The 143,170-nt window shown below is 36.8% G+C and overlaps 1 protein-coding gene across 1 annotated transcript; it reads right to left on the minus strand.

Moving 5' to 3' along the window:
- Nucleotides 1-2,441: 2,441 nt before the first annotated feature.
- Nucleotides 2,442-117,225, minus strand: LOC134804631 (cell adhesion molecule Dscam2-like). The gene is made up of 35 exons (XM_063777743.1): nucleotides 117,167-117,225; nucleotides 58,442-58,496; nucleotides 54,659-54,723; nucleotides 47,833-47,875; nucleotides 43,435-43,478; nucleotides 42,818-42,903; nucleotides 41,833-41,924; nucleotides 41,221-41,375; nucleotides 40,590-40,680; nucleotides 39,229-39,525; nucleotides 35,998-36,166; nucleotides 25,296-25,431; nucleotides 24,186-24,305; nucleotides 22,033-22,209; nucleotides 21,192-21,336; nucleotides 20,604-20,752; nucleotides 19,911-20,076; nucleotides 19,017-19,156; nucleotides 17,698-17,850; nucleotides 17,312-17,402; nucleotides 17,110-17,192; nucleotides 15,116-15,244; nucleotides 14,865-15,017; nucleotides 14,359-14,488; nucleotides 13,943-14,124; nucleotides 13,490-13,669; nucleotides 12,795-12,983; nucleotides 8,093-8,290; nucleotides 7,242-7,402; nucleotides 6,669-6,846; nucleotides 4,327-4,444; nucleotides 3,743-3,897; nucleotides 3,477-3,602; nucleotides 3,182-3,262; nucleotides 2,442-2,582 (listed from the first exon to the last, which is right to left on the minus strand). The coding sequence occupies exons 1-35, from the start codon at nucleotides 117,213-117,215 to the stop codon at nucleotides 2,554-2,556; spliced, it is 4,515 nt and encodes a 1,504-aa protein (XP_063633813.1). The 5' UTR covers nucleotides 117,216-117,225; the 3' UTR covers nucleotides 2,442-2,553.
- Nucleotides 117,226-143,170: the final 25,945 nt, after the last annotated feature.

The following is a 143,170-nucleotide window of genomic DNA, read 5'->3' on the forward strand; positions in this document are numbered from 1 at the left end:
AATTATTTTAAATATTTACATTTGATTACCACCTCTTATAAATTACTTTCCAGAAAATCAGTTTATTACATGGTAGAAACTAGTTTTGACTAGATTGTCGATCGGAAAGACATATGCGGTACAATGTTTTGCCCAACTTTATGCCTCTTAATATTTATGGTAGTATTGCGGGTTAATATTTCTACTAAACCCGAATATGAGCTTCTATAATTTTTATATATTGGGTGGAACATTTCTAGAGACTGAGCTGAAAGGATAGTGTTATCTAAGTGATCTACAATCGAGTTATTATAATCGTAAAGCTGGATTAAAAAGTAAAACAAAATCATTAAAATGGAATATTTTTATATCAATGACAACCCTACATAACTAAGGAATATAGGATCTACTTGCTAGGGTTGAAACATACAGATTTTTGCACTAATGTGTAACAAACTGTATCTCAAACACGGTTAGAAAAATTAACGTGATTAATAATAATAATCAATAAGTGAAAAATAAAGTACGTAGCCTAAACAATTCCCCGTTTGCGTAAAAGTCCTTCGTTTGTTCCACCCGATACATGGATAAAAAAAGTAGAGCTTAAGCCCCCCATTCACACTCCTACCTTGTAGTCCGCCTCGCAGGACTACGGCGTAGGATATAGCTCACACACCATCCTACGTTGTAGTCCGCCTCGCAGGACTACGGAGCAAGAAATAGCTCACACACGGTACTGTTTTGCCATCCATCACCAGTACTGCTTCGTTTCTCACAAGTGTCGGTCTACTTACTCTTGAAAATGTTACGTGCAATAAAAAAAAAAGAAGAAAATAGCTCATCTGCTATGTCTTTTCTTGTTATTGAATAAAAATAAAAAAAAGAGTGTGGGAAAAGAAACTGCTAAAAATTCGCCAGAGACCGTCATATTTCTTAAGTATTGGTAATAATTGTTGCAATGCCTATTCCTCCATTGTTTGTAGGAGTGATTGGGTGATTTCTGGTCCCAAAAACAGCGATTTTCTTTATAAATTTCAAAAAAATGGCGCGCACTGTTGTCATACGTCAAACACGGTAGTCCGCAACGTAGGACGACAACCGACACACAATCCTACGCGGCGGATTACAGCGGTGGGCGGGGCTTGTAGGGTTTGTAGGACCCAAGAGGCATCCTACTTGGGTTTGTAGGACGGCTCGTAGTCCGTGACCCCCATACACAATCCTACCCAACGAGGCGGACTACGAGGCGGACTACAAGGTAGGAGTGTGAATGGGGGGCTTTACGCAGATAGCCCCACTGAGATATTTGTTTCATTGACATTGACAGAACGTGCTAAGAAAATGAATGTGTTTTTTTTCGTTTGTTTTTTTTTGTATCTTTTGTGGTCTGTTTTTTGATGTAATCTGTCTATGACCGAACGGTAGAAAATACAAAGCACAATCTTTTGATAGCCAAACTATTGCCCAACTATTATGACCTGGTCTCAGGTCTGTCAAAGGAACATAAATTCTAATCGCCCTCTGTAGATAGTGCGCAATTGACAGTTTTTAATCCCATAAACATGGTAGGTATATCCACGATGTTTTAAAACGATTTGGAAAAAAAATTAGAAAACAAGGATACAAAAATGGTTGCTTATTATACTATGACATTATAAAAAAAATACATCAGTGATGTTTGTAAGTAGAAAAGTATCTATAACTACATACTTAATCCGAAATTAAATCTTAATAAGATTTTTTTAATTCGAACATTGTACTACGTAGTAGCACCAGTGACCGACAATGACTAAGTATAACCGACCGACCGATTACTTTTTACTAGTTTTTACCCAAGAAAATATGGATGGGAAGTCGATTTCTTGATATGAAGTACATATGTACCTATATATAAATAATAAAGGTGTTGGCTGCTGTCGGTCACTGGTGCCATAACGCTATTTGAAAAAGTAAATAAATTCTCAAAACAAAGTGATCAGTTTATTTACTTTTGTAAAAAACAGCAATTTTTGGGTTATTCCTACATAGAGTCAGGAGAACTATTGATTAAAAAAACCGGACAAGTGCGAGTCAGACTCGCCCACCGAGGGTTCCGTACTTTTTAGTATTTGTTGTTATAGCGGCAACAGAAATCATCTGTGAAAATTTCAACTGTCTAGCTATCACGGTTCGTGAGATAGAGCCTGGTGACAGACAGACGGACGGACGGACGGACGGATAGCGGAGTCTTAGTAATAGGGTACCGTTTTACCCTTTGGGTACGGAACCCTAAAAAGTGTCCGTAATTTTTTATTGGTTTTGTGACGCTTTTTTAGATAGGTACCTACATTTTGTTTGGAAAACACACACTTGGGGACACTTTTTTTTCTTTATTTGAATCAATAGTCCTCGTGATTCTGATTAAAATAATCCGAATGATAGGTTCCTGGAGTCACTGCACTTTAAAATAAAATAAATGTGGTATTTATTTTATGAAGGTACCTAATATTAAAAACTCGTCGTAAGTTTGGCAACACAACCTTTTGGGATACCTACTTATATATATTTTGATGACTAGTTTCATGCAGGCGTCGGCTACCTATGATGCGGTACTCTGCAGCCTTCTAGAAAAAAAACATTAATCAAACGATAGTATTACAAGAAAACCAATAAAGGTGGATAATAACCTAATAATAACATGGACGACTTGGCTTGCTATTACGTAACAGGAGATATAGTCCATCAATAGGTACTAAAATCTACAATGCAAGATCTACGCCAAACATGGCGCAGACTTTTTCGCTGCCAAGCGTAGACGGGCTCTATCAGACTTATTCGGCTTGACCCTACATAGGATTGCGCCCTTTTGGATTGTATGCCTAACGCCGCCGCCGTCCGCGTCGGGTGACCTTGGTCTGCCACAAGTGAACGTCGCGTGTGGCGGGTGAGCCAGACCACGCACATATATTTACGAACTTACGGCACGATTCGGGAAATGAATTAGAGATTTACTAGATATCTCTAATTCATTTCCCGAATCGCGCCGATAGTTTCGACGGTCGCAGTCGCAGCCGTCGCAGGCGGCTAGTACTTAGTCGCCCGCCGCGGATAGCGTGTGACCAAGCAGGCCGTAGCCTTACGAATTTATAAGTACCTAGTTCTTTAAATATGTATTTGTATAGTCGGTCTTATTTTGTGTGCTATTTATAAAATTGAGACTCACTTCTTGGAACGCTTTTTAATGTAGTTGTCCGTGATACGCAATCACTTTCTTCAGATTCCGAGCGCATTTGAAAACTTGTTTCTGTAAAATAAAATAAATGTTTAACAAACTTTAAGTTGTCAGAGGTGGTTCTCAATTCGTTGAGATCTTTTTTTTAAAGAAAGTTATATTTTTTTATTTGGAAATTATATGCCTTTATTATCACAGTTGGTCAAATTATCAGCAAGTCAGGTTCTGACCTCCATCATCAGAATCTTGATGATGAAGATCAGAGACTTGATGATGAACTACTCACCGCTGTCATACCGCGATTTGCTGTTACTCGGTAGATGCACTCTACTTGGGACTTCTTGGTTGTCTACATGCCCGAAGGTTCTGAAGCCGATCGCGAACTGCGCGTACGGACTTATTTCGTACAGTTCTAGAAAAAGTTTAATCATTATAAATCATATTTCACCCCCGTTTTATATTTATAATACTAATTCACCAACAGCAATTTCATTTTCGTCTTTCCGTGCAACATGTAAGTTTAGAAGAATTATTATTGGAGATGAAACATACCATGCTTGCTATCAGCAGTCAAATGTACTGGAGTACTGTAAACCCTGTTATTTATTTCAGTGGGGACGCTCTGAGGCGTGTTAACGGTAACGTTGCTGCGCTCAGACTTGCACTCAGCCGTCAAAGAGTTTCGGTACTCGGTCAGGCGCTGGTGACTGCAGAATAAAACAAACACCTAAATGAGAAAACCATTATAGCAAAAAAACGTCATCTATTTTACATTCAAAGTAAGAGTATCTTAATTACGCAGTTGGCACGTTATGTACTAGGTGCTGTAAAATTACTATAATGTAAATACCTACTTATTATGGAGTAACGGGGAAAGTAGCTGAAGTTGTAATATTTAACGCTTTCGTAAAGGTTTTTATAGAAATGCAATGCATAGATTCCTATATTATGAAACATGATCAAGTGTTCCGTTTCAAATAATGTCCAGTCAGCAAAACCATTAGTCTAGCAGTCCTTCATACATTTTTGTATGCAGAGGTGCTAAGCTAATCGTTTTCTTACTGTACCTACATAACAAACCCACACATTTTAAAGGCAGTTTGGGGCGTAAAGTTTTATCCTGTGTATCAACTTACTTGTGTCTTTTGACAAGTATATAGATGCAGGTAAACGTACAAATTGTTAATAATATAGAGCTACAGATGATGACCAACATGTTGAGGTCTAGGAGATCCGTAGGCGGTCCAATAGATTCTGAAACAAATTAAATAATTAATTACTTTTTGTTTTGTAATAAATTCAACGCTTACTGTAATAGTTAAGTTCCTAGTTACTAATGCCTTTGCTTTTGTTATAACACTAATAAATTTTATAACCACTAACAAATTGAATTTGAATACACAATTTTATGTAGATAATATACCGGGTGTGGCCTGTAACATGAGCAAAAAATTAAACTGTAGGCTGTACTCCTCATACTGACCAACATTTGTTCAGCGACTTTTCAAAATAACTTGTGGTTTGATTTTTATTACACTTTAAAGTTTATTCTAAGACGCAATGTATTGCGAATTTTGTTATGTTTAAGGCGTGACAAGCAACGTCAATCACAATAATATGGCGTGGCGATGGCGTCCATTGAAGATAATATTTATTTTGTATGAAAAATAGAGAGTCTAAATACTTCATAATTTTTAAAAGTTGTTGAACAAAAGTGTCACCGTTTGAGGAGTACAATCTATGTTTTAATTCTTTGCTCGTGTTGCAGGCCACACCGTGTATATACTTATAACTAGCTGTTGCCCGCGACTTCGTCCGCGTGGAATCTTATCTTCAACATTTTACATCTTTAGTACTATAATTTTCATACCCAAGCAATGTTGAAATTAAGTACTTTATTTTTTAGCAAGTTGTATGAAGTTTTAAGTCAAGTGAATTTTGATGTTGGTTGCTGAAATTACTTTTCTTGTATTCTCATAATAGGTGCCTATGCCCTTATACAAAGATTCAAGTTCCGCACTCACAAAATATCTGATCTTCATACAAACTTTCAACCCCTTTCTCACCACCTTGGGGGATGATTTTCAAAAATGCTTGAATTAGTTTTTATGTTTTTTAATTTAATACCTTTTTTTTGCAAATAGTTCAAGTTGGGGCTGAATTGTCAAAAACGCTAAAATCAGTTTTCTTGTATTTTAATGATATATCTTTTAACGAAGTTTCAAATTCCAAGTCAAAAGAAAACTTAAAGTATACAAACTTTCATCCCCTTTTTAACCCTGTTAGGGGATGAATATTACTAAACACTGAAATTACTTTTATTGTCTTCTAATCATCATCATCATCTCAGCCATAAGACGTCCACTGCTGAACATAGGCCTCCCCCTTGGACCTCCATACGTGCCGGTTGGAAGCGACCCGCATCCAGCGTCTTCCGGCGACCTTAACAAGATCGTCTGTCCATCTTGTGGGTGGACAGACAAGGTGGACAGAGTTCTTGCATGTCTTCTAATAATATCCCCAAATACAAAGATTCAAGTCCCGCGCTCGAAAAATGTTTTGATATCCATACAAACTTTCAACCCCTTTTTCACCACCTTGGGGGATGAATTTTCTAAAACGCTGAAATAAGTTTTCTTGTATTTGAATTTGATACTGTTTTACAAAGTTTTAAGTTCCTATGTTAAAATAAAATTTGCACCCTCATACGAACTTTCATCCCCTTTTTAACCCCCTTAGGGGTTGAATTTCCAAAAACGTTGCAATTACTTGTTTTTTTGTAATCGGCTATTATGTCTTTCTAAGAAGTTTCAAAACCATTTGTATTGGAATCAAACTTTCAACCCCTTTTTAACCTTGTTAGGGGATGAATTTTACAAAACGCTGAAATTACTTTTCCTGTCTTCTAATAATATCCGTAAATACAAAGATTCAAGTCCCACACTCGAAAAAATGTTTGATATCCATACAAACATTCAACCCCTTTTTAACCACCTTAGGGGATGAATTTTCAAAAACGCTGAAATTAGTTTTCTTGTATTTTAATAATGTATCTTTTTACGAAGATTCAATTTCCTAGCTTAAAAGAAAACTTTAACCCCATACAAACTTTCATCCCCTTTTTAACCCCCTTAGGGGATGAATTTTGAAAAATCCTTTCTTAGTGGACCCCTAGACCTTATAAGGAATCTAGTTGCTAAATTTGGACTTTCTAGTCCCAGCGGTTTGGGCTGTGCGTTGATTTAAGTCAGTCAGTCAGTCAGTCAGTCAGTCAGGTCTTTCACGTTTATATATTTAGATTTTAACATTAACGACTTGGCGATATACATATACTGACTCCCGTAATTCTCATGCAAACATAACAAAGAAAGAAAGAAAGAAACCACAACAAAGAAAGTGCGACTGGTACCAGTTAAGATGATCAAGCATTGGAGTGGTTATAAGAAATAATACAATAATGTATTATGCAATGTATTACCTCCCAATAAAGTAGTGGTAGCAAAAGAATATACTGAGGTGGTTGCACCAGCAGAATTTTCTGCTGTGATTTTGATCTGGTACCATTGTGCTGGGCTAAGATCGGCTATCACAAAAGAGTTTGGCTGGTTCAGCATTGAAGTAGAGGCGTAGTGGTTCCAAACCTGGTCCAATGATGGCTGAAACATAAAAAAGAAACCTTTATTATAGTCCGTCCGTTTTTCTAAGATCAAGTAGGTACGGCATAGTCGGCATAGTACCTAAATGTATGGCGAACTTGATCTTAGAAATCGGACAGGCTATATTGGGTATAACAGATCCATACAAACATAACATGCCTTCACTATTTTAAACATTTAATCGGCCCAACTCATAATTCTAAATTTGACGACTAACTGCATAACTGGGTGCCTAACCAAGACGCCAATCGTTTGCGCTATACAACGAAACGCTGTCTCTCTATCGAACGAATCCGAAGAGTATCAATCGGTGTGTGATCAAACAAGTGGCTTGTTCGCACTCTAATAGATTATATGTTGCAATACATTGCTTAAAGAGAAAAAATGGAACTTACGAGTCGGTTCTCGGTCTTTTTCCAAACTTTACTCGTAAATTCTCTGTATTCCACCTCCCATTTAATTATTTCACAGCCATTGTCGTCCCAGCCACTTAACTGTATGAAAATGTGGGAGGAATTACTCCAAAACCATTCAGTGCTGGTTGGTGCAACCGGTACTGAAAAATAGAAATACAATACTAATCATCAAGACAGATCAATAAGGCTTCAAGTGAAATTGTTGAGAGGAGTGGGGTTCTATAAAAAGGGATTGAAGGGTCAGTAACATGCAGATAGGTAATCCTTAATTTCAGGTGTCCGTGGCTTATTCTTGTTTGCCTCCGAATATTATTTAAAAAATAACTATAAGTAACTGCGGAGTAGGTACACTATTCACATAGACTACAGTCACTACAATGTAGTACGAGCCACTTTAAACGGAGGAATTTATTTATAGCTTGTACTTAAGTTGTAATGTAATTAAATTCTCAAGCCCAGTAAAAAAGAGAAGCTTATCTTTATCAATAATTTCGGGTGATGTTAACTCTTATAAAACATTAATACGACACGAGAATAATGCAGACGGGAAAGCAGATTCCGCCGCAAAGCATCCACATACTCTTGCTCTCTTCTACCATTAATCCCTTTAGCATAGCTATGTTGCGTTTTTTGGAAGGGTTTCTACGGAAGACCAGCGACAAGGTATTCATAAGGTACCTTGACACCAAGTTGAGTGGAAACCTTTTCAGTTACGTTTTAAACCGTGTGACATGTTTTTGTAAATTTTTTGTTGTATAAGGGTCCTGTATAAATTTTATTCTATTATATTCTATTCTATACCATTATACAATACACGTTTGATTTCGTACCTCCTCCTAAGGTAGTGGCATCGATGTAAGCCGGCTGACTGGCGCCCACGCTGTTGGCTGCAGTCATCCGCAGCGAATACTTCGTGCCGCACTTCAGGCCCTGCAGCGTGTACTCCTGGGCGCCCTGGATTAGGGTTCCCTTCTCTGACCACGCGTCCTGCCAGGACCCGCTCGCTTCTTTCCAAGATAAGTTGTAAGCTGTAAATTAGCAATCAAGTAAAATTAAGTAGTCCCTCAGTTGTTGAACTAAATAATAGTTAGTTAGTCAATGTGACGTAAGACATGTCAAATTATAAGATACGCTCACCCGCCGTTCTCTGCTGATTATACCTACAACTACTAACTAGGTAACTTTTAACCATTATAATTATTAGGGTTCGGATCAAGTATTCAAGGTATTCAAGAAATTAAAAGCAAACGAAGATATAATGAAAAATATATACCTATAGTACTACTAGGAGTTATATTACAACCCATACAACCATTTCCAGTCGCCGTTACGACGCGGTGTTGACACATCTTGTGTCGACACCGTCTGTTTCGGTCACAATTCCAGTCGCAGAGTCGTCGCCGTGTCGACACAGTTACCAGAAATGGGGAAGGGTCGACACATGACACAAAGTGACATAAAGTGTGGTCGCCGTGTGCACACATTGTTTCGGGTTTGCGACTACTTTATGCCAAAATCATTCGTTCATTCGTTCATTTTGTTCCTGTCAAATGGAAACTGTCAGATGGAAAAATACTTAAATAAAAATAAGTGACATTAATACGCCATCTCTAAAACGGATTACAAGACGTAATTATATATTGTTTGCATTTATATTACAATATGACTTAAATTATTATGGGGAATTAAACTGCTCGAGTGATTTGATAAACTAAGTGTAATATAATCAACGCGCCACCACATTGTTTTAGTTTAGCCGGAAATGAAATTGTTTACTTCTCAGTGCCTGTGTTCATAACTATATTATTTGAAGCATTTTTAGTACTTCGATGCGTATACTATACTTAAATAACAGAAATAACGCTTTACATACTACGAAACTTGTTAATTATGATGTATAAATATGGTTTAAGGCTGAGAAATATTGCAGTCACAAAGTAGTTGCAATGTTTCAACTTTGTGTCGACTCTGTGTTGACACATGACACGCGCTGTCAAAAGTAATAACAAAGTTACTGGTATGTTACTGGATTTGCAAAATGGCTCCTTGTGTTGATTTGTTTTCAGATATTCTCAAAGTGTAAAAATGCCGTGGTCAGAGATGGGCATTAATCGATTAACTGTTTATTCGACTAATTAATGGAATAAAAAAAGTTAATTCTCAAACTTTAATCGCGATTAGTTTAGTCGACCTAACATAGATTGAAATTGAATTAATCTGAATATTAATCGAATAAATTATCGATTAAATCTCGATTGAAAGTTGACAGGGGGCCATTTTTGTACGTAAAAATAATAGAAATGTCTTGCATGCAGATGGTAGCAAAACACTTTGTCATAAAAGTCGAGATGGGTGTCGATATATAGGTTTTAGGGAGTGCCGATTTCGAAAATAATGACCATTTTGGAATCCGAAATGGCGGCCATGCACTGTGTCATAAAAGTCGTCATGGGTGTCGTTTTATAGGTTTTAGGGGGCGCAGATTTCGAAAATGATAACCATTTTGGATTCCAAGATGGCGGCCATGCACTATGTCATAAAAGTCGTCATGGATGTCGTTTTATAGGTTTTAGGGGGCCCCGATTTAGAAAATGATGACCATTTTGAAATCCAAAATGGCGGCCATGCACTATGTCATAAAAGTCGTCATGGGTGTCATTTTATAGGTTTTGGGGGGCGCAGATTTAGAAAATGATGACCATTTTGGATTCCAAGATGGCGGCCATGCACTATGTCATAAAAGTCGTCATGTATGTCCTTTTATAGGTTTTAGGGGGCCCCGCTTTCGAAAATGATGACCATTTTGGAATCCAAAATGGCGGCCATGCACTATGTCATAAAAGTCGTCATGGGTGTCGTTTTATAGGTTTTGGGGGCGCAGATTTCGAAAATGATAACATTTTCAATTTAAAAATGGCGGCAATGCACTATGTCATAAAAGTCGTCATGGATATCGTTTTATAGGTTTTAGGGGGCGCAGATTTCGAATATGATGACTATTTTGGATTCCAAGATGGCGGCCATGCACTATGTCATAAAAGTCGTCATGGATGTCGTTTTATAGGTTTTAGGGGGCGCAGATTTCGAAAATGATGACTATTTTGGATTCCACTTTTATGACAAAATACGTAGCCGCCATCTTGGATTATAAAATGATCATCGTTTTCGAATTCTGCACTCCCTAAAACCTATAAATCGACATCCGTGACGACGCAAGTTATCTTTATTTTCAGATCTAACAAATTGCTACAGAATACAAAGGACAAAAAAGAAGCGAGGAGGTAATGAAACAAGCAAAAATACAGATGATTCCTCGACGCAATTGGGTGATTCTTAAATTGTGTCCAGATTTTTTTTGTCATAAAAGTTTATATTTTTCACATATTACTCTCACAAGTTCCGTGACATTTCGACCTTGTAATTTTTTAAGTAAATGTTTTTGTTTATCTATGAGGATCTCACTAGAATAGTATAATCAAGGTATGTTTATATTTGATGAATGAAATAGTATCGCAAAAAAAAATATATTTGTGTCTTATATTCCTGCCGAAGACTTTTATTTTACCTTTTCCTTCTACACAAGTTTGGCCAAGTAATAAGAATTTAGGGCTCTCAATTTTATTTTGACTTCTACAACAGTAAAGCTACGAGGCCATGTTTGGTATCGTTTTAGTAAGTATAAATTCGCAGTACCAAATTTAGTTAAGGTATCACATTGACACCATTCCGAAGTAAAAACATATAAACTTATTAAAATACTTTCTTTTAAACTCCTCTTCACGCTTAAACTGCTGAACAGTTTTAATTTAAATTTGGTACACATATATTTTGAGTCCCGAGACAGGATATAATAAGTTATCTCAAAAATCATCCTTTAAAGGTGTGAAATGAGGTGTAGGGGGGAATTCAGAATTGACTTCTTGAAGTTAATACTGTTTAAGTTTAGGTTTGAAGTCATGTTTTTTCATCATTTTTAACTAAATCAAAGATGTAGACCATCCCAAATTTCATATAAATCGGTTCAGCGGTTATTGATTTCCCGTACAAATTTCCACGCCACTTTTCACACCTTCAAAAGATGATTTTGGTTATAAGATCTATCCTATGTCCTGTTCCGGGACGCAAACTATTTCTATACCAAATTTCAACGAAATCGGTTCAGCGGTTAAGCGTCAAGAAGAGTTTCAAAAAAACCGGCCAAGTGCGAGTCGGACTCGCGTATTAAGGGTTCCGTACATTAAGTCCCACTCGCGCTTGACTGCACATTTCTAATAGGTTTTCCTGTCATCTATAGGTAAAGAACTATTTTGTGTATTCAGACGGACATACATACAGACGCACGAGTGATCCTATAAGGGTTCCGTTTTTTCCTTTTGAGGTACGGAACCCTAAAAAGATTTATTTTTATTTTGTGGAATGGTGTCAATGTGATATCTTAAATGGATTCAGCACCCCAGATTTATACGAAAACGATACCAAACACGGCCTAGCACCTTCACTGATATAGATATATCAAGATAAAATTGAGAGCCCTAAATAAACTTTCAAGAGCGGATATCTCAAAAACTATTCAACATATCGAAAAAATTTACGGAATAAACTTGTAACAAATTAAATTAACTTTCATTTTGTATAAGTGGCCATGTCGCTGAGATGCATAGTTTCCGAGATATAATCGAAAAACGGGAAAATGGGACCTTCAAAGCCCCCTCTCTCCCCCCCGCTCAAGGGCTACGGCCGGGGACTTTTGATATGTTCACCTCCTAACTTGTCAAACCGAGTTACGGAGTCAAAAATTGTGTTCCGAGCATTTCCCTCTACAACTTTTGGAGTATTCGTTGCCTGACCTAAGTAGCTTATTGAATTTCTTTAAAAACTTTTCTGTAAAAGGTTGACGGGTGTTGGGTGTTTATATGGTTTCGGTCGATTATTATCATTTGCATTGCCCATGATGGCTTACTAGAATTACGAGCACACGAGACACTAATAGTAGTTTGACAAACCTTGGTTTTCAAGAGGTATTTTATATTGACATTTGCTGTCACAAATTTGCTGTCAGATTTAGTCGCAAACCGCACGCAAAGTGCACACAAATGTGTCGACACCTTGTTAGGAAAAGTGTAGACACGGCGACGACACTTTGTTTCGAAACAATTCTAGACACATTGTGTGGACTCTGTTACGACACATCTGACATTTAGTTACCACTTTGTGATTCTGCGACTGGAATGGTTATATGGGAACTTCTTTGATTTAAATAAGTCTCATCCTGTCAAGAACTCAATGCTTGAAATTGCGCAATATCACTACATCTGATCAGCTGATGGACGTTAAAAGTGAAACAGCTCAATTATGAATAATAGCTTAGTAGCCAGGCGTTCAAAATTTGTTGAATGATGATAATTATATAGTACTTATATTTAAAGATAACCAGCCAAATGAACAGCAGATATTCATCAGAGTATGTGAGAGCTGTGTTTTATTTTTAAATCATAATAGAGAAACCACTTTAGCACTTGTTTTCTCTCTTACTTATTTTTTGCGGTCTGCCAGCCGCCCTTGGCGCATCCCACACCAGCCGCAGCGCGTGTTTGTGCTGCTCGGCACGCACCGCCGGCGGTTCCGGGGTCGGCAGGACTGACACGCCGTACGACACCGAGTCCGATCCGTACAGGTTCTTCGCCAGGCATGTGTAGTTGCCGCTTAGTGACTGGTCTATGTCTGATATAATATAAAAAACAGGAATTCATAGCGCTGTAAGAAAACATTAGGTTAGTATTTTCTCGGCAAGTGTTATGACCCGACCCGACCTTGTACTTCTGTAACCCGACGTTACAGAAGTACAAGGAAGGAAATGACAAGGAGTGTGCTTCTTGTAAACCGGGCGGTCAAATATTCATCAGAACTTTATGAATTTAATCATAACCTACTCCAATACCCCAATACTTAGTTTTGAATACGATTATGAATTCAAATTTCAAATCGAATTTTAGATTTTCGCGTTTTGAGGTAGACTCTCTGTAGACAAACCGCCTTGATGCATTAAAGTTATGATTTTAAATACGTACGTACGTTAGTTACCTATGGGTAGGGAAAATTGTCTAAAAACTGTTTAAGGCATAGTATACTCGTAGGTACATAAGTTAATCTATGGTTTACAATATATGCTAGTGCTGCACTCTGGCGGCAGAACATTGCAGTAATACCCCCTATTGAAGAATTCTTACTATTGATGAGCAGGCTATCGTCATGGTTCCTGGTGAAGCGCGGATGGTGTGTGATGATGTTGTGCTTGTGGTACCACACGGTGCGCGGCGGCGGCACGCCCACGCACTGGCACACCAGCAGCAGCGAGCTGCCCACTCCCACTGATATTGGACCTCCGAGAGATGCCACTCCAGCAACAACTAAAAAAATAAGGTACTAATGAAGCTGGTATCCTACTAAAAATATCATTCATTGCAGTAAATTTCAGAATGGACCAGATCCAGTAACTGATGCATATCGACTAAAACTATCGGTAAGCAGAATTGCACGCCTTTACAATTTAAACTTGAAATTATCTAGTCGCTTCAATCAAATTGCCTCGTTTCTTTTTTAGCTCGAAAGATCATTATAGTTGCTTTAGACAGTAGACAAACTATATAAATATCTATTGCATTATATTACCATGTAATTACCTTTAGAAGATAATTCCGCGTGCACCCTGTTGCTGGCCGCTCCTTCGCCGGCCACAGTATGGGCATTCACAAACACTTCGTACTGTTTCCCGGTGGCTAGTCCTGATATCGGGAATGTCAAGTGTCTTGACAAGTTTGACTCTTGTGTCGCTTCTACTCGATAATTTTGCGGGGAACTTGTACTGAAAACAAAACAATTAGGTTTAAGTACAAACTTTAGATACCTTTTGAATGTAACACCATTACCTATAGTTAACCTCTACTACGCCGGGAACGTGGATCCGTGCAGTAGGTATTGAATTCATCATGAAAGGTTATTTTTTTGGCTGTGTAAGTATTTGTCACCAATAAATGGATTGTATGGTTGTTTGGTATTACGGTCAAAACCGTTTCATTTTATAAATCTGAGTACCTACCTGGAAACCGGCTTTACATGGACAGTGTAATGCGTGATCTCGCCGTTGGGATGTATCGGTCGCTTCCAGCTCACGAGAAGAGATGTCTGCGATGATACCAGTACTTTTATTTCTGGCGGAGGTCCGGGCACTGAAATAATTCAATAAACTTATATGATACCCTTGAAATGACTCGCATCGGCAATCGTATCATATCAATAACTAATCAAGTTAGTATTTTAAACTCTGAAGATCTAGGATTTATACGTGCACAGATAATTATTGCTGCACAGCGTGGAATGTCATTGATCCCAGTGCGCCCTCACGACCGGCAAAGAGGGTGAAACGCCGGAGTGGGTTTAGTGGGTAGGGCGTAATTCTCCCCCTCTCTTGCCAGGAGAGGGGAAAGGAGTGGCGAGTCCCACACACCGTGCATAAACGCATTCTTACTCCGTCAAAAAAAAAGGGGTAAGTACCTTGCAACATTGATCGGCTTCACACATAAGAATAATGTAATGGAAACTTACCATCCTGCAAGGTAGTGCAAACGACAGGGTATGAAAATGGTCCGATGCCGTAATTGGAGAAGCCAGCCACTTTGATAGTGTAGTTATTGTACTTCAACAGCGCCTGCAGGTATACCTCTGTGTGGGGCGACGTCATGTTCTGCCATGATCCATCTGAAAATTGGTTATAGCAAATTAACTGATGTAAAACGTGCGTCTGAGTCAAAGATATCAAAGGAAGCTTTGATGCCCCATATTAATGTTAGATTAACCTTCAGTGGTATAATAGATGGAATAGCCCAACAGAGAAGCGCCGTGAGCAGTGATGGGTTGCCACGAAACGCGCAGTGACGTGGAAGATGCGCCGCGACACTCTACTCCGGCCGGTGGTTGCTCGGGAGCTGGAATTGTAAGACGAGCACTTTAAATGATGGGTATAGTATAGGTATAGTTGTTTTTATGACATTGATGTGTAGGACAATTTATTTTATCTTCTATTTATGCGTATTAAAATATTCGGTTATTCACTAAAACGGGATATTTAGATTATTTAGCGCACCTACCTATAACATATTTAACACTGAGTGCGGCTTTTATAAAAAACTCAAAAACGTGGTACCGTAAAACGTGGTGAAAAGACACGATTTTCAACTTCAAGGACGATTTTCGCCAATAACCCAAATGATAAAAGAAAAAAAATTATACCATTTTTTGAGTCTTGGTTAGTTCTTCAATTTTGCATTTGTGAAATAAATTTTTACCTACCCAATTCAGAGAAAATCATAGAAAACTACCAGTTTCCTCCATATCCTTAAAACGGGGTCGATAGAACCAAGAAAGGGGTGAATAGAAATAACTATTAAGTTTTAGTTGTCATAGGCATCGAATTTGGTCATTATTATGTTGATACTTTGTTGGCAAATGGTATAAATATCTGTTAAACAGCTATTTGACACAAAATTATTTTTTCGTGTCTTTTAACCCCCAAGGCGTGTCTTTACACCCCTTTATCTAATCACCCCCTATGGCGTAACTACTCACCCCATATGCGTGTCTACTGACCCCTTTATCACGTAAAATTGCTTGTTATTAGGTTTTTTGCAAAAAAATGCTTCATTATAGAGAAAATTAGTGATATTATTTATTAGTTAGCTACTACAGATACTATATTACCAGGTTAGCTAAGTTTTACTTCGTTAATGTCAAAACATTTACCGCTAGAACAAAGTTCAGACAGGCCTCATTTCTTACCTCGGCGAGACCTTACTTTAGAGTCAAAAAAATCTAACTTTTAGGAAGTTTGATTAAGTTCTTTTGGTATCAATGTAGAGAATAAATAGTCTACTATACACACATTCCAAAAAATCTAATTTTAAAGATGTACGTTTTTAAATATAACAACTGGAAAGAAAAAGTTCAAAATTTCTCTATTCACCCCGCGATTTCTGTTGACCCCGTTTAACGGTACTAAGAATACACTGGACTCTAGACTGAAATTTATTACAGTTATAAATTAGATAAATGTTATAATGCATTAATCATGGTATAATAATATACTCCGCCTGGTACTCTATTCCGAGATTCGCGTATGACCTAACTGACACGGGCCTACGTCATCATGCTGTTTACAGGTTCTCAAACTTTAAAATGTGGGAGAAATTTAACCAACGGTGAAAATTATTTTAACGGCATTAATTTTAAGTTATTCATGTAGAAACATAGTAAAATAAAACAAATCTAATGTATTAAATTAAACTTTATTTATCTGTACAAGACAAACGTTTGAAAAACTAATTCACAGTTACACATTAATTACCAAGCTTACGACGTGAAAAGTTTGGAAAACACTGCGACTGCTGACACTGAGCGAGAAGGAAATAACAATTAACACGCGTTCGACAAGGATGACGGTCAGGGCATGAAGTTATCTAGATCCGAATTGTCAAATGTGACAGCGCTATCCTGTGTTGCCAGTAATGTAAACAGAATTACCCGAACGTCTGAAATTTCTTTTGTGAATCGGAAGATATTGCTAACGAATAATAAAAAATGACGTGTTATTGTAAAATTTAAGATAAAATACATATAAATGAAAATTATAAAGAAATATTTTAACTTATTAACCATAGGTATAATGTACCCATGTAACATGTTATGTTGAAATAAAGTGGCAATGTTATTGTGACGTAGGCCCGTGTCACTCTGGGAATAGAAGACCATGTTTTATTAGACCATGGCATTAATAAGACATTAACTCATTACGTACCCCCTTCTCTTGTAGTTTGATAAACCGGCAACGAAAATGGGCCGTTACCGGCAGAATTGAAAGCACTCACAGAAACAGCATATCTGTAAATGATAAAATACAGCAATAAACATCAAACGAGATAAAAATATTAGTGCTCGAATTGGGGTAGATAAAACGAACATTTTGATGATATGATATTTCATTGACAATTTCTACTAACCTGGTATTTTTTAACAACGCACTCAACGTCGTTTCTTGTTTTCCTTTTCTGGACATCACTTTAAGAACTTTTGTCTGAGTATCATCCGTTCCTAAAGAAAAAAAAAACGTCAAATCTTTAAAATTTAAATGCAAAGTTTACGTTACAAACAACAAGTCATAATAAGTAAGAAAAGTCGTTAAAAAATTCATAAACTGAGGTTTACTGGAACTGTGAAAGGATTACTAATGACATCCATCACATTCCATGCATACAATCAACTGCGTTAATTAATACCCAGTATAGGTAGATACCTAATTAGTAAAAACCTGTACATGTCTTAATTAAAGTGTAAGTAAAATAGATACTTATGGAAGCCTATTATAATGTATATTTGTTTATACTACCGATATCACCGCCGACCCTTGGTACCGCTTTAACGTGGTATCCTTGCAAGTGCCCGTTATGGCTGTCCCTGGGCGGCGGCAACCAGGACACAGTCAGCTCTCCTGGGTTATCTGTTGCCTGGACTTGGACTCCCAATGGCGTGGATGATGGAGCTGGTGACGATAAAGATATACACGGTGGCAAAAAAATAACTGCATTCCTTTTGCGAGTGAGGTTTTGGTATTATACTGAGTCACTTTTACTATGGGCTCAACCCCGAAATCGCGAAAAACAAATTACCCTCCCATAGAAAATGGACAGCCAAAATGTATGAAACAGCCAAATAATTTTTCGCGATTTCGGGGTTGGTCCCGGAGTAAAAGTTGCTCAGTATAAAGGTCTATGCCCACTACACCGTATCATACCATGACCGTAGTAGGAACGTGTCAGGCAAAAAAATATTTTTTGTATTAAAAAGTATGAGACTATGCCCACTAGCCCGTTCCGTCACCGACCATACCCGTCGCGTGCCATGCACGGACCGTCAAAAATTGTCGGCGAGGATATTTTGCCGGTGCCGAAACGCTCCGTGCACAGCACGCAACGTTGCAAGAACGGTGCTTGCAGGCGGCGAAACGGTGAGCATACGGGTTATAACCGCTTATGGTGACCGTTCTAAGCCCGTTATAAACGCGTTGCCATATTTATTGCTCGCTCTTGCCAGTCTGATAACTATTTGCTCGCTCTTTCTGACGAGTACTGCTCTCGCGAATAAAACGCGGGTACTAAGGGGATGAAACGCGGATGGTACGAGGATTATATGCGGATGCTTTGGGGATGATACGCGGTTACTACGGGCACTAAACCCGTTATGTACGGATATGAAACAATGTGGACATGGTGTAGTGGGCATAGTAGTCCTTATCGCGTTACATTCCGTGCCTGATACGTTCACAGCACGGTCATGGTATGATACGGTGTAGTGGGCAGAGACCTTAATCCCAAAACCTCCCTGGCAACGGGAATGCAGTTATTTTTTAGCCATTTAGTAAGTATTATTTTTGCGTATTGTGGGAAATGTGGAAAATCTGGCCATCTAACTATTTTGGTCAACTAACTAAATACTCGTATCCAACTAAGAATTAATTATCAAAACGAGATCGCAAATGGAAACTATTTTTGTGGTTTGGCTTATTTTGATTTGTCTAGTGATGGCAGGCCGATTTTGATCTTATTATTATTTCAAATTAAATAAAATGAGTATGAATCGTTGCAATTGTTTTTTTTTTGTTTTGAGCACTTGTAAAACTTCCTAGACGATTATAGAAGGGGGTGTCACCTTTCTGTTGCGTAGTGAAATGTGCGGGTTGCGTGAAAGGGCTGAGATCGACCTGGTTACCCGAAGCCACTCGCACTCTGTAGTCTACGGCCGGCATCAAGTCTCGGAGCTCTATGCTCTGACGAATGTCGTTGTCTTGTCTGAAAAAAGTTATGTTATCAGTAAACTTATATACATAAAATATCGCAGTAGGTATAAAAAAGTCAGTTATGACTGGTGCTTCATTATAATAAGTCACGAACAACGATGGCATTTTACGAAATTGCGCAATACTCATGAACACCCATTAATTATTAGTTTGATGGCATGCCTTCCTAATTGTATTTTTTATAGCTTTAAAGAAATAAGAACTTCCTATATGAATAAACCACAAACCAAAGAGAGTAGATAGTATAGAGGGATCCTGTCATAGTAAATTTTGTAGTCACAGTAAATTTACTGCCATCTATCGACACACGACTAAAACTCAGAATGAAAACGTATAAAATTATCAAAAAAATGTATATATATGGATAAATGATTTTATTATTTTTATATCATGTTGACCCATGTGCATTCACTGATATCCATGTGTTAAAATTGTTAAATATGAAACGGTGTCGTCACGCCATCTAGCCGACCATAGGCCAAAGGTGTCTGCGCCATCTATCCGAGAATGACTTTTTCTTGATTTCTGAGGCACGTTTTTTCCTTAGACGTTACATATGTCTTTGCACAAACTAACTGTATGCCAATAGCGGAAGAATCCTCGTGCCTCTGAAGTGGTAACCTTGCAATAGTTCGTTATGGCTGTCCCTAGGCAGCGGCAGCCAGCATACTGGCTCTACGGGGTTATCAGTTGCCCCGTGTTCACTCAGACAGCCCCCTGTTTGCTACTGTGGTAGTAAAAAATACCTCGTAATGTTGATGCTTTTAGCGGTATCCCAAAGCATGAAGTCGCTTGTTGCGTACTGAACGTTGTAGTACTGGACGTGGGAACTGATGGTGTCGCGCCACGACAACTTGGCCGAGTCACTCGTCACCGAGTCCACTTGCAAGTCCAGTGGGGGAGTAGGTGGTTCTGGAATATGTGAAACAGACATATAAGAGTATATCTAGCCAGCTAGCTAGTGGAAGTAAGTCTGTCTGTTTCTCTGTTACCTCTTTACGCTCAAACTGGTTAACTAATGTAGTTAAAATTTGGTTTGGAACGGAAATTTGGAGCGGGAGAGTTTTTAGATAATCACTTGAGTGATTTATAGCAGCTAACTAGATAATTCAGAAACTTGGCAAGCTTGCTAACTGTTTTATCAAAGCTGGCTACTTTATAGCGCGGGTAATATTTTTTTCCATTTTTTTTTTAATTATTTCACTAAAATGTAGACCAGGTGCCTTATAGACATGGTTTTTTATAATATAGGAAATAAACGAGGAGACAAATCGCCTTATGGTAAGCAACTGTCGTCGCCCATGGACACCCGCAACACCAGGAGGTTTGGAAGTGCATGGCCGGCCTTTAAGATGGAAATTTCGAACTATTTTGAGATTGCAAATTATGGCAATCTCTTTCAGCCAATTCATTAAATTATAATCTTAATGAGAACTTACCCAGGATTCTTAGGTGTAGATTGTACGCTGCTACTCCGTAGGGGTTACTGGCCCTGCACTCGTAGTTACCACCATCTCTGCTCTCCACAAAGTTGATACTGATGATGCTCTTGATACCGTTGTGGGTTTTGGATTCAGATACTGATATTCTGAAAAGAGTAATCAACAAAATAATCTAACACAAAGTATCCGGCTCATCTCATAAAAAATACTCAATTTTACCCCAATCACACCTTATAAAATAAACGCTACTTTTGATCAATAAATAATTTTGACAATTTTGTTCAAAAGAGCCATCTATGTTAGTTTAACGTAATTTCTATGATAGGGGTGGATGGGGTAGCGTATGGTTGCAAGAGGGTAGGTTTGCCTTCGAAAGCAACTTCTCTACAAAGTTTGTTACTTGTTTGATAGATGGCGTTGGAAACATGTTTTGCGACTATTTAAAACATCTAATTTCCAAATGAAAATATTTTTTGGAGCTCTTATTTTGACGTCTAAATTTAGTAACTTGTGTTTTGACTTCATTAAATAACCGGGAGCGAGAGCGATATTTTGTAAATAATATAAAAAATAATAGGTACTTACCTGGAAGAAGTGAAATCTACAGGGTTTCCGTTGAGGCTCCATTTGACCCTGATGGGGTTGTCACCTAGCGGACGACACGTTAGGGTCACCGGCAGGCCCACCTTGGTCGTCACATTCGAACCCATTGACTCGAAGTGCACTGGTTCTGGAAGTTAAGTATTACTATGGAATTAAGAGCCAACGGGAGTGGTCATTTCTCCATACAAACGTACTCCTCGTTTTCCTCCGTGGTTTTTGAAGCTAGAACAATGATTTTTTCAACAGATTAATATTGTCAATATCTGTGTCAGACCGTTTTGATTTTTTTGATATTTTTGTTTTTTAAGGCGCTAGAGCCCTTCAAAAATGGCCAAAATGGCCGCAATGAGAGGCGTGGCATTCAAAACCGATATCAATTAGCCAAAAAAGCAAAACGGTCCGACACAGATAATTTCATAATCATTTAGATTTCCAAATTTGGTTACGATTGGTTAAGTTTTGGAGGAGGAAACAGAGGAGAAACCTCGATTTTTTAGATTTTTACGCAGGATTTTTCGCCTTGTCCTTATCGCACTACTTTTAGGTGCCGCTTCCGTTAGCGAGACTGGTATATTTACCTAAAATATTTAAACCCCAGCTCCTGTTTCGTCTTAATCATAAATACATATTATAATGGCATAAGCTATGCAAGGAAGTTACATAGTATGACGCAATTAAGTTACATAGCTGTACAGTTCAAAACAATTTAAAGTATTTTAAAGTGTATATCATACACAGTCCGAATCTGACCCGTATCTAATGAAGCTTTACAGGCCGCTTGTATCTAAACTTGTAACTTTGAAATATTTATCAAGCTACTTACTGTTAACGCTGATCCACAGGTTTTTGTTTAAACTGTCCCCGACGCCATTTTCTACGTTGCAGGAGTATACGCCCTCGTCAGCCAGAGACACCACCTCGATGATGAGCGTGCCATTGGGGTAGCTCATGATGCCGCCGCCGGCCAGGTCGAGGACGGGTCTCCAAATACCAAGAGTGGCTGTAAGTTATAATATTACTTAAACAGTAAATTCGTTTACTCATAAAAAACATATTTAACTAAAACGACATAATGGTGTGTCTCTGTTGCGTTATCGGGTAGAGATTGGATTTGGCAGGTTAGATAACCTAAAACCGCCGAAAGACACCCTTAGGTCAGCAATGTGTAAGAAGTGTGTAAAAAAATGTCTCGCCCCTATTTCACCACGGTGACAGGTGCGACAATTGTCGACATCACTATAACTGACGTCACAGGCCTCCATAGACTACGGTAACCGCTTACCATCGGACGGGCGGTGTGCTTGTTTGCCACCAACATATTAATTAAAAAAAACTCTATTATATCGCCAATAAATAAGTACTTATTTTGCGAAGCTAATGACAATTGTCACAAGAAACACGACAATTGTCACGAAATTCCTACACAGAACTCATTTCCTGTCAAGAATTACCGAAAGTTCTATTAAGTCGTGTGACAATTGTCATCATCATCATAAACTTCGCAAGAGAAATACCAGTTTTTGCCGATATAATAAAGTTTTTTTTTAAATAATACAATGATGGTGGCAAACAGGAATACGGCCCGCCCGATGGTAAGCGGTAACCGTAGTAGCCCATGGATGCCTGTGGCGTCAGCGACAGTGACGGTGTACTGCCATCTCGCCGAAATATTTTTCGCCTAATTTCACTTCCCAACCAACTTATTGCAGTACTTTTAGTTGGCAAACCAATGCTTAGCATATTATTATTTAGCATAATTTTTATTTGAACACAATTTTATTTAGCAGATGTTAATTTTACCACGATTTATTTAGAAAAATAGTTACTAAGCAAATGTTTAATTATACCTAACTATTTATTGTTAAATAACGTTTGCCCAAATTGAAATTTCGCACACTTTTTATTGGATCACAACTATATTTAGCATTTTTTTTATGACCCGTAAAACGAAACTGCTCCCAGAGATAGGTAGGTTATGGTTATTTTTTTTAAGACCCTAAAAACGAAATTGCTCCCAGAGATAGGTAGGTTATGGTTATTTTTTTTTATGACCCGTAAAACGAAACTGCTCCCAGAGATAGGTAGGTTAGGGTTATTTTTTTTGATGACCCTAAATACGAAACTGCTCCCAGAGATAGGTCGGTTAGGGTTTTTTTTGGGTACCCTAAAAACGAATCTGCTCCCAGAGATAGGTAGGTTAGGGGTTTTTTTTTGATGACCCTAAAAACGAATCTGCTCCCAGAGATAGGTAGGTTAGGGTTATTTTTTTTTTGGTGACCCTAAAAACGAATCTGCTCCCAGAGATAGGTAGGTTAGGGTTATTTTTTTATGACCCGTAAAACGATACTGCTCCCAGAGATAGGTAGGTTAGGGTTATTTTTTTTATGACCCTAAAAACGAAACTGTTCCCAGGGATAGGTAGGTTATTCACAATATTAGGCGATAAATAATTTATGCCTATCAATACATTCGACATAACAATAAAAGACATTTTGAAACATGACCAACTAAATATTTTGCCCTACAATAATATTGTAAATAATCATTTGCGACATGTTATATATGCGAAACATTGGTCTGCCATCTGATAGTTTTGCCAAATGATACTATGGGAAAAATAGTTTGGGTAGTGATAATTTGCCATACAATTTTCGGCCACATATTAGTAAACCGACAGTGACATTTGTCGCACCTGTCGCCGTGGTGAAATAGGGGCCTGGAGGTATAGTCAACTTGTCATTACTCCGCTTGTATTTATTCGTGCGCGCGAGCTGCTTTGCTGTCTTTCACTTAATATTAAAGTTTTTCTTCTTGCACTTTGCGATAAACTACTTAGAGGATCGCGCAATGACAAAGGGGTCGCAAAGAGAACGTCTTTTGCTCTATTTAAGTTGAATATACATATATTATGATGTAATAGGCCTCTTTATCTTATCTAAGATAATTTATTGTAATGTAAACCTAGTATATACTAACCATCCCTCTTCATCCAGTGTATCTGCGGTGTAGGATAACCGTTGGCGTTGCAGTACACCACTCCTCTCTGGCCGAGTAGAAGCGACGTGTTGGTTGGCTCGTCTATCCACTTTGGGGCCACTGTGATGTTTGAAAAGTAGACAATATTTATTAGATTAGATTATGTGCTTATTCAGAGTATGATGGCTGAGCTGAGCTAAGCAGTAGTTCATAGCCTACAATGCCTGAAGCGTTAATCCTTCGTAAATCTTAAAGGCAACGCGTACTATATAAATAAGTAATTTATGTAATATCAATTTGACTCTATATTTAACTAAAAATAATCATTATCTCAAAATTTCTGTTCTAATTTTGGAACTTAATGTTTACAAACAAGCTTGATTATGAGCGGGGGCTGTAAGGAGACTCAAATACCTTCCAAAATATCAACGCCTAAATAATAGACTTGTTTGTAGACGAACTACCCACGAACATACAGTGACATCAGAATGATATTTGAATCATGTTATTTTTAGATCGTTGGAGCGTCTCGCGCATATACAGACAAGCAGGCCTATTCGGATTTCGAGATAATCACAAGATCTTGAGACGATTTAGAGATCAACTAGATCTACATTAGATATCGACTAGATGTGACTTGGGTATCTATGTCATAACTTGTCGAAATCGTTCAAGAGGACCTCCAGAATCACGGAAACGTCAAATTTGACATATTTATCTTACAAATATCTTTAAATTATCCGTATCGTAACTTGTTGAAGTCAAGTAGAAATCTAATTAATTTTCCGAATCGAGCCGAAATACGGGTACGAGTAGTTGAAGTGAGAGTTTGAAGGCGTAGACCTCGGCGGACTTTTTCACATCAGATCGGGGAAATCCCGAAGAAACGCCAGGTCAAGAGCACCCTAAACGGAAAGGAAGCGAAAGAGGTATATCAGGATCGTAGCAAGTGGAAATCTGTGGTCTCTGCCTACCCCTCCGGGAAATAGGCGTGATGATATGATATATGTATGTATACGAGTACCACCGAAATCCACGATAACTAAAACAAGATGATTCAAAATTCTGATGTTATTGTACGTTCAAATTGGCTTGGAAGTGGATGCTCACCATTTATGTAAAGGTCGGCCGTCTGATTCACTTTCCCGACGTGATTGGTAGCGATGCACGTATATTTTCCACAGTGCTCCAAAGACACTCTCTTGATGATTAAAACGCTGAATAATTCTGAGCTTCTCTCGGTTATCTATGAAATAAAAATATTCAGTCTTTAATTAGTATAGTCAAGGGGATCCCTTTGTTTCCCATAAACTTATTGTTTCGAATTTCGATAGTCAGAAATTGATATCCATATAATTTATGGACATAAACATCAAAAGTCATAATTTTTGTTAAGTATAACGTTTCATAGTTCTAATGTTAAACGTCTATAATATTAAACGCTATAATCACAAAACTTATAAAATTGATGAGTATAACATTCAAAGGCATATCAATAATTATTCAGAAATATTTTAAGGCATATATTTCATCGGACTAATGGTCGTTAATCATATCGTTTCAATGTCATCCCTTTGTTTCCCATAAACTTACTGTTTCGAATTTCGATAGTCAGAAAATGATATCCTCTAATATTCTAATATTTAGGAGCTATAATATTAAACATTATGACTTTCAATAATTATGTCAAACAAAGGGACCCCCATTTTTAATGACTAAAGTGAATTACGTCTAAGAAACCAAATCAATAACATCCTTCATATAAAGAAAAAAGAAATCTGTTTCCTCAGGTTATAGGTTTGTTAGTTACCTTGTGTCCCTCAGAACGGAAATAGGAGCCCTGCGAAGCGGGGCTCCGTCGACTCGTTGGCGGGACGAAATGGCTTAATAAGCTACATGAAAAATAAGAAATGGCGGGGAAATCAGTAAGCCAAACAATAAAAAATCTGTTTCCTCAGGTAGGTTCGTTAGTTACCTTGTGTCCCTCAGAGCGGAAATAGGAGCCCCGCGAAGCGGGGCTCCGTCGACTCGTTGGCGGGACGAAATGGCTTAATAAACTACATGAAAAATAAGAAATGGAGGGGAAATCAGTAAGCCAAATAAAAAATAATCCCCAGGTAGGTAGGCAAGCATGCAATTTGTATTGTTTAATTTTATAACTATTGACAATATGACTAATAAAAATTATGATGGAAAACGTTATGGTCTAAAAAAAATCGGAACTTAAAATTTAGGGAATGCAATAGAGCCCCTACTTACCTATCATTATAACCTGCGATAAAAGACCTTACAACGATTATTGTAAGCAAGTTTATTGCCTTCAACATTATGTAATGGTATACCTTCTGGACTGTGAATATTATGAGTAACAAATTTTATGACTGACAATAATAATGACCTGCAAAAATCGGAACTGCAATTTATATTGTTAAAATTGATGACTATTGACAATATGACTAATCAAAATTATGATGGAAAACGTTATGGACTGAAAAAATCGGAACAAAAAATTTATGGGAACCAATAGAGACCCATAGTCAAGATAAGTGGTTATTTAGCAAGAACCTTGTTGGTACCTACTGGATGGACAGAAAAAAACATTTATTGTGGGTAAATAATATATGAACTACGCAATTGTTTGTTTAAAAATACCAAATTACGTTTTGTTATTGTTATTATATTAACTACCTATGTTACCGAAATGAAGCTGTAGTATAAACACCATAATTCTATTTACAAGCTTCTAACAAATAATAATAGAATAATAATATAACCCATATCTTTCTTTAACATTAGCACATTGGATAAATAGGAAATAAACGTTGCAAATATTTATTTTGGTTGCCCTTCAGCACAAAGCTAAATCAAAAACTGACAAGATTAAATCAGATACATTTTTGGCAAGCAAATTGATAACGCCGGATAGCAATCAAAATGCTCAAGTTACAAATATCTATATGTCGGCGGCCGATCGTAAAATCTGTATAAAACGAATCTCGTTTCTTTTCATTTTATATCTTGTGTACTGAATCATTGTAATACCTAAGAGTTGTATACACGTGTACACGGCGTACATACGCGTATCTATCTGCATAGTCAAAATCGTCGAATTCGGAGGACGACAAACACGGGTTTACCTACTAATCAATCAGTTGTGATTAGCGAGCCGTGTCCAATTACGTATCCGATATCGCTTGTCATATTCCCCGTCCATATCTATTAGGGATAAGCAGTGATTGGGCCATTTGGGAGCGGCAGCGTAACAAAAACCTGCGAAGGAAACTTTTCCGTGACAAAAAGTCGTGGTGTTTCATCAACATCAAACGGCCGTTAACAGTCAAGTGTATCTCCAACGTTTTACATAAGTAAAGTAAAAAAAAAAGTAAGTAATAAAAATATACTTAAGGACCTATCTTAAAATAATGGTGGTTTCTGACCAGTACCATTAAATACAAGAACAACGAAATTTAAAGACTTGGCTAATTTTGGTCTGTTACTGAGATATGAGATGCGACTAAAGCCGGGTACTCATTAGCGAGCTAATGCTAACTGTAACTGTTGCATGTACTGTAACCAAAAAATACAGTGTGTACGTGGTTCGCAAACCTGCTGCGAGCGGTACGCGAGCGGCTCGCTGCGAACCGACGTTTACAACGTATTCATTTCTGAACCCGTAACGTTGCACGTAACTGTAACCGTTACTGTTGCCAAAAACATAGTGTGTACGTGGCTCGCGAGCCTGCAACGAACGCTACACGAGCGGCTCGCAGCGAACCGACGTTTACAACGTACTCATTTCTGAACCCGTAACGTTGCACGTAACTGTAACCGTTACTGTTTCCAAAAACATAGTGTGTACGTGGCTCGCGAGCCTGCAACGAACGCTACACGAGCGACTCGCAGCGAGCCGACGTTTACAACGTACTCATTTCTGAACCCGTAACGTTGCACGTAACTGTAACCGTTACTGTTGCCAAAAACATAGTGTGTACGTGGCTCGCGAGCCTGCAACGAACGCTACACGAGCGGCTCGCAGCGAACCGACGTTGCACGTAACTGGGTAATTCTTATTCTTATGCATTTTTTGTGTAACACGTAAGAATAACATGTATTTTTGTGAAAATAAGTAAACTCTATATCAATATACTTAGCAATTTACCTCTAGTTTTAGGTCAACCTAAATGTATTGTCCTAAGAGTATTAGAAACATATAAAAAAAAAATTACAAGTGCGAAATGTCACGGACCGTGTAGTGTGACTTCCCCAGATTTTGAGATACATATTTGTTTTTTTTTTGAAAAAATATGAAGTGATTTTGCAATAATTTATATCAAATATAAAACACAAATCCTTGTTCTACAAGACTGTTTAAAAATTATATGGATTTATAAGGATTTTATATAATTTTAAACAACATACATTTTGTGATTAGTTTTCGCGTCACCACCGCGCGTGGTAATATAAACATGCGGTACTCGGTAGAAAATTATCTTTACTACTGGCAGCCTTATTAAAGTTTTTTTAGAACAGCAGCACCGTGTTGTTGTCAGGTTTACAAATAGCTGAAGGGAGAAGTTTTGTCGAAAATTGTTTATTTGTGTTCATTTGAAAAAACGGTCAACCTTAACGCATCACCGCCGTGTTAGAGTTTTGAAAGTAAGTTGCAGTTTCACGTTATTGTTTGTAACATAAGATGTACCTCATATATTGCAGATTAAGCTAATTATTTAACATTTGCAAAATCAAAGGCAATGTTTATGTAATATCGAACATGTTCCAAATTATCACGACCATGGCCTCAAAAATCTGTCACCGCCACGGACTTTTGAGTCCACGTTCGTGACATATAGACACGTGGTCGTATCATTCTTAATTCGTTTGATTAATTTAGAGGCACATGCAACTCTTCAGAAATGCATTTTTATTAGCTACAGATCATTTGCTATTATTGCCCGACTGCCAAAGCAAAAAAATGTTTTTCGCTTGTATGTATGTATGATGTGTATCTAATTCTTTGTCACGCTCTACAGCCTTTATAGTTTGACGGATTTCAACGTCTGAGCTGTCATTAGGTTTGTCGTAGTCATAGGAGTGACTTAGGCTATGTTAAAATAACTATATAAATCAAAATAGCCGAGTTGGCCACCAAAATGCCGAAATGTCACGACTGAGGGACACTTTGTCACAACCGTGTTTATGTACTCATTTTATTTACCTTTCCTGAGGGTATTAAGCTTGACCATATGAATCAAAAAATTGCTTTTTGTATGTACTTTTGATATATGTAATAATATGTGAAAAATAAAAACATATATGAAAAAAAAAATTTTTGGGCACAATTTAAGAATCACCCAACTGTAACTGTTACTGTTGCCAAAAACATACGTGTGTACGCGGCTCGCGAGCCTGCAACGAACGCTACACGAGCGACTCGCAGCGAGCCGACGTTTACAACGTACTCATTTCTGAACCCGTAACGTTGCACGTAACTGTAACTGTTACTGTTGCCAAAAACATAGTGTGTACGTGGCTCGCGAGCCTGCAACGAACGCTACACGAGCGACTCGCAGCGAGCTGACGTTTACAACGTACTCATTTCTGAACCCGTAACGTTGCACGTAACTGTAACTGTTACTGTTGCCAAAAACATAGTGTGTACGTGGCTCGCGAGCCTGCAATGAACGCTACACGAGCGGCTCGCAGCGATCCGATGGTTGTCGGTTTTTGCCGCGAACCAAAGGACGCTTGCACTGCGCCCGTGGACGTCAGTTGTTGCTAGCCGCTGCGAACAGCTACCTATATATCGAGTATTTCTTCGTCATGAGTGAATGGTCAGAAGATAAATGTATTTTGCTGATCGCCTACAGGGAAAATAGTGTACTATGTAGTAAGTATTCTATGGAATTACTTTCCCGATACATTCTATGAATCCCACATCTTCGTGGCCGTTTATGATCTAAACTAAATCTAGTATGTATTCTGCACAAGCGAGAAATACTCGTCCGACATCGTGGAGTTACAAACCAAAACTGCGGAGAGATCCGGTTTGTCAGTGGCCTTCTCGTACACACTAGAACCTCGTTACTGTATCTGTTTGGTTACAGTTACAGCTCGCAAAATGAGTACGCTCGGTGAAAGCGTTCCGGCGATGTCGCGAGCTGAAACTGTAACATGCGTACACACTAGAACCTCGTTACTGTATCTGTTCGGTTACAGTTACAGCTCGCAAAATTAGTACGTTCGGTGAAAGCGTTCCGGCGACGTCGCGAGCCTAAACTGTAACATGCGTACACACTAGAACCTCGTACTGTATCTGTTCGGTTACAGTTACAGCTCGCAAAATGAGTACGCTCGGTGAATGCGTTCCGGCGACGTCGCGAGCCGAAACTCTAACACGCGTACACACTAGAACCTCGTTACTGTATCACGCATGTTCGGTTACAGCTCGCTAGTGAGTACCCGGCTTGAGAGATGGATGTGAGAGGAAGGCGACTAAGCTTGATTCATATTATTTACTAGTAAACTTCCGCACACCCCAGCAATTATTTAACATACTAGTAACGATTATAGCATGTACCCAACTTTATTTATCATGCATTATCAGATTCATAATCCAACTATTCGCGAACCCAATCGAAACAGTACAGAATGGGGCGAAAACAAGATTAGTGGAGTGACCTACATTGTTACCAATTTCATAGAACCACAAAATAGATGTCCACAGAAAGGTTGCTTTAAAAACCGGTGAAGTGCGAGTAGGCCTCGCGTTCCAAGGGTTCCGTACATTGCCCAATTTTTAACAATGTATTTTATTATGTGGAACGGTAATGATTTTTTTTGTCTTTGAAATGTCTAAAAAACCCGTAGGGGATCGAAAACTAAGTACCTAATTAAGTCCGACTCACGCTTGACTGGACATTTCTAATAGGTTTTCCTGTCATTTATAGGTAAAGAACTATTTTGTGTCTTTTTTTTTTTTAATTTTAGACCCAGTAGTTTCGGAGATAAAGGGGCGGGCCGGGGAATTGTCGGACAGACAGACAGACGAGACGCCCGAGTGATCCTATGAGTAAGGGTTTCGTTTTTTCCTTTTGAGGTACGGAACCCTAAAAAGTAAAGAAAAATATTCGAAAGTTATTATTACATACGATTCACATAAACAGGAAGTGTTCGAGCTGATAATGTAGGTAGTATTTTTACTTTGTTGTCCAAATTACCTCAAAGATGTCGCTGTTCCCGACTCAAACTAGATAACGCTAGTCTTTCATAAAGCCTATATTATAAGAAACTGTCACATATTCGAAATAAATGGTTGGTAACGTAGCAACTTGTTTAAACAGCGGGCATAGCATGATTCTATTTTTATCGCCTGTCACTATGCCCGTTACTTCCGCACATACTTATTAAAACGTGACAGGCATGGTGACAAGTGATAAAAATGCGACCGTGCTACCGCCGCAGGAAGTAAGAGAATGGTTATAATATAACAATATACACTGAGAGAAAAATTGTTAGTAAACTAAACCAGGAATTAAAAAACAGTTCTGTACTGGGGGAAAAAATGAAGTTCAGTAATAATTATAAACGTTTCACTATTTCTGTAAAGTTTATTTATTTCTACAGACAGCTCAGTAATCCTAAATCTAATTTCAACAAACAGATAATAGAAATTGCAAGAACTAATAGAAATTGCAAAAGTCAATTTGTTCCTATTAGTTGACTCTCCTTGTCCCCGGATTAAGTTTATTTTTGTAATTCTAAGTGTGTTTTTGTTATCCTTTTCTCTCAGTGTACTTTGTGTTTAAACAGGAAAAAAGAAAATCATTATAAAAATATACTTTTTTAGTAGTTTATGTGACAACTACATAATAAAAGGCATTAAAATACGAGTGTAGGTTTAAGAAACGAACGAAGTGAGTTTCTTAAAAGAACCTCACGAATGTTTTAATGCCTTAAATTATGTGCTATATATGCTACGGACGGAACGTTCGGTGTGAGAGTCCAATCAAACTTGATTCGTTTTTACTAATTTTCTAAACAGAACTACGATGCTAAGAAAATGCTATTCTTACAATTAATACGGGCTATTTCTAAGTTGCAGTTGATTTTTTGTCTAGATATTCTATTTTCGTTCGCTATTATTTCCACGCCTACGTTCATCCTTTCTACTTTGGAATATTCATACATATCTCCCGGTAGACAATTCAGGAACTAAAGCCATGCCTTAGTAACTAAGGGACAATTGTCACGCTGCAATACCAACAGTGTATGAAGAGATAACAGTGTGGAATATCGCCGGAATTGGCTAGGTCTTAACCCACCTGAAATAGGGGGAAGGTGTGGTTGGCCGAATATAGCTAATGTATTTATGTTGCTCTAGGTAGGGACCCGGGTATGTCCTTAAACTACGTCCAAGACCACCGGTGGACGAGCAGCAGCGTCCCTCAAATTCGGTGTACTAGACTGCGATCGCCAACCCGCCTGCCAAGCGTGGCGATTATGGCATTCACCCCCCATTATGATGAGCACAATAAAACCACGGCCCCGAGGTTCCGGCGACCCCCGGTGCTCTGGCTATGGTAGCATTAGCGGGGTCAGGGGTGCTAAGAATCTCCGGCAAAGATCCGGCTACCCGCCCCGACGACGACTGGCCCTGGTAACACACAACATACGCACTATGAGGACTGACGAAAAGATCTGCGAGCTGGAAGAGGAACTGAGCAGGTTACACTGGGACATTGTAGGGTTATGCGAAGTCCGTAGAGAGGGGGAGGCAGGACACGACAACCCTGAAGTCTGGTAACTTGCTCTACCACCGGGAGGGCGACCAACAGTCCCAAGGTGGTGTCGGGTTTCTCGTTCACAAGTCCCTCGTAAACAACATAATAACCATCGACAGTGTGTCGAGCAGGGTGGTATACCTAATACTCAGAATATCCAAAAGATATTCGCTGAAGGTCATTCAGGTATACGCACCGACCTCGTCACACTCCGATGATGAAGTAGAAGCTATGTATGAGGACGTAAGTAGGGCCATACATACTTCTAAAACCTACTTTACTGTTGTTATGGGGGACTTCAACGCAAAGTTGGGCAAGAGAAGCGGGGATGAGTTGAGAGTGGGGCAATTTGGGTATGGGCAACGGAACCCTAGGGGTCAGAGGCTGGCCGACTTTCTGGAGAGAGAGGAACTCTTCATGATGAACTCTTTCTTCCAGAAGCCGCCTCACAGGAAATGGACCTGGATGAGTCCTGACGGTTCCACGAGAAACGAGATAGACTTCATCATGACCGACAAGAAACGGATATTAAGTGATGTCTCTGTGATCAACAGGGTAAAGACCGGTAGTGATCACCGAATCGTAAGAGGCACACTGAATATCAATATTAAACTTGAAAGGTCCAGCCTGATGAAGTCTACGCTCCGACCTACTCGAGCCCATGTTCAAAACCCCGAAAGCTTTCAACTCGAGCTCTCTAACCGCTTTGCTTGCCTAGAGAACTTGGCTTCAGTGGACGAAATCAACGACGGGCTAGTGGAAACTGTCCACACAGTAGGGTCTAAGTTTTTTAGACCCCGCCGTAAAGATAGACCTCAGAAATTGACCGAGCAAACCTTAAACCTCATGGCTGAACGACGCTCGCTACAGTTGCAGTCTCCCGATGACGCGGAGTCATATAGGCAGCTCAATAGACGTATATCTAAGTCCTTGCGACATGATCTACGTCTCTTTAATACTAACCGTATTAAAGAGACTATTGAGCGAAACCAAGGCTCCAAAGTGTTCGCAAAGGACAAGTCTATTGGGCAAAGCCAGCTGACAAAGCTGAAACGGGAAGATGGCAGTATAGCGTCGAGCAAAGCGGAGGTTTTAGGTGAGATCGAGAGGTTCTATGGACAGTTATACACTTCGATCGCAAAGCCCGTTGACAGCTTGGTAGGAGATCCAAGAGCCAAGCTGTCCCGACATTATACCGAAGATATCCCGGACATCAGTCTGTACGAGATTAGGATGGCCCTGAAGCAGCTTAAGAACAACAAGGCGCCGGGCAAAGACGGAATCACTTCAGAGCTTCTGAGAGCGGGTGGAACACCGGTACTTAAAGTCCTCCAGAAGCTCTTTAATTCCGTCTTGTCCGAGGGCATAACGCCTGAAACATGGAATAGCGGCGAGGTGGTGCTGTTCTTCAAAAAAGGTGATAACAACCTATTGAAGAACTACAGACCCATCACGCTTCTGAGCCATGTCTATAAGCTGTTTTCAAGGGTCATCACGAACCGTCTCGAACACAGACTTGATGACTTCCAGCCTCCCGAACAAGCCGGTTTCCGAAAAGGCTATAGTACCATAGACCACATCCATACGCTGCGGCAAGTTATGCAGAAGACCGAAGAGTATAACTTGCCATTATGCTTAGCGTTTGTGGACTATGAGAAAGCCTTCGATTCGGTGGAAACATGGGCGGTGCTTGAGTCTCTTCAGCGATGCCATATTGACTATCGGTACATCGAAGTGTTGAAGTATTTGTATAGTAACGCCACCATGTCGATCCGAGTACAGGAGCAGAGCACGAGGGCGATTCCATTGCGAAGAGGCGTAAGGCGGGGAGACGTTATCTCTCCGAAACTGTTTACTGCCGTAATGGAAGACGCCTTCAAGCTCCTGGAATGGGAAGGACTTGGCATCAACATCAACGGCGAATACATCACTCACCTTCGGTTTGCCGACGATATCGTAGTCATGGCAAAGTCGATGGAGGAACTCAGCATGCTGCTCGATGACCTCAACCGAGTTTCACAACGGGTGGGCTTGAAAATGAACATGGACAAGACGAAACTTATGTCAAATGCCAATGTTGTGCCCATCCCAGTCTCTGTTGGGAACTCGGTACTCGAAGTTGTTGACTCGTACATCTACCTAGGACAAGTAGTCCAATTAGGTAGGTCCAACTTCGAGAAAGAGGTCAACCGCCGAATCCAACTCGGTTGGGCAGCGTTCGGGAAACTACGTAATGTCTTTTCGTCCGACATACCTCAGTGCCTCAAGACGAAAGTCTTTAATCAATGTGTGTTACCAGTGATGACTTACGGCTCCGAAACGTGGTCTTTCACTATCGGCCTCATCTCAAAACTCAAAGTCGCTCAACGAGCTATGCTCGGAGTTTCTCTACGTGATCGAATCAGAAATGAAGAGATCCGTAGACGAACTAAAGTCACCGACATAGCCCACCGGATTAGCAAGCTGAAGTGGCAATGGGCAGGCCACATTGCACGCAGAGAAGATGGCCGATGGGGTCGAAAAGTGCTCGAGTGGAGACCATGGACTAGCAAGCGCAGCGTAGGACGTCCACCCACAAGATGGACAGACGATCTTGTTAAGGTCGCCGGAAGACGCTGGAGGCGGGTCGCTTCCAACCGGCACGTATGGAGGTCCAAGGGGGAGGCCTATGTTCAGCAGTGGACGTCTTATGGCTGAGATGATGATGATGATGAGGTAGAGAGGTTCAAGAGAACGATAAAATGATGAAATGCACTGACTTAATAGGTTTCAAACATGTATAGCTCATTAATATAATACTTTGACATAATTTTAATTTAAAAATATGATGCCAATTTAAGTTTTTATAATATTTTATCTCAATACGTTTGGCTATAATACATGAGTTACATGACACAATAAGTTACTAATTTTGAAATTTAACGTATCGATATGTAAATTGTAAGTCGATAAGAGAGAACTCACTACGAAAATGCCACGAAAATTCAGGGCGCTGCTAAAATGTAAAGAATAAAAATTGATATGACGCTAACCTTGAGACTGGCTGGCATTTTCTTGCCGTCCTTCAACCAGGAGAAGTAGATCGGGGGATCGCCGCTGATGATGTTGCAGGTGATTTGTACTATCTGTCCTTCTTTCAGTCCTGTGCCCATTCGGAGCTCGTCTAGCTCTGGAGCTTCAACAACTTGAATTTCAAAAGACCTAAAATCAAAAATCGATTTAAATATACAGGATGATTCATGAGACGTGAGCAGGACTAATCCTGCACACTCAGTAACTGATAATTGATCGATGACCGTCGTATTTAGGAGAAACAACAACACTTTTTCCTATTTTTTTACTTTTTGGTGAGGGCAAATTTAATTCTCAACAATCATGGTCACCCTACAGGACCTAATTAATCAACATAAAAACTCTTTAACCGTAATGGCATTTTGATTACGAAGAAAATAAAATGTCAAACTTGAGTGAGATACGAGTTTTCAAAAGTAACCAGACCGTGATGACAGTAATGACATTCAATTTGACACAGAATATCGGTAGTTTAGTATTCTAATTTTAGGGTGATCATGCATGTCGTAAAAAAATTAATAACTTTTTTTTTCAACACGACTAGAAAATTAACGTTAACCTCACTAATACTGATACGAAACAGTTGCTTATAATTAACGATATGCGCAGTGTTAGTCCTGCTCACGTCTCCTGAATCACCCTGTATATGTAATTATAAAGCCTTAATTTTCTTTTCATTTGTAAATATCAAAATTGTAGCCTTTCTATTTTACGTTAAAATATGAAGTATATTTCTAATACAGGCTTTATTTTAATAGACTTGTTAACGCTTTGTTCGTATACATTTTCATTATGTACCTACACTACGTATATTTAATTTAATTTAATAATGAAATAGTAGCTGTTAAAAAACTATACCATAGACCACATCCATACGCTGCGGCAAGTTATACAGAAGACCGAAGAGTATAACTTGCCATTATGCTTAGCGTTTGTGGACTATGAGAAAGCCTTCGATTCGGTGGAAACATGGGCGGTGCTTGAGTCTCTTCAGCGATGCCATATTGACTATCGGTACATCGAAGTGTTGAAGTGTTTGTATAGTAACGCCACCATGTCGGTCCGAGTACAGGAGCAGAGCACGAGGGCGATTCCATTGCGAAGAGGCGTAAGGCAGGGAGACGTTATCTCTCCGAAACTGTTTACTGCCGTAATGGAAGACGCCTTCAAGCTCCTGGAATGGGAAGGACTTGGCATCAACATCAACGGCGAATACATCACTCACCTTCGGTTTGCCGACGATATCGTAGTCATGGCAAAGTCGATGGAGGAACTCAGCATGATGCTCGATGACCTCAACCGAGTTTCACAACGGGTGGGCTTGAAAATGAACATGGACAAGACGAAACTTATGTCAAATGCCAATGTTGTGCCCATCCCAGTCTCTGTTGGGAACTCGGTACTCGAAGTTGTTGACTCGTACATCTACCTAGGACAAGTAGTCCAATTAGGTAGGTCCAACTTCGAGAAAGAGGTCAACCGCCGAATCCAACTCGGTTGGGCAGCGTTCGGGAAACTACGTAATGTCTTTTCGTCCGACATACCTCAGTGCCTCAAGACGAAAGTCTTTAATCAATGTGTGTTACCAGTGATGACTTACGGCTCCGAAACGTGGTCTTTCACTATCGGCCTCATCTCAAAACTTAAAGTCGCTCAACGAGCTATGGAGAGGGCTATGCTCGGAGTTTCTCTACGTGATCGAATCAGAAATGAGGAGATCCGTAGACGAACTAAAGTCACCGACATAGCCCACCGGATTAGCAAGCTGAAGTGGCAATGGGCAGGCCACATTGCACGCAGAGAAGATGGCCGATGGGGTCGAAAAGTGCTCGAGTGGAGACCACGGACTAGCAAGCGCAGCGTAGGACGTCCACCCACAAGATGGACAGACGATCTTGTTAAGGTCGCCGGAAGACGCTGGATGCGGGTCGCTTCCAACCGGCACGTATGGAGGTCCAAGGGGGAGGCCTATGTTCAGCAGTGGACGTCTTATGGCTGAGATGATGATGATGATGATGAAAAAACTATAACATTAATAATTCTATAGACAACGTTATTTTAAGTTTAGTTTCAAAAACGTACCTAATTTAATTTTCTTCCATTTTGCACCGTAATGAAACGAGCGTTCGCTCTACTAATCGTTATTTATTGGAAGGCTTTTTAAGAATTAATGTACAAAGTGGGAACTAAGAATGTTTTTGACACATCACTTCTAGTTTATTTTAACCACGTAAAATTGTTAGCTACCTACTGAGTACCTATTTTATTTGCATGAAAGTTTATTATTAGAAAAAGGTTAGGTTACATTAGGTCAAGATTAATGGTAACATTCCATTTCTGACCGCAGCTGCACTACTGGTACTGAACGCGTCGGTGTTATTGTCAATTTCCATAGTAAAATGAACGGTAGTGCAGCTGTCGTTGGAAATGGACTGTCACCTTAAGTTTAATTATTTACTTTCTTATTGACCTTTTTGCCGTCACGTCAATGAAGTAATAAAGTGTCATCAACTCCAAGCCACTAATTGCAAGTAACTAACCGTAGCAACGTAGTTATGACATAATATATCAAGTCGTGGCATGTGGGGCACGAAATGTACTGACTTTATATCAAGTCAATGGCGGCAAAAAGGTTAAGAGAGCAATTCTCAAAAAGTTTGTACATTTCGATCACATCTTAGATTTCTATAAAAACTGATATGCTGGTAAAGTACATGAAGCTGAACAACATCCACCACATTTCCCAAAATTTCCCAGACAGTTTCTAAGAAACATTCCTTTTTTGTTACCAGGAAATCTGGTTATAGATCTTTTTATAGAAATCTAAGATGTGATCGAAATGTACAAACTTTTGGGGAATTGCTCAAGAATGACTGAGAACATGACTATTATGCTGTCTATTTCTTAATATTATATCAAGTTACTTCAATTATAATGAGTTGCAGTCTCGCCAGCACTAGTATCATTTAACGTAACTTCTGCGAAATAAGCAGAGTTACTTATTTATAGTTTGCTATATTTTACTTTATTTATTGTAGCATTATCAGTAAAACCACAATCATAACGTTGGCAATAAACACTTAGCATTGAAAAACCTTATTATTTAGCTACATATACTTAAATTCATGTTTAAAAATAAATTATCCCGCAGTTAAATAATGTTAAAACGCAAGGATGCCCAATCGACTTACCTTCTTGCCATTTCACCTGAAGGACTGTGTACAATACATGTATAGGATTCTCCGTTGCTCTCCTTCAATACTCTTGGTATACTTAGAACTCCGTCTTCATTAGGTTCAAACAACTGCCGCTTTTTACGAAAATGATCGCTATCTGTAAATCCTGTATTATTTTGTTTTACAGTTAAGTTCTGTTCAGTGTGCTCACGCAATAGCTTGCTTTGTGTTTCTCTTGATCTCTTATATCGTGGATGTTGTGATATCATTGAACTTAATATTTTTTTGCCTCTGTGTTCCCAGTCGAGTTTACTGAAGGAAATAATTAAATAATGTTTAAAAGAACCGAATATTGTTTCTTAACTATTATTATGAACATGAAATATATTTCGTTTTTATACTTTTATTTATATTTTTATATTTAAGCGCTGGTGGCCTAGTAGTGGCTAGTAGTAAGTCGTGCTACTTTCAATCCGGAGGTTGCGAGTTCAAACTTCAGCTTGTACAATCAGCAGCAATAGTTGCTAAGTGGGCGATGTGTTCAAAACTATCTTGACGCGCCTTTATTGTTAAGAGAATAAGAGCGTGTCAATCACCTAGCGTTAGAATTTTCTTCAATGACTAATTTCAAATGTTGCGAGTATCCAAGCTAAAATACGGCTTGTTATTTTTTAATTATCTTACCCAATTGGGAACTCGCTTGTATTATGTAAAATTAAAATTATCTTTCTTCATTTATTTACACAAGTCCTATCCCAGACAGTTGTTGGACCAGCATAATTATTATCCGTCGGTGTGTATTCGATAGGAATATATAGGATGTCGGTCGAACTTTGGTGACATTTTTTGTCAAATCTAACAAATCGTTGATAATCGTTTGTCCCAATCCGTACTTTTTTAGCCAGCTTCACACGTATTTATCGTTTTCATGAAATAATTAATGTTATTTTATATCTCATTTCTTCAACCAATATCACTGTTGCCAGGTGACATATTATATCTATAACCGTTTCATAACAAGAAATAACTGATTACGGGTTAGCACTGATTGACTAGCACGTTATCTTTTCGAGGATTAGCAAAGTAATATTTTGGTTTTAATTAATATGGATTTCCGCAAAGTAACGCCTGATTCTATTCACTACAAGAAATAACTGTCTGAATAGGCCTCAATACGTACTTGTCAGAGTATAAAGAGACTATAGGAATCTATAAATTCTCTAACCTACTGGGTGTAAAGGATGGCCTAAGTACTAAATTTGATTACATTAGCTATAATAGAACCTTACTTCTATACTTTACAAATAAGTCGAAATTATTTTTTTTATTGATTTTAACTTATAGAATAGAACTTAGACTTATATAATTACACGTACCTTATTGGGAACCCATAGTAGGGGCATCGTAACTTCAAGGGCTCTCCGCTCTGAATTTTTATTGGCGGTAAAGACCTGATATACGGTGGACCTAAAACGTGAAAGTCGTTAAAGTAAAACTCCTTAATGCTTCGCATGACTTTGCTGTTAAGGTACCTATTGTTTTGTTTCAGTGACTTCCAAGCAATGTCGGAACACTACTGTTATGTAGTAGTTTCAAACGCATACAGATAAATATAGGTAACATTGAATGACGTCTGTTTTCCCAAGGGGTAGGTATATAAGGATTACCATTTTCATTAAAATCTTGACAAAACCTGTCTTTCATATTTATTTATTTCTTATTCTTATTGTTATTCTATTGTGTATAATAAAATAGTATATATTATAATAACCGGGAAGCTTAAAATATCACATATTTTATTCATTTTATTCAACTTAAACCTTAAAGAGGGGACGCGTAGGGCTAAGCTGGTCGGCTCTTTATCATTTGTCACCATGCCTGTCACGTTCTAACAAATGTGTAAGTGCGAAAGTGACGTGTGACATGACAGGTGATAAAAATGCGATCATAATACCGCTTCTGGACATAAAGCATAATGTGTGTAAGAAAAACACTCAATACTCTTACCATAAACGTCAATCCTAGCTGAATGACCGACACTGGATTCCCCTTCCACTGCTGTGCAGGAGTACAGACCTCCATCCTCCACTCTAGACCGTGTTATATTCAAGTGTGACACCACGCCGACACCGTTGGGTGACATCATCTGGCCTATAGTGTATCTGAAATGGTGGTTCAAACAATTTATATATAAGTAGGTACCTATATTAAAAATACGTAATAGTTTTCTTTTGCAGAGGTTAATGGAGTATAAATATACCTAAAATAAATCCCAAGGAAGCAATCAGAGTAAATAAGAGACCGATTAATTATACAATAATACGACATTTAGGAACATTAATAGCATATCAGCATATCACTTATTTGCGTTATGTCCATATATTTTTGATACTTAATTGTGTTATAAATAAATAAATGGTTTGTTGTTTTCTAATAAAATCGTGGTACAGTCGCCATCAGATATATCGGAGCGGGCAAGGTGTTCACAATATCTGAACACGCACTCTAACGCCCTGGCAATAGAGGCGTGTTCAGATATTTGTGAGCGCCTTAGCCGCTCCGATATATCAGATAGCGATTGTACAGTGGTTATGAAGCGAACATTTATTTTTAATTTACCTTTGTTCTGTGTTTGGGGATATAACGACTCCGTCTCTGTCCCACACGAACCGAGGTGGCCTCTCAGCCGTTGCTGTGCATTGTAAACTGACCTAAAATAACATTTTGGAATAAGCAGGTACTAAATAAATAAAAAATCGGATTAATTACTAACATAAGATGCCCAAATGGTTTCATACCAGGGATGTTACGGAGCTCCGGTTCCGTTTCCGTTAAGGCGGAACTTCCGTTTGGTATTACACATCCGTTTCGGTTCCGGTCCCGTTATGTTTGAAACGGAAGTTATAACGGATGTCATACCAGTCATTCGCTCATCGCCCCGCTTGCCACGTGCTACGCTAATTTGTTGTTTGTTTGTATACTTTGTTTTATTCGTGTTATTAAAATTAAAATCGTATGTGTTCTATTGTGTACTGACTACTGACTGTGTAGTGTGTGTGGTGAATGTTAGCGTGTAAAAAAACGCACAATGAAGCCGAAATCAAGTTCGATTTGGAACTATTTTGATGAAGTTAGTGGGGACACGGCTATAAAGTGTAAACTTTGTCTGAAGGTTTATTCTAGAAAGGGGAAAACGACTACATCGCTAAAAAGTCAGGCTCCGATTCTGGTTCCGGTTCCGTTTTCGGTTCCGTTTCCGTTTTCGGTTCCGTTAAACTAAATTGAAAACATTCGGTTCCGATAAAACCACATCCGTTACATCCCTGTAATTCATACACAGTGCGTGTTACTTGCTCTTTAGTCCTTAAACTCTCGATTAACTCAATTGTACACATTGATTTATCATGACAAGATATGTTACACTTACATGTTATACTCAGGTACTTACATATACCACGGCTAGTACTAAACTATTTCAGTGTTATAAGAGGACAAATTTCAAGTAAGTACTAAAATTTAAACGTTAAACTTTGATTAAAGCTGTGTTTACTGCCAGCATGTACCAAATTACCCAGACGAAATTATTCCAAACGCAATTACTTACGTCGTCCCCGGGTGTCACGATCTTCTCGTTAAAATTGTGTGTTATAATAATATTGCTGGATACTAGATCTCGCTTGAAACGGGAGACTGAAATAAAAGAGAAATGATGTTCTTTTAAAATAGTTCATTATGTTATTATATAGATGGGGTAATTCATCAGTGACTGGCCACTGTTGGCCACCCTTAATTAAAAATTAATTCTATTCACCTATAAACAGAATTCATTTTAGTATAAGGTTTCAATAACTGGCCAGCCTTCAATAACTAGCCACCTTATACTAAAATTAATTGTGTTTATAGGTGAAAAGAATTCATTTTTAGTTTAGGGTGGCCAATTACTAACAGTGGCCAGTTACCGGCGAATTACTATTTGGCCGATTAATTTCACAAAATAACTTTTTTATGAATTACAATTCAAACCCAACAACACAAATATACGTTAAATCATTTAAATTGATAAATAACCAACGTTTATCTCTTATATGTTTTCTCGGAAAATATTATCCTCCCTACTCAGGTGCAGCTTTCAACCAACGATACGGTAATAAATTCGTAAATAATACGGCATAAGTAATAATATAATTTTCTTTCAATAAATATCATGGAAAAGAAGCTTACCATTAATATTCCCTTTCCGTCTAGTTTTTCTGTGTGAAATGATTCTGAAACAAGATAGTAGTTGGATAGTGGAAATAGATATTCAGGGATGTACTTGTTAGAAATTAACTATTTATGTAAGAACCTATAATGATAATTAGGAAATCGAAACATTATAAATTTGCCCTTTTAAGTATTTACGTATTGTTTATAAATTCATTATACTCGCACGAATCGACAAAAAAATCCTTATATGTAATTATTGAACCTAACCTACGAGCCTAAGAACCTATAATAAGAGCGCTGGTGGCGTAGCGGTAAGAGAGCGAGCGTCCGACTTTCAATCCGGAGGTCGCGGGTTCAAATCCCGGCTCGGAAAAATGAGTTTTTCAGAACTTATGTACGAAATATCATTTGATATTTACCAGTCTCTGTATATTTGGGTATTTAAATAAAAGTAAACCAATAATTTGTACATTTTCGGGTAGATATAACATTTATTGGGTAACCAACCAAATACAAAACCGCCTGGATCTGTGACTGAACGATCTGACTTTAGTACACTATTAGATCATGTAATGTGTATTCATCTACCCTCAACTGGCTTAAGGAGCCATTTGAGGGTAGATTTTGTTTACCTTTATGGTAGATTTTGATCATGTAATGTTTTATTCTACCCTAGATTTTGTTTACTTTTATTTGAATACCTAAAGATGATCAGTACATAATAAATCATTAAAGCCGTATTCAAAAAGTAGAATCTACTTGTATACTAATAGGCACTAAACGATACAAATTTGACCAGCTCCAGACACAAACTATCCAGTTATCCGGCCGTGCGTCATACACGTCGTCATAAATTCGCATATGGCATTAATGCCGCGGCACGAGCCCTCTGTTTCGCGGTAATATCATTAATCTATGCGAAATTTATGCGCAGTTAACTGGTGAAATGTTTGCTTGTATAATTAAATTGTTAGTTTTTTGTTTAGTCAAGGAATTTGAATAATATTGAATCAACACCGTGTTTGTTTGAGTTATACAGTAGAGCGGCATTGTGTTAAACGTTTTAAAGCAAAAATAAATTATACGGTTACTTATATACTCGTATATTTTATATTTATTATGTTTTTCAAGTTTTTGGACCGTATGAAATTGATGAAGATAATAGTAAGGGTCAAACAGATCACTGTGTTATGTCTTTCCTGTAGACATACACGAGAGTTAAGGGCTATAAAGGCTAATTTTCTTATTTAACCCTTATCCACGTGAAAAGGTCCTCCTTTTAATAATAATAATAATATTCTTTATTGTGCACAATGAAAACATGATTAAATACAGCAAATTAACAAATAACAAATTAGCAAATTAACTATTGCCCACAGGAGAGAAAACTAGTGTGTTATCGCGAACAGTACATTTTTCTCTCCTGTGGGCAATAGTTAACAGCTTGTGGGCATGTAAGCAATGATTTTATCATAGTTCTCTAAATAAAAGGAGGACCTTTTCATGTGGATAAGGGTTAAATAAGAAAATTAGCCTTTATAGCCCTTAACTCTCGTGTATGTCTACAGGAAAGACATAACACAGTGATCTGTTTGACCCTAATAATATTTATATTTCCTAGTGGGAGTTCATATACCTTGTAACAACAGCAAAACAAGTAAATTTTTTATTTTCAGAGTGAATCATACTGTGTTTTTCTTATGCTAGTATTTTAATCTCAAATAGAGGTTTGTGAATAAGCTTTTTTATTCTACTGTTACTGATAAAACTTGTTTTCCAGACTAGATCTCACCCCGCAAATAACGAACAACTAAGTTAGGATATTGTTTATACGATGGAAAAGCGTTTAATTCGCCGTTCGCAACATGCAAAATCACTGTTATTGCTTCGAGCGTGAACTAACGTTGGTTGTGCTTTACATAACGAATTTTCATAGAACAGACAACGCGTGTTTCCAGCATCCGCCCTAGGGCAAATAGAACAACATTATCGACAAAGCAGTAAAGAGGAAGTCAAAATCATGCTGCTTTCGGGTAATTTAGCGCACTAGATACTTGTAATATAGGAAAGGTTAATTGCTGAGTACACAATAGACTGAAACCTCCTTGCCATTCTTTTTTATGAAATAATATGCAGGTACTTATATATAACTGTATTTCAAGTAGGTACCTAAGTAGGGTAAGACCTCCAGTGAATGAACACTTAAGCAATTATCCAAGTTTGAAAAATCATTTCTCAGCATTCATTAATAATTGGAATAATTAACTGCAATTTAATCAATCCTCATTTAATAAATAAGAAAGTAATTTCTGCGATTTTTTATTACTTTCATAGTTTTTGAGTTATAGCAGAATTTATCAAAAAGTACCCAAAAACCTAATGAATGAACATAAAAACTAGTGAATGAACACCGCAAAACCCAGTGAATGAACATTATTTACATCTTTTTAATCAGCATTAAAAATACATTTTTAACACAATAACCGTTTCTAGCTCTATTTTAGTAGGTATAGCGAAAGCGTTCATATCTTTTTATCCCTCCATATTGATTTCAATTTAATAAAATGATGGTTATGCACCAATAACACAGAAACCTGTTACATATTAATAAGAAAAAGAGAATCAATTTTTAAATAAGTAATAACGTGCATATTTTGATGAAAATAGGTCAGGCTTAGCAAATAATGCTTAAAATAATAAACTTGTCATTGCGTTGTTCGTGGTTACATTGTTCATACATAGAATTAGTAGAAATCTAATAAATGAACAAGCCAAATTTTGTATTGTTCATACATGGGCATGAAAAATCTAGTAAATGGACTATAAAAATTTGGTTTGTTCCAATACTGGCTGAATGAGTAAGAATCGTTTTAGCAGAATCACAAAAAACAAGCTCAATACCATTTCGTTTACATATACATTAAGAAAAAAATGTAAATCTAGACTATACCAGTAAATGAACACACCGTTCATTTACTGGTTTCAGAACATTTGATAAGCCAGTAATGGAACTATAAAAAATAAAGACTTCATCGCATAATACGCCGTCAAAGTCTAAATTTATGGAAGGTTTAACTCTTAATCTAACCAAATAACTCAACTTTGTACAGGTATACATTAAATAAGCATTTCATATGTTGCTCCAAACTTACACTGTTCTTACCTGGGATCTAATTTTTCCTTACAAAACTTCAAAACCAGAAACCTGTAAACTTCAAATTCCAGTAACATTCAAACTGGTCGAAAATAAATTTATCACGGGTTGCCATTGCATAGAAAATAGAGTTGTTAATAAGAAAAAAAATACGAAAAGTGGTGGAAATTGTTGTATTACTTATTTTAGACAAAAAACGTGATTTTGTTCATTCACTGGGGGGTGTTCATTCACTGGAGGGTTTACCCTATCTAAGGCTGAATTTGTAGCTGTTGTACCTTTGGCTTCTGAAGTGAAACACATAATTGACATTTTGAAATCTATCCTATCAATTATGTAACAGCCTGCATAATTATGTCCGCAATATAGGATTTGTAGCTTTATTTTCAGAGTTGATAAATAAATTAGTAGGTAACATTTATTATTAGGTTATGAGCAAATTTTTTCTTGTTACGAAGTTGATATTCTTGCGTATATAATTTAGCCAATCTTGAGTCAACAGAGAAGAATTTAGTCAACAGAACATGCTTTTGCATATTAATTATCACAGTCTCCTTGTATAGTAGAAGTTAAGAACTCCAAATTAAGCTAACTTCGTCATCGGTCGCAGAGGTTTATTAATTTTTTGCCTGAGATTCCCAAAGTGTAGTGGAAAAGTTCTTAAAGACTGAAAGTTTGGAGAAGTACTCTCGAGTTCAGCCTCGAAGAAACTTATTAAATTTTCTTATATTATTCAATGCAAGTTGGCTTTTAGCGAGATAAATGCTAGAAATTGTTGAGAACAGTTTTCTGCGCGGAACATAAGTATGTAAAAATGGAAATTATGAACAGTATTCTTTTAGGAAAAACTTACGTAGGTTTTTTGTTGGTGCATAATCCTAATGATTATTATTACTCCAAATGTTTGGTGTGGTTTTGCGTGGTTTTAGCAAAAATGACCTCAGGACTGGCGAACGAATATTTGGGTCAACGATACTTTACGGGAAAAAAATATTAACCCTTTACCAGGCTGACAGTTCAAAAATGACAATCTAATGTAATGTCAGTCTTACAGATCGAAAATAGAACACATGTTTGAAGTACCTTATGTGGGAAATTATAGCCTGGTAAAGGTACCTACCTACTTGATTTGGCCATAATGTATTATGTTTAATTTCCAATCAATGTATTTGTTATAACTCATAGACATGTATGATAACATAAACATTATTCACATGTTAATAGTACATACCATGACTACATTTAAGTTTGCTACTTACCTAGTGGAATAGTTACGCCGTGCCTCACTATAAAGTGGTATACCTGAGAAATAAATAATTATACATTTATAACTTCATTATAAAATATCACACTGGCGTCTCAAGACAAGGATATAGCTCAACAATATCTAGAATAGTCAGTCTAAGTCCAGTTTACAGCGAGTTAGCAATGACAAAGTGTGTTAAAGCTCCACTATGCAGGCTCAAATAGACTGTGCGAGAACTTTGTCGCTGCAAACTCAACTTAAGCTAATTATCCAATCAATGTTTTAAACTAAGTACTTCAATTTTCCCTACGATGTCCGAGGAATGACAGGGAAGTCACTCACGACCGTCACTGACGACTCCACGTCCACCGGTTGCATAGCGCGGTGCACTCCTCATATCAATAATCTAAATAAGGATTTCATTATTTTTTGGCGTTATGCAAATAGATTATTCAGACGAGGAAGGTGTGCACCGCGATAAAATATCAGGTCATTTTTTTTATCATTTCCATAATTATATTTATGGAATGTAAACGAGCGACAATGGCGGCAGATATATATTAGTATTTAAGGGTTTTTTTGGATAATAAATTAAAAATAATAATTATAATATCCACATTATTGTGATAAATTGCTAATTTGTTACTGGATTTTGTGATCAAATTCAACATGTGTTATCAACACATCATCCCTTTTACTTATCGCAAACGTTACCGTGTTGTATCAAACTCATAATCACCTAAATTAAGACACAAACAAACGAAAAAAACACTTTCAAACTTTTTCAAAAACAGAACGCCGGGTAACTTCATTTCCACCCAGTTTAGTTCTAGAGCACCGCCAGAAACTCGACTAGAACGATGCACTCCAAACTTTCCCAACTCTGTGGTTCGCGTGGGCAAAGTTACTCGCTTCCGAACTGCTAATCTATATCGAAACCCACACACCGCTGCTATTCAGTCCTACCAATCTCAACTTTACACCCTTTCAGTTAAGGACGCAACTCACCGCATTAAGTAACGTTGCGTTCGCGAACTGCGCGGAGATTTTGAAAAAAGTTTTGAAGCGGTGGCTGAATGGCTCGAGTCTTTAATAGCAGTGAATTAAAAAAAGTTTTTTTTTTACTTTTTACGTAACTGAAAGAGCGGTGTTTTATATTTTATGCTGATGGAATTTAAAGACTCTTTTCTACACATTTATTAATAATTAACAGTTTTATATTAGGGTTGGTAACAAAGTTTACAATGGCCGATTCAATGGTATTTTTTTGTTATTAGCACAATCGAATGAGGACAATGGTCGAAATCTCGAGACGGCCCTGAAATTTTGTATATGTATGTTAATAAAAGGTACTGAGGCCCCACCGCGAAAAACGCAATTCAAAATTCCTTTATCTGGCTCTCTATCACTCCAATATGCATGAGTGATAGACAAGTTTTAAATTTTTTACGACCGCAGCTATTTTGAAAAATAATTATGTTACATCCTTTAGAAATTTTCTTTTTACTCTGAATCTACGCACTTTATGAAATATACTTTTTTGTGTATAATTTTGCTTGCGTTTCGCAACAATATAACTGTAAGCTTTCAATGAATTCTACATTAACGAAATTGCGAGCGTAGTAAAGTAATATGTGCTTTCTGAAAATAACTTTTGATCATGTGCCTTCGATAAACACAGCATCAGAAACCAACAGCCGAGCCGTGTGGTTGAATTCCCACGAGCGATAAATGGTATGCTAAGCCCTCCTTAGGTCCCTAACCCGAGGACTGGCACGTCTAGAATAAGCCCTGCGCCGGTTTGAGTACCTGAAAAAATTTAGCGAACGAACATGGCAATCAACAATTTGTACACTTGTCCCTTGTATATTTTTAATTAATGGCTTACGAAGAAACGAACACCATGAAAGGAGCAGAATAGCGTGGGCTGCGGCTAGATACCTGGCGTGGGCTTTTTTCGTCAGAGGTGGCGTAGGTACATTTTATTATATTTATTATACTTACAGTAAGTACAGTCACACTCAAAAGTCACTAGCAACCGATGAGACTTTTTCTTTTAATAGACAGAGTTCTAGCCCCAGAAAATGGTTCACGATTACCAGGGGTCTAGATCCAGTATAAATTTGATATTTGCTAGGCAGGTAAGTCGAGCGTAATCAACGCTTTTTATCCCCCACCACGCATAAACCGACCAGGATATTATATTTATATAGTCGCACCAAGAAAAGTCTGCAGCGGATTTGATAGCCCACGCAGTGTAAGTGTTATTTATACGTCATAATTTCATAGAAGTTTGACGTTTAAAATGACGGTCTGACTCTACCTACGTACCTGCCACAAATACTAAGCAGACGCGTGAATCTGTTAACTTTATGGTATAGTGTGAATCAAACGATCTGATCTAGTTTACTCAAAGAGTCTCAAGAATACAATACCATTGAGTGGTAAACCACAAATTAGGATAATCACCTCGTAGTAAAAGCAGATTATAACCGCCTTGAAATGTTAGTATAGATTAACGACTCTATTTCTTTAAACAATAGACTACAAAATACACTAACTAAATAATGGCTAACCTAACTTTTTTTGCATTTAACAACCATCGACATTAAAAAAGAACACACTCAGTAGAAAAACAGCTATGAGTACCATAAAATTCCATTATATTTTCGGCTCTATAGTCTTACCATAAGGATAAAAATGCTTTGAAGGTAAGAATAACATTCACACGTTTTGCATTTAGAGATAACAGATGTGCCGCCAGGGTCGTACTCGCATTGTTGCAATTGATAAGCACGTGGTTTATCTGTTTATGTCGGAATGTTATTTAGTGGTAATTTTTTCTGACCTACACCTAACTACAATTGTAATAAAAGAGCGACAGAGACACCAATAAAAAAAAATTACCTGGCTTGTTATCAAATTGTGGGACACATTATGATATTATTGTAGTTTTAAATCTCAGTGTCTAACTGGCTTTCGCTCGTTCAGTACATGTGTTCTTATTCAATTCCTACTGATCTTTTACGCAACTTGGCTAAGTTTTGCCGGACATTCCCTGCTTTCGATTGGATTTTGTACCTTGTGATTTTAACCACCCTGCGGGTGCGGGCTCAGCACGGTTCCATTTTTATCGACTATCACTATGCGCGTCCCTTTCGCACTTACATACTTGTTAGAACGTGACAAGCATGGTGACAAGGGATAAAAACGCGACCGTGCTAAGCCGCCTGGCTACGTTTTACTGGACTTGATAATAATTATTTGGCGACCGTGGGTCAATGCGAGTGCGAGTGGACATTAACTAATATGTATAATAATTATACATTTTTATCTTTCTACATACTTTATTTAACACCAGAATACGTCCCTGTCGTGGCTAAGGTGCATGTGACTTTCCAAAAGATTGAATATGATATTATCTTTTTAGAGACGATGGGCATTGAAGTCGGTGGCAAGAGGTTATCAAACCTGCGCTTTGCTGACGACATAGTCCTCTTCTCCCATACGTCATCACAACTGCAACAAATGCTGCAAGACCTCAGCACGGCGAGCCTTGAGGTTGGACTTACAATGAATAGAGCGAAAACTCAGTTGAGGACCAATCAAGCTAAACATAGCATTGTGGTGGATGGGCAGGATATACAATATGTCGACGAGTACGTTTACTTGGGCCAGATAGCATCCTTCGAGAACAGGCGGTCTATCGAAATCGATAGACGTATCGAGAACGCCTGGAAGAGCTTCTGGTCCATGAAAGCGCTAATGAAGGGCGACCTTCCCTTGTGTCTTAAGCGCAAACTCCTTGACATGTGCATCCTGCCCATCCTAACCTACGGTGCACAAACTTGGTCATTAACTGAGGCTCTAAAATCGAAACTCAAGGTTTGCCAGCGTGCGATGGAGCGTAGTATATTAGGTGTTCGCAGAACTGATCGGATCAGAAACACGGAACTACGCTCCAGAACTAGAGTTGTAGATGTAGGCGTCAAGACCGCTAAGCTTAAGTGGGACTGGGCTGGACATGTCTGCCGCATGCACCCAGAAAGGTGGGCCAAAATGGTTACTGAGTGGGACCCACGGAACACAATAGACGGTGCAGGCCGGAGTTTAGGCAGACCTAAAAGGAGATGACGGGACGACTTGGACGCATTCTACCCCAAATGGTGGGAAAATGCCGATGACAGGGTCGAGTGGAAAAAACGAGGGGAGGCCTTTGCCCAGCAGTGGGACACCAAAGTAGGCTAGGGAAAAAAAAGACCATTTTAACCCCATTCAACAAGAAATAAGGTTTAGAATTCAATATACATGCAATGTACTTCTAACTTATTTTGTAAGTAAATTGGTTGGCGCCTACGAGAACAAAAGCAGAAAATAGGATTGTAATAGAACAATGCCATTGTTAGTACAGGTAAGTGAACAAGATCAGTTTAAAAAATTTTACCTATACACAGCACACATATTCACCGGTATCGCATACCACAAGCAAACCCGTTGTACCAAAAGTGTGCATGTTATAAATTCGCCAAGTTTCTCCACGCCCGCGGCAAATAATTCACTCGGCTAGCTTTAACAGTGAATAATTCACGAACATATCTTATCCCGGAGATAAACCACGTTCTTACCCTTAAAAGTATTTTCGGTAGCTTTTTCATTAAGTACCTTACTCTGTTTACGCATATTATTTGTCGATGGCACTGGGTGATGTTTACATATTTATTGTTGTTCTATTTATTTATATTTTAAAGCAGCTTCACTTCAATATTTAATCAATATAATTTGAGACTGATTTACTTCCTATCGAGATAATAACAAAACCGGCTAAGATCATGTCGGGCCATGCTCAGTGAAGGGTTCCGTAGTTATCAGTTATCATCCGTCGCAACAGGCAGTCTTGAACACGAACGTGGACTATTAGTAAGTATCATATTTATACAGTCAGCAAAAGTGAGAATCTTATCAGCGCTTTGTACGTCTTTGTCCATACTAGGAAGGGAAAACTTTTTGCTATAACTCAAAAAATTTCGCTATGGTTTTCATTGAATATCCTTACAAAGTTTTACTTTCACAATTTTTTTCATATAATTTTTGGACCGATGGCGATGGTTCAAAAGTCAGACCGGGTTACATATTTTTTTCTCACATATAACAACTTTCTACGATCCAACAACCGTAGATCCGTATTCGTTGTTAAAGACAACGACATATCACACTACAGGGTTGAAGCGACTTTGTCGGCGTGATTAATTTGTATATCCATGCCAAATTGTAGCTTTATAGCACTAACGATCATGGAGCAAAGCCGCGGTCGGATAGTCAGACAGACGAACATGGCGAAACTATAGATAAGGGTTCCTAGTTGCCTACGGACCCTAAAAAGGAACAATAAACTACTTACACGACTTTATGAAATAAGATTACATCATTTGTTTTCATTACGAGTAAGTAAAAGTAACTCAATATTAAATGATGTTTCCCGCAAGGTCTGGAGCGACGAGTCGAAGTTGCGAAGATATTTTTTGCCAAAAAGATTTGTAAGGCGCTCTTAACTTTAAACGTAGAAAACTTGTTCCTTTCGGAGTTTCACTTTATATCACGAATACATGTTGCTGCTTTAACGTGGCATACTTGGTGGTCGTAAAATAATACGCCATGTTATTTAACTTTCGTTCAGTTCGCATGTATTATTTGAAATAATCTTCAAAGCAAAGTTGCTAAGTGATAGAGACCTTAATCTTTTGTTATTGTATGTAAATGCCTATTTATATGTAAAAGAAAACATTAAATTCATTAAAATAAATGTGTATTTTACACAGTCGCTAGAGTAGAGATATGCCCGCTTTGCGTAGCACGGCAAACTTACTTTGATAGTGACACTCATCTGAGTCATCTCGTGCACGTTGCAATAGGTACTCGTAGTTTCAGTGACCAACCTTCTTTCAGTTTAGTTTAAAACGTACACTTTAAAATTTCATTTTAAGTTTGTTATTTAGTTTTTACAGAAATACACCTGACCGTTTTATTTTATTGTCGACTGTTCAATTCAATCAACGGTATCATATTTAGTAACAGGACAGGTCCTTTAGCAAAAATCGCAGTTAAAACGATTATGATGCAAACATCAAAAGCGGCGGTCTGGTTTCAAATTATCGTGTTATTTATTGACTTGAAATTGATAGTTTTAATGTTACTCTCAGTCATTTCGCTGGAACATGTTAAATGGTGGTTATTATTAACCATGTGTCTACGACTAATGGAAAAAACTAGATAGCTACTTTCGAATTTTGTTTTTTTTTTACCTAAAGCAGTTTTTGAAACAAATCTTCTACATAAAGTTTATTATGTTTAAAAATCGGCCTCGTGATTTCTAAGAACAAACCTGCTCGTTTTTGGGTTTCCCCATATGCATTTCGATTTGATACACATCATCAGTGTGTAGGTACTATAAAATTAAAAAACTTATCAACTTATCCATAATAAATATAATGTCATTACCGTATCTACCGACGAGTATCGGTTTGAGGTAGGTATACGGACGGAGTTATAGCCGTTCAGATGTGTGTTTTTTATGTTCTTAAATTTAAATATTGTAAGAGAAAAGGACATGTTAAATTAAAATTTTCAAGAATTACAGCAATCAACATAAAATTGTACATGAACGAGGTAGCAGGCAGAAGCTAGTTCAAATAAAAATACACCTACGCATAAATTTAATAGACCAAAAGACTACGAAACTATGTAAATAAACTAAACAGGGTAATCAGATTCTCCACCAAGTCGGTTAGAACGTTGCTATAAAAAACGGTATAAGTATGTATTATGTAAATTAACTATCTTACCATTATTCCGGTACACCAGGATCTTTGCCGCATCCTTTTCGTCCCCGGGAGACGTTGCTTTAGCACTGAAAAAATATTCATATGAATAGGAAAAATGTTATTTTATAAGTCATGTAAGAAAAATAATAATGCACAGGGTAAAATGGGCCTTTCAAATATGATTTAAGTAATTTATTTTTTGTTAGGTTTTTGTAATTGTTTAGGTTAGGTTTTTGTAATTCATATTTATTGCTAATAATTGTATTAAATGTCAACATCACAAATTACATACGATGATCTGATAATGTTAATGCTATTTAATGATAATGGCACGAACCTACCTATCGTTATTATAAATAAGTAATTAATAAACGGCTTTCTAGAGTTGGACCAAGCTAAATCTGTAAAGTGCGGAAATGTCATCTTTGTTGTCAACAAGATTGAAACAGGACGTTAATGACACCTCCTCACTTTGTTCTGTCAAATTACATCTCACAATAATTCCCGTGACAGACAGGTAGACAACAAGGTGTCTCATAAATTCATTTCTGTACCGATGTCTGTCATAGTCAACAGAGAACACTAAAATGATCTTGTAGTTTAAATTTTTCAATAAACGTAACTAAAACCTTTTTTCCCAAATGATTATTATCTATGAAAATAAAGACGTATATTTTACGATGCCCCGATAACCGTTTGAAGCTATCAAGAAAGCTTAACATCGGATGTTGAAATAAAAAAGCTCTTATCAGCTGTTTCAGGAATGGACGCTTTTATTGCTTTTAAACTTTTATGTCAACGATTTTACCTTTTCGGGGCAGTTTCAGACTGCAAGGTTTAACACGTACCCCTCGTACCAGTTGGAGTATCTTTATTTTGTGAACATGATGTAAAAAATTAAGCCTGATTTTATTTAGATAGATGCAAAATAAATTCATACTCAGGATTGACGGGAGCAATTTTGGTACCTATGACGTTAAATTTGATGAGGGCAATATGTACTGAATTTAGGTATTTTGTTAGAGTGACCCGAATCAATGTCCGATGTTGGATATTTATAGTTTCAATAAGAAATAAAAAAGGTTTGCCAATAAGTAAGGAAAGAGAATTACCTAATAATTTCGGTCTAGAAATTATTAGGTAATATAGGAGGAGTCGCATTTGTAATTTAGATTTTTTTTCATTTTTACACAATAACAATTGCATGATAACAATTGAGTCGATAATTAATTAATAACTAACAATTGCTCGCATTATATTGCATTCTTCCCTCGTCAAACAGGGGTATGAAAATAATACCAATGAGTTGTTTTAGATGTGGAAGAACTTTGTATTCGAGAAATCTTTTGATGACAACGAAATAAAACCACAAAAAGTCAGTATCATCCCAAATATTTTTGAAATATATTGAGGCATTTTGTAATGTGCATATTAATGAGTGCTATTTTAGTGCATAGTCAGATTGGGTTCGGATTAAGTCCAGTTGAATTCATCGTCGCTAAATGTAGACCCAGAATACTTTGACACAAGGTAAGCGACATTAAATCCAGCTTTCCGCTAAACTGCGATTTAATTCCGTTGCCGAGAAAGCACGCCAGTAAAATAAATTCTAATTAAGAGAGATGGGTAAGTACGCACTCTGGGTAAATTTAAAGAGGAAATAAACAACGTCAGAACATAATCGACAGAAATATGTAACACAAACACAGTTTTATTTTATTAGATACTGTTCGTACCTACATGTACTTACTTTCAAGTAGGTATATTATGAAAATCTAGAAAAGAAACGTGACCTGATTTAGTAGGGATTTGACCAATACTAATATATTTGGAGGAATAATTTACATTTTATCGCGCCCTTATTAAAACTAAGGCAAATAACAAAGCCCGATTATATAGGCTGCATTTGTAACAATACAAATATTTTTGAAATGAGTAAATACACTGGTGAGCATAATTTAAATTAAGTAATACATAATTTAGGGCTTGGCGTGGCTACACATGTACGCATCACGACTTTATATCTCTGATAGAGTCATAAGGCGGGCACGCATATGAACTGTCTTCTCTTCTTGTACAATTGTACCTACATCCAGGTTTTCGATCAAACATTTCCAATCTAAATTAAAAGCAAACACTGCACGTGGACATCGAAATTTTGAATACTTAAACAGTGACAAAGACATATATGTAACTTCGTATAAGACGAATAAAGTCTAAGGAAAAAACGTGCCTCGGAATTCAAGTAAAAGTCATTCTCGAATAGATGCCGCACACACCTTTAGCCTATCCTCGGCTAGATGGCGTGACGACACCGTTTCATATTTAACAATTTTAACACATAGATATCAGTGAATGAACATGGATCAAAATTATATAAAAATAATAAAATCATTTATACATATATATACATTTTTTGATAACTTTATACGTTTTCATTTTGAGTTTTAGTCGTGTGTCGATAGATGGCAGTAAATTTACTGTGACTACAAAATTTACAATGACAGGACCCCTCTATACTATCTATTCTTTTTGACAGTGATTAGGGAAACTTTTATAAGAATATCAAATGCCTTTTTTTAGCCGTTAATGCATTTCTCTCTCGAAGCTTTGCATGTTCACGTGCAGTATTAAATGATTACATTTACGGTAACAAGCAAGGATAATCGTGAAAAAACTGCAACCACCCACATGACACAAAACATAAACAAACACTACAAACAGGTCAATTCGAACGTGCACCAGACATCAAACCAATGCTTGAATCATATCAGATCAGTATCAGCAAAGAGAATAGATAGTATAGAGGGGTCCTGTTATAGTAAATTTTGTAGTCACAGTAAGCTTACTGCCATCTATCGACACACGATTAAAACTCAAAATGAAAATGTATACAACTATCAAAAAATATATATATATATGGATAAATGATTTTATTATTTTTATATCAGTTCGACCCATGTTCTTTCAATGTGTTAAAATTGTTAAATATGAAACGGTGTCGTCAACGCTATCTAGCCGAGCATAGGCCAAAGGTGTGTGCGCCATCTATCCGAGAATGACTTTTTCTTGATTTCCGAGGCACGTTTTTTCCTTAGACTTTATTCATCTTATACGGAGTTACAAATGTCTTTGGTATCAGATAGTTTCGCTCGCACTAATACATGTGCGGACAAGTTCGAGCGAAATTAACGCGCGAATGACAGCTATATGGTTCCAATATTATTGAAATATCAGTTTGATGTCAGGTGCGCCTTGGAATTGGCCTGGACGTCCCGTCGCCCGTTTTACCAGTAGTGAGATCTGCCCGAAGCTTTCAGTGCGCCTCCCAATTACGCGAGGTCAAGCAAGATAAATATTGACTAAATAATAAAAGGGGATTAATCAAAAATGCCATATTCGTTATGGAGAAAAAGGTAAATTTATTTATTTACATGTTTTGCCTTTTCTATTGAACTTCCATTTTGCCTTGATAACTGCTTACTTATAATTATTATTTCGAGATTGACGTAGGTAGTTGTATTTCCTGTATTTTGTATTTTCATATTATGCCTATACAAAGACTCAAGTTACACATTCAAATTTTCAACTCCTTTTTTAGAACCTTGGGTGAGAAGTTAAAAAAGTAGAATTATTTATGGTAGGTATATTTAAAGAGTTTTTTTTTCATGAAAAGCTAAAAGCACTATAAGAGCAGAAAAACAATAAAGTTTAAAGAAATTTTACACTTAAACTTTCCCGAGTAGGGACTTGTATTTCTTGGTCTCGCAAGATTTATGTGACATGGGTAGTGGAAGTTGTTACCTTTTATGCAGTTTTACTCGACCAAGGCGCTCTGCGTTCTTCGTTATCGCAATATCTGTAACAAAGATTATTTTTTAAAGGATTTATTGTACTCATTGGACACAAAGAAAATTCTTCGCGAATTTGCGCGAACACAAATAACAAAAATAAAATTAGTAACCATTGTTGTAAAACAAATAACATTTAAGATGCAAGTGACATCAAATTATTTGACAGAAAATAAGTTTGATACTTAGAGTTCCAAAATTTACGAACTGAATGAAATTATGTAAACATAATTATGGGGATATACATATAGTTAGGTACATACAACACACATAATTTTAGGTTTTAGCTATTGAAACTATAGAATGCATACACATTACAAATTACACCGTAACAACCTTGTTATTTTTATTTACCGAATCGCAGTCTATGTATATGAGTAAATCCGATAAATTGTACTGTATTTTAAAACCATCATTAAGTCATATAGTCCACTCTCAACTTTCTTAAAGCAACATTTTAATTGCTTGAAGATAAACAAAATTCGACATTTATTACCAAAATAATGTAAGTAATTAAAGTTTACAGCGCGGAACGAACGCCGGGCGTAAAACGGGTCACCCTTATGTTTGAATGGTTTGCTTTGTAATTCAATTTTAACCAAATTACAGCCACAATTTGGGGCTTGTTGCCTGTGACTCGCGTACTCGTAACGTCAAATAAAAATGCGTCTAAGTCGTACAAAAATAAATAATAACTCAAATTATCTATTACACAAGTTTGTCTGGAAAAATACAGCTATTTTTTTATCCACGAGGTCGTCAACTTTAACGTAAGTTTATTTGTACAAAGTGACGATAACAGCAGCCTAGCCTAGTCGGTACTGACCCCGCTTACGAAACTGGAAGTCCTCGGTTCGAATCCCGGTAAAGGTACCTTATAGGTTAAGATTATCACATATTTATAATATATTTCATTTAATTATTAATATATTAAATTATTCCTTTTGTTGACAAATACCCAAACAAATGGCAACGTAAAATAAACTTAACTGTGTTGCTTAAATGTTAATCAAATAATTATCAAAATCTGAATTAAGTCAATCAAAAAATAACAAATTTCATAAAGAATAGCATTTACTAAGCGCGGTAGCCAAATTCCTATGCAGATAAAATTACATACAGTACCTACCTATAATACCTATATCCAGTTGATAAGTCAATGAAGGCGTAAATCAGTAGGTACTACGTATCCATATAATTTATTTAACAGAACTGTAACTTCGTCGAAACGATGAAATGGAACAATTTCACCAGCGCACGGCATTATAAACTCTATCACAGGAAACGTGGTTAGGTTACTGACCCAGAAATTCTGGCGTACTAAATTGGGATATCGAAATTTGATCTGGACACAGTTTTTCGAATTCGTAGATTTCGGACAGAAAACTACTAAAGTTCGTTTCTGTATTAGATATTCTTCGCAGAATTAAGCATGATGTTCTTTATTCGGTAAAATTCTGAAGTAAATATAGAGTAATAACTCGTTATTTTAGTATACAGGAGCTATAAGGCCTAAAGTGACATAAATAATTACATAGGTACAAGTCGATTCACAAAAGCTGGCACGAATGGAATGAATGGGTAAATGGAAATATCTGTTTAAGTATATAATGTACCTATGTTTATCCAAGCGCTACACTACTACATAGAAGAGGATTTTATATAACTTTTTATCTACACAACTATACGAGGTGATTAAAAAGACGTGAGCAGAGTCAATCCGACGCACATAGTGAATGTTTTGTCTTTAAATGTTATGACAGCACATTGATTATGAAGAAAGTAAATTGTTATACCTACTTGAGTAAGATACGATGCTTTAAAAGTGATTTAACTGTCACGTATAAGGATCGGTTGCACCTTGGTTGCACCAAACTGTTTGTCATCGTTAAAGAGTTCGCAAAATTTTATTGTATGGAGAGTTTCATAGTAAATCGCCGCGACGCGCTGGGTGACGTTGATCAGTCTGTCAAGTGCGAATGGGTCAACTGGCACTAAGGGTAAGTACTTCATCAATATTTGACGGAAGGATTCTGTATGTAGAGTAGAGTGACCATGCATATCGTAAATAATTTACACAAGAAAATTACACAAATCTCGCTAATACCGGTATGAAACAGTAGCTTACTTACATATAATTTACTTCAGTAGATTCAGATTCCCTCTAGATTCATCTAGAGAATTGATCCTACTCACATCTCCAGATTACCCTGTATTCATTTCCACTTTTTTACTGCGGAATACTACAAAAAGGTACATTAGTAAATCATCACTGAGGGCTAGATTGAGCAAATGGAGTGTCATTAGCGTAATGCAAACCACACACACCGCTTGAAGCTTTGAAAAACAAGGCACTTTTTAGTTCTGAGCGCACTTTGCTGACAAAATTGTAGAAAAAGCCCGACTGTTCATAGTGGTATTTATATGTGGATGTTTGTATCATAATTACTTACATAAAAAGGTTAATAGAATTTAAGCAGTTTGCCGCACAGATTAGGTTATTTTAAACCTAGAATGAGACAAACTTCTTGCTTCATTAAAGGTGACATTCGGATGGATTAATGTTGCAGAGTTGCTGATGCACTAAAACATCTGTCTTTAATCAAATCCTCGATGAGAAGAGCATACATCCAACAGCTACAGAAAGAACGATTAGCATTCAAAGGCCCACAAAGCATTGATCACCGGATCAGCCTCTCAAAAGGAATCCTTGGAAAGATATCCGCTGTCATACATCCGCTATTCACTCCATAACGTCGTACGTTTCCAATGTTCAGCGATAAATTCCTTCCTTTCGATTAATACCGTCAGTGTCAGTCGGCCTGCTACTGTTTTAGTCGTATAGAATTTTATTTTATTAGTTTTATTGATACCCGTAGGTAAGTTAGTACTTAATGGTAAAAGTAAGTACATACATACTAATTAAGATTACTTAAGTAAGCTTATGTGGCATTATGTAAGTCCACCATTTTGTTCTTTCGTTGTTTAAATAAGTAATATTAATATACTAATAGGTACCTATACATACAGAAAATTAAAAAAAATGGGACGTCGCTGCAGTACGCAGCAACAGCCGATAGTTTGTTGCCAACATCTAACAATGTAACTTTTCCTTTTAGAAAGCAAAACTACCAAAACATTGCACTGAAACTGTCGGCAACCAAGCCTCAACTATATTTAGCCGCCCTTAGTTGAAAATGTCGTATGTAAATACGGATTTTTGCATCGTACCCGCTGTTATTCTTCTGTTTTGGTTTTATTCAGTTAGTCGCGGTTACAGGTAGTCTGAGCGCAACTTATTTAGCTAACATTGAAATTGCTTTGGCATTCCATGGTGTTGTCTCTGTGACGACAAACGAATCGTGACGCAGCGGACGCAGCTTGGTAATCAAGTAATCATCACAATCACTCAGCACAGTGTTAAATGTCAAATTCATATTTATTTTACTTTTCTCTTACCTACCTCATTCAATTTGCCTTTCCGTAAAATAAAAATAAAACATAAATGGTGTTTCTGAAAATTAAGCAGATTACGAGTTTAGACACTTATCTAGTGTCTAAACCAGGGGCGTTATTTGACAATACAGTATGTAACTGAACGAAAAGCAATTACTCAAACCCGTTAATGTTTAGGTCATACTGAGCAAAATTGACTCTCCCATTGGCAACATCAGACCAGCAAAATGTATGAAACATCCAATTTTTTTCCGCGTTTTCGGGCTTGGTCCCATAGTAAAAGTTGCTCAGTATGACCAAAACATTAACGGGTTTGAGTAATTGCTTTTCGTTCAGTTACATACTGTATAATTTTAAATCATTAATTATGAAACGGGAGAGCCATTATTACTGTTAGTATAATTTTCCGGACATCTAAAATATGAAACACTAGCATTTATTATTAGGCATATAATAATATAATAAGGCTGCCTATTAATATTTTAGGGCTAATTAATTTAAATAATGTACCTACCAGTATCCTAGTCGTTCGTTAAAAAGTATCTTTAAAATATTCTCCTACATTAAGTTTTCTAAGCAACACGAATTCGGTTACTTATCTACCCAATTAAATACGTGCCTTACTACTATAGTTATATTATATAAGTTATGCCTTAGTGACAAGCGAAAAAATATTATTTTATTTCGACGTAAACAATTGGACGTGGAGGAGACGGTAAAAGTTATAAAAAAAATAATAGTTATATTATTATATACCATCTTACTTAGATAGGAATTTCGGATACAATGAAGCGTCATTTAGCGCGATGCGGTGTTAACTGGAATTTATATTCGACGCAAAAACGCAGTAGCGGTAAAAACATTTACATTGACGTATTTCACGATGAAAATTAAGCTGTGTTAATAGTATCCCAAATTAAAGCATTGAGCTTCAGCGAAGTGAAATTTGCATGACCCAAATTGTTACAGTAATAACAGATTATTGACGCTGTAGGTACTTAACTCGTATAAATTTATGTATACTGAGATCGTCTGAACAATACGTTTTCATCATCATCATCCTCACTCCTGTCGCCCACACTGAGCTTAGGCCTTGTCTTGTACATTACTTACCCCGGTCCTGAGCCAGTCTCATCCAGAAGGTCCTACCTCGCGATCTTCCGACTGTCGTCCTCCCAACGAGCTAACTGAGCAACGAGCCTGCTGTCCACCAGGCGCTTCTTTCATCTGAAAGTCGCTACCAATCCGGTCCACTTCCCATCACTCTGCCTGGCAATATGTCCCGCCCGCCCAATTCCACTTGATCTTGGCAACAACGCGTCGTCGCACGACGTGACCCACGTCTCGCACCTAAAGGCCCGATTCGGATTTTGAAATATACATCTATTAGACATCTTTTAGACATCTTTTAGACATCTTTTAGACATCACCAAGATACGATAACGATATGTTTAAGATCTAACCTGTCAAATTTGACATTTGCGCGATTCTGGAGATACTGTTGAATGATTTCCACAGAATATGACTTAGAGATCCAATTCACATCTAATAGATATCTTATTCTATCTAACGTAAAAGTGACATTGGTTGCCCGAATTGCGCTGCAAAAGAGAACTAGTTGATATCTAAACTATAACGTATCTAGAATGGATCTAGAACGTGTCGTCTCTTGTAAATATCTTGAAGTTCGAATACGGCAGTCAGTGTGGTATCGTATCTCGATATTCTCTACATTGATTACTCAGCCTTCAAGTTTAATTCCGAGTATGAGGCTGTTGTTAGTTGACTTAGTTTATTGAAGTGACAACATACATCAATGGAATACATAATGTGTAAAAGAAGTATAAATTCAAAATTTTGATTAGCCAGTTATTACAACACTCCCCCGTAATCAAAATAAACCAATACCTTTCACACAATTCTGATGCTTTGTACGAGCTAATGGCTTAGTTAGCACATCAGCCCACATCTCCAAAGTAGGAGTGTAAATGACATTAACAATATTGTCATTTAATAAATCACGTATGAAGTAGAATCTTGTATCTATGTGCTTGGTTCTGTTATGGTGGACTGGATTCAGCGCCAGTTTTTGAGCAGACTGTGAATCATTATAAATTGGTATAGTTGTCAACTTACCAGTAAGTTCAAACATCAACCGCCTCAGAAACACAGCATCCTTCGCCGCACTCGACAAGCTCATAAATTCCGCTTCACTTGATGAAAGGGCAATGGTGGACTGCTTCTTACTCTCCCAAGAGATAGCGCCACCGGCCATGGTGAAGAAAAATCCTGTGTAGGAACGACGGTCTACAGGACAGTTAGCCCAATCTGCATCTGCATAACCATGTAGACATCCACCGCCTTTCCTGTAAATAATGCCCAAATCGATAGTGCCTTTTAAATACTGCAACACTCGCTTTGCGGCAATCCAATGACTTTTGTCATATTTAGTGTTAAATTGACTTAAATACGATGTCGCATAAGCGATATCTGGTCTCGTATTTACAGCCAAAAACATCAGTGACCCAATTAATTGCTGATAAGGATATAACGAAGGATTGTTTACATTACCATCTTCACACGGCAACAACTTCTTTGTTTCCAATGGCGTAGGTGCAGACTTGCAATCCGACATATTAAACTTTCGCAACAAATCCTTAATGTAAGTTTCTTGAGATAATTTAATCTCATTAGGTTTGCTACTAATATTCAAACCTAAATAATAGCTCAACGGGCCTAGCACTTTTAAGCTAAAATAATTCTTTAAGTCAGTTATGACGTTGTCTAACGTTTTATTTTCTCTATAGAATATGACAATGTCATCGACATGGAAGGCGAGTATTATAGACTCGGTACCAACCTTCTTAGTATAAACGCATGCTTCAGAAGGAGTTTGTTTAAAACCTAAACGATTTAAAATTTCGGTTAATTTTTTAAACCAAGCCCTCGGTGCTTGTTTGAGGCCATAAAGCGAACGCTTTAGTAGGCATACTTTACCTTCTTGTCCAGGTTTAGCAAATCCCTCTGGCTGACTCATATACACCTCTTCCTCCAAATCTCCGTTTAAAAATGCCGTGTCCACATCTAAATGATGCATCTTCATACCTTTTTCAGCAGCCAACGCGAAAAGCATGCGCAGTGAAGAATTACGAACGTCTGGAGAGAAAGTTTCAGAATAATCAACACCATAAGTTTGATTAAAGCCTTTGGCTACAAGCCTTGCTTTGTATTTAATTACGTCACCATGTGCATTTTTCTTAAGCTTATAGACCCATTTGCAAGGTATGACCTTTTTATCTGGCCTGTTAACGAGAATCCACGTTTCTTTCTCAAGGAGCGATTGGTATTCATCTTGCATAGCTCGATACCACATATCTCTATCTTCTGCATTCATAGCCTGTGTATAGCTTGTAGGTTCATTCATCATATTAAGGGATGAAGACTGCATGCATACACAATTGGCGGCATGTTTAGGGTTTCTTGGCCTCAAATTATACCTTGGTTCCACAGCTTCAGTATCATACTCTTCATCTTCTGATGAATGTGCAGAATCATTCTCAATTTGTTCAACTTCATTAGTAGCGTTGTACCACGGTTCTGCAACTTCAGAGTTAGAGACAATATTTTCTGATACACGTGTAATATCTGGATGATTATGTTCTTCATCGATGACAGTACTTACCTGAGGTGTAAGTTCATTTGACCTATTTGACGAGTTCACTTCTGAACTTAGGAGAAGAGGTATAGGTGCTGGTTCATCTAAATCAACACCAGACTTACTATCTTTACCTTTTAAATCCCAAAAATGGGTTTCAAAGAAAGTTACGTCTCTGCTTTTCACAATTTTTCTGGGATATCTAACGTCCCTAAAAGAATAGCTACGTGGATCTTCTGAATATCCGACGAAAATGTGTTCAGACGCTTTCATGTCCAGTTTCTTCCGATGACATTCGGGGACCTGAATAAAAGCTCTACATCCAAAAACGCGTAGATGAGACAAATTTGGTATCTTACCATACCACTTCTCGTACGCCGTCTTCCCTTCGAGAGCACGATGGGGTGATCTATTTTTGAGATACACTGCCGTCTCTACAGCATCTTGCCAATAGGCCTGAGAAAGAGAGCTTTCAGAAAGCATTGATCTGGCTTTCTCTACAATAGAACGATTCGTTCTCTCTGCAACCGAGTTTTGCTGTGGGCTATACGGAACTGTAGTTTGGTGTCGAATTCCTTGACTTTGTAAGTAGTTCGAAAATTCACCATTAACGTATTCTTTTCCATTGTCACTCTTAAGTGTCTTGATTTTGGCTCCAGTTTCCCGCTCCACTGATAACTGGAAAATGCAAAACTTATTCTTTACTTCAGCTTTTGAAGAAATAAAGAACACAAAAGTCATACGAGAAAAATCGTCTATAAAAAATAAAATATATTTATTGCCTTGAAATGAGGTTTCAGGCAGGGGACCACAGACATCTGAATGAATAAGTTCCAAAACTGAGGTTGACTTTTTGCGAGAAACCTTTTTAAAGGGTTTTCGACTTTGCTTACCTTCGATGCAGGAGATGCATGGTTCCTTGTCTACCGCTGTGTATTCGACGCCTACTGCATGACCCTTTTTTAGCTGATCCATTCCAATGCGGCACAGGTGACCTAAACGTCTATGCCAAAGCTTAAAGCTAGAAACATCGGAGTGTGTCTCAAATGCGGATAATTGACGTGGTGGGTTGACTGTACAGTCTAAAGAATACAGTCCACCACAAACAGAACCATGTAAAATTACATCACCTTTACAGGAAAAAGCATCAGAATCATAAAAGTTACAACCAGTTTTATCAAAAACTATGCTAAAGCCTTTATCAACCGACTTCTTGACTGAAATAAGATTAGACTTCAAGTTTGGTACGTAAACCACATCCGTAATCTTCTTTATACCAGTGTTGTGACCGCTACTGGTAATAGAAATATCTCCAACGCCTGTGCTGGGTAATACTTCACCATTTGCAATGGTCACGGTCCCAGTTGAAGAACCTCTTACGTTTTCCATCCAATCTACTCTTGACGACATATGTGCTGAAGCACCAGAATCAATAAAGAATTTATCATCCTGAAAGCCGTCATTAACATTCAGCGCACATAGAGAATTCTTATGATTAACGGGTTTTCTCTTCTTATCCTTCTTATGGGGACAATCTGGCCGCTTATGTCCTAGCTCCATGCAATCATAACAGACTACCGGCTTCTTTTGATTCGATTGAGGCTTGATCGGGTTCATTCGGGTTCGAAAAGCAGTACTAGGGTTATCTAAGACTGGCTTATTCAATTCATTCAATAATTTCGTCTTAATAAGGTCTACAGTAATGTCTATATTCGAGTTTTCTAAAGCCATTACTAAGGGTGCATATTGAGGACTTAAACCTCCAAGAAGAATTGCAGCTATTGAAGCATCTTCTATAGTTTTGCCTATATCGGCTAAATCTTGCACAGTTGACATGACAGCATTTATGTAAGTCTCTATATTAGAGTCAAAATCATCAAGGCAGTACCTGTACAGCTTCCGTTCGAGGCTTATACGTCGCCCTAAGCCTTTGTCCTCGTAAGCGGACGCCAGGGCATCCCAAGCTTCTTTGGCTGTCTTAGATGACCTTACATGGGTAATAGCCATACCATCTACAGTGAGACATATTTTTGATAACGCCTTTTGATCGTTACGCAACTTCTTCTCAGCTGAGATATTGTTACCTTCAGGGTATCCGATGACGGTCTCCCATAAATCTTCATGTATGAGGTACATACGGATTTTGAACTTCCATGATGAATATCCCTCTCTGTTTATAAGTGGTTTTATTGCACTAAGAGAATTATTTGACATGATTACAGCTGTTCCAATGTCACAACAGAAAATATCGGAAAATTTGTGAACTGTTAAATCTTCACGGATTTTCACAAAACATACACGCACATATTGTAAAAACTTGCCGATTCACTTTTTATACTAGAATACGCAGTTTCTAAACGTGTAAATCTATTTAAAATATAAATTCGTGCTGATAACGTATGTTGTTAGTTGACTTAGTTTATTGAAGTGACAACATACATCAATGGAATACATAATGTGTAAAAGAAGTATAAATTCAAAATTTTGATTAGCCAGTTATTACAACAGAGGCGCACCATGGCTTTCTTGCTCCTCATATTTTATTCACAGCCTCCTTTCCTTAGGGGCTATTCATAAATTACGTCATTTCAAATTAGAGGAAACGGGGTCTTTCGAAGGATGATTTTATGGGGGGGGGGGTTCAAAAATCGTCAAAAATCGATGACGTAATTTATGGACAGCCCCTTAGTGAGCGTCTATCTGCCCGATTCGAAGATTTAAGATACGTCAACTGTTACGTCTAGATACGATACAAGATCAATAAAAGAGTAACGAGCTCTAGTTAAATAAGTTTTTCTTTCATACTTTAAGTACCTACAATCTTGACGTTAGTCTCCTTAAAGTATCAAATGAGCGGAAAAACATAAATCAAGTTGCTACAATTATTTAGAAATCACCCTGCAGCACTTTGGCTCTTAATCATACACTAATAACAAACGCGTCAGTTCATCAGAACTAGCTGACGACCGCAATAAGACAAATAAACCCTCATATCGCTAACAAACCATCAAGATAGGAAAAGTTGGGGCCTCACTGCTAATGGCGTAGTCTTGAGCCTTTCTACATGAAACGAAGCGACTAACATACAATTATTACTGGATGACTTCAAAGTAATCTATCAGAAACAGTTAGATATTTAATTTGTATATTAATCACATTTCTTGTGAACTCCTGAAACTCCATTTGAGTAGATGTCGTTATCTCCCGTACTCCCATACTGACTTTCTGCCCTCATTTCATCCTGGGAATTAACTATTTGCGCACCAAATTTCAACCAACGTTCAGCCCCTCTTGTGTGATTCAGCAACAAGTAAACACACTTAAGTACTCTATTTTATACTGAATGTAAATTAGTAAAATATGTTTTTGTATCTTAAATGAAATTCTTATTCTATCAGGTAAGATAAGATAAGTTTACAAAGTCAATACTATAATATAAGCAAGACAATATATGGAAGTAGGAATCCAATAAAAAAAATGATAAACTAGAAACCAAAATAAATAATTTACTAGATTAACCCTTAATCAAATAACGGGAAATTATTGCCCACTTCATTCTAATTTACGAAATATTTTTTATCTTTTTAATGGCAGCACTCAGAGATACCAACCATACAGATTTAAAATCTTAGTAAAATTTTGAATTTGAAAAATGGCAATACTTTTCTAATGACCGCCATTTGTGACCATGCGTCAAAGTCCATGTCCCTTGTCGTGATTTTTTTTGCAATAACAACAGTTTTTTTAGTGTTTTGAGGTTAAGTGCGAAAAAAATCTGGTAAGTGAATACGCTGAATACTATCATAAACTAGACTTATTTTCCCTGGGATTTGCTTGAAAAGAATTGTGATAATGATATGATATAGCCAAGATTTTAAGGTTTTAGTAAGTGGGAAATTATTTCCCTTTGTTTGTTCCTGAACTTACGATTTACAAAAAAATTGGTAGGTTTTATCAAGTGGGCAATTATTTCCCAGTGTTTGTTCTCCACCTAAATTTTAATTTGTTTTCATATATAAAAATATATGCCCGTTTGTCTGTTACACAAAAAATCTGTGCGTTATTTTTGTCTTCTTTTTTCTTTTATTTATTTCTTTGACTCTTGAAGATTACGTTAAAAATCATACTTGAATTCCAAGCAAAGCCGGGGGGAGCTACTAACTAGTAAAAAGTTCTTAACCGTATCGGACAATGGGAAACTATTTCCCACTTCATTCAAAGTTCTGCTCACGTTTTGCTATTCCGTAACGGATAACGGGAAATTATTTCCCACCGCAAAACCCCCCTTTCCTCCCCACTAAAATTTTTTTTATATATTTTTTCGTAATCTAATCTAATCAAATTACCTAAAAACCATTCTGAGTTTTAAAAAATCTCATAAAAAGTGTTCCGTTTGATTAAGGGTTAACGTGTATTTTTATAGTTTCCGCTGTAACAAAAGCGATGCCCAAAGTCGAATTAACCGGATCCGGCGAGGTTGTGAGTAACGTCGGAGCGCGGCCGCAATCCAGACCTTGAGGTAACTACTTGACCACACTATGTATTGCATGGATAAGGTATTGAAATAAGAATTATACATACTATTTTAAGACAATATCGTTTCTTAGTATACCTACATTTATTGGGTACTGATATTATATACTTACGTAACATATACCTACACATTAAACAAGAAAGGAAAGGTTGTCTGGAAGAGATCGCTCTTTAGCGATAAGGCCGCCTGTTGTTTACCTCTGTCTTTATGTATTATTTGTGTTTCCATGAACAATTATTCTGAGGTTCTGCAGTAACGAAGATTTGTATTGTATTGTATATTATTCAAAGTCACTTAGTCAGCGACAGTTAGAATGTGAAATATATCTGGTTTTACCCACCGGGTATCCGGGTCTACCCCTCTATCCCCTACACTTAAGTAATTTTATTTATGTGCTTCTTCATACTTTGTCACAATAACAGTATGAAAGCCGCTAGGAATTCGAATTATTATTAGAGATGCACCGGATATTCGGTTACTATCCGGTATCTGGCCTATCCGGCCATTATTTGAATATCCGGCCGGATACCGGAATGTGGCCTACTATCCGGCCGGATACCGGATAGTAACATTGCTTGATTTCGGAGTAAACTTAGATCTAAGAAACAGTCACGGTCATAATCGTACCCGTTTATTATTTTAAAACTATTTAAACAATCCACTCACTTGGACGCGCACTCATTTCGTACCCAGAAATGAGTCCGCGCGAACGTTTACTACGAAACAGGTCAAACCCTGCACAATATGCACTTGAAAAACCGAAATGTAGGTATAGTGCCCCCGGCCGAATATTCAGCGGCCGGATACCGAATATTCGGCCGATGGTCAGGCCGAATGTCCGGAATCCGGTATCCGGCCAAACAACTATCCGTTGCATCTCTAATTATTATTGTCATTGTGACAAGGTGACACAGAAATCAAATTTCTTAACCGTAGACTGTACAGTCTAATAGAAAGTCAGCCATTTTATTTAAAGTTAATACACTACCTACACTTTTTATTTGGGTATTTTTACGTTATTTTTACTCAGAATAGCGAACTCTTTCGATTCTAATAGGAGAAAAAAATTGTCATATAATTTCCATACATTTTTCGTTCTTTCCATCTTTTTACCGTCATACAAAGTCTATGAAAAATAGTAACAGAACGGTAATTTAAAACAAGGGAATTTATTTAAGCTGTAAATAACGTATCTGAACTAAAATAACACATGCTGTACTGTCATATCCAACCTAAAGAAAATCTTGATACATCTGCTATCCCAAGGGCGGCATCCATTTGTTTTCTTCTTACATTTCAATTATCAGGGCCTACGAGTATTTCACGTGGATGACGCACATTTTCAGGGCTATGATGTTCTCTTATTGTGAAGAAGGCTTTCACTCAATTAAACACAATTCAAGTAATTGTTTTCTGATGAAAAGATATGTTTTAGCACCGTCTTAAGAAATAAAACATCGGACAAGTGAGAGCCAGACTCGCCTACCGAGGGTTCCGTACAAATTTAACTTATTTTATAATTTTTTATAGGTTTCATATTTTTGCCTGTACTCGTAGTATAAGACAATATTATTTGCCGAATTTCATAGTTCTAGGTCAAAGTCTCTATAAATTTTGATTTCCTTGAGTGTCGAAATATACGTTTTTTGCGGCATAAACGGCCGTATCCTTCTTACGTTAACTTAGAAGTTAGATTTTTCACAGCTTCAAGGAACTGTATACCTGAGTACCTGACTATAATTATGATTTTAATTTCAACACGATACCTACCTCCACGCGTTCCCGAGATAAAGGTTCTTAACGGACAGACCGACGGACTGCCAACAAAGTGATCCTATAAGGGTTCCGTTTTTCCTTTTGAGGTACGGAACCCTAAAAATAGGCCTCCTGCTGACGGACATTTCAGTAAAATATCTGAAATCTGTGTTTGTCCTTTTTTCGTGATAATATAAGCGACACCGCAAGCATAAACCTATGTCTTATGTTTTGTAAGTTGTATATGAAACAAACGCCATTATTGAAAAACAAGCAAATAGCATACTAACTTTTTTCTCTCCTGGGAAAGTTTTTAAACACAAAAATAACGCTTTCTTCTAACCTATTTTGTTGGGAAAAGTTATTCCCGGCTTCCAGGTGTTGCAAAACATATTCCGAGGGGCCATTTATTATTTTTCTTTTATGAAACGACACGTTCGTTTGTACACGAGTTTCAAAAGAAAATAAGTAAATAGGGTAAATTTTTGTAATTAATTTACTTGCAATAAACGTGCATTTAATAAACTTTTCTCTGTTGGTTGGGTATCACTATCACCGATATATTTAATTTGTATTAAACAGTTTAGCATATGTTCTAAAACACATAGTGCTTCACTGGTAGCAAACAGAAGCAAAAATTATTGTCTCTATTCCGCACGGGTAAAATAATCTCATATAAAGCTATTAGGCGTAGATATTACTTGTGCAGCTACTAATATTAGGTATATTGTTTTCCTGAAGGCACGGCTTGTAATTAGTGTGTATTGCTGGCGACCATAAGACAGGGGCAGCTAATGGACTGGAGCTACCATTAGGGAGCACAACATTTGGCCTTAGGGCTGGCGGACACTGCAATTACAAAAGGAGGGGAAAATATGAGGCACAAAACATTAAACAATACTCAAAAGTTTCTTTTGTATTTACTTTCAAGCAAAAAAGTTGTTCCGCTTTCGTAAATAGTCAAGTACTTTTATTTGACTGTTTACGAAAGCATCTAACATATATTCTGACCTCCAGCGCACTGAAAAAGTTAGATCCTGTTAGAATTAGTCCGGTTTTCAAACGAAAATTTTCTTCACAGAAGAGTTACTACCCAATCTAGGACCCCCTTGTGTAGCGTTCTCGCTCCGTAATACTCGACGCTCCGCGCCTCCTGCCCTCAAACGGTGATTCGAACGATGATGATAATGATCCTTGTTAGCTGTTTTTGGATGTGATTTGAACAACTGCGATGCAATGTGCGTCGTCCCTAAGCGCAACATTTGCCGCTAACGACAGCGCGTGTACATTAGTAATAATTATTGGCCGCACAGCCAACGCAGCCCGCCTAATTACTGACCCTTGTAAACGGTTAATTTATTCTGTATTACCTACATTCTGCAATGATTATGACTACCCAAATAAAGGCTGTAGGTACGCGGAATTTTCTACTTCAAATGAGAACAGTGTTCAAATGAGGGCAAGTCATTTATTTTCAAACCATTGTACTTTATTTACGACTTGCATAACGAACTGTTAGACTGAAAAAACTCGGAAACATGAGTATTACAGGATTATATTCCTAAGGCGCACGTAACAATGTACCTAATATATAAATACATAAAAGTGCACGCATTATATAACATTAGCAATGAGGCTTTATTAATAAATTTATTCTTATTCTCACATACAAAATTAAGCTACCTACACCTATTACTTTTTTGTTTTTTCAAACCCCTAGAAGTACCTACCTATCTACCTAATTGCAAATTTCACTTTTGAGGACCACTAGGACTCTATGAGCTGTAGACCTTGCAAAATCTCATGGCTCCGCCTTTTTGAAAAAGCGACAGAAAAAATATATATGTAATTATTATAAACAACGAATCTACTCACTGAAACGAACATCTATTGAAAAATGCGACCTGTAGATGAGAACACCCGGACATACGAGCGAATTTTTGACCAAGCTTACAGCTTCAAAGCCTAGCTTTCGCTCGGTTGCTCGCTTTATTTTATACATACCTACTAATGCATGTTAAACTTTCCAATGTATGGACAACTGTACAATAATAATATGAGTACATTTATTACTTATTATCATAAAATCGAACCCATGAAACCTTTTCTAACTTACTGCCGTTAAAGTCATGTAAAATTTACTACTTAGAAACAATCGAGTTAGCGACATAGTTAAGAGCGACCGTAAATCAAAGTTTAAGCTCTCGTAAAAACTTACCCGCTACTATGTATGTCGGGAATAACGTGTCGCTACCGCATAATATCAGAACTAATACGACTAATTCGATAGTATACTGACATCAGAAAGATAATTGAATCATGTCAGTGTACGTTCGAATTTTCCTCTAACTCATTCATTACATGTTTTGGTACCTAATACCTACTCATAATTTGGTTCAGGATAATATTTTTTTCTTACAATAAACTAATTTTATATTTAATACTTAAATAAAAATGACTACGTGTGTGAAAACAAGCTGCAATTAAATGTTTAAAATTATGTCACCGACAGTTTGTATTTTAAGTTCAAACAAAAAATAAGGTTTACGTCTGGTATTAGGGTGCGTTTCGACCTTGTGCGAGGATTCGTTGTAAGGAATGTTTTGTTAAGAACCAATAGAGCCGCTTCATTTGTTTTCCTCGCTCAGCGTGCAGTGATTACATGGTTCTTAAAACACATCCCTCGCAACGCATCCTCGCACATCTTTGGTCGAAACACACCCAAAGCCTAGCTGTACGTAGGCTTTCTCGGCATTATCAGAGAAGCATAAAATTACACGTGGCACTTACGTAAGAAAGCCGTATCCTACTGGAAACGAACTGTCCGCCTGACACACTGTCGCGTCGGTTATCTAATTAAAACATATTAAATGGTAAATTTTGAATAGTACCTACGGGATGAATGGTGGGGGAGATACTTTAAGCAGTGTATTTGTATCTACACGCGGTTCACAGGGTCATTTAGGTACTTAAAAATCAGTAAGTAATGGTTGAAGCCATTCCAACGATTTTTTTTATTATGTTAATAGGTTTTAAATAAATTTCATTATTTTTCTAAGATAATTCTGTAGTATTCTTTCAGCACCGCCGCATTCAGAACTTCGACATTTATTCACTCTCGATTTAACCGTCCAGTAGTTTAAAAAGTGTATGATAGATTTTGAGAAACTAGGAGCTTTACCAGTAGATCATTGACTGGCCTCTGACAATTTGATTATCGTCTACATTTTGATAACTGTACTGAATATGCATTTGTTGCGGTCTAAAGCGAGTACCTAACCACAGTAATAAAAAGTACGTGTGTGTCTATCTTCATCACTCTTTTGTTGGCCCGGAGATCATGACAGATGATACAGTAAAAGTATCTCGGTCCAAAATATGCCGCGTCACTACGCCTTTGTTGTTTTAACGTAGGACCCGTATGTACTTACTCTAACGGAGATTGTTCAGAACGGGAAAGGTTTATAAGGACGCGGCCGCATGGAAGAGTTAATCGAGCGTTAGGGCGTTAGATACAAGCTGGGAATTCTGCCCGGTATACGATAAAAAATCTTGTACGAATCCTAGAAACTAACTATACATAGCCCCATCAGTAACAACAAATAATGTTACACCATTTTTACAAAATATATTGAAGTGTACCTGTTCCAGTGCTTCGATATGAATGTAATTTTTTTTTTGTTGTCTGGAAGCCTTGATATAACATACACCGTGTTTTTATTGAATTCCGTTAACTTCGGGGTATAGTTAAGTACGTTTAAGAGAACTAAATGGCATAGTTAATTATAAAAAAAAAATTTTTTTTTTGCTTTTTTTTTAATAAAAAAAATTAGTTTAAAAAATAATTAAATGTAGCATATAGCGTTGTTGTAACACGGGCATTACATTTAACTTAACCAAACAATTGAAATCTGTGACATATACATTAGGGTGTTTCATTTTTCCGAATTTTTGATTTTCATCTGACTTTGCTCGAATTCTTGTTCCAACTGATAAAAAAATATTATACGTTAAAAAAAATTAAAATCGGTCAACATTTAGAGGTTGCACAACTTCAACAAAGATTTTTCAAATAACAAACGACTCTACATCGGAGGGTAGAAAATGGTTTAAGCGGATACCATCAAAGTGGAGAGTAGTGTGATACTGAACCTTCTACATATAAATACATTTTAAAATTAGTAGTAAACTTAGATTTTGGTTACTCGATAAATGTTCTAATTATGATTTTTCAGTTTTTCCACCTGTTTCCAAAGGAAAAGTGCTTTTATCGTGTTTTAGACGCAAAATTCAGTTTTCTCATTCGATTTTAGTATCAGTTCATTATATTTTGTCATTTTAGAGCATAGTTCATTTTCACGCAATGTATGGGGTTCTCACTCTACCTTTTCAACTTGTGCAACCTCTAAACGTTGTTCAATTCTTTTGAAAATTGAAATAGATAGTTTTTAGTGTGGGGAGACTCCATTGGTGAGCAAAGTCAGGAAAAATATTGCAACTTTTTTTTCTCCATACAAAAGTGAATCACCCTAATATACATATCATTATATATATATATATATATATATATATCATTTCGAACATCGATCGACCGAGATTGTACTTAAGTTTAATAGCAAATATATGAACTCATTGTAAACACTAATCAATATGTAAACCGGCCCTAAAGTAAGTGTACACACTTGTAGAGGCCTTATAGGAAAAAAAAAATTGATTATCTCCGAAATGGAGTTAATTAGAATACCGGTGTCTTTGAGAAAGTTACTTGATTTAAGCTGTTTGAAATTAACGGAAATCAAAAAAACACGGGGTATAGCCGATCTGATGATGGGATCGGACGGTAGCCATATTAACTCTGACTCATGAACTGTCAAGGTGATGACTGATGAAAGTGATGAATAAAATTCTTAATAGAACTGCAATGTATAAGAGCATAAACATTTATTTTGACGACCGGTCTGGCCTAGTGGATAGTGACCCTGCCTGCGAAGCCGATGGTCCTGGGTTCGAATCCCAGTAAGGGCATTTATTTGTGTGATGAACACTAATATTTGTTCCTGAGTCATGGGTGTTTTCTATGTATATATGTATGTATTTATCTATATAAGTATGTATATCGTCGCCTAGCACCCATAGTACAAGCTTTGCTTAGTTTGGGGCTAGGTTGATCTGTGTAAGATGTCCCCTTATATTTATTTATTTATTTATTAAAATGGAGCTATAGTAATACGCATAATAAAAAAAATCGATCCAACAATCTTCCAAAATCATCTTTGTATGAAAACCCCTCTCACCCCAAATACGAGGCACTACGGGGTGAGGTGGGTTTTCCTCTTTATCGTCAAAGTTATGAAATGGAACTACCCAAAATAAAATACAAACGTCCGGAACACTTAATATACACCATTCAGTTTTCATATGTAAAAATAAAATGTTAACGAGGTTGGAATTTCAGTTTTGACCCTACTCACCCCATTTTACGGTACTGTACACTTACCTACTTTACCGTTTAAAACACTAGCAAGAGGTCTAATTTTCAAGATATTTAAAATGTATTTTTAGTTACTTTATTAAATTACTCGTAGCTCGGGCCAATGTGATGCTCATTAAGATAAATTTCTTTTGAGAGATATTTTGGTTCTTGAATAAAATGAAATGAAATGGACTAAAAAGAAAGGTTTTTATATTTATAAAGCTTAATACAAACAGATAAAATTTGCATTAATTAATTTGTTATAAATACCTATTGCATGAAGTGTATAAGTTTACAGAAAGGAAAATATATTGTTTTGTTCCTATGTAGTTAGTAGTTAGGCAAATTAAAAATATTTTCTTTGGATATAAAGACAAGAGAAAACAGCTGAACTTTCATGAATCATATTTGATAAATAGATCTTCCGAAAATAAGAAATCTGAAACTAATAATTCAAATGATGTTAACTTGAAAAAAGTGTGCTCTATGGTGTTATAAAACTAGAGCCTTTAATATTATTATGTAGGTACCTATGTTATAAATAATTATAAAATAAATAAATATTTGGGGACCGTCTTGTACACCAATCAGATTGCAATCTTACACAGGTCGACCTAACCCCAAACTAAGCAAAACTTGTACTATGGGTTCTAGGCGACGATATACATACGTACATAGAAAAATAATTAAATACATAGAAAACATCTATAAATCAGGCTGTCTGTCTGTTACCTCTTCACGCTTAAGGCGCTAAACCGATTTAGTTGTAATTTGGTATAGAGATAGTTTGAGTCCCGGGGAAGGACATAGAATAGTTTTTATGTCGGAAATCATCCCTGAAGAGAGCGCAAAGGGGGGTGGAATTGAAAGAGTTAATAAATTGCCTAATAATTGAAGTAAGCAATGCGCGAATAGAATGATTGCTATTAACATTATCCAGGCGCTATAGCTGCTGTCACTAATTACCTACTTTAGCTGCTGTCACTAATTCCACGCAGACGAAGTCGCGGGCAAAAGCTAGTATTTAAATAAAAAGGTGAACCTGAATACAAAACATAAATTGTCCTTAAACATTTAATATATACTACTTATTATACAACTATTCCAAGATACATTAAACCGAGTGCTAAGTTAGAGTTAGTAGTAGTGGGTAAGTCATTAGTACTAAAACTAAGACCAGCATAAGACCGCGTAATGTGCAATGGTCTCGGGCGCGGATTCGCCCAAAGTGGTAGCAATAAAAAGAACTATTAGTAGACGGTGTAATCGCTGAAAACGCTTTGTTGAAGTTGAAATAAGAATAGATAAATTAGAGATGCTTGGAGGCACTTTTATTCAGGAGGCTGGAATGCTGCCGAGTGGTGATTTTATGATACCTATTTATTTAAATGATGTTTTCTTTGTGCATTCTGATAGACAATTAAGCTCCCAATTTTAACTCGCGAAGATCAGATACAGATTTTTGTTTTTAACGGTAAATAAACAATACACTTTGCAAAGCTTGCCTATTGTACAAAGCCTAAATACAAGGATTCCGAAGCATATTAACAGTGTAGTCATGATAATATTGAGAGACTAAAATGTCGCATTTTTAGCTGCTTTTACTGTATTTATAATGAAAACGGTACTTTCGTTTAGGTATATGTTTTCGTTATAAGACTACTTAATACCTACACAAGAAGTCTAATCTGCGATAAGTTTTATAATTTGGCAGTTGATCACAACCTTACTTCTTATTCTAGACTACTCGACTACATGTACAACTACAACTGCTTAAAAATGAGGCATGTACCTAATATTGATGCTGCCTTCATTTCCACCTTACTTAAAAATTAGGTCATCGAATTTAACCATTTTGTCCGCGTAATATTCGGTCGTAATTAAAATTATTAACAATGTATGGATAATATACGTTTCGAATTTAACTATCCGATACTAATTACTCTCATGTGGTTTCACAGGGCGCCATTTGCATGCGAATCAACAAACGAAACCAAAATTAATTTCTGTGTTTAGAATAGTTGCTGAATACTGAATACGTTAGGGGTTAGGGTAATGTTCGATTAATGAATAACGCATTTCTCTAAAATATTGTATGGAATAAAATGGGTCACCTTTATCCTGTCACGCTTTGATTATGTAAACTAGTTAACTGCAGAGGTATATGTTATCCTGGGTTGCTAAAAACAGTTAACTTTACCATGCTTAGTAAAGGCACCTTCAGACTATAGGAGGACAAGGCTAGTTAGCTAGGCAACAACTCGCCAATCTCCTGGATGGTACGGTTATACAACTGAATCCTTGACTCCAGGAGTATAGACATATTCAATAATCCAGAGAAAAAATTCAGAAACTCAATTATCTTGCATCTAAATTCACTGCAGCCGGGAAGGTGAATTAAGTTACACCTAGGTAACTTTCAAACTTCTTACACAGACTTTTCAACTAGACACAATTTTGAGATTAGATATTTCGACACTTGAAACTATAAAATTACAGCGTTTTGAGAGCCTGCAGATCGATTGACTTGCCTGATAAGACAGTTTTCCCTACATTGACCTTCCATAAAATCACATTGTCTGAAATCTCAGAATCATGAATTTCATGAAAGAAGAAGTTTTTGTCGTAAACTTCATAAATCCATTGCTTTGAACGCCACAATTAAGTATCCACAATAAAATGGTTAGTTACCCTCAAAACATTAAAATAAGCGCTGGTGTCGTTAGTTTTGCTTTCATAGCATAATCTCTCAAAAGTATAACCGAAAAACTAAATGACACTAATATAGACAAACGAAATGAAGCCCTATCACACCTAAATAAAGGTTACATTAAATGCAAAACAGCTCATCTGACTGGGCCATCGAAATCGTCATAACAAATTTGCATTCACAATCCGTTGGAACAAAATTCATCTGTATTCTAAGTACATAGGCTGCAAACCAGGGTGTGTTAAACCGCGTACTGTGTTCATAATGACAGGACTTGTGACGTCATTAACGCCTTGCTTGGTGTTAAATTCCCGTTGATTTATGTGTCTGTGTGCAGCTTAAATCGTAAGCAAGTGGTTAGAGAAAAACGAACTTAGTAGCTATAAAGCTTTAGTATATTTTAGATTGTCCGGTAATTGAAATATTCTATATTATGTTATATATTGTTTGGAACTAGCTTTCAACTGTGTACATAATCAACAGCAAAGAAAGATAATCAAGCTATAAGTTCAAAATGATCTCAACAGAGCTTTACGTATTTTTAAGCGAGAATATGTCGCTATGGGCATACTTATGTATGTATGCTGATGACTTTATCTAGAGAAAGATTTATGTTCTCTATAAGTACTCTAATCAATTTTTATTTCGCGATTTCGGGGTTGGTCTTGTAGTAAAAGTTACTCTGTATTTAATTATCAATTAAAATAGGCAATATATTACGAAACATTAACTGCAAAATGAATACATTAATTATTACTTTTGCACATCCCTTTGTCATGTTCATAGTTCATTAATTTCCGTAGGTACGAGTAATACCCAGTTTGTCAACAAACCGCAAATTGTTCAGAAACTCACTTCAAGTTTTTAATACCCACTCTGTTATTATAATACGCAACAAAGTTTAATTGCCAACTTGAACAGGCGCAGCCTTCTGAGTACAGTCACGACACAAGGATAGAAGAAAGGCTGTCATAATATTACCATATTATCCTCTTCATAGTAGGGGTGCCAAAAATAACCTACAGTTGCCATTATAATGTTAAGATTTTTAAGATTATACTAGAATTATAAATGGCACTACGTATTCAGATTGTATATTATTTAGTCAGGCTATGACCTGATAGCAAAAAAAGATTTTGCTTGTAGCAAGTTTAAACACAGAACACGCCAAATTAAAGTTTGAACAGTGTACAAGCGATTAGCGAAAATTATTTTATTTTTAATAAATTTTGCTATATCACTAGATATTTTATACTAAAATTACATTTCATTGGTAACGATGTACCAACCATTGAAATTAAATTAAAATTAAACATGTTTTTGAGACTTTCTTCTATCAACCCAACTTTAACCTAAGGTTTTGTTTGGAGTCTGCCTTTGCAATTATAATCTCTTTTCCGTGGGTTTTTATGGCATTTGCCTTTTGCAAAAACATGTATTAGTAATAACATATAACACGACTTATTTTTTGTCCTGCCCTAGAATAGGTGACAAATATACTGTATAAATACATAACATACCTCAATGTTCATAATAATCTCGTTCGGTTTCACAGGATACAATAGCTTTAATTTCGAATAGTAATTAAATTTGAATATTGAAATAGGCCGCCACACTGCATTGGAGCGACCACGTTACAATATATGTAATTTAAAACCTATTTCATAATATATTCGTACATGGTTTTCATTGACCATGGAGAAGGTAATTGGTTCGAAATTCTTTTTAAAGAAGTCGGACCGTCATTTGATTCTTTGTTACCTATTCAGATATAAAATTCTTGTTATCAGACGGTTATGGCTACGAGTATGGTCTGGCAACTGTCAATAGTAACATTTCTCTGAACTGTTGACAGCCGACAGATAAATAAATAATAAGAAATAAATAAATAATTCGATACCTTTTGGTTTAATTGGCGTAAAGGACATTTTGGCGAAAATGAGTTATATTATACAGTTTTGTTCAGAATTCCAAGCGCTTTCGTTCTGTATAGTTAAAATTTCGATATCTCTTAAAAAGTTGCCTTTACGACCCAATTTTTTACTATGATTTTGCAAAAACAGCTTAGCTCAGGGGGCGTAAATGACCAGTTATAAATTACATGTTCATACAATGTTATCGTAAAGGTTACTGCTAAATATAAATATTGTTGTAAATGACTCACATGTCTTTTGTCGTCCTTTAAGCCCTTCATTTGTCTTGATAATTTTTCATATCGTATGGTCAAGATAGTCATAAAGGACATATTTTAGTATGGATATTATTTTACTTGCCCTTTACAACCCGCCCTAAAAATGATTTTACCATAAGTATATGAAGCGAACTAGGTTGTAAAGGACTTTTCTAATATTTGTGTCTTTTACTACCACAAATTAGTTTCTAAACTCTAAATTCAAAACAAATAACATGGTTGTAGCGGTGTATAATATCAAATAAATAGTTTCCTGGGACCTTTATTACTATGATATAATGTCCTTAAATTTGAAAGCATTTACGCTAAGAGTTTTTTCCGCAGTTATCTTTACTCATGGGTGTAAAGGTCTATAATGCCAAATTATATAATGGTTTTGTGGGTCATTTATTACTAAAATGTAGCTTTCCGATTCGCATTTTTTGTTGATTAGTAGAACGAGACAGGTGTATCAGTGACTGCCCATCGCCTCGCTATCCCGATTCTCATCGGACATGCAGCTTGACCGGGCGCAGGGTTATGTTATGCCTGTTATTATTCGTCCCTGAGCAGTGGAAGTGGTTGTTTGTGTGTAATTTAATTATTTCTGTCATTGCATGAGCTCAGCTACAATAACTCGTTGAAATAAAGAAAAAAACTTCGTTTCAAGCACTTTAGAAAGTTTGAAACGTATCTGGACGAAGAGGTAATTAATACTTAATGACCAAATCTTCTTCTTCTTCCTCGCGTTATCCCGGCATTTTTGCCACGGCTCATGGGAGCCTGGGGTCCGCTTGACAACTAATCCCATGATTTGACGTAGGCACTAGTTTTTACGAAAGCGACTGCCATCTGACCTTCCAACCCAGAGGGTAAACTAGGCCTTATTTGGGATTAGTTCGGTTTCCTCACGATGTTTTCCTTCACCGAAAAGCGACTGGTAAATATGAAATGATATTTCGTACATAAGTTCCGAAAAACTCATTGGTACGAGCCGGGGTTTGAACCCGCGACCTCCAGATTGCAAGTCGCACGCTCTTACCGCTAGGCCACCAGCGCTTCCTAGGCCACCAGCGCTTAATGACCAAATCGGTTTTTATTAATTCGTTTACTTAATTATTTCATAATCGTTTTAAAAGAAAATATTTTTAAGTGTTTTAAATTAGTTAAAAATATTGTTTTCTTTATTATTACTATATTGTCAGAAAAATATTAATTACAACTGTAATCGGGATATACCTAGCATAATAAACTACCGTTTGATAAATTGTTAAGCTCCGTAACTGTAAACTATGCTGAAAACAGTTAACATGTATACCGTGGTTGGTAACGAATACACCCCGAATTTAGAATAAAAAAGTTTGAGTATGTCACTTACGACCCCCTACTAAACAAGATTCACTAAATTATCAAAAATGTCATGGTCGTAAAGGCCATTCATAGTGTTTTTGACCAATTTTAAAGGACATTAACTTTTTTCGTATTTAATTTATAGATATGATCGCTAATTTAGGTTAAAGAGACTAACATTTTGAGTACTTTTCTAATACACATCAAAAATATAGCTCGATAAACAAAAAAAAATATCAACATTAAACAAAAAATCGCAGTTTTTCGCGTCTCCTGAAAAGTGGCATTTTGTCCTTTACGCCAATTGAACCCAAAGGTATCGATATTATAGGACAATTCGACCATCATGGCAAAAGATAATCATATTCGTAAGCTGAACATTATACTTAATTAAAAATATTTTTCAAAATAACCCGAGAGTAAAATGGGGACTACGTTTGTATGGAGAAGCTGTCCTCCAGCATCCTTTTAATTAAACAACATAAATCACAGATAAAATTCCAAGACATTGTTAAAAGTTTACCTCAACCACCCTTACCTATAGTATTTGTAAATGAACTGAATAAAGAAAGAAATTTAAATACTAATACCCTTCGCATACGTAAATATTTACGTAACATAACGTCTTTCTTTAGTCTCAAGACCAGCCCCGAAAGCACTCCTCCAAAATCAAACATATTTTAAACGTCACGATAGCAGACGAAAATGAGTTTTTTGACGCAAATTTATGATTCCGGCTGCAGGCGACGTGCCATGGAAGCTAAGCGGTGTCATTTTTTAACATTCAGATAATATTACAAGACGTTATTTTTAAGAAACCTCATATCTCGGCAAATAACAAATTTTGGAATAACTGCCATGAGTCTTGTTGATAAAGCTTAAAACCAGGCAGCAAACGGAAAGAGCGCGTGAGGTTAAAAATGTTATTGTAAGACGTTTTATCTTGTTCATCGTTTATTGCGGAGATATGCCGCCGGCTATTTGGAAAAACGAGTAACATTGCTGATGGAAATTTTTGTCTTATAGGTGTTGTGACTTGTATTTGTTTTTTCTCTCCTCTGTAGGGACCGTGCGCGTTGGAAAGTCTGTCACCTGGTGGCAATAAATGGAAACGCATACTTCGTCACGGCAATAAACATTGTGTAACTAATAGGTATATAATAATTGACATACGTAGGACTGTGAGACTATAATGTTAAATGGTGTGGACCTTTTTGGTATAGTAGTACTATTACTTAAAACTGTTGTAATGTTTTAAAATGCATCGTTTTTTTTGTCTGTGGGTAGTTTTTTGCACATCGTAATTTAGATAGAGATTAATATAATTATTTTTCCTTGCCCAAATATGCAGCGCTCATTTTGTTAGTCACAAGAAATTCGAAAATCTTTTAGGGCGCCGATTTTGCCAATATTTTGTTGACATTTTCGATTACGTCAAAACAAGTCCCGCCTGAAATAATTTGAGGCCTTTTATGGTATTGCTGTGGCTCTGGAGGTTGCTGTTTATTGGAATTGTTTTCCATATTTTTCTCTTTAAAATTAATGTGATAATGATAGTGTTTTTATTTTCCATTTAAACCGCACAGTGTCGCTTTACTCAACTCTAGTTCTGTCCCCTATAGTTCACGCACAATCCCTATATTTCGGTGCGACCTTCCAACCCAGCAGGTAAATTAGGCCTTATTAGGAATAGTCTAGTTTCTTCACAAAGTTTTTCTTTACTGAGAAGCGGCTAGTAGGTATAAAAAACACATCGAGCTGGGGTTTAAGCCCGCGACCTCTGGTTTGACATTCGCACGCTAGACTACCAACCCTTCCACTGGAATATTCTTTAGTGTGGCAAGATGCCGAGAAACGGTTGTACGGTACATTTCAAATATAATCAATTGAAAGAAAGTTATCACAGATGATGTAAGTACACTACTTGAAGCAATATAGTAAAAACTTGTTCGCAAGAGTTGCCTCTTTGCAAAAGTCATTAAAAACCTACCTCATCCGTTCGGTAGAGCTTCCTCGTTGGCCTCAATTATGTATAAACGCAGCCTCAGTTTTCGTTTCCAAAATTTTTAATTACTCTCGTGCGAACAAAACATTATTTATGCAACAATGCGCCAGCGGTGGGCGATTGTTTAATGACGTATAATGTGCATGGTGTTTTTTGTGTTCTGGGTGCTATAAATGTTTAATTTGGATCCATTTTTTTTTATATACCGCATCGGTGGCAAACAAGCATACGGCCCGCCTGATGGTAAGCAGTCACCGTAGCCTATGGGCGCCTGCAACTCCAGAGGTGTTACACTTATTTAAACTTCATTGCACAAAAGAACAACTTAATGTACAAAAGGCGAACTTAATGCCATTTTAGTTTACCTTTTGAAAAGAAGAACGTGTATAAAGTAAACATTAATTAGTTACACAAATTATCTCCATTAATGCAAGGAGTTCAATAAACAAGTACAAGTACCTGTATTTTAATGAACACATAGCAAGTGCATTGCGCTTGAAATTCGAGCTTGTAAACCCAAAATAACATGATTAGATATACAAGCTAATTATTACGTTCCTACACTAATCTCAACAAACACAGTTAATTAACTTCTAGCTAATCATTTTGAATCATGATCAGACTATACAAGTCTTGAAAAGAGCGATTTAAATAATTGCCGTAGTAGCGGGAAACAATTAAATTGTGCCATTTACTACAGTTAATAAACATCGTTCAAAACTCATCGGACATTTTTAATCGTCGACAACATCAGTCGGTGTGGTCATTACGCTATCGACGGAAGCGTCGGTCGTTAGAACGCCTCGCTTGTCACTTTTATCTGCACCCCACCCTACTTGTTTAAGTCTGCTTTACATTGTTACATAATATCGACTACTCAAGCGTGAGTTGTAATATTATCTAGAAACCTTAATAGTTGATGCCATATAAATTCGTATAATAATTAATTAATATTCGGATTTTCTTGTTACTGATTGTAAGATTATATTTGTGTAAAATGTACCTACAGTCAGAAAAAGTATTAGCTTAGCACATACATACATTTTAGCCTACACATATATACTATATACCGAGGTACTAATCTTAGTTTTGTCTAAAGTCTGTAGGTATGAGAAGTTATTCAAATATTTACTCCTTTCTACTGGGACCATTTTAGGAATCTATGAATCATTAATATATGTGTCGGAGAATGGCTGAAATGTGCCATCTGTCGGGAATTGTGGGTGTATCATACTATCGGCAGCACATCAGAGCCTTCAATCGTGGATGACGAGGGCCTTCAATGGAATACAATGTTCAACTCACAATCTTTACTGCACAAGACTCATTATAAATCACAGCACGCGATACGTTTCTTATCTTAAGCAAACCAGTGGATTTGACCCAGGAACGGCCACAGACGTCATCCTCTCCCGTTCGTTCTCATCGTGCTCCTTCTGAAGATTGGTTGACAGCATAACTTCAATTGTTCTGGACTTCAATTGTTTTAACAGCGCACTCTATGACGTCTTGGCGGAACTGCGTCGTACGCCACTCAGGTGTACGTAACACCAAAGACATATGTAACTTTGTATAAGACGAATAAAGTCTTAGGAAAAAACGTGCCTCGGAATTCAAGTAAAAGTCATTCTCGAATAGATGGCGCACACACCTTTAGCCTATCCTCGGCTAGATGGCGTGACGACGCCGTTAAATATTTAACAATTTTAACACATAGATATCAGTGAATGAACATGGATCAAAATGATATAAAATAAAATAAAACATTTATCCATATACAGGGTGGAAAGGCACGACGATCCTTTCCGGAAATGGGAGATAGTTTAGCCTAAGCTCTATATTTTCTACATAGAAACTATGTTAATATGGGCAACCGTTTCTAAATTATGACCTTTTAAACATCCACGCAAAAAACTACTTTGTTCTAACCCTAACAGGTGACAGGGTCAATGAACTTACTTGTAAACAATCAGTATTCGACAGGAAATTATGCTAATTTGTTGCCATCTAACCATTTTTAGGTCTGCTTACAGCACGGTAAGAATCATTGCAGGATTTTCGCTTTCTTAGTGGTTCCACTTGTTCAATACTTGAATGAAATAGTTATGTTATTCCTTAATATTAATAATACTAACCACAACATTGTTTACAACGACAGTTCAAATGGTGACATTGACAACCACTCAAAAGTACGCAATCGTCTTATAAATATCTCTGGTTTCCTTGACTGATAAAAAGGTTTTAGTTTCTTAACACGTTTCACAAAATTATTTTCGAATAATTGGAAACTATCTAAAATAATTAAAAATAACAAGTAGGTTGTGTTAGTTGCACCAAATGAACTTGCAAAAATGAAATACTAAGAATAAATCAAGAATAAATACTTCTTCAATACCAAACTAACAAACCTTCTTGCGTGGTAGGAAATAGACAAGACGTCTGATGTTTGAAATTAAATTTTCATTGAACTATACTTATTGAATGTCATATTCTTCAAATAAAAATGTTAAATGCTCGTGGCTATTTAAATTTGTGGGGCTGTGTAAAAGATATGGTGTACCAAACCAAACGGAATGTGAAACTGCGGACGAAATGAGACAAAGGCTAATTGGTGCTTTCTGCGGAGGATAAATGACGAAGAGCATACACTATATCGCATGTGCATCGACATACTCGGGTACGGGCTGCGGCGGCGTTGTAATACACGGAGGTACATTTGAACACCGTATGTGAAAAGAAGATAGTATTAAATATTGGAAAAAAGTAATTATCAAAGAAAGTAATAAAATTGTTTGTAATATTTTTGCATGCATTTGATTTATTTGACATTTATGCGTCATTCATACATCATTGCGATACTGTCAACGATCGGAAAAAAGTGTAAAGTCCCGAGCTTTCCCGACGGAGATCCTTAATCTAGCCGTCATGTGCACATGCTATAGGGTTATCACCACAGTTAAAAAGTAGTATTTTTGCAATTTTTATTTTTTACTCAATTAACGATTCTTACCATTACCAATAGTCTCTGTATCACTTAAACGACCTAATACTTCCGGGAAGGATCGTCGTGCCTTTCCACCCTGTATATACATTTTTTGATAACTTTATACGTTGTAATTTTGAGTTTTAGTCGTGTGTCGATAGATGGCAGTAAATTTACAGTGACTACAAAATTTACAATGACAGGACCCCTCTATACTATCTATTCTTTTTGGTAACACCCTATAGTTTGCTCTATTTGTCAAGGTTTGCATGATAAAACGCCTCTTGAAGGCGACAGATGGCACATTTCAGCCATTCTCCGACATATGAAAATATCATTCCAATTCAAAATAAAAATAAAAGATAGCTAGCTGTATTAAACGAATGAGCGAAACATTAATAATTTTTTTCTTGTTCCAAGACATCCAAAACCTTTCACTAGTCTAAGCAAGTCTAAGTAATTAATTTGAGCTTATACTTAGGTATTCCTACTTATCTAAAGATGAAATAGCAGCATTTATTATGAATTTTTAAGCTACCGAATTCCATTACTTACTTAACTGCTTAGATTTTTTTAAATATTTTAACAGTTAATTACACGACCTATATCTATGCAATAATTCAGATATCCAAGTATTAAAGCAGAGCAATGAAGCGTTTAAATTCCTACACAAGTGGGTTATTGTTATTAAGTAAGTAAGGCGGTGAGCTGTATCAAGGAAGTTTTCAGAATGCGGGCACAATACATATTGGATATCGCTCGCTTATTGCGCATGCATTTTTTACTCGGATCCGAACCTTTTATTGGATACTGCATATTCCATTATGCTCTGTTAGTGAAATGAAATATTTTCAAGATAAGTATTTTATTTATGAAGTTCATTCTAAATCGGCATAATAGACAATTTGTATGAAAATGAACGGGAATGTACAGTTTACAAAAATGCATGAAATAAATTAACTTGACATCGATAAACCTGTAGAACAATCGTAGAAAATAAATTGTAAGCAGACAGGATAGATCAAACTTCTTAGCAAAGTAATAATGAGACTGCAAACCATAAATAAATAAATATGCAACTTCAAATTCTATCCGAACACTTCGCACACACATAAAAAAGGGCCTCAGTTTTCTTTCTATATACTTAAGTAATTGTTGTAACTTGTAACGCACATAGTTAACGATGAAGGCTATGTGGAAAGTGCGTGGTAGGGAACTACAACCTACGACAACGCACGGCGTGGGAAAAATGTACAGTTTCATATGAAGATAATATCGTCATGCTCAACGTCATATTATTTGACGCCTGTTAAATAACTATCAGTAATTATCAGGTAACTAATGTGTCCCATACTCGCTAGGACGGCTCCACAGTTACGCACACAGCGAAGTCTTACCACTCTCGATAAAAAATACAACAATATGTATTAATTTATTCTGTCAGGTAGGCTGTGATCGTGAATCTAGGTACGATTGAATAATTTTACGGTTTGGACTCACTTGTTTTTAGTCACTCGCGCGACATGTTTCTAGGTCTAATCTAGGTACGTATTATTTTCTTAGTTAATCTGATATAACTATCCACCTAACAAAATACATAGTGTGATGCATAATTATTGCATCGTCACTCTTACTAGCATAGCATAAGCTTAGAGTGATCACTCCGTACACATAGATCAAAACCCATTTTTCATAAATTTTAAGTAAGATTAGTGAAACTTATTTATTATTAGATTTAAGCTTATTTTTAAGCGACTGTAATACTTGTTAATACATAATAAGCTTTACCATACGTCTCATACAACTTATTATTATTAAGTAAGGAATGCCATCTATGGAGTGAGTACGCTATGGTTACTTATTTCTCTATGCTAATAGTTAAGAAAAAAGATATTCATAAAACAAGTTTCTATGCAGGGAGGTTATCTCTGCTGTTTACTGTACATATATTTCATGATTTTCTAATATAGTTAATTCATCATGTATCTAGAAACCACCATACTTTTTTCTTATTGATAATATGACAACAAATTGTGAAGTCAGTTGTGTCGCAACAATGTTAAAACAGCCGCCATTCATACTGAATGAAACGAAAACGACAAGTTTGACAAACAAGGGTTCCATTCCAAAATTTAAACGTCGGATGTGTGAATACGTTATTTCTCCAAAGTTGTAACGCCGGTGTCAGTCAGCTATCGTCGCTAAGCCCAGGGCCTTCGGCTGGGCCTGAGATAAAGGCTGACAGGCATACAATAGGACTCTAGGGTGACCAAAAGTTGGTTGATTTGTTGGTATGATTGTAGCTTGTTATACATTATTTCCAAAGACACCTTTTAGAACTAGATAAGTAGGTAATTAAATGTCGGGTCACCTACATAGGTCTCTATCTCTAAATTATAGATGCTCTTACAAAAATAAACTGGTTCATATTTATAATGAATCAACTAAATATCTCATATGCTGATAAAAATAATAATGAACCGGATATACCTATTCAAAAGTTTACTGCAAAAATATTATAGCTAGCGTCGTATTTTTAGATTTTTATGTACAAGTGCTTGAAATGTATTTAGATCCGGTCTATGTCACAGTCTCTCATTCGGTCATGTGACGGATCTTTAAAAACCCGCTAGCGTTGCTCTGATGGCTAGTAGAAAGTCGCCGTTCATCTTGGTCACCCTACTACTGGCAAAGCGCTGTAAAATGTATGAGTCTACCCTCACTATCGACGTAATAGCGTAAATATCTGTAGGCGTCCGCTTTGTTTCACGAGCCTGCAGGGACCGGCCGCGTTTTTTATTTATCGCTAAGGACTTTTATCTTAGAGCCCAAAACGTTTTTCTACTGAGAAGAAAAGAATGTGTTAGTTGATGTCAATGTAACGTATGTAATATATGAATGGTCCCGTCTTGAGCTCAGTGAATCGTCCTAAAGATTATCGTAATATAAATATTTCGACAAATTCAATCGAAAATCGATCACACGTTTTGGTGTGATTGAGACACAAACATCCAAAAATTATACAAACATACAATTTATTTCGTTTACCTATATATTATATTCTAGGATGATAATGAAACAAAATAAGCAGAAAGTAACATAGTTGCGTTTCTTTACTAGGGTAGTTAAACACAGTAGCCGATATTTTCCGCCCAGTAGGTAGAAAATCGCGGGTCAGCTTCCAACAAGTCTACATACTGTTACAGGGGAAAATTGTTTGCAGAACGCCAAACACGCTCTAACTAACAATATTGCCCGGAAAACAATATTTTATACCCAAATAGAATACAGTTTTTTTAGTTAACAGAATTAATATTTAATGAAATATGGGGCAAAATTTGAGGCAACAGGATTATACATAACGTATTTCCGCGACTGCAGCATAATAATAAAACTATGCACGCATGCCTTGAGCATGCATCGACTTGGAGGATTAATCTGATTGGGATAAGAAGTCATGAATTGGATCTGGATATGATCTGTCAGTGTCAAAAGTGACGTTTCTGGTTGAAGAAATTCAAAGGCAGATCAAATTCACAGCCTGACTATTAGATTAATTGCTCACCGGCACGCCGCTCGGTGAAACGCAAGACGAATACTTTTTTTATAGGAAATGGGTTCATTACTATTTCATATACGAGTAACGTAACCGAAGAAACACTGCATGAACGAGCGGGAAACCTGAAAACTACTAAACTAGTGTATCTACATTTTAGTTTATTTTTATACGGAAAGCAACTTCATTGTGTACATCCCTTTAAAAAGCGATATAGAAGTGGTAACGTAACCTGCAGTTTTTATAAAAATAATTACATTCAGGATTCAGGGCAAGTCTAGTTCTGTAACCGCTATCCCGTCTTCATTTTAACTTTAGCTAAAACCCCGATATTAAACTGTTGCAAATAATTTAAATTGCATACAGCTCATTAATATGTATCAGTGAGTCTGCCCAGACGGTCTCGAGTGCGCGCAAACTGCTTCTCATTTCAATATTTTAAGAAGTCTGTGGTGCCATAAATATTTTAGTTTTGTTTCATTAACGCCTTTTTGCTCTTTGTTTCGGTTTGGCAGCGTTCTTTCTTTACAATATTTCTATAGTTTTCTACGAAAACGTAGACACTTTACGCAGTCTAATAGGTACGTGTCCAAGTCCATGCCAATGTCCTTAAGAAGGTTCAGCCAGCAAAGATTTTGAGAAATCATGGCACTTGATTAGATTGTAAAGTAGTACATTTTCTTAAATTTTAATTAAATGTTTTTGGGATAATTCACACTGAAAAATAAAATACCTTTTTCTTATTTCAATGATTTAACAATGTCCCAAACAAACTCTATTGGTTGCATATTACGGTTGCCTTAAAATATGAATAGTGATTTTAAGGCCTTTCTCTAGTAACTTCATCGATTCGAAAACTGATTAAACAACGTTTACTACATAGAATAAAATGACGAACATAGGTCTAAAACGCGCGATTAAAAATTTTACAATTTTTTACGCGAAAGCTAAAAATATGAAAATTAGTTCTAAAATGCGGAATTTTAATTTTTGATCGAACTCATCGATTACTGTTAGGTTAATTTTGTTAACCAAAAATAATTATTCAAAACAATGATATCCGCGATCCCGGGCACACGCAGCCATCTTGCTCACGGTAACGCTCAGTGAGAGTGAAAGAAGAGCCTGAACTCACGGCGCCTTAATGATAATTATTAAGTTTTATTTCATATTCAATCACTTCATTTCAGTATAGCAATAGTAACATACTTAATTACTTACAATAAAATTGATATCCTGCCTACTAATAAATTCTCTTGACAGTATGAAAAGTCGGTTACAATCTTAATTGAAACCGTACAAAGTATCGTTTCGCATTATTTGCGGTTCGACGAGTCTAAAGGCAGCCATTGACGCACATTATTTAAAATTTTCGATTCATTAGGGGCGGGGATCACTAATCAGAATACCTATTTTTATAGGGTAGGGTGAGGGTAGGGTTGGTCTCACTACACTTCCCCCCCCCCTGCGCTATGGCCTCTTTGCTCGCTGACCTCGGACCAACTCTGCGAACCTTCGACCTCAGCAGTTGGACTCCGCCTTCCGTCCTCGAAGGCTGCTCTCCCTCCACGCCTCCTGATTTGCAATAGCTCTCTAGGGGTAGGACAGACAAGACCACGTGGATAATTGAGTGCACTGATTTGATTCTTAAAACGGTATACGCCCAAAAATAAAAAAAATATGTATCAACTACTACTACGATTTCTGCACATTCCACCATCGAAATATTCTTATATTTTTTTACTTCAGAAAAAAAAGTCTTTCAAATAAAACATGTTTATTTTAGTTTATTATGTATGACAAAGTCATAAAAAATATGTGCCATAATGACATCCATCCATACCATCAGCCCATCATTTTTTTTTCTGGGGTACCCTACAACCTAACTTTTTGTAGCACCATAGTCTTGATAAATTTAACCTTTTCACCGCCACGTCAATAAAGTAATAAATGGCGCCAGCCGCCATAAGGTACCTTTTGCCGTGGAACGTCACATATCTTTACTATATCGTATCTAGTTAATCTCTAATTCATTTCCCGAATCGAGCCGAAAGTGTCATTAACGCCAAGCCACAAACTGCACATAAACGTGCCTCGGAAATCAAGAAAAAGTCATTCTCGGATAGATGGCGCACACACCTTTGGCCTATGGTCGGCTAGATGGCGTTGACGACACCGTTCCATATTTAACAATTTTAACACATAGGTATCAGTGAATGAACATGGGTCAAAATGATATAAAAATAATAAAACCATTTATCCATATATATGAATTTTTTCGATACTTTTATACGTTTTCATTTTGAGTTGTAGTCGTGTGTCGATAGATGGCAGTAAATTTACTGTGACGACATAATTTACTATGACAGGACCCCTCTATACTATCTATTCTCTTTGGTACTAGGTACAGAAGACTCACTCTCTAACAAAACGCGTCTGTTACGATCAGCACAGATATGGCCGCTAGGTGGCGACAGCGCCACGCGCGGCTTATGGCTTTCCCCAAAATTGGTGTGGAACGGATGTACTTTTAGCTACCTGTAGCAAAGCGACGAAATCGCGGAGTGAGCCACGCCTGCTTTATAGCAAGTCAATGGTGGCGAAAATGTTAAAAAACCGTAAATAAAATTGATCGTGACGTTTCATATTTAAATCTTAATAGGAGAAAAAAAGTGTCCCAAGACTTTTATTTCCATTCTATTACCATTTCTTCATAGCCTTGTATCATATGATGGTAACGGTATGAAAAGGTCAAAAAACTTTGGGACACATTTTCTTCTGTTAGGATCGAAACAACTCGTGATAAACGTGATAAACATAAAAAATCTCAAATTTTAATATTAAAGTGCACTAGTTAACTTTCATTAAAATGGCTTGTTTGCGCCAACGTGGTTTAAAAAACAGTTTATAAAACTGACTAAATTTACATTAATATCATTAATATCGTAAACTGTAACGAACGGAACATTGCATGGCAGTCCTTACCGAAACGACGAAATCAATAACTAATTAGCACTTTGTTCGGCGTTGGAATTATACTGTCGGGCGCAGCTGATATTACTCGCTATTTCCATGGATCTAATGCTACTTCACAGATCACTAAAGATAAGCAAAAAGTTGATGAAATTGAAGTTGAACTATGAGGAATATCGTTAATGATGGCAGTTAAATTGATTACGAGTAGAGTACGTCTAAGCTGACTTTAGAGAACTTTGACCAGCTTCTTGAGATCGCTCCGGGCCGGCTCCATGACTTAGACTCCATGGAGAGTTCGCTTGAACCAGCTATATATTATGTTAATTTAAGTGGCTTACGGAAATTATTTTTTTTCCTGATTATAAATGCTATTAATTTAATTGAAATCGGCTCAATCGTTTTTGCGTGATGGAGTAACGAAATATCAAAACATATGAACTTTCATATTCAACTCTATAGTGGGATGATACAAAATAAATATATAAATAATAATATGAGGTATCATATTTTACTCCTATTTGAAGCTTGCTTACTCGTAATATTGAAAAATGTATTCTTAATATAAACATGTAGTTATGGTAACTAATCCTTTCAAAATAGGGATACATAAACATGGAAGTTTTCTCAAAATTGACGATAATATGAGGCAGCAGCTGCTTTCCGGATAATATCTTTTGTTGCGAGCTTGACAATGGAGCATCGTAGCTTCGGGAATTGATAGTTGGTGATAAGGGTGCTTTTGAGACGAAAATGTTTTTAGAAATAGGTACGTCGTTTCAAAGTTTATGGATAGTGAAACTGAATTTGAAGCTTAAGTTAGAATGTGTAATATTCTCGTATTTTGTGAGGAAATTTATTTACTTATACAAATACATTATTTTTCTCTACGCTTCTCTCCTTGTCTGTTACCTACTTCGACTAAATTCAATCCACTCTGATTTATGAATACTCATGACTCTCATGAGTAAACTGCGTTGCAAATTTGTAGGTACCATGTTTTGAAAATACATCTAATGAATGTAATCTAACGAATAAATAAAGCGTAATATGTATGACAAAACTTCCGTGAGACACAGACATATTAAATATATTAACAACGGGTCACTCACGTATTTTAAGTCGAAAAACGCTCGACATGTCTGCGCCGGTCCGTCACCGTAAACGCAAGCTCCTGATGACATTCCTCGGTACGGAGTGAAACATGTCGAGCGTTTTTCGACTAAAATACGTGAGTGACCCGTTGTTAATATATATTTAATACGTAATATGTATGCATCGTAGACGTCACTAAAAAAGCAAAAGACAGCTGACATACTACTGGGCCTTACAATGATGTCCTTATTGCGATTCTGTTTAAGACCTAAACTGAATCGCTAAAGGACGGATAGCTATATAACTTATAAGTTATTTAAGTTATATAGCTATACTAGTAGTTCGCCCCGAACTGAGAACTCGCGGTTCGCTATAAACTATATAGTGTAGATTCATAGACATCTATTTCATTTCGACACGATTGAATAAAAAATATTAAATTCAAGATGGCTGATACGCCTCTTTCCTCGCGTACCCCCCACAATTGACCAGACAACGATCCACCTACCCTACCAATGTATCTAAACTATGGCCACTCATATTTTCTTGCAAAGGAGTTGACCAGAATAGCAAGACCCCTCACAAATCGCTTTTGGGCCTTCTAGGCTCTTCTAGCTCCATAACCCCGTGATCGAGCCTGCTCATAATTTAATGACTAAAATATAATGGCCCTCAACTACATGTTTACCTAATATAATTTAAATTAGAATATGTTTACTTAAGTTACTGCCTATCAAACTATACTCTGATAGATCAGCTTAAAAACATCGAAATGCCGACGTGCAGTTTCAAGTCGAATGTAAGAACTTCACTTCGCTTCGCTCGCTCGTTCGATAACTTATATAGCTCCTTCCTTTAGCGATTCAGTTTAGGTCCTAAACAGAATCGCAATAAGGACATTATGGTAAGGCCCCTGGTATATTGAACTCTAAATTGAAAACCTCAACAAAATAAAACGACACAGGAAACGCAAATGTTAATATTTTACAAGCTTTTTATTAACTTGCAATGTACTCGTATGTATACATATTTATACGGGTCAAATCTTGCAAGTTTAATTTGACCCACTGCCCGACTTCCAATGAAGCTGGAAATTTGCAAAAGTACATATGTATTGTAAGTCGGATGACAAAACCAAAAGCAAACGCTACTTCGAAAATACACCTTATATGTAATATAGAGCTTCTGTACCCATTTTAGGGTTCCGTACCGTACCCAAAGGGTAAAAACGGGACCCTATTACTAAGACTCCGCTGTCCGTCTGTCCGTCCGTCCGTCTGTCTGTCTGTCACCAGAAGAACAAATGCTAAAAACAAAATAAAATAAATATTAAAGTGGGGCTCCCATACAACAAACGTGATTTTTTGCCGTTTTCTGCGTAATGGTACGAAACTCTTCATGCGCGAAGTCCGACTCGCACTTGGCCGGTTTTTCTCGTAGCCGTGTTGCTGAGGAGACAACCTGGCCGACAATGGGCCTAATGAACGTTGGCGTCTGCGTAACTAGCTGTATTCATGATATACGTGACTGATATATTTATCAACCGCGTAACTTATCTAACAATATACGAATATTTGTATCTAATGATGACATACAGTAGGTTAGGGTGGTTCAAAAAACATTTATTTTTTATTTTCTGACGGGGCACCCCGTTATTTTGTTACACTTATTATGCTGATAAAATACACCAAGTTTCGTAATTTTATCTCAACTACAAGGGGGTGCTCACCACTTTGAAAATTTTGTATGTTGTATGAAAACCAAAAAAAAACAAGTATTTATTATTCAGGATTTTATTTAAGTGTCTGTTTTCACATTATTTGCACATATGATTTATACGTTTTTAAGTAGAAAAACATTTTTATTTCTATTTTTATAATTTTTCAAAAGTAAGATTTTTAGAATTTCACCTAAAAAAATCATAAAAAATAGAAATAAAAATGATTTTTTACATAATAACTTTTAAATCACACTTTCAAATAATGTGAAAACTACTACTTACATAAAAATCAAAAAAATAATAACTTGATTTTTTTGGATTTCATACAACTTTGAAAAATTTCAAAGTGGTTGAGCACCCCCTTGTAGTTGAGATAAGATTACAAAACTTGGCGTATTTATTCAACATAACAAGTGTAACAAAATGAGAGGGTGCCGCTTCTTCTAACTAGAGCTAGAGTTTGATTTTATTCCATACAAACGTGAATCACCCTACAGTAGGTATGCATACAATTTATTAATTTCGGATTCTATTTAGAGATTTATTTTGTTATTTTTGTTATATTTTATCATGACACGATGTAATACATAAAAGTGTAATAAATAAGTATTGTACTTAAAGAACATTTAAATTTTTAATTATTTTTGATAAAAATGTAAACTGTAGAACAAAGAAAATCAGTGGTATCAACCCACAATAATTTAAGATATTTATTCGTATAAGAGCGATTCCAAACAATGTTTGCAATCAATTTGTACCCAATTATAACAGTGTGTGTCTAGGAGTCCTCTAAAAGGTGTCAATAAATTCTATCTGTATTAAATCCAACACTTAAATCGAACGTGGGTGGGATCTTATGTCTATTCAGTGAAATTGTAGTAATATAATATCGACATATAAACACATTCAAAATCAAATTGGATTCGTGCTACCACTCGCACTAGTCTTACATGCATTGAAGCAACACTGAGATCAAATTGATATCATATTACCTATCAGTATTAATATTTATTACCGTTTCTGAATCTAGCAAAAAATACTACCCAACACCTTTAATATCAAGGGACTTCATTTATCTTCGTAGCGCTGGCTACGAGACTCTACAAGCTTTGTAGCGGTAGCGTAGCGCTTGAGCGATAACCCCATGCGATAAAAATATTAAAGTATAACTATTTCGCGAGACACTTTTTCAACAGATGGAATGTGTCTACGTTTTTTTTTTTTTTTTTTTTTTTTTTTTTTTTTTTTTTTTTTTTTTTTATAAATAATAATAAATAAATAAAATAAATATTATAGGACATTCTTACACAGATTGACTAAGTCCCACAGTAAGCTCAAGAAGGCTTGTGTTGTGGGTACTCAGACAACGATATATGTAATATATAAATATGTACATAAATACATAGAAAACAACCATGACTCAGGAACAAATATCTGTGTCATCACACAAATAAATGCCCTTACTGGGATTCGAACCCAGGACCATCGGCTTCACAGGCAGGGTCTCTACCCACTAGGCCAGACTGGTCGTCGCCGGTGGTGGTGGCCGGGTTTGAAACCCTACACCTAGGCCTAGTGTTTTAGATGTGTTAGGTATTGCAAAAACGTATTTTTACCTTATTAAAACACTCAAACCGGATTTCGACGCCCTTAAATATGAGTTATGGTCAAATTAGTGCGCACTGTGATACTGGTAGACGTGGTCGCTCGGTTTGAGCACACACGCGTAAAAGCGTGTATTAAAACGAGCTACTACACGCAGACAAACGCCAATATTCCGTTTTGCCATCTCAAATACAGTGCCCGTACCATGAGTCACTGACAGAGTCAACACTGATTTAAACGCTAACGTCTACGTAATATGCCAGTACGTGCGAGATGCATAGAAAGTAAGTTACGTTCACGCTAGCGTATATGTCAGTGCCAAACTGGTACAGGACACAGAAAAAAACTCTGTTCGAAAATTATATTAGATTTTTAAGTTTTTTTTTTAATTTAAAATGTTAGTAATGTAGTAATTATGCTTTACAATTATTTACTTGAAATGTGTTCTCAAAATTCCTGTTCAGCTGTTTTTACTCCTCAGTAAACATTCATGACGTCTACGTCATCAAAAGGAGCTTGTAGTTAGTATTAGTAAAAGGCAATTTAACATTATCACACATTGTAGAATAAGCCATAACATGAATAGAGCAATTTAAACTGAAAACCAAGTTCATGAAAGGGCTGAAAACGGCTGAAATCTGGTCGACAAAAGCGCTAACGAACTACCGGCCGCTCCAGTTTGGGACTTGGATGTTGTACGTGAAAAGATAGCAGTTGCTTTTGCTTTTCAGTTTTTCGAAAAAATGTTAAATATTGAAGAAGTGTGGCAATTAAAAAGTTTCTCTAATAAAGCTGAAACCATTTTAAGATCTTTTGCACAACATCACGAATAGGTACAAGACTTTTTTCTTTTTTACATTTCGCAATAGGAAATAACAAAGTGTGGCAAAAGATAACGATTATAATGACACTACCCCACTATGTTCTGTCCAAGTCGGTGCAAAGTTAGATTAGACGTAGATACTCTAGGACATATTGTACCGCAATTAAAACGGGAAAAACATTACAACCGAAATACTGTTTTTCAAGTATCTTCTTCTCCTTCCTCGCGTTATCCCGGCATTATGCCACAAGTTTTTCAATTATCTATTCGTCTAAAATCAGCTTTCAATATATAAAGATGGCATAAGACAAGGCTTGAGAGTTAAACCGAGCCACATAAGCGCTCATTAGGCGGCCACCCCCTACCCCGTCAAAGGGGCTCGAGCTTCCCGGACGCTGTGATGCATCTCCGGCACATTTAACGTGCGTAAGCTTGCCGTTTACCGTCTTCACTAGACGTGGGAGAGCGTCTGGCAAACGGTGTACACGTTTAAATTTAAATATGTCAAGTATAGCTATACTTTGCTTTGATTTGATTGAAGTTTACACGTAAACCAGCTGATTTACGTGAAAACTTCTATAAAATCAAATATTCATATCTTACTCTATCTAACGTAAAAGTGACATTGGTTGCACGAATTGCGCTGCAAAAGAGAACTAGTTAATATCTAAACTATAACGTATCTAGAATGGATCTAGTACGTGTCTTCTCTTGTGAATATCTTGAAGTTCGAATACGGCAGATTTAGTTTTATAAGTTAAGTCGTACTTACTCATATGACAATAATTTTTGTTAGGTATACTCAGAAGAAAAAGGGTGTAAGTGTTATATGGAAATACCCTTTATACTTACCCTTTTGAGGGTTCCGTACTCACAGGGTAAAAACGGGACCCTATTACTAAGACTCCACTGTCCGTTTGTCTGGCTGTATGTCTGTCTGTCACCAGGCTATATCTTATGAACCGTGATAGCTAGACAGTTGAAATTTTCACAGATGATATATTTTTAATGCCGCTATAACAAAAAATATTAAAAACAGAATAAAATAAATATTTAGGTGGAGCTCCTATACAACAAACGTGATTTTTTTGCCTAATGGTACGGAACCCTTCGTGCGCGAGTCCGACTTGCACTTGGCCGGTTTTTTTACCCGATCTGCGTGAGACTTGTCCCCCTTTTTAATAGAGCCACAGATTTATATTGTACTAAAAAGTTTACAGTAAAATTTGGATAATAGGGTTCTGAAATATACAGGGTAATTTTTGGACCGTTAGCCATCTTCTATCTATCTTCTATACATATAATAAAGCTGAAGACGGTCGAAAGTCTGTACATGGAAGATAATTGAAAAATAGTTGGATGGGGATACTTAGAATCGATAACAGAACACGTTCTAAAAGTTTTTAGAATTTTAGTCTGTTTGTCTGTTTATTTGAACGCGCATCACGTGAAAACGGCTGAACGGATTTTGATGAAAACTTTACTAATCTGTCGAGAAATCCCCGGCCAGGTTATATCTATAAAAATTCAACCCCTAAAAGGGGGGGTAGCCGCAACACACGACTGACTTAAGTTTGCCCCTGAATCTTATGGCGCTACTTAGGAAGGAGGGGCAAACTTTTTTCAAATATGTGCTACCACTATTGAGTACCCTGGTAAACTAACAGATGGCGCTGAATTTAATACGTTGTGACATGAATAAGCCACCGAAGAAAGATTTTGCCAAATTAACTCTAAGTTTAGAAGAGTGGGTAGTGTGGGTACGGATATCAACAAAAATAATTAAATAATTATGTTGATTTAATAAATTAATAATACAACAAAATTAAACGACAGTAAATTAATTGCCCCTCATTGCACAGTGCCATCTTTTGGGGAACTGAGTAAACATTAAGTAATCAAGAAAACTAAAAATGAGTTTACATAGTTACGTAATGGTAAAATAAACACACATATCAACACGCGTATAATTATATAATTATTTAAAATTATTAATTTTCTCCATCATGAATTATACCTAATCGTAATTATATCGCACCCATATCAAATCCATATTCATACGTATGGGGCTGTCCATAAATCACGTCATCAATTTTTGACGATTGTTGACCCCCCCCTAAAATCATCCAAAAATCATGCTTCGAATGACCCCCCTAATTTGAAATGACGTAATTAATGAATCCCTATCGCCTCCTTTAAGCACTTAATAATGGCCACGAAGGTGGGTACTTTGAAAAAAAACATTGACCTCTGTCATTTGCAGTGCCGGATTAACCCTTTTAGGCAAAATAAGCACTTGCTTAGAGCACCACGTCTAGGTGGCACCAAAACCGTAGGCAAAAAAAGCGCAGGGCTGCATCAGCATTGCAGTCGTCGTGGAGTAGGTACCTACATGAAACTTTTATACGTGTACAAGTACCCATCTAATAACGAAGGGTCGTAGGGATCAAGTAAGAGAGTGAGGGTACGTAAGAACATTTCCAACGTAGGCTTTCGATTTGACCTTACGCGGAGGCCCTTAAAGTCATGAAAAAAAAAACTTGCTTTCGGGCTTACTTACTTACTTTTCGACATAGGTTACCGATTTTATAGCGAATTTTGCTCTCTTGCATGCCAGATTTGTCGGCCAAGCCGAGTTGCTCCTTAGCCGCGATCCTGAGACCTAACTGTCAAAGTGTTATAACCCCCGTGAAAGCCGAAAACTAAAAGCATCCTATCAAGTAGCGCTTTCGAGTGAAGCCAAAGAGCGAGCAGTAGAAGAGTCGTGATTACACGCATATATTCGATTTCAAGCCACTCTTTTGCAGTTCGGCGTAAGGTCTTATGCGAGGTCTTCTGCCTTATGGCAAAGTTGATCTTCTGCCTTAATTACACTTGGGCGTGGATCCAAATCCAAGCTTTCCTCTTTCGCAGCTGGGCCTTCTGCCTTGCTCACACTTCGCCAATTCAATTCACTTGGTCAATTTCAAGCTCTGCTTTCTTGCATCTTTTCTGTATGAAAACAACCTCGCTGAGACCCTTAAATGTCGAGCCCTATGCGAAGCTAGGCTGATAGAAAACTGTCCCATCGCTTCTCTGTATGAAATCCTGGATTCGCGCTTGGTTAGGACTAAAAGTAAAAATGTACAACTGTCTATCAAATTGCATTTTTATATCGAAAAATTTTCGCGCTCGCTTCGCTCGCATTTTCAATGACTTTCTAAGATATGGCGACTGCAGCAGCATTACTCTGTTGCAACGTTACTGCTGTAGCACTGTCAATTTTCGTGATAAAATGATGTGACGGATTTCCATACTAAAAGTCAAAATATACAACTGTCTATCAAATTGCGTTTTATATCGAAAAATTTTCGCGCTACGGTGAGTGGCGCTCTAGCCAGGCAGGCCGCTTCGCTTTCACTCGCGCGCGTATGCCTTACTGTATCGTCCGATATACATCTACTACTCTGTCGTTTAAATCACGTGTAAAATTTTAATAAGGGCGAAAAAAACTATTGATTTTGGAGTGTACTTTTATTTAGTGGTACCTAATTTTAAAATATTTTATCTGGACTGCAGTCCTCTAGCATATCCATCTGTCAACTTTACTTCAAGTTCCGCCTCCAGGGGAGAGGGAGAGAAATTAGGATTAGAAATTAGCCGCTTACTGACGCAGACCGAATTCCACGTGGGCGGAGCCGCGGGCACAGCTAGTATTTAATATGTCATTATAGATCAGCAGCACAACACATTATAGAAAAAGAAGTGGTACTTTTTTGTCATTTTTATCCATTAATAACAAAAAATATGGTCACTGTACTGGTTTGTTGCGATTCGTGCAATAATGTGGCAAGCGCAATGCAATAGAAAGGGATGGTAGAATCGTATAATAAGCCAATTAGGGTAGGGCAAAGGCCTGCCGGGCGATTGTTCGTTTTGTCACACATGTTACATACCAGATACAATCGGCGCGATTCGGGAAATGAATTAGAGATTCACTAGATATGAAATATTAAAGATATATGACGTTCCACGGCAAACGGTACCATTGCCCCGGCTGAATATTGGAGCGGCGTTAATAATAGCGTAAGCGCCAGCCGCCATAAGGTACCTTTTTCCGTGGAACGTCACATATCTTTACTATTTCATATCTAGTAAATCTCTAATTCATTTCCCGAATCGCGCCGAATGCCTTTTACAATAATGTTGCATATTAACATTATTCAGCCTAACATCGCAAGTGGTAACGCTCCAAGGGTTTAAGCGCTCCATAAAGGCTTTCATTAGCGCGCTATAATTGCATGTATGTAGTTTAAGTACATACTTAGTTGTGGTTATCACCACAAATTTATAATTTGAAGCATTGATGAGAAGTAGGCAATTTCTTTTTTTAGTCGGTCCTATGTCCTATAGCTATCTCCTCGGACGATAAGAAGAAAATACGGTAAAAACAATGAAGCCTCGTGAACTTATTTTAGTTATTTATAGTCACTACCAAGCTTAATTTGCCTATCATCTTCACTCAGTTGTTTCCTGGGAAATGAGTTTTAAAATACACTCAGCGTCAAAAAAATCGCACATATGAAGTTTTTTCTTTCAAGCGGTTTTAAACCTTATATTATATAAGGCAAGATAAGACTATGGGACCTTGTTTGAAAGGTTATGTTATGAATCCCTCTATTGGAAAATGTCGTAAAATGGACGATCTACCCCATACAAAAAGAAAATTTTCAGGAAAAACTAATCAACGTGTATTTAGGTTAAAATTGCAAAGAATAAAAACACTACAAAATCAACCGATACAGAAAAAATAAACTTAAAACTAAACTTAAAACCTAGTGCTGCCTCCTCTTGCCCTCCGAGTAGCTTCCATGCGATCAGTCATGACTGTCATGAGAGCCACGATGCGAGGAAAGTTGTTCCACTCCTCAATAATGGCGTTTTGAAGCCTGTCGAGAGTGGCAGGAGTAGGATCAGGCGACCGAACCCGCAGTTTTAGCTGATCCTAGTGATGTTTGATTGGGTTCAGGTCAGGACTCCTTGCTGGCCACTCCATGACGGTGATCCCAACCTCCCACAGTTAGTCTCACACAAACAACGCAGTGTGACAGCGGGCGTTGTCATGCATAAACTGGAAGTTGGGTCCAACAAAACCATCATATGGGATCACATGCTCCTCGAAGAACTCCGTTATGTAACGCCGAGCAGTCAGGGATCCCTGGCTGTGACCACCTTCAGTGCGGGAAATGCACAGGAGATCAGTTTACTCGTCGATCGAAATGCCGCCCCAGAACATGCGAGATCCGTCCCCTTAGCAGACGGTTTCTTCAGTGCAGACTTGCGTGAATTGCTCTCCCTGCCTCCTATACACCCCCCTGCATCTGTCGTTGGTGTAAAGGCACACCCTCATCTCGTCGGAAAAGAGGACATTCCTCTATTGTTTAAACGTCCAATCTTCGTGCAGTCGGCAAAATGTCCTCCTGGCTATTCGATGCTCTTGCTTTAATTGGGGGCCTGTAGCAGCTCTACGGGGCAACATCCTCTTCTCTTCCAGCTTTTTTCCGATCGTAGAGATGCTTACTGCTGTTCTTTGAGCTGCTTGAAGCTGCTGCTGCAGCTCAACAGCCTCGGAGAAACGGTTCTGCAAAGAGTTCGATACAATGTACCGGTTGTCTCTAGCGGAAGAGCAGTGTTGTCTTCCAGGTCCAGACCTCCTGATGTAACCACCAGTCACCTGGAACCCCAGCAAGACTCGACGCACTCGGAAACCGCTTATGTTAAATCTTTCAGCAACTTCTTACTGCCATAGTCTTGTTTGCAGCAGTGCCACCTCTTGAGCTGCTCCTTCTGGCCTGATATCCATGTCCAAGAGTTTTTTCTTGCTGTAACGGTTCATTAGTGACCTCAGTGACCTCTGGAGAGCGAATGACCCATAATTAACCTTTACCCTCCATTTTATACCTGTCCAGGATTGCACAACAACGGACCGATTAAAATTGGATCTCGGCCCTTTTTTAAACAAAACGCCCATGTTCGGCGATGGTTGTTTTTACGGACAATGACGATTTACCTTTTTAAAGTTCATTAATTGCGCTTTCAAATGGTACCAATATTGACAGGGTACATGCATTAGATAAGAGCTATATTTGCTTGAAAATGTTTTTTGGCAAGGTGCGATTTTTTTGACGCCGAGTGTATCTAAAGAGGTAAATTAATTTATATTACTTAATGTTAACTGTATAAAAACACAAACATAGCAAACATAGAAGCTTATAAGCTTAAGCAAAGTTACCTATCAAGTTATCTTAGTAGTTGTTGCTTCAGTCTTGCTGTATCTATTTATATAAAATGTCAATGTTACGTTTACATTTACCATGCAAATTTAATCCCTCTGCGAATAAACTTTGAGCTGATGTTTCCTCAAATGGCAGGAAAGCCTCGCAGAAACATTTTCGTTAAGTGCAATGTTAATCGTCTCCGTGACACCAAACTCAAGTGTGCTTAGGTAAAGGACGACTCATGTTACACCATGACGAGCTCGAGCAGCTTTTACAAAATAAAACATGGCTAATTAAGCTACCTGTAATGTAGACATATACATTGCAACACACAGCATATATTAAAAGCGAACAACAGTGGCAGGTAATACCACCTGTGTTGTCATAACAATCAAATTTATGAGAAGTTTTTGTAAACATTATTGTTTTTATTATTAATTATTTATGTGGCAAATGGATTTTCTTTCTAAAAGATACAAGTAAGGCTCGGAAGATAGAATGAAACGTGTTTTAAGGGGCCCACTGATTACCAGTCCGCCGGACGATATCAGCCTGTCAGTTGACCGCAAAAGGCCACACACTAAACAGTTCTCTGTCAGTTTTCGGCCTGACGACTTACACGAACCGATAGTGTGTGGCCGCCTGACGATTCCAGTCAGCGCAGACAGATATCCGCCGGACAGTCCGTGGCCTCGAGTCCAGTCTAACACACATCATGAGGTAGCCGGCCGGCGATCGACACACGTTACAGCATTAGTAAATTCTACTTTATTCCTAGTACTTAAGAGTTCATAGTCCCTAAAATAAGCATACGACTTTTTGTCTTCGAACATCACGGATCCAATACTTAATTTATGACGCTGATATTTGCTTGTAATTTCATACACAATTTTAAGGCCAGTAGACCTTATTAACCTTAAATACGGTAGGTCTTCTGTCAAATTGAAATAGAATCAGTAAAAAAAACAGATATGTACGTTAGTAAAATTCAACTTTAATTCTAGTAGTTAGAGTTCATAGTTGGTTCATAGGCATCATTTTAATTTTAAGGCATGAATACAACAATGCGTAGGTTGCATAGTATCTAGTTTGTCAAGACTTTTCTTTATTTATCATGTTGTTACCTCGCAACTGTTGTTTACTGTCAGTCAAAAATAAATGTCATAGAGAGAATTATAACATAAACCTTATTTTTTTTATCTATTAATTTTAAATGTGATGCATGGCTTATATATTTGAAAATACAGACTTGATTATTGATTGCTGGAAGAGTAAGTAACCGAGTAAAAAAGGAGCAAACATTGAAAGATTCAAATAGGGAAATCAGCGTCCCAATATAACAACACTGGTTAAAATTTTAATAGTTCTCAAGACAACGCCGGGAGGTATACCTTCGATGGCGTTCACGGCAGCTAGCAATGAAAAGACTAGCTATTGTGCGATTTGATTCCGCTAAAAAGACACGTGGTAGAAACACTAACGCAAGTATGGAGGTACCTGCTTAGACAAGAGATAAGACCTACGCTTGAAATTCTTCAGCTACAAGTGGGATCCGAATTATGACATCATTAATTCATTCCGTTTTAAGTTAAGAGAATATCTGGAGCAAACTGTGTTCGAAGTTACAGAGCGTGGCGTGGCGATATTACCTACCCGAAATTCTCGTAATATGTGACAATTATTACAAAAAAAGGATATGGAGTCACAAGCTGCAAGCGGTGGATTCAACATACTTTACTTTTACTTACATTTAGGTACTATCTAATGTATACCAAATTGAAAGAAATGAAAATACTTTACTGTTATGTTTTTGTTATATTCATATTCTACTCTTTTAAACCTTTTCTACATAATATTAGGTCTACTTGGCCGTTACCCGAGTGATTTTTTTGTTTGATACCTTGTAATAAATAATTTGGCCAAGCCCGAGATAGCTCGAGGCATTTAGTGTTCCGCTCGCATCGTTATATTTTACAGAGGTTGTTTGCCTGTTTTTAGGATTCCGTATTCAACTACCCTATAGGAACCCTTATAGTTTCGCAACCCTTGTAGTTTTTACTACATATTTAATATATCATTAATTCTTCTTCGGCGGGAACGGACTCGATTAGATGCATAGTCTGCATCAAAAGTACGTCGCGGGGACGGTAATTTGTGTTTTGGGAAAGTATCCTATGAAACTCAGTGACACATTCATCCTCGATGTAATCATTCGCAAGTATATACGAAAAGCGAGCCATTGTATTCGACAACAACCTAGTGCGTAGGTGGCACCTTTGTGGCACATACAGTAAACAAACCACATTGACACATCACACGTCACCACAGAATAAATAATAGTACTGCCGTACAGAAAGGAAACTTCCTACAAAACCGAAGATTGACAGCGATTCAGGGTCGAATCATGATATCCCTTTCTAATATATGGCACTATCCCTTTCGGCTATTTAGGGTTGTCAAAATTCAAGTGATTATCTTATCTGTGGTCGTGCACTCAAATGGAAGCCAAGTGGTGCCAACCCTAATAATTGCTCGGAGCAATGCTGAGCCGAGCGGAGCCGAGTTTGGCCGAAGTCAGGAGTTTCGCACCCCTGACGTCACGTCAATCACATGGCCTACCGCGAAACAAGAAAATCGAAATTTCGTTATCTAATCTCTCTATCACTCTTGCATATTCGAGCGATAAAGAGGCAGATAACTAAATTTCGATTTTCGCGTTTACCGGTAGGCCCTTGTTAACAAACCGCCTTGATGCATCAATGTCATATTTTATTGTCTGTGAAAACTTGTCAAAAAACAGTTTAAGGCACAGTATGTATAAGTTAGTCTATGAATTTACTGAGTCGGTAGTGCTGCACTCTGGCGGCAGAACATTGCAGTAATATCCCCTTTTAACCAGGTTTCACCATAGTAGTCAAAAATATGTTTACATTTTTTGCCTTATTACAAAGGAATAAGGTCCAAAAGTGTAAACATTATCTTTGACGTCGACTGTCCATTTTGATGAAAAAATTAAACTAGTTGAAAAACATGAAACTGAAGGCTCTCGACTGACAGCAGATGACGGCCAACAGGCCACCGGCCGGCTATCTGATAATGTGTGTGTAAATTGGCCTGCAGGCCACGGACTGTCCGGCAGATATCTGACGACGCTGACCGGAATCGACGAGCCGTAGTTCGAATAGCCGTCAGTCCAAAATCTGAAGTAGAACTGTTAATGTGTGGCCTTTTGCGATCAACTGACAGGCTGATATCGTCCGGCGAACTGTCAATTTGTAGGGACCTGTCAAAATTATATCAGACTATTGCCGGCGGGCGGCCGTACGGTGGGAAACTGACGACTCGTCTGTAGTCGCAGAGGTGGCAGCAGACCATTGCCGGCCGGCAATAATCGCTTATGTTTGTGGACGTTATTGGTCTAGGACGGCAGGCCGCCCGATAAGGCCAGAGACTGCAGGCGGACTGGTAATCAGTGGGCCCCTTTAAGGGCGGTAAGCCAAAATTTCAAGATGGCAGACTGATAGGGATGCGGCAAGAAACTGTACCTACCTATAAAGACTTAAGTAATATAACTGGGAAAGTGTTTAGGTTACAAACGTGTGGGATCTAGTGCACATTTTCCACTTCAGTCGGTTGCCAACTAGCAGTCACCATATTTGAACGCTCAAATATATGATTGTTACTTACCTACTAAATTACGACTCAGTATAAAAGCACTCCCTAGCACGTTGTAATAAAGTCTGTCAGCGTCTTAATGTGCTGTGCAAACATTTCGACTGCTTCCTCGGAATCCTCGGTTAGTTAAAGAAAGCCGCACGAAAGTACTTTACATGCGACGGCAGAAGAAAGGAGTTAGAATTTTCTTTACAACGGGTAAGTTTGAAGCGTACAATGTACATTTTGCAAATTACTTTGTATATTCGGAGCTTCATGTTCCTGGTCATTAGTTTGGACACTTTGTGCAGGGACACCCCAGACCGTAGATTGTTCTGGATCCGGACTTGTATCTCGCCCTGTCTCTGGTTGGTATCCGTGACTATGTAGCCAAGATACTTGAACCTCTCCTCGCCTTTATATATAGTATTATGAGCATACGTCATCGCGGGGGCAGAAACAAGCCTGTCAAAGAACACATGTAACAGAACGTCTGTTTTGTAAAAGTGGAATATACTGCCTACACATTTAAACCTCTAAGTTGTTTTTCATATCTAGCATAAAGTTTTCGCTGGAAAAGGTCAATTAATCTCGTATTTCACTTGTAAACGTATACCTATAAGTCAACGTGTCAACTTGAAAGATAAGTCACCAATGCATTTAATTATTTATATCAGTATTTACTTCTGAAAGTATTTAATAGATGACCAAACTTTTATTTAAGTTCGATTCTGCTACATTTTGAACCCATAGGTACATATAAACGTTACTCGATAGGAATGTCACTTCTGTTATTATTTATTTGTCATAATCTTTCACTACTGTCAAATCGTTGTTGCCCCCGCGATAACGAGGTATGATTATGAGGTATCTCCCACTGTGAGAATTCCTACGAATTCTGGTGTTTTTGTATCTGGTCATGTGAAGGTACCGTAAAATGGGGTGAGTAGGGATTGCGAGGAGAGTCGGGTATGAATGGGGAGAGAAGGGATGCCAGGGGGGTGAGATGGTTTTTAAAGCCTACTGCTACCGAAATAATGTATTTCTATTACAAAGGGAGCTATAGTAATATTCATAATAATTAAAATCGACTTAACAATGTTTCAAAATCACCTTTTGTATGAAATCCCATCTCACCCCAACTACGAAGGACTACGGGGTGAGGAGGGATTTTGTGTTTATCGTTAAAGTTATGAAATGTAACTACCTAAAATCATAAAAAAACTAAAATACAAACAGCCGGAACATTTATTAATGAAATTAAGTTAGCATAAAATGTAAAAATAAAATGTTATCGAGGTTTGAATGTCAGTTTTGTCCCTACTCACCCCATTTTACGGTACTCAGTTTTGTCTTAATAATTCGTAGGCCAAACTTCACAGGTTTCTCCTCTAAATTCTGGACTATTCTGCGGGGTGTACTGCCATCTCGCCGAAATATTTTTCGCCTAATTTCACGTCGCAACCAACTTATTGCAGTACTTTTTGTTGGCAAACCAATGCTTAGCATATTATTATTTAGCATAATTTTTATTTGATCACAATTTTATTTAGCAGATGTTCATTTTACCACGATTTCTTTAGAAAAATAGTCACTAAGCAAATGTTTTATTATACCTAACTATTTATTGTTAAATAACGTTTGCCCAAATTGAAACTTTGCATACATTTTATTTGATCACAATTATATTTAGCATTTTTTTTATGACCCGTAAAACGAAACTGCTCCCAGAGATAGGTAGGTAATGGTTATTTTTTTTATGACTGATCCTACAGATAGGTAGGTTAGGGTTATTTTTTTTATGACCCTAAAAACAAAACTGCTCCCAGAGATAGATAGGTTAGGGTTATTTTTTTATGACCCTAAAAACAAAACTGCTCCCAGAGATAGATAGGTTAGGGTTATTTTTTTTATGACCCTAAAAACGAAACTGCTCCCAGAGATAGTTAGGTTACGGTTATTTTTTTTTTATGACCCGTAAAACGAAACTGCTCCCAGAGATAGGTAGGTTATTCACAATATTAGGCGAAACATAATTTATGCCTATCAATACATTCGACATAACAATAAAAGACATTTTGAAACATGACCAACTTTTATGCCGTACAATATTGTAAATAATCATTTGCGACATGTTATATATGCGAAACATTGGTTTGCCATCTGATAGTTTTGCCAAATGATACTATGGGAAAAATAGTTTGGGAAGTGATAATTTGCCATACAATTTTCGGCCACATATTAGTAAACCATTCTGCGGACATCCCTTGCAAAGCGTCAACGTCAAATTGGTCCATGAGTCCGACTTACGTGTTCATTTTGCCCGTGCTAGTTCAGTTCAAAAATATTTATTCCCATAAGAATATAATACATATTCACTTAAATGAGAATATACAGCTTTATTTATGATGTAGATACATTATTAGTTACGACTCTTATCGTCCTCACCAGCTTGTTGGGTATTTTAAATATTCTGAGGATGTTGTATTGCGATTCGCGATCAATGTTATCCAGGCCTTTTTGAAATCGACAAGGAAGAGAAACTCAAACTCCATTTATTCAGCAAATAGGCCATGTCCTGTGGCCACTTTTACATGACAATTTTTCACAATCAATAAATAACCATAAATTACATAATACAATTACAAATATGGACCAAAATGAGGAGGATGTTAACTGTTAACTTAAACTTTTATTTTAAAATAGCTTTATTTGAATACAACGTGATCATATCATAACATTTTCTTTATAGGCATATTGTATTAGGTACTATCGATGGAACCTTTTGAATACTCCCTGTGGTAAAAGTGATCGTACTGTTTAAAATGTATACTATATACATGTAAGATACCTATTAGAAACTGAATCTTGCGAGCCGAGAAACCGCACGAGAACAAACACAGGCTAATGAAGTTCGAAACTTGCTAATTACATCACCGTGGAGTTATACAGCGAAACGTATTTTACTGGTGACTTATAAATTTAACAGTATGACTTCAGATTCTTAGGTACAGTCGCCTTCAGATGTCTCTGAATATGAAGACCTCAGGCGGTCTAGCATAAGTTGCGTTCTCACGCGCGAGTCCATACTTGGAGTCGCGCTTGATGTATGGAGTCACGCGCGATAACGCGACTCATGCTAGACCGTCAGAGCAGCCAAGGTGTTAATAAATATTCAGGTATGTATTTCAGACAAAGCCTGTATTATCTAACCGTTAAGTAAAGTCTGTTTTAATATTTTTGAGCACCTTGGCCGCTCCAATACATCTGATGGCGACTGTACACGTAAATATATATAAAATGACATGCCTGCCTAAACTAAACCAGCATTGAAAGGCAATTTACATTTTATACCTAATGAAATAAGAGTGTGGGACGAAATGTCATTTTTATACGAGTTATTCATTTCCCGCTATCCACAGGTCATCTGGAAGAAATCTGCTTTTAGCAATAAGACCGCCTATTGTTATAGCGATAAGATGGCTCAAGAACAATACCGGTGAGGACTAAGGGTATCACTGGACTTTTTAAACGTACAGCCAACTCGTTTCCACATCCACATTCACCCTCAAGAACGCAGCTCTTGCGTCTCCAGTCTGGACGCCATGGGATCGTCACATCCCTATTATGAATATCCTTATGAGGGGTAAGACGAATACCAGATCAACAAGAACACTTTATGGAATCGTCATAGTGTTGTTATGTCCCGGTCAACGTAAACTATATTCTTCATACTGGGGTAATGGGTGAGAATAGTCTCACCTTACATATAATTTCACATTAAGCCCGTCATTTGTACAGTCGACGTCAAAGATATGTTTACCTAAATTTTTCGCCCTATGAAAGGAGTAAGGTGTAAAAGTATAAATATATCTTTGAAGTCGATTGTACCTACATTGTTTTATTAATGGCAAATAAGATTAACAAATAAATAATAATACTCATATAAGTACGTTCATAGCTTTGAAAGAGTAAACACTTCTATTTTTTTATCATAGCTAAATTGTTTACAAATCAGACTCAACCATTTCACAAACAATATTATCGCTGACATTGAGTTTCCTTCCTGACTACGCCAAGATCTCAATTCAAACAAAAATTACTTCGAAAACACTCCCAAGGAGCCGGTATTCATTGATTGCAAATTACTCATTTATTTCATTCGTTCTTTACACGGTCATTCGTTCATTCGATTCGATCGATCTTAATTGTCTGCAGATTTTATTTGCATTTAATTAAATCTAAATTGATTTGTTTATCGACGCTTATTTGCTCAACTTGACTTTCAGTGGAATGGAAATTGAAATTTAGACGGCAATTTTATTATTATTGGGTATCCACCAGAGTGAAGTAATTAAAATTAAAGAAGACTGTAGGGTTACAGTACTGTTATTTATAATTTCGAAAGCTAAAATTGGATTGTAGATAGTAACAAAAGTTTTAGGCATATGTATTTTTTTCACATTTTATTAAAATTCGTATATATTTTCGTCAGTGAATTTGTTTCACTGTAATAAAAATTGTTGTTTAGCTAATGATTTTTTTGCTCTTCAAAATGATATCCCACTCGACCTAGTAACTATTGACTTTGATATTTTGCCCCCTCTTTATGTTGGGAAATTTCCATAAATAATACCTACACTTCCAATGTATTTGGGTTAGCGTTGTTTCGTAACTATTCCAAATTTCAAATAGTTATGTAAGTATGTAGTGCCTATATGTTGGTATACGTGAATACCACATCCGTTACACAATTATTGGTTTAACATTAAAACACTCACAATCTGACATTTGAATCGATATTCCGTTAATTTGGTTTCAGTCGGTAGCATGGCCCAGTTAGGTTTCGCTTTAGTATATTTGAAGCGTGCCCTAGCTGTCAGATGCAGGCACCAACCGCCAAATCATTGAATAGGCAAGAATTTTCAACATAACTCGGTTAACAGATAGCGTTTTTGGATTTTCTGCTTTATCTGTCATTGTCAAAAAGCTCAATATAAATGATGATGGAATGGTCGATCATTAAATATTGGGAATAAATGTACCTATAGGTACGATTTCGCTTTACTGAAATAGTACATTACTACAGAGGCTGGGAAGTAAGGGGTTGCCGGCCGAATGCATATAGACGGCCGAACGTAATGAGGCCGAATAGTTATGAGGCCGACAACCCCTTTTCACGCCGAGGAATGTATAGTGCTTTTCTTAAACATGCAATGAAATAATAATAAAAATTGATGATGATGATTGTTTCATGTCCTAATGTGATAGGTTATTCAGTGCGTGGGGTTCATAAGGGGAACGAAAATTTTATTATTTTTGCGCTACGACGCACGGTTTAAGAGCATTATAAAGTATTTTTAGTTTTTTTTTATCTTTTGTTTTGTTTTTTTTTTTAATATTAATTAGGGGTTTCTTACAGAGGAACGAACATTTTATTATTTTTGCGCTACGACGCATGGTTTAGGAGATACAGCCCTATAAAACTTTTTTTGTTTATTTTTTCTTTTCTTGTGTTTTTTTAAATATTAAGGGGTTTCCGAAAGGGGAACGAAAATTTGATTATTTTTGCGCTACGACGTACGGTTTAGGAGATACAGCATTATAATTTTTTTTTTATATTTTTTTCTTTTTTGTGTTTTTTTTTTTTAATATTATTTAAGGGTTTCTTACAGAGAAACGAACATTTTATTATTTTTGTGCTACGACGCATGGTTTAAGAGATACAGCCCTTTAAATATTTTTTTTGCTTTTTTTCCCTTTTTTTCTTTTCTTGTGTTTTTTTAAATGTTATTAAGGGGTTTCCTAAAGGGGAACGAAAAATTGATTATTTTTGCGCTACGACGTACGGTTTAGGAGATACAGCATTATAAAGTTTTTTTTGTTATTTTTTTTTCTTTTTTGTGTGTTTTTTTTAAATATTAATTAAGGGTTTCTTACAGAGGAACGAACATTTTATTATTTTTGCGCTGCGACGCACGGTTTAGGAGATACAGCCCCATAAAGATTAAAAAAAAAGAAATCGTACCAGAAACCATAAACTGCCTATAGTTTTTTTTTAAAGCGGTGCGATAGTGTGTTATCACTTTAATGGCTGAATGCCACGATGGTGTGTCACACATATCTGTGAAATGGAAATTAAAAAAAAAAATACTTCCCGGCCTAGGACTTAAATTTTGTATGAAATTCCTTTACAGTTCTCTGGAGTTGCTCCGCCCTAAACGTGATACTTCGAAGCCTGATATAACGCCCGGAGTGACGACATTTCATTGCATGTTTGAGAAAACTACCTTTTCTCACATTCGACCTTATGGGTTGAGCCGAGAATGATCAGTCCAAAAGCAAAAAGTACAATTGTTTTAGATATTCGAAACTACACCATACAGCCAAGCTTTGAAATTTTACTCGCAGCACTTGTCGGCGTGGCGTGGAATAATCGTCACGCTCGGCCAGCTCCATTCATTCACCCGTTCATTCATTTGTTCCAAACTTAAACTACAGAGTTGCCCGTACAATTCTCAGTTCTTTTCATTTAAATGTAGTAATGAGGTCTGGATTTCGCTTTAACAATGAGGGCGGTAAAAATGGCAGTCTTTGTGGATTTTTGACCCCTTTGACGAATAAATTCCTTTGAAAGCAAAAATGTGGCTCAACATGTACTGTAATTCGCGGGTATTCGATGACAGATCATTCCACATTCAATACTTTTGATAGAGGTTAGCACACAACACAACTGGATATTGATATTTCTAGAATATGTCCTGTTTTGTCGTTTACCTACTTGAGATAAAGACTACCAACGATTTGTCAACCGCATATAATTTTTACTCAAAATAAATCACGGATAAATGTGTTGTGCGAAATTCGATCATAAATCACAATAAAAAGGAAGGAAGTTACTTACTTGCACTGATTATAATAACAGCAAAGATAATCATCCAAACGTTTTTCATTTTGCTGGTAAATCTGAAACAAACGAAACATAATAGATTAAAAGATATAGCCTTTATTTTTTAACCAAATTTTGATAAGTACTTAATTTATTTTTAATTATCCTTGCACATTGGTGTTCATTTTCATTACATCACCAATAGTACGTTGCTTCTGGAAAAAAATATATGGAAAACTTGGCATAATTAATAGAAGACTTTTTTCAATTGGGATATGTACGTTATAGACCGAAGTTATTTTTCATCAACCCTCCCTAACCCTCCCCCCTCTGCGTCACCCCCCCACACCCCCGCAAAGGGCCCAAAACGCGGTTTTTCTAAATTTTTAAGAAAACCGTTCAAGATATAGAAAAAGTGTGTAGGAACGAAGTGATCCTTAGTAAATTTGCTATTTATCTCTTATACACACTATAGTGCTATCACTTATAGTTTTTGTGAAATCTGTCACCATGTATGCAATTTTTTTAGAATTTTCGTTTTTTTTCTTTTGTAAGATAACTTTTCTCAAAATATACTTACGATATCGCCAAATTTTGTTTAATTTAAATAAATAGTTAATATGTTCTTTAAAATGGTGTATTATTTATTATTAAACTCCTTCATTTGACGATGCTATGCCATTTTGAACATACATCGTCTTCAAACATTTTTAAGCTCACCGAACATCGTTACTATTAACCACTTGACTGTGAAACAGATCGCACGGTCGCGTTTTTATAGCTTGCCTCATATAGAAGGTAGCCTATAGAAGTGGTGTGCGCGTGCCTCCGTGAGGGACAAAGTATACGCAATGCGACAATATTAAAAACACGTTTTAACATTCCTGACAATATACCAAAAACAATTATCTACGTATTTCGGTCGGGTTATTGAAATGAAATGAAATGAAAATTTTTATTTGTTGCCCACCATAACCCATACTAAATTTATGGTGGGGAACAAACAAACGTGAGACTGTGACAAGGACAAGCAATATTACCGCTTTCTTGCTACTCCTACTGAAAGTTCTATAAGTGTATCTCGTTCGGTCATTTGGCCCCTCCCCCGTTTCCTCTCTATTATCGTACCTCTATGTTGCCTCACCTGTTACGCTCTAACAAGTATGTAAGTGCGAAAGGGACGCGCATAGTGATAGGCGATAAAAATGGAACCGTGCTGCGCCCGCTGAACGAATTTTATACAACACAAACGAGGGTGAACTAACGATTTTTGACCACCACACACATGAAAAGTTCATCATCTTCTTCGCGTTGTTCCCGGCATTTTGCCACAGCTCATGGGAGCCTGGGGTCCGCTGGCAACTAATCTGATGATTTGACGTAGACACTAGTTTTTACGAAAGCGACTGCCATCTGACCTTCCAACCCAGAGGGGAAACTAGGCCTTACTGGGATTACTGGGATGTTTCCTCAAGATGTTTTCCTTCACCGAAAAGCGACAACTAATGCGAGGAAGAAGATGTGTGTGGTGATCGGAAATCATGGGTTCACCCTCGGTTGTGCTGTACCTATAAATTTCGGCCAGGATCCGTTTCATATACAGACAAGTGGTTAATAACGATATTAGCTGACATTGAAAATATTTGAAGGCGATGTATTTTAAAAAGGCTACAAATATAATGACCACCAAAAAATACTTTGGTACCCTAAATAAAAAAATCATGCTTACCAAAAAAAATTACTGAACACCAAAAAAATAAGGCCTAAACATACAAAAGTACCACCACTTTAATTACGACTGCACTTCAAATTGTATTCAAATACCAAATATATTGAATGATCACCAAAAATCATTAATGATCACCAAATCTTGAAGACCAAATTAATGCGATATTTTCACCTAAATAAACCACTATGATTACCAAAAAATTTATACATATTACCAAATAAAGTAAACTGATGCCAAAATTACTAGCCCCTCCCGCTCAACCCCCCGTAGCCTGCACCGCATACCTACCTAACCTAATCTACTTTTCTAGTAGCATTTCGTTATGCTACTAGAAAAGTAAGTTAAACTGCTATCAGTTAAGTGGGTTAGGTTAGGTTAGCACTGCGACCCTTACAGAAACGAAATGGTACTAGAAAAGTAGGTTAGGTTAAGTTTCAACTGCTACCCATACAGATACGAAACGCTACTAGAAAAGTGGGTTAGGTTAGGTTAGAACTGCGACCCTTACAGAAAAGAAATGCTACTAGAAAAGTGGGTTAGGTTAGGTTTGAACTGCGACCCTTGCAGAAAAGAAATGCTACTAGAAAAGTGGGTTAGGTTAGGTTTGAACTGCGACCCTTACAGAAACAAAATGCTACTAGACTGGATTAATTAATTTAATAGGATAACGATATATTAAATGATTGCACATTTTTAATTAAAATGTGGTTACAATTTTGTGATCATTTACTATTTTTGCGTTTACAATGATTATTTTGGAGCCATTTGCTTTAATAGGATAGCAAGATTTAAAAATTTGGTTATCATTTTACATTAAAATGGAGTTCTAATTTTGGTGGTCATTTACTATTTTTGGGTTTACAATGATTATTTTGGTGTCATTTTCTTTAATAGGATAGCAAGATGTAAACATTTGGTTATCATCTCACATTAAAATGGGGATTGAAATTTGGTAATCATTGACTATTTTTGGGTTAATAATGATTATTTTGGTGTCATTTCCTTTAAAAGGATAGTAAAATGTAATAAAATTGGTAATCATTTCACATTAAAATGGTCTTATAATTTTGGTGATCATTCATGATTTTAGGGTGGTAAAATAGATTTTTTTGGTATTAAATTTTACTAAATCTGGTGATCAGTTAAATAGCAGCCTTTTAAAAATGGCATAGGATCGTCAAATGAAGTAGTTTAATAATAAATAACACATACATTCATATAATCACGCCTATTTCCCGGAGGAGTAGGCAGAGACCACGGTTTTCCACTTGCTACGATCCTGACATACCTCTTTCGCTTCCTTCATTTTCATTACATTCACGCACGCATACACGCTCGCCGGTTTAGGGTGCTCTTGACCTGGCCTTTCTTCAGGATTTCCCCGATCTGATCAGAGAAAATCCGCCGAGGTCGACCCCTTCCAACTCCCACTTCCACTTCTCCCTTATACACTCTCTTTGTTGGCCTTCTTTCACTCATTCTTTCCACATGTCCAAATCATCTCAAAATACCTTTCTCAATTTTAGTCACTACATCAACATTCAGTCCACACTTTTCCCTTATCACACTGTTCCTAATTCTATCTTGCAATCTCACACCACACACACTTCTCAGTGCTCTCATTTCCACTGCATTCACTTGGCTCTGATGCCTCTTCTGCCATACCCAACTTTCGCTACCATACATAAGTGTAGGCACCAACACCCCTCTATGAACAGCCAACCGTGCTTTTTGCGACACCTTCTGGCTGCTCATTAAAGCGTTAAGTGCCCCATTCACACGATTTCCAGCATTCACTCTCCTTTTAATGTCTTTATCATGCTTACCGTCCCTAGTGAACAAGGTTCCCAGATACACAAACTCTTTCAATAAATAATACCCATTTTAAATAACATATTAACTATTTACTTAAATAAAAAAAACCGGTCAAGTACGAGTCGAACTCGCGTTCCAAGGGTTCCGTACATAAGTCCGACTCACGCTTGACTGCACATTTCTAATAGGTTTTCCTATTATCTATAGGTAAAGTACTATTTTGTGTATTTTTTCAAAATTTTTGGCCCAGTAGTTTCAGAGATAAAGGGGGGGGGGGGGGAGGAATTGTCGGACAGACAGACAGACGCACGAGTGATCTTATAAGGGTTCCGATTTTTCCTTTTGAGGTACGGAACCCTAAAAGCGTGAAAGATATCGTAAGTGTTATTTGAGAAAATTCATTAGAAGAAAAAAACACTGAAAATGCTAAAAATAGCATCTTCCGTGACGTATTGCGCAAAAACTATAAGTGATAGCAATATAGTGTGTATAAGAGATAAATAGAAAATTTAATAAGGATCACTTCGTTCCTACACCCTTTTTCTGTATCTTGGACGGTTTTCTTAAAAATTGAGAAAAACTAGGTTTTGGACCCTTTGCGGGGGTGTGGGGGGGTGACGCAGAGGGGGGAGGGGAGGGGAGGGTTGATGAAAAATAACCTCGGTCGACAACGTACATATCCCAATTAAAAAAAGTCTTCTATTAATTATGCCGTAATTTTAGCTAATTTCACTGAACTACAAATGGAATAGTATTCTACAGTGAAATCAATCCCTAAGAAACTGTTAGCACCGAAGATCCGCATTCGTAGTTGTTTAAAAAAACTTATGAAGTATCCTGAAAGAACTATTGCTAACTCAGACATCAACAGTGTATAGTAGTAACGTAAGTAATTGATGCATTGTTAGGGTAACGACAGATATATCGATTCTATAACCTATCTCCGGCGGTTATTACTCTGGTGAAAAATTCCGTCGTTGAAACAGGCGTAGGCGAACCATAATGTAGATCAATCGTTCGCAGTTGAAAAGTTATGTCGGCGAAACGTGCGTAGACGAAACGTTATGTCGATGATCAATCCAACGATGAATAGACTACCGGAGATAGGTTGTAGAATCGATATATCAATAGGTAATGTTATTGAATTATTCTAATCTGATGATAACAATACAACCCAAAGCTGTAGTCTGAAGTTACACATAACTTTAGAGTGCGGTAAATAAAACGTCAGCCCGACGACGACAGCTCGACAACGGTGCAGTAGCAGAGGGCAGGCGACAAGTGCAGCATCATCTCTTTACTTGTACAGCAATTGTACGCCAACTGTACTTTTCATTCAGAGCCAGTTGGTGATGAAGAGAAATACCGAATGGTTAAAATCAGTGAGGATTGGGCGCCGCAGATAAGTAAAACACTACCTTCAAGCCATCTGGTGCCCATCTATGCATGATCCAACGATGCATCATCCTTGTAGCCAGTTGAATATTTTACAATAATTGTCCATTGCCTTAGCACACAATTGATCAAATCGAATGTGCAGGACGCAGGCCTGGCGTATTTAGAAACTATAATATGACTAAGGAATAACGCACTTCATTAAATATTAATATTAATTTTGATATTATTTGTGTAATAGTTGCAAAAATCTATGATGGAAACAGGACGCTGCGCTGACAACAGCTGTCATTTCATAGCGGGTACCTACCAAAAAGGTAAAAAAATGGCTTTATTTTTTTGCGCCCGTAGCTTGAAAGAAGTGAGAGGAATAACTTTGATCTATCTTGAGTGAATGACTGAACATACCGTAAACCGGGGTTACTTTGATCAATTTTAGAGTTAGGCGCCATTTTTTGACAATCCTAATATACGTAAAAATATGAAATAAAAATATAATAATCGGTTTTTTCTCTTCTTTCTGCCTGCCAAATAAAAAAAAATTAGGACTTATAATTTTTTCGGAAATAAATAAAAACAACGCGATCAAAGTTATATTGAGAATGGGGTTACTTTGAAACCACAAATTTTTTTGCTGACAATCTAAAGTAGCCCGTAAAAAATAAAAAAAATTAAATCGGTGAAGTACTTTTTAAGGTATTTATATTTTTAAGGTGTGGGGTTACTTTGATATCATACTAATTGATAAAAATTAAAAAAAATAAGCGCTTATTAGCTTATTTACTATAAATATAACGTAGGAATTTAACTTATCATCGCATAAGTGCGATAACAAATCGCTAAGACAACAAATTTTTGAATTGCAAGCTTTTCCGTTCAGTAAATTTGTTAATTAACTCCTACCTACACACAAACTTACAATTCTACAACCTCTACCTCTTCCACTGACTCTAACGATACCTATTTATTATATAACTATTTAAAAAAAATGTAAAATAATCGTAAGCTGCCAAAATAATTCATGGTGTTGCTTTAATCTTTTGGTCAATTTCACCACGTATAAGTGATCAAAGACACCCCGACCCATGGATTCCCTGGCTACGTGCGCATGTGGAGGTTGTCGAATTCAAGTATTTTTTTATAAACTCGCGAATAAACACTGATTAACCTAAGACACTATAAAATTACAAGTATTTATTATTGACACAAATACAGTCAAAGTTTTTCAACCAATAAAACCAGGAAGAAAAGCGTACTCGCCATTAATATTTTTTTTCTAGACGAAATAATAATATTACACTCGCATCCGCTTATTGCGCGGTGAAACAACTATCAGTGTTGCCAATAAAGAAAAAATAACTGCGAAGTTATTTTTCAACTCGTTAAAACAAGGACTTTAGTAGCGGAGAGAAGTTGCTATCAAAGTCGACCCGCAAATCAAAGTAACCCCGGTTTACGGTATCTATAGTTATACGTATTTTTTTGACATTTCGCTGCCGAATAGATAATGAATATAATGATGGCTCAACTGATGTTATCCTACTTGGCAAAACTAATATGAATTGAATTCCTAGTTGATGTTGGAACCCAAAAAAAAGCTGAAGCCTGAAGCTAACAAAATTTCCATAATTTAAAACAACAAAGTTATTAGCTTTGTACTAAATCTAACCATTTCTTATATTACCACAAAAATCTAAAATATTTTTGTATTCACAACTTTATCCAGTTATTTTAAAATGCGCAAAAACTTTCCATGCGACTGTAGGTACACTGGCTGTAAAGTTTTCGTTTTTAATCAAGCGCACGAAAACGCATTGTGTTTGAACAACGGCGCCCTAAATACGTCATCGGCATTGCAACGGCCTTAATCAATCCGAGGGCTTTCGTTTTTAGGACAGTATACCTACCTACTATATTTATAAGCAAACATTTATACTGGGGATGATTACCTTGTCGAAGATTATTGACCTTAGAAAAAACTGAGTAGGTAGAGTAGGAATTGCAGATCGGACAGCTGAAGGGTTTGTATGATTTAGGTTAGGTTTAAAAGGAAGGTGTATAACAGTGTATCCTGCCAGTAATTAAGTACAGTCAGAAACGTGGTCCTTCACAATGCATCTCGAAATCTCAAAGATCACTCAAAAATTAAATAAAAAAAGCGGTTCGCAGGAGAACTAAGACCATATATTATACTTAACTACTCTAACGGCTCGATTCGAAAAATGAATTAGATTTATACTAGACTTCAACAAGTTACGATACGGATAATTTAATAGTAGTTTATGTGACTGCTACATAATGAAAGGCATTAAAATACGAGTGTGGGTTTATGAAACGAATGAAATGAGTTTCATAATAGTATCACACGAGTGTTTTAATGCCTAATTATGTACAGTTACATACACTGCTTTATCTACACACATATTATAAACTTTCTATGATATATTCACTAACCTCATATCACAACCGACATTGGGGCACTTTCCTCTCTGGCGGAACTCGCGGATATGAGATGGCGTCTCCGAAATATCTTTATCGCACATTTTACACGAAACTTTTGTTATAGTTACTTTAAAAACAACAAAACAAATTATTTTTTACTACAAACGAATTAAAATATAAACTGTACGTCAAATGGCGGCAAATGAAAACTTTTTTCACGCATGTCACGCATCCGTAGTTTTTTTTAAATTCAGAGACAAACTAGAGTCGGGGTCGATTACCATATCGTCCGATACCAACTTACAAGCGAGATTTGTCAATACTGTATGCAATTGACATTTGATTTCGAATAAAACGTCATCTCGACTGATATTAGAATAGGGGTCAAATCAAATTGCTTTTTTTTTCAGAGATGTTCGAAATTTGAATTTCATTACCAAATCGATTTTGATATAGTAATGAAGCTATTACCACATTTTCACAGATAAGAAATTTGCTGTAACAAAACAGTTTATCGTAATGTGGGCCATTATTTACGGATTTTGAAGGCATCATAGAGAGTTTATGATATGTGTGTAGATAAAGATATTTGTAAGATAGATATGTCAAATTTGACGTTTCCGCGATTCTGGAGGTCCTCTTGAACGATTTCGACAAGTTATTACTTAGATATCCAAATCACATCTAGTCGATATCTAATGTAGATCTAGTTGATCTCTAAATCGTCTCAAGATCTTGTGATTATCTCGAAATCCGAATAGGCCTGTAAGACTATCAACATAATATTACAGGGTTGCTAATCTAAAGAGGCAGTGGGCGGAACACATTATTGATAGATCCGATGACCGCTATGGCAGAAATATTTATTCTGGAATGACAACCGCGAACACAGCCAAACTTATGGTCTAGTACAGATACAGATCTTGCTGTCTTTTGGTTTATTCGAAGATAGATTATTAGAGTTAGACCAAGATAAGACTGCCACGACTTTGATAGCACACGCAGTGCAAGTGTTATTTATACGTCACGCGTCACAGTTTTATAGAAGTTTGACGTTTTGATGATATTAAATAGTGAATAGAATCAGGCGTTATATAAATTAAAACCAAAATATTATATACTTTGCTAATCCACGTTAGCACGTTATTTTTTCGCGGATTAGCAAAGTAATATTTTGGTTTTAATTATGACATTAAATGTTTAACTCAAGACAAAGTTACGTACCCATTTAGTTTATTTCACAATGCAATAGGTACCTATAATGCAAAAAAGTTTTAAAATAAAATGAACAGTAATATTCTAGATGAAAGAACAAAGGTCACAGTAAAAAAAATATGATGAAAATGTGAACGGGACCCTAAAAAACATTTTGTTACATCACCAGCTATTTACTAGAAAAATCCGCCAACCTCGATTTACATAATCATTTATACGTTTATGAATAACAAAATAGCGCTAAAAGGTTGCGTTGCTCCCAAAATCAGCGATACAACAATCCTATAAACTCAAGTGGTTGTGAAAGGCCAATAAAAAGGGATACGATCTCGGTCATGAATATATTACAGACAGTTCGCATATATACCTATACGATTCGAGTCGGAAACGCATACATACATTTACATTATGTACTACATCCTCCAACTAAAGCTTTCAAAGAAAGAAAAAAGAAAAAAGTTCAAGTTATGCTTTTCAAATATAATTCTCTAAATGTATTCTTAAGAAATATAAAACAAATGCAGTTTACTTAATAATATCATTTATTTCTTTTCTACCACTCGTGTGGCTCCTGTTGCGGCCTGGGGCCCGTTTCTCAAAAGCTCGTAACTTGTAATACTAGTGGAAGTCCCTTTCTAACAAAAGCTGTCAAAAAGTGACATCCACTTGTCGTCGGCTGAGAATAATTTGTGCCATATCCATTTTTGAGCAAAATAGTTTTTTAATGATTCCTAAAATAACAAAAAATATGCTGTAATTGACACCTTCGAGCAACACCGGCTTCCGACACATCGGAAAGGGGGGGGGGGCCCAAGCGATATCTTACCGTACAAATCTTTCTGCCATTTTTTGCGGGGGGAAAGGTGCACACAGTCACACTTCTCACACACTTACATACAAAATCCAATCTGTAATGACGACACAAATACATAGAAAATGACACACGTCATAGACAAATCTTACAAACCTCGATCTTTTTGTGTACGGACGAGCCACAAGTGCCACAACACGCACACTAACACATTTACATCAAAGAATTTGATTGTATTCTGAGAGATGAGAAGTCGGATTTGTCGCTCGACCGATCCGCAATTTGTACTGGGCGAGCAAAATCAATAAATCCAACAATTACCTACATGAGACTAAAATATAAATATTGTGTTTAAATGTAATTAAACGTATTATGTAAAAAAATATTACATGTGAAATGTAAAACCTTCTTTTTGTATATTTGATCCCCGACCTCTTTTTACGACATAAAACAGAGCAATTAGGCATTTTTTCTGCTGCTGTGTTCACGCGCGCGTCTGGACTCGGTCTAGTGAAAAATCCGAGCGCAACTAGTTTTATTACCCGCGCTAGATCAGTTGATCTTGTACCTAGGCAGAGGGGAAAGAGTGCGAATGCCGCCTCCCTTCCGTGTTGCTCGAAGATTGACACTAATCGGTTTTAGAAAAATAATATTTTTCAGAAATGTTGTGCCATATCCGCATTTTACTATAGGATAATTACACTCTGTTAACAGAAAATTGTCACAAAAGTGTGACATATCCAAAACTTTTGTGTCATGTCATACATTGTACGTTTAACATTTACTCATCAAAACGGATATGGCAATAATAAAAATGCTTTTATTTCATTATTACCACTATATTTAAAACATTTGTATGGTTCTATACATAGTAAACATATGTACCTAAATGATAAATAAATTCAATATTTCCTAAATGTAAAACTTTTCGAATATTTTTTTGCTTCTTTTCGCTCTCCTGCAACCAATGTATTTAAGTAGTGGCGTATGGCACAAACGTATTCTCACCCGACGTTGTATTACAAGTTACAAGCTTTTGAGAAACGGGCCCCTAGTGCGCCCCTAGAGTGTTTTTCTAACAAGAATCCTAATAATATATTATATTAGTAAGTAATTACTTATGATATAAATATCATTAATTTAATAGGTATGTCAGGGCATCATTATATATATATTGTAAGATAATCTCACACCCCCTTCCCCTACTAGCTATAACAATTTTTATAATAATTAACTAAAGTAAAGCAACGGATCATAAGTTTATGAATGATAAATTACAGTTTGGAATATATATTATTTATTCGGCCTTAGCTAATATGAGTACCTAAATAATGAAAATTACTAAATTAGTAATCATTCAATAATTGCGTTAATTATCGCCTAAGAGCAAAACCGTTTAATCAGAACTGTTAATTAGTTAGCTTAGGTATCGTAAGGCTACGTGACGGGGAATGTACTAGCAACCTCGTGCCTTTCCATCGACGCAATGAAATTTGGACCATGCGCCATTAAAATAAAAAGTATTTCAGTTTCTAACCACGGGCATGATACGAGGTTTTGAAATTAATCATATGTATTGTAAATTAAGATTATTAGGGTAATCAGGATCACGCCCCGAGCCAGGACGAGTATTCTGATTGCAATATAAGATTATAAATTTGATCTGGTTTTGTTATAGGTATGTACTAAATAGCATTTCTCCGACCAGAAACTTCACTATTGATACTGAAAGATCAATGAATCCAGATCAAATTCATAAACTTTTATTACAATCTGAATATACGCCTCTAGTTCATTAACAGGTTTTGTTAGATAATCGTACGATATGATACAATTTTGACCCTTGTTTGATGCTACATATTAGAGTCATCATACAATTTTGGGTTTTGGTAATAGGGTCAAACCAAGACAAGTCTACAACGATTTTTATAGCACACATAGTGCAAGTGTTATTTTAAACGTCAAACTTCTATGAAATTAAGACGTATAAAAAACACTTGCACTGCGTGTGCTATCAAAATTGTTGCAGACTTATCTTGGTCTAACTCTAGGTACCCAATAGGTAGCTATTAAGAGTTCGTCCACACACTTAGACTTAGTAGACGCCAGTTAGGTTTGGTCTCTTAAGGCCATTTTGGCGCAGAATCATGGGACCTAATAGCTGCCCTCAGTGCCCCCATAAAAAATCCAACCTCCCTAAATGCCCAATCATAGATATCTTATTACACAGGCCAATTCGAGTTTTAGTTATGCGATCTGTTTCCGATATGATACTGGTATGTCAGTGTCAAAAGTGACATTTCTTCAACCAAAAATGTCACTTTTGACACTGATAGATTAGTATGATGTCGGAAACCGATAGTTACATGAACCGATGTGTTACCGATGTGATAGTTTACATTTTGGTTTACATCGACCTAATTTCGCAGTAGCCCGAACATCGTAATTCCTTTGTATCCTGTGTAGTGTGTATTGTCTACTATTTTCATCCATAAATCATACGGCACATATATTTAGCGAGCGACCAGTAATTTCCCTTGGGTGATTCCATGAAATTGTGTGATCACATCGTCATCCTCTTTGGCTTAAACCTAATTTGGTATTGTTCGGTGAATCAAGCTTTATGTATGACAGTTTTAGCCCAAACTGACCCAAAGGTCCCACTCTATCGATATGGCGTTAAAAGTAGTTCCTTAAACTACATGACGTAAGGCTATTTATTGGTTAAGAAATGGAGTCTCTATAATAACAGTTTTTTTTAAATCTAGCGACAACAGAGAAAACGATGGTTAAAGATTGGGAGGAAAGGATTGTACCTACTTTAAAGTTATGGGGTTATATCAAACTAATCTGCATACTTTCAGGATTCTAAATTATAAAGAGTGTTTCACATTTAGAATGTCACGGTGGCCTAAACCATAGAGTATTATAGTAGAATGTATTTTTTTCTCTATGCCTAAACATAAAAGTGGAAGGAATTATTTAATGGTAATTAGGCCAATTTTTCTGAAATTATTATGTTAAGTTACTGATTTCATTCAAAATATATTTAAATGTATTCCTAAACCAAAAAAATAAAAATTGAATAGATAAATTATTTTAATGATTCAATGGGCGCTTTTAATCGAATAAAATCTACCCATTCCTGTTGTTGTATGTAAAATGGGAAAATAGTAGCAGTTGAACGAAAAACTGTCAGGAAACCAAACTCGTGGGACCGTTGAAACCATATTGCAACATGCGAGCGTACGTTTCAGTGATATAAACGTTACTAAAAGTTATGCATTGGGCTGTCCTTCCCAGGATCGTACCCAGGAACTTAAAATATGACACCATTGTTAACAGCGGACAACTTCATGTAATAGTTATATGTATTAGTTATTTGTTTTACAAGTCCATTCTACCAGCCAACTTTTGCATGAGATTACTTTTCTTTTCCACTCTTGTGGTTGAAATACAACATTCTCTTCAGGCTTTTAAGCCAGCCTTAACAACCTGGTATGGTGATAAATAATATAGCAATTTGACTTTATAATCAGTATATCGTGCTTGTAAAAATGGATGATTTTTTTTTAACAAGGGAAAATACGTTTAAACTTTAACATTCAAAATATTCGTTATTCAAGTAGGCCTAGCAACAAGCACTTTTGAATAGTCATATACAAATATAATCACTCAAAGCTAGTTTTCAGAGCAATTTATTTATGTAATTATTATTATTCTTGAATAATATTAAATTGTTATACAGATGTCAAATTTAATAATAAGAATTTCATAAAATTTAGTCTAAAATTTAATAATGTTAGTCTAGAATGTCTCTTAATAAAATCGTAAAATGTCAATAAAAGACACAAAAAAAAGTAATATGTACATTGAAATATCAATTTCCTCATTATTAAAATGCAATAAATATTATAATTACTGCCAGTCACCCTTAATCCCGGTGTTTAATCATATGTGACATACTTCATGTTTTATATTTTTGCTCATTATTGTATTAAAAGTAGGTACTTTTTGTATATATTAAGTTGTACCTACTTGTATATATTAGGTATGTACAATCAGCAAAATGTCTGTACTGTATTGTACTGTACGTGTACTTTTCCATTATGTTTATCTAATAGCTACTTTAATTCAAAAGGCTCGTGAAACAAGAAGTAATTATTTTATTGTTTTCACAGCCCGTGTGTTGAAGACAAATATTGTTCGGTAAGCCGCGGTAATAGCGTTTCTGAAATGAATCCGCATGATACTTGTCTTGGTTCACGCGGAAGTTATATGTATGCAAATACATTTGCGAATCTAGAATTAGGTACGAACAAACGAAAACGGCGTTAACATGAGCATTAGCTCTGAAAATACAGTTCAAATATATGAATTAAAATACTTGCATATCTGTGCACGACAAATTGTAGGTACTTAGGTACAATTTTAATTAAAATATTAAATTATGTTGAAAAATAAAGATAGCCATCCTGTTTTTGGTTGCTTATGATCAGTGGTCCGTAACTCTTGGTCTAAAATAGGTAAAACTGCGGATCACTCAACCCGGTAACACCTCGGCAATGTCAGTATCCTGTCTGATCTGCGAACTATGCTTTTATTACATTAGTATAATCTGTGCGGAAAGAGAAGAGTCGTGAAATGTATGGGATCCAATACATTCTACGTAATAAATGTGTTATCATCATCACTTTCTACGACTCTTCTCGAGAAAATTTGAAATTGCGTTTATCTCAACCTTCTTTGCTTTGTTTTGTTTTTGCAAAGAATATATCGCGAAAGGAATAATATTGTTTGTCGTTAAATGATCTGGAAGGAATCGCGGGTACAGAATTTATTGGGATGTCTAAGCTGCGGCATTTCTTTGATGGTTTTCTCTTTATCCTGCATAAAAAATGAGATTAAATATATAGCATTTAACTTTCGAATGATAAAAACATTACGAATATTTTTGTTAGAATAGCTACATAATGTTTTTTGTGTAAGTATTACAATTATGTATTTAGTTAAACCACGAAAATCATTATTGTTTCTTACCTTTTGACAGTGACATATTTTTAAGGACACTACATGACAGATTGTCTTTATAACAAAAAAATATATATACAATTATAAAAAATAATACTAATCAAAATTTTAGTAATAATGTCAATTTCATATGTATATGATACAAAAGAGTGCAATAACATGCAATTGACACCTATGAAGTTGAAAGCGTCTATTCATAAAATTTTCACTAACTCCCAACCAACCAAAACGTTGAAAAATGGGACATTTTCAACCAGTGAAATATACATATTTTTAATAAGTTAAGATTAAAATAATCGGGCTTTCCAATACACTTTTTCATTCATTTACTTATATAATATAAGTAATAAAAGGAATTTAAGTATATTCTTAATCACAATTTAACTTTTTATAGAAAACTTTATTTTTATTTTAGTGCAAATGTTTACCATAAGCCAAAAATACACTACTTTTACGGGCACTCGTTTAAAAAAGAAACTTACCGTTCTCCGACAAAACAACTGTCCGATGCAATCCAAAGCTAATTAGAACAATTTAAAACCAAACTGTCACGAAAGATTTTCCCGCCAAGAGTTTGAAAATGGAACACGTCCGCCTCGTGCTGTTGCTAACGCGTCACTGACTAGCAGCGCAGCGCTCGAAATGATAGGTTCGAATTTTCAAACCAACCGCGTAACCGCATTTTCACTAGTAACTTTATGAAACTCTCATCATATCTTGTAGCATTTGTGTAAAAAGTACCGTATTCCTCATGGAATAAAGTATAAATTCATACACTAGAAACCGAAAAGATGTATGCCATCAGTATTGTTCAGTTGATTTGGCTCTCGCCACAGACAAATAAATTTTGTAAGATCTGCTTTTTGATACTGTCTCATTTACGGTTAGGGAAGCGCGTTTTACGTATATAGAGCCTCGTTTGTCAAAGCAAATTGTCGTGTTTTGCTATATTGATAACATGATAGATGGTTCGTGGGAACTTCCTATTTTCCATATCGCGGTGTTCGGGGTTTTGATAAAATGTCGCCTTGCAGTTTACCTACATCTTTCTGTCCCATTCTCTTCTTAAAAAATTTACAACACTTCTTTTACCATTCAAACTGTTCGACTCTTTACCTCTTGACATTAGATGCGCTGAATCTCTTGCTGTATTTGTAAATCTACTTATTTAAAGATCATTATCTATCTCTACCTTTGTATTTGTAGGTACATAGTTAGTTTTTACTCTGTGACTGACATGTTTGCATTACATATATATACATAAATAAACATAAAGATAAGATAAAGATAAAAGATAAAAAATAGTTTATTCAAGTAGGCATATTACAATGCGCTTATAAACGTCAAATAAGCACATTATATAGGTACATTACATATATGTAATGTATGTTTATTTATGTATTTCTGGTATTTCTGTTTATAGTTACTTATATGTATTTATTTACTGTAATTGTGTATATGAAAGCAGTCTTCATTAACGTTCTTTGCAACACCTATTTGATTGAATATTTTGTTTCGCTACCCAAAGGTTGTCTGGAAGAGATCGCTCTTTAGCGATAATACCGCCTGTTGTCTGCCTCTATCTTTAACTAATTTCTTTTAATATAGATTTTCTGCTATATCTTTTACTGGAGTGTTCCAATAAATCAAATATTTAAATTGATAAACGCTTTATATAAACTTGTGTCAAGTTTCATAAGTAGGTATTAACTACTATTAAATATTTAAATCAAATTTACCTCTGTATTAAACTGCGAAAACTTTTAATTGAGTTTAAAACCTCAGAGCGTGATTATAAAATTGGCTAGAAAGGTAGGCACAGGTAATTGGTACATTTTGAGCTAACTAACAGTGTGTATTCAATAGATAAATAACATCTTCTTTGTACAGTACCTGTATAGTATCTGACAATAATTTCCAACCACGCATCCTGGCCATTGTTTAAATAAATTTTCATTTGAATTTGCACAAGCGTCATTAATAAAATATATGCTATTTATGTACCTACTAGCATTGTACAGTGTTTTGCTTAACATATTTATCATTATGCTATTATATTAAAACATAAAACAAACACGAAATCTCTCTGAATTATTATGATATAAAATTATAAATATCAAATACCGGAATCATTCCTTGAAAGTTAGATGATAATTGGTCTACGGCTGTTGCTACGCCGTAGACGCTTGTAGCACTACCTCTACAAGTGTGTAGCAAGTAACTGAATTCAGTGCGAATAAATTCTGACTACCACTGTTTGTTTGTATATAATTTGATTTATTTACGATGCCACAGTACCAGTACCAAGTAAGTTATTTGGATATGCTAAGAGGGTAAACAGAAAAACCACGTGATTTAATCGTTTGGCTAATGAGGTACCACTTTTTGTAGGTATCTGTGGAATTATGTATTTGGCCTAGCAAATATATCAACTGGTTTTATACTTTAAAAACGTATTTAACCGATTTGCAAGACCGAAGTGATCCCAAAATTCATGTGAAATTAACTATGGAGGCTGGTGCTAAATTACGTAGGTATTAATAACGCGAAGACGTTAAAATGAGATAAGATTAACATGTATTTTATTGGTTCACTCATGCGTTATATCCGCAGTGGCTTTTTAAATAAACCCGTGCTCTTTAAAATCTCTACTTAATTTGTTACTGATATGATACAACCTAACGAGTCCCCGTGTATCTCGGCACGGCGACCCTTAATACTTTACACGCGTTTTCGTGTCCAATAGAATCAAGATAATGTCAACTTTAACAATATTTCCAAGTGTCAGTCAATCATCTCAAAGCCTAAGGCTAATTGTTTTACGTCAAATATTACAAATTGGTCCAAAGAATATTTGTTAATGCCACTGAATGTTACAGGAATCACAAACTTACAAAATGCGTGTAACAAATTGCGTAATTAGTCTAAACTGGTCCTTGGTACAGTGACATAAGATCGATCGAAAGTTGTATGTTTGCGCACAAAAGACAACATAACTTTGCGTTTTGTACAAGGGAAGTCAATTTAAGTTTGAAGCAAAGTTCTTAATGTTTTCATGAATTAGAAATCAAAAGTTGTGTCGCTCGCGGTACTGGGACTGGATAACTGTGGGAAAATAAATTACTTCAACTTAAGCTGTGTAGATCAGGGTATAATAAGAAACTCAGCTTCCAACCATTTAATATTTCAAATGTCCAATTTGTATATATACTTGACTTTAATTTTACAACTTAAACGTTATTTATTCAAGTGATGTTAGAAATAAATATATAAAGTTTCAATTGACTGGCATATGAAACTAAGGGATCGCATCCGGAACATCACGCTGCGCTCTAAAACCCAAATAATAGATGTAGCTCCATAAGCGGCAAAGTTAAAGTGGGACTGGGCTGGTGATGTCTGCCGCATGCCGAATGACTTGTGGGCCTAGATAACCACGGAGTCAAACCGGGGATCCGGCAGACCTCGTCGGCGAAGGTGGCGGGATAACTTATCCTTTTTGAGAGACTGGCCAGATGTAGCTCAAAACCGGGAGGAGTGGAAGAAGAGGGGGAAGACCTTTGCCCAGCAGTGGGACACAATAGGGTCGCAATAATAATTAATTGATTAATTGATATATGAAAAAAGTCAATAGTCTTAAAAATGGGTTGGATTCTGAGCTGAAGCAACAAATCTAACGTGGTATGATGATGTTGTATACAGAAATAAGCAAATGTATTAATCAGCCCTAGGCTAACTAAATTGCGTTTACATCTGCGACACGGATATATTAATTTAAGACCAGACGGATGGAATCAAACTAAAATTTATCACGTACGTCGGTAATGGGAAATGTAATAATGTTGCGCCTCGACTTGGTATAAGGAGGGTTGTTCATGATAGCAAAATATCACGAGCATAGTATTCAATTTAATGTATTACGTACTAATGTAAACATGACGATATAACTGTATTTTATTGAAATAAAGACTTGTAAACGAAAATATGTTTTATATTTTATGTTAAGAGGGGTAAAATTTAAACTATAAACTAGTTATTTCTAAATTCTACTACAGGCTACAAAATACATTAAAAATAAATAAAAACTAATAAAATTTAATGTTTCGATATTTGTAAATCCTTGGATTTGAAATTGACTTTATTCGGGCAACTCTGCTGGTTAGATTCTCTGGTCGGCTACCCTGACCACATACATTAGCTAAAATACATACTTATATTAAAACGAGTCTCACAATCGTCTTGTAGATTTTCCCCTTAAATTTAAGAGGCATTCGTGGATCGCCAAATGTTCCTGTCGCCTTTTCATTCAACCCGCATTTATTATATTTTTCTCGTCACGGTCGATGTTTCCGTCACTTTGGATCAATGACCCAAGGTACCGAAAGTCGGAGCAGACTGGTAGGGATACACCTCTAAGGCAATACGGGAAAAACTATGAATACGAACTGTCACTATCAAAAATGACATTTCTGGTTGAAGAAATATCGGGACTTCCGTTTTCGTTTGATAGCTTATCAATGCAGTGAACTAATGTCGATGTGTGCAGATAATGAAGAATTAATCTTTAAACGCATTTAATCATTCTGGAGTCAACACCCGGCAGTTCACGTGGCTTTTCTGAAGTACGAACAGTTTAGTATATTGGATAGTCTCCTTAATCTCCCACTCGTCCGCGACGTTCATAATTCGAGCCCCAGTTAAACGTCATCTCGAGCAAATCAAATATTTAGACGAGACGGTATTGCGATGTTGTTGTTTGCCGACATACGAGTACGTCCGTGTCTATATTATAGTATACTTTGCTAATTTTCAATGCTAGGTGGATCATTAATAAAGTAGAATATTTTATCTCAGGCTTAGGTGGCTAACGAACAAAGCCATGTTAAAATTAAAATTAATTGAGATATAAAACGCTTGAATGATATGAGGTTTTAAAAGTATTCATATGTTACGTGTTATAAATTAACATTTTTAGGGTAATTAAGATCACACCCGACGGTTATTCGTGAAATATGATGTGATTTTGACCCCTCTTAAGTATTGCCTGAAACCGACACTATTCAGAAACTTAAAATAATATGATCTTGATCAAATAATGCGTAAATACTAAAACGTGTTTCTATTTCGAAGTTTACAATTATGCAATTTACTAATACAAGTAAGTACCTATAAAATTACAGAAGTAGGTAATACAAATAGACAAAGGGTGCTGTTTATTTTATAACGGTATAAGAAAAAACCCCGCATTTGTTCTCCTAAACAAAAACTGGCGACGTTTTAAAAGACGTCCAGAAGCGTATTTTACATAAATGAGCATGGACGGCGATGGCGGCAACTTTGATTTGTAATTCATGAATATATTATTAAGTTCACCGCCGCCTGTGCAAATCGAATTTTCGTGTCTGCTTATTACGCGGCGTCGTGCTGCATAATGAACACAATAGCAGCCGAACTCGTAGTATACATGGTGAAGTTTACGTTGAAACTTTGACTTGCAATAATAATTCTTAAACTACAAAGTCGAACAAAATGTAAAAATAAGAGTATAAGTAAGTACTTACCACTGTTTTAAATAGCCCTACTGGTCACGGAAAATCCAGGCTTACCTATATCTTTATCCATAACGAAGTTAGATGAGGTCGAAAATGATCTGACTGGATTCGAGAAAAGTGGGTACGGCCGTGCCTGCTTTGTTTGTTTTGCTCGACTTGGTGGATTTACTTATCGCGATATCTTGACTTGACAGTGAATTCATAGGTATGTTGTATGTGTACGAGTACCTATTTACATATGTAGAATAGACAATTAATTCGTTCAGAAAATAAAGAATAGTACATTGTGCAACGTGGGCACTGCCATAGAAACAATTACAGACCGGCTGAACCTGTCTCCACTGCGACGGCAAGGAAGGAAGTCTGCGCTTGCCGGCTATCACTGTTCCGCCCAAGGTTTTTTTCTTAGTCTCCGGTTTTCGCTAATTTAGGGCAAAAAAATAAATGTGATTGTCTACCAAATTTTGGACGTAGATTTCAAAAGTATTTTTCAGAGTTCATTTCTAATATTGCTGGAACACTTATTTTTCTAAGTCAAGCATTGTGACCTAGGACTACCAAAGCTTGGAGGATCGAATTTTAAAGCTTTAAGTTTTTTTCGGTGTGCGAAATTAAATAGTTACCTATTTTATATAGAAGCATAGTTGGTAGGGTTACAGTAGGTAGACATGTTTAGTTTAGTTATTAAGTTAAGTTTATATTTAACAAGGTTTAATATATGTTTACCTATCAAGTTGAAAAACGTACTTTTATTAAGTAGACATGGCCAATTTCGTGATATGACAGATACTCGAGAAGTACTGCCATGTCAGTAGCCGTGTATAAATATGGTATTGTGCTCAATATCATTACCATGAAGCTCCGCTCCATGGTGATGTTATCAAGAATAGGAGGTGACAAAATCACGCTTTTATAGTTTTATATACTTTCTATTCATATTCATAAGCGTAAAAACAACAATACGTTTACTTAACATTATTGAAAATATTTTGACACAAATTGTTCTATATCAAACACAGCTATACCCTTACGTTTGAATTTTTTTTCGAATTTTTAATTATTATAGAAGTTAGGAGCAAAAAAAAATTATGAAATCGCTCCCAATTTTTCCAATAATCAAAAAATCTATAAGCAAAATAATCAAAGTCGAACGTCGGGGCATAACTATGGTTAATACACATCAAATAATGTAAAAATATTTTCCATAATGTCAAGAGGAAATATCCAGAGGAAAATGGGGACTACGTTTGTGTGGAGAAGCGGCCGTCCCCTTTCCTCTTAAGCCCCCGCTTAAGAGGAAAGCGAAAAATGGATGAAAACAAGTTGCAGGGACTAGTTTACTCTAAAATGTTGTGATACGTGGGTAATCTATTCGACGTGATCAGTTTAAGCAGGTGTGACTGTATTTACCTACCTTATTTAGGTTATATAACGTGATTGATTGATATTCTCCATACTTAAATCTAATTAGCAACGCCTGATTTAGTTAAGATGTTGACACATGAAAGGAGCAATTTCGCAAGATTTAATCAAAATACAAACAATGGATATGTATATTAATGCAAACAATTACGTTTGCGTAGGTAATTAGATTTAGGAGCGTGCAAACAGATTTTATTGTACACATCTATTGTGATATTATTGCTTAAATCTAATTAATAATTCAGTGTTATATGTCAGTATTTGTATCATTATAAATACATATTACCAAATATCATTGAATACTCGATATTTTACCCTGATATAATTTAAGAAGGTGTCCTTTACACTGTCGCTTTCTGTCATGTACCGACCACAGCGGTTACAAGGTCAAGAAATAAATTGGAACTTTCGTAGTTTATGCCAATCTGACTAAGAACTTGCTGTCATATAAGCAACTCAATTATATCCTCGATGGGTTCAGTCAGCATCAACATTAGCGGAACAAACTATGCGTTAAAAGTATTTTCTTAAAATAATTTGAATTCTTCGATTTACTATTTATATTTCTCTCTTTAGTTTAACTTTTTTTTTTTTTTTTTAACATTTATTTACATACAATATATGTATATACAGTGGTACTACTAAACGAAATTAATAACTAGCTTAAATCTAAAATAGGCCCTTGAGGCATTGTACCAAGGATGCTGGCGGCATTTCCTCGCTGTATCGCAATGCTGATACGTTGTGCGAGGTAGCCGCCAGCTCTTCGGTCACCAGTTACGTCAACCAGACGCTTCGCGATTTCTGCGAACAACTTATGCGCGCTGGGACCCCATGGACCTAGAGTTTCAACACCAAATGGTACAAAATGGTACTCTCTACCGAGGCTCTTATATTTGTTACGTTTTAGAATTTCGGCGCTTTCCGCCGCTTTTACAGTAGTCCGTTGGAGGTGGGACGGTGCCAGTGTGTCTACGCAGGTAGCATCCCACACCAACATCCGTCCCAAGCTCCAAGGAACTAAGGACACTCCATCGGGCCTCTTGCCATCATCTCTGATAATGCCAGTCGGCTCAAGAAGAGCAGGCACATTGATGGTGGCAAGAGACCGACGGACTATGTCATTAAGCGACGCATGTCTCGAAAAACGGCCTGCACTTTTTTGACAAGATAATCCGTGGTGTCCCAGTCGGTTCACGTCCGTGCCACAAGAGCATATGTGTGGCGTACACACCGAAACCCCGAGTCGCAAACCAGTCGCCAGTCTAAGGGAGGCCGGATCCAAGAAAGTACCAGTATTGGGCGAAGGATGGGCATGTAGCCAGTAACCGGCTTCCCGGGCTCCGACCGCCAAAAGCCTCGCGCGGTCTGGACCTGTACAGTTGTTTAGGAGAGTATTGTAAGTTAAATCACAGTAAACATTATCCCAACTCCTTTGTGAATTTGGGTTGTCTGGAAATTGTTTGCCTGGGCAAGCAATTTTAAAAGCATTTTTGGCGTCCTCAAAGCCCGCGATCTCACAGTTTGTGGGCAAAGCCCTTAAGATATTTCCTATGAGACCAGACGTGCTATGAGTGGACGCCAAAAAGGCTGGGGAAGCCACACTGGAAATTTTGCGAATTCCTAAACCTCCAACCCGAATGGGGAGGGACGCTTGAGACCAGGAAGGCTCACTTAGCTGAATGTTTAGAATCGTCTCTAAACTAATTTTGATCAAATCATCTATGGGCGACAATAAATTTTGATGTTTCCAGAAAGGACAACAGCGGAGCACATACGTAAATTTAGGGACAAAAAGGCAGAATTTAAGAATCACAAGAGCATAATGAGGGCTAATTTCGAGTAAGCGATCCGTGTGACTTTTGAATTTAGTTATGGAGTTAGAAATATAATCGGGAAAAGATTCTTCGAATATAGGAGAACCCAGGAGGCAAAGAGAATACTTGTCTACTGATTTGATATTGGGAGTCAGATCGTCAAATTTGGGTTGTAAGTTGGTCAAAGTACAAGAAGATTTTTGAATAAAGAGTTCGCATTTACTGAAATTCAGTTCTAAACCAATATTTTCGAAACTACTCTTAATAAAAGACGAATCAGAGAGTACAGTATTCACGTCACCTCCTAGGGTTCCGTCATCTAAGTACCACACATTGAATTTTGATTTAAAATTTTTGATAATTGGATTTATAGCCAAACTAAAAATTGCTGGCCCGAGAGGGTCACCCTGCTGACAGCCAAACTCGGAAGATAATTCATGTGACTTGTACATTAATTTAGATGAGTCTGAATAGCAAAAGAAAAGGTAATTGTATAGTTCCGGAATTTTGTCCTTAACTTCTGTCAGCAAGGTGTCTCTAATAACCGAATTAAAAGCATTTTTAACGTCAATCTTGACAACAATTTCGCAATCATCGAGTGAAAGGTAGGTCCTTAGGGCATGGACGGCTGCCTCGCACCCACCTTTCGTGCCGAAACCTAGCTGTATTGGTTCAAAAAGGGATTGTAATTTTGATCTAATGTGTCTAACCGCAATTTTTGAAGCCAGACGTCGTAAAGTAGACCCCACCGCAATTGGTCTCACCCCTCCGTCCTTTTTGGTTAGGGCGATCAGGTTTGCCCCGTATAGAATCGGGACGATATTAGTGTTAATTTTGCCTGAAAACATAAAATTTATTAATTTAGTAAGGGAACAGACAAGCTGCTCACCTGCGTCGCCCACGGAATGAGAAATAAGATCTTTCAAATGTTGGGGCGAGATCCCATCCAGGCCGGCCGCCGAACCGGTTTTGAAAGAAAATATGGCGTCAATAACGTCTTTGCCTTCGATTTGGAGGCAGGCCTGGTCAGCTGTAGGTGGGGCAAACGACTGTGGTACTGAAGGAGCCGGGGGATGTTTAGATCGTAAGGCCGAGAGAGTATCGGGAGTATCTGGCGATAGCACGTCGTTTGTGAAAAGAAGACGAGCGGCACCTTTAAGATCGCCGTCGCTAATTTTGCTTTCAATTAATTTAGTTTTATTGAAAGTGGATGAGCTACATCCAGAAGGTCGAGAAATGTGTGGAGTTGTATTCGAAACGCAATTGTTTTTGATTTTTTGTGTTAAAGAAATTGTCTTATCCTTCTTGGCATGAAGGGTTTTGAATGAGAAAAGGAAAAGATTATGCCAATCATCAATTTGATTATTTTCCACAGATTTTGTAAGTAGGCCTGAAAGGTGTTTAGCGACTGTGATCCTGGCGCCGCGCGGAACTCTTTTAATAACGGGCACATTATTTTTAAGTTCGCTAAGGTGTAAATGGAAAGGGATAGAATTTGGATGGTCAGAAAGGGGGGTGGTCAAAAGGGATGGGCCTAAATTTAGACCGGCGTCATTTTGGCTGATACAAAGACGGTGTTTTTTGGAAATATGAATATTGAGGCCTCTCTGCGTTTTAAAAGAGTTATCGCATTGTACACAATTAAAATTTGGATATGGCGTGCCATCGCCTGATTGAGTTGCGGCATGCATCCACTTACCGGAACTACACAGCAGTAATTAAAGCACAAAAAACTTAAAGATAAAATAACAAGATTCACTAGAAATACAATATATAGTTCGTTGTAGACGTTGACATCGACCGTCAGGGCGACACGACGTAGCCGTGCAAGACCGCAACGTCTGAAACAAAAAGATATGTTATTATTTGTTCAGTACTGGGCCTGCCCACACTATTGCACAGTAATCTGGTGTTTTTTGATAAAAAAAAAGCAGTTTTAGGCATCTAGAGCCATGTATAATTTGAAAAATAAGCCAAAAATATCGCTGTGCAAAGTGACAGACAGAACCCATACAACCATTTCCAGTCGCCGTTACGACGCGGTGTTGACACATCTTGTGTCGACACCGTCTGTTTCGGTCACAATTCCAGTCGCAGAGTCGTCGCCGTGTCGACACAGTTACCAGAAATGGGGAAGGGTCGACACATGACACAAAGTGACATAAAGTGTGGTCGCCGTGTGCACACATTGTTTCGGGTTTGCGACTACTTTATGCCAAAATCATTCGTTCATTCGTTCATTTTGTTCCTGTCAAATGGAAACTGTCAGATGGAAAAATACTTAAATAAAAATAAGTGACATTAATACGCCATCTCTAAAACGGATTACAAGACGTAATTATATATTGTTTGCATTTATATTACAATAGGACTTAAATTATTATGGGGAATTAAACTGCTCGAGTGATTTGATAAACTAAGTGTAATATAATCAACGCGCCACCACATTGTTTTAGTTTAGCCGGAAATGAAATTGTTTACTTCTCAGTGCCTGTGTTCATAACTATATTATTTGAAGCATTTTTAGTACTTCGATGCGTATACTATACTTAAATAACAGAAATAACGCTTTACATACTACGAAACTTGTTAATTATGATGTATAAATATGGTTTAAGGCTGAGAAATATTGCAGTCACAAAGTAGTTGCAATGTTTCGACTTTGTGTCGACTCTGTGTTGACTCATGACACGCGCTGTCAAACATAATAACAAAGTTACAGGTATGTTACTGGATTTGCAAAATGGCTCCTTATGTTGATTTGTTTTCAGATATTCTCAAAGTGTAAAA

This window comes from Cydia splendana, chromosome 2, assembly GCF_910591565.1.
Source record: "Cydia splendana chromosome 2, ilCydSple1.2, whole genome shotgun sequence".
NCBI lineage: Eukaryota > Metazoa > Arthropoda > Insecta > Lepidoptera > Tortricidae > Cydia > Cydia splendana.

What these genes read in the sequence shown, in the direction of transcription:
- LOC134804631 (XM_063777743.1), bottom strand. Translation starts at nt 117,215, where the DNA reads ATGAAAAACGTTTGGATGATTATCTTTGCTGTTATTATAATCAGTGCA. An exon ending in TCCCCAAACACAGAACAAAG is followed by an intron (nt 41,376 to 41,832) that starts GTAAATTAAAAA and finishes CCACCATTTCAG; the next exon opens with ATACACTATAGGCCAGATGA. An exon ending in AGCTAGGATTGACGTTTATG is followed by an intron (nt 40,681 to 41,220) that starts GTAAGAGTATTG and finishes TTCACGTTTTAG; the next exon opens with GTCCACCGTATATCAGGTCT.